This window comes from Anopheles merus, chromosome 3R (assembly GCF_017562075.2).
Source record: "Anopheles merus strain MAF chromosome 3R, AmerM5.1, whole genome shotgun sequence".
Lineage (NCBI taxonomy): Eukaryota > Metazoa > Arthropoda > Insecta > Diptera > Culicidae > Anopheles > Anopheles merus.
Genome location: NC_054084.1, coordinates 4,674,977 through 4,796,872, shown reverse-complemented (window position 1 = coordinate 4,796,872; position 121,896 = coordinate 4,674,977). Strand labels below are relative to the sequence as shown.

Below are 121,896 nucleotides of genomic sequence, written 5' to 3'. Positions count from 1 at the left end.
AAAAAAACATTGGTCACGAATAGACGAAACAAACCAAACAGAAAGGAAAGTAAAATAAACATTATCGAAATAAAATAAGGAACAAACAAATGATTTTAAAGTTTTTAAATATATTTTCCGCCGAAGAAAAAAAAACGATACCTTATCGAAGGAAAAAGTGTACAAAAAAACTTAAAAAAGAATGAACAAAGTTCAATAATAGCATAATAGTACTTAACCACTAATGAGACACAAAATGATAGAGGGAAAAGAGAGAGAGAGAGTGTTTCGTATTACTAATACCGGCATAATGTGATTCTCCTTTTTTCCTCTGCTTGTTTTGCATCTCCGCGGGTATCCTTTCTTACACAAGCATGTTGTTGTTTTGTATTTATATTAACTACTTTTGTTCTATTTGATGCTGTGTTTGTGTGTGTGTGTGTATCAAAAATCCATACTCCTCTTACAAGCAGCTGTAAGTTACGATCGTTTGTTATCGTTTGTTTGTTCAACCCGCCTGTATCAACACTATTCTAATGAGTAAATAGTATTGGGATCACCCCACAATTGGTTTTGTGAGTTAGTGTGTGTGTGTGTGTGTGAATGTAAAACAGCTTCATCAAACAGTTAACAACTTTCACGTTTTCCATCTAAGCAGATCTCTAAATTTCTACCTCTTCCATTGCCTAGCTTTGTTATCCATTTCATTAATAAGTTTGTAATGCTGCAAATAACCATCATTCCTTACATTCGCGATATATTAGTACTTCTTATACTTTTATTTTCGTCTAATAATATTTCATTATCTAGCAACACACACACACGCACCCTATTTAATGCTTGACTTTGTAGTTTGTTCTTAATCTTAACAAAAGGGTTTATAAATTTCTTCCTCTTTAATCATGCCCACTAGAAGCAACACCGATATAAATAACAAGATAGATGTAATTGGGGAAGAAATTTTTTGTAGGAAGCAAATTTTAGAACAGAAATAGAACTGCTTCAAAAATTAAAACCCTTTTTGTTATGATGCAAGACGTAACGTCGCACGAATTGTGTAATGCTATTACTCGCTTTAGCATTTAAGTACGTGACGTAAAACCGAAAATAAAGAATGCTAATAATAGTCGTAACTCGTAACGCATAGTTTTGCATATGTTCAAACCCTAAACAAAATTCATTGAATTTCCACATTTCCTATCGTACGTTTGCGTTTTTTACATCGCTATGGACGATTTGTTTGTTTTGTATGTTTGTTGCCAGCTCGGGCCAGCTCAACTAATATGTAATTTTGATTGTTTTAATACTCTGTTATCCCCGTCCCTTTGTGTGGGTGGGAGTACAAATAAATGAAAGCAAAAATCAATAAGGAAAACAACTTACAGGAAAAAAAAAAACAATTCCTACTGGACGATCAAAGGTTCGTCGCTTGTTGATGCTTTGACCGCTAACGGAATCTTTTTTAGTTTTGTGTGTTTGCCCGCCGTGCTATTCGTTATCACTCTTGTCTCCTTTTGTTTTTAAATCAGATTCAACGTTCGCAGTGGAGATTCAGTTGTTGGGCAACCCATTCCCATTGGGGCATTATGATTTCTTAATTTTATACTCAATTTTGCTGCTCTGCCACCCTCTCAATATTAATAATATTTACAGTCACGCATTGAGTGTGCTCATGCTGTCGGCTTTCATATGTTTAGCTTTATATTCGACTTCGAACGAATAAGTACGCGTCTACTAATCTGCCTTGTGCTATTTGTTTTCTGTACTGTCTACTTTCTTACTTTAGTACTTTTTGCTTTCACCATCATTTACTACCATTCAACCGTATATAGTATTTGTTACCATGTTCTAATGTTTTATATTACAAATTCTCTCCCTTTTTCCTTCTCTTACTTGCACTGTCTGCATCTACGTTGAGGTATTTTGCTTTGCGTTACCAGCCTGATAAAAAAGAACTGATGGCATGTTGCAAATGTTTCCTCTATGTGAGTGTTTCAATCGAACGTAAAACAAAACGGAAACACAATGGTAAAGAAAATATATATAAAAAAAAACTTAATAAGATCTGTCGAACCTTCATAACACCATCTGCTTAAACATTAGTCGTTTACCCGTTTTCTGTTGCACATCTGGTTTGTGTGTTGTATATGGTTGGTGTGGTAATGCTACAGTCAATAGTTAGCTATAGAGTGAGAGAACATAAAATAAAAGCAACAAAAAACTCCCTGAGAAATTAACATCCTGTCTATGGTTGGTTGGATGGTGTGCTCTTAAACTATTAAAGCGACTACTTTTGCTTCAGTTTTCAGTAATGCGCGCCACCCTGAGAGAGTATTCAAGCGCTGGCTGGCTGGCTTGCTCGTTTGCTTGGTATGGTATATGCATATATGTGTATGGTATATGTAGGTATAATGCTATTACTACACGCTTCGGTAGCAGACAGGAGGTTAGTGTGGCATCTCCATTTGTAGTAGCGATTCACTGATCATCTTACATGACTAATCCAACGACGGAACTCCGATCGATCACGCCCGTTGGTAAAACGGAGGTATTACTACTAGATAGTTAACGCTACGTTGATGAGGTAGTAAAAAGGTCGCCCTTTTTTGGGTCGGTATTTAGGGTATTTTACTGGGCTAAAGAGAGAAAGAGAGTGAGAACCTTCGAAAGCCCTCCTTTGAAGGAAGCAAAGGGAAACAAACAGGGGGGCTCAATTGTACTCTTGATTTGTTGGTGTGTTTGAATGTGGCTCCACCGGTTCATTCGTTTCTTCCCGCGTGCCAGTGTGGTAGACGCAACCGCGGTTTTACGGGTTAAAGTATACTTCAAGTGATATTGCAAAGTTTCCATGATAAATCGTAATGCTGGTACGTAATTCTGTACCATGCTTCTGTTCCATATTTCAGTATACAGCGAGTGTGTAAACGTATACGCGCGAAGTAGCAGGAGCTTTGGGCGCTCACCGCAACAACGCTTTCCTCTATCGATTATCGTATCCAGCTTTGTAGTGACTGTGTATGATCGTATAGCTTTTCTTGTTCGGGAGGGGGGAAAGTGGTTTGCCTCGTGGAAAACATTCGCCATCGCGCTAATGATATTTTGGGCGGCGCTGGCGTTGCTTTCCTGGCAATCATCCGTAGGATTAGGAAATCCTCTTCCCGTTTTGAAATCGTGCACTTTTAAGAAAAGGGGAAAGGTTTCGTATAACGTGTTTCGTATATATGATAATATCCACCCCCTCCAAGCCATGTGGAGGCAGGTGTTTATGACAATCAAACAATATTCGTATCGCACGGTGTATGTGTATGTGAAACACTACATAAAAACAAAACGAAAAACAAATAACAACCTCTCACCCAAAGCAGGAAGAAATGGACAACTATTCAACCTGTACTTGGGGGGAGAGGGAACAAGGTGTTTTAGGAAAGGGTGCGGTAATGGTGTCAATACAAAATAGTGACTCGTATCTCGATCCTGTCGTCCTTTCGGCCCGTTTCCTGCTCTTTACAGTAGGAAACGGTGTTTTAGTATACATTCGGTTGCTCGTGATATTTTCGTATTCCGGTATGTATGCTGGGTATGGCGTTTTCGATTGCTTTTTGTTTGCCGTTTGGCTTACAAAAATCGTATAGCATCGTACAGATAGTAATGGGTAGTGCGCACTACACTGTCCCGGACAGTGCTTCCTTCCACAGCTTTTGTGGTGAAACGTTGTACACGGAAGGGTATCTGTCAAGACGTATACAAGAGAGTGGTAGTGTCGTGGTAGAGGTAGTGATAGTAGTATACTTTAAGTTACAGGATGTTACACTTCCTACGTAGTTGTGCTTACGATGTAGTCGGCTTTGTCTACCGGTTTGTTCGTGTAGTTACTTTGTTCTCAGGTAAAGGTTAGGATCAGTAGTTAAAACTCGTATTCATATTACTTCACTAGCATTTCAGAGGTAAAACGGTTAAGTGTCTTGTGCGGGCCGTTGCCGCTTCTTTGAGGTAGACTGGGTACAACGGGAGGCCGTCCTCCACGCCGTCGAATTGCAATGCTGTATCTGCTTATTACACGTGTAAAAGAGCTGTGTGACTTTCGCTTAGTCTGAGGTATTTCGGTTGCTTTTTTTCTGTTCGCTTGTTGCAAGGGTTTCCTGCTACAGCCTTACGCACTAATTTGAACCCCGAGTAGTGTACGATCTGTTGCGATTTGTTTTACTACAAAACAAACTATAGTAGTAGAGACGGGGAACCAAGTCGAACCGACCGACCGAGTGTGGGAAACCGCGTTACGTCTGAGGGGAGCTTTGTTGGCTGCTTCGCTTCTTCACATCGATGTGGGGGGCGTGGGGCGTCCCAACAGCCCGATTATATTGCTGGAGATGCGTCCCGCCCCACTCAAGCTATCTTAACACGATGGCACAATGAATTTCTCGGACTTCGATGTGTTGCTTGCGTGGCAGAACAGATCGAACTCCGGGCTGCAGTATACACACGGGTGTGAGTTGTCCGCTTCGTTCTTCAAATCAACCAGCCGGAGAGGGGTGTGGCGCTGGTGTGGTAACAGTGTGGTAAAAATGCGTCCAACGAGGCCGATCCGGTGGTAAGTTGCTTTAAGTGGTATAGTAAATGGCATAAAGGAAATGGTACTTCCATGAGGTCGAGTGGACGGCAAACGGGGCTACCCCGTTTTAGTGTGTGGCGATGCTTTCGTCGTCGGAGTAGTTTCGCTCGTCGGCCGAACTGTTACCGTCGTCATCGTGCGCACCGGACCCGTCCAGCCCGAGATCCATCGGTTCGGAGGAGCTGCCGCGCCGGATCGCATCACTGTTCAGTATGCTGTTGTTGTTGTTCAGTCCATGGTTGCCACCGTTACCACCGGGACCGCCACCAGCACCGCTGGCGGCGAGTGCAAGAAGCTTCTGATGGTTGCTCGTTTGTAGTAGACGATCGGTTTCGTTGCTACGGTTCCCCGTGCCCGTCGGTTCGATCGTTACGTTCGGGGAGGACTGTAGCTTTGCCAGCGACGATAGGTCCGGGTTGTTCTGGTTGTTATTGCTCGTCAGCTTGGCCAGATCGAGCTGGGGAGGTAGGAATCCTGGCGGTAGCTGGTCGAGATTGTGACCGAGCGTCTTGAGGTGTGCAATTTTGGCTGCTTGCAGTGCTGCTGCCGCTGCCTGCTCCTGTGTCATGCCACTCATACCTGCAGGAATGATGAAAGATTCGTTAGAATAGGATTCGCACTGGATTTTACTGGCTTCCCACTTACCAAAAGCATTCTCGGTAATAAACTGCAAATAAGTGTCCAAGATGGCCGATCCGGTTGGGTTCGCTTGCATGTGATTCATCGGCCCACCCGGTCCACCACCACCACCGCCTCCATGACGATCCGCACCGCCCATTCCATTGCCTCCGTTTCCATTACCACCGGGACCTCCGTTGCCTTGTCCACCGTTACCATTGCCTCCGTCACGTCCCAGTCCATCCAGTCCCAGCTTGGGTGTTCCTTCGCCTGGTCGCACACGCGTGATGGTGGTCGAGTTGAGATGATTGAAGCCTGCAATTGTAGGGAGATTCCACCATCAGCCAGAACAAACAACGCGGCGGAGCGATTGCCCCACAACAGCCGTAAAACGTAAAAACCTCCCACTTACCCGTCGGTGACATTCCCATCATGCTTTCGTGGAAGCGCCGTTGCGTCTCGCTGTGACTGCTCTGCGACATGGTCAGATCTTCCGGATCGTCAAAGTCTTCACCACCCTCGCCGGACCGTAGCTCCAGCTTCATGCCATCGTTGCGTCGCGTGCCGGTCGGTGAGGCACGGGCGCGCAGCTCGGCCGGCGAAATCTTCACACCCGCCTTGGCCAGCAGGCGTGACGCGAGCTCCGGATCGAACGGGCTAGGCATCGGCAGTACCGGCAGATCCTTGGTCGAGATGCCGCGGTGCTGGCGGGACATGTGCGAATGGAGCGAGTTGCGCGACTTGGCGACCGTGCCGCACAGCACGCACCGATAGCCCGGGCAGACCGTGTGCTTGTCCTCCAGATGGGTGCGCAGCGTGTGTGCCGACCGGTAGATCTTGCCGCACTTCGGGCAGGGCCGTGGATCCGTTGCACGGACGCGCATTTCTAGAGAACGGCGAGAAACTGTAATTACAACCGTTAAGTGCCGTTTTTGGGGGGGAAAACGGGATGGCATGATGTGGAGAGAGAGAAAGAGAGAGAGAAGAGAGAAACGGGAAAAATAAAGTAAAATAAATCAAATCAAACACAAGCTTGCCTAACTATGCCGCGGGGTAAGTGTAAAAGGAAAACGGGGCAAAAAATAAGTAACGTTTCGCACTGTGCGGCAAACAGGAGTCAAGGAAGTTTAGTAGCAGCAAGTAGTACATTAACGCAGCACGATCATGTACGATCGCTTGTATTAGTACAATAAACTGGGGTAAGTGTGAGTGTTTTTGTTCTAAATAGTTAGGCTTTTGGGGAGTTAAAATAAAGCTAAGCTAAAGTTTTGAGGAGATAAACAATACACCTTAAACCGTTCTTAAATTGGGTAAGAAGAAGAGGTAGGGAATGGAAAACCATGAATAAGAAAGAAAACGACAGGGTTCGTGTCTTATTCATCTGTTCTTCTGGTTGCCATTTTTATTTTCTTATCATCATTCTCCCGCACGCTTACGTTAAGCTTCACACTTCCTTTCATACGAATGCAACGAGCTAGTGTTTGTTTTTACATTGTGTGTGTGTGTGTGTTGTGTTTATATTATACGTGTTTGTGTGGTGTATTTTTGTTTTATTTTTCTGTAAATCCCTTTCGAGATCGTTACCTGTCGATCGTTGATCTCACCTTTCCCCGTTTGTTTGCATTTAGTGTTTGCGTTTTGGCTGTGTAAGCTTTTAATGCTTTTATATCTTCCTTCTTATACAAAACTACCAACTTGTTTGTTTGTTTGTTTGTTTGTTCACTTATGTTTTACAGGTAACCAATGTGCTGCGTTTTTTGGGTTCATTTTACACACTTTATCTGTTGTTGTTTCATTCCTTTTGCTTTCTTGCGTTTCTTTCTGTTCACTTGTTTAGCATTTCTACTCGCTTAGTTGTAATATGGCGCTAAATATAGTTGTATACTTGTTAGATCTTTCTTTAGCATATGCATGTTTCCACTATGTTTCCACTTCTGCTTCGGCAATTTACTTTAAAGCGCGACTGGTTTTATATCGTTTTGTTTATCGGTGTGTGACTGTGTGTAGCAAGCCTGTCTGGTTTAATGTGTTCACAGGTATAGCTTGTAATAGTGCAACTATTGTAAAATTCTTTGCAAAATGGAAATCAAAACCACGGTTAAACTGTTAAAAAATCAATCAACCCTAAACCTAAGAACCGTTGGCTGTGTAGCATTGGAAATAGACTGCTTTTTCCCGCAGCAGGAGTGTTTGCAGTGCACTCAAAAGAACGTAGCGTCACACTTCTTACACTCTAAAATTATACTACATCAAATGGCAAAGTAGAGGAACGAAATGGTCAAACCCAAACGAGCGAGCGTTGTGTGTTTGTATTGGTTTCGGTGTTTAGCGTTTGCCTTAAATATTATCCGCTTGTTTGTTTCCATTTTTCCTTGGCTTATGCAGTTGGTTAAACGTTTTCGGAACGAATTTTTGCGAGGTGAGTCTGTCTGCCGTTTGCCTTAATTCCATTTTCCTAATTCGAGCGCGCCCATTCTAATCACTATAAGATAAACAACAAAATGCCCCGAAAAAGAAATGCGCTAAGCAGGAAAATAAAAACCGAAGCTCAATTTATGTCAAGCCGATAATTACCGATAGTGAGCAAGTAGTGAGTATGCGTATATGCGGCCCACGCGGGCTCGAGCTAGGGTGTGAAGGTCGTTTCGTAACGGTTCGTCCATTAATAGGACACACCACAAGCACGATCGCTGTAATTAGTTTAGCAGCTTTTTTCGTACGTTTGTTGGTGGTGGTGTGGTGAAGGTGTCTTTTCTTGAGTAACACAGCCTAATGCCCCATCCCGGCGCCCGGCGAGTGCGGAAGGAAGGAACGAGTCCTGGGACCGAAGTGGCGTTGATGATGATGATTACTGTTTGACTTTACTTTTCGACGGATGGGGCCGTCGGGCTGTTGGGTTTGGTGAAAAATTATTCTAGGTGTGGCATCACAACATCACCACCCCCATCCCCCCCTCACCCCCCCTTAAAGTACCCATCGATGGGGGGAAATAGCAGTTTTTGGGGCGAGGCAAAAACGATCGCCAAGAGCCCCGGCAACACCGCAATATTCTTGACGGACGGCGCACAAAGTAGCGCACCGAACTAGGGAGGGCAGACGGAGGCGGAGGCTCCAACTAATGGAACTATCAACCGTCGTGACTGGGCAGAAGTTGTACTGGTACGCTTAAGGTATGCCTGATACCACCAGCAACTACACGAGCTATTTGCAAACAAAACAAAATTATCTGCCGTGTAATTCTAATTCCCGCTGCCAATGTTCTCCTCCTTCCTTTGCTTTCTTCGCCGCGTCGCTTTTGGGGGGGGTTTAAAGTGTTTGCTCTAGTGATGCGGTATTGCCTACCAGTCGACCAGGGTGTATATTCCAATGCCTGGCGACAGAAACTCTATTGCAACAACTAACCTATAAGGCCGTTTTTTGTTTGTGTTTATTATTTCATACTTATGTTCTGCAACTGTTGGTTGGTTGGGGAATGTGTATTTACTTTACTTTTCACTAGCACAGTGAGCCTTAAACTGGTTAATTATCGGTTTGACATCTGGTACGTTTTGCGCACCTTCAAAGTGGGGGACTTTCTGCAGCCAATTTCGATGATGTACGGAACACGCGTTGCTGTTTGCTTTCGCCTTTTGTATTTATAAACTTTTAAATTTTATATCTTAGTAGGAACCTTTATCGTTTTATCTTTGCTCAGTTTTCGTTTTACTTGCGTTTTACTGGTTAATCAAACACTAGAAAGTATAAGGTACGGTTTCCCGATCACATCAGGAAACCGCTTTCCATTATGGCATTATCTGTCGGTATATATGTCTCTGTATGTAATGCTTTTACTTGCTTTCGGAATCAAAATACTTGAGTGAGATTTAAAGTAAAGCCCTGTGCCCTCCGCGCGATCCTGTTGCTAGTTTCACCAAAGCATTTACATTCAACGAACGCTAGTCTAGTGTTCTGTCTAGCCTCTCTTCTAGCCTGTTGCGTGAGGTGGAAATAAATAACAAATATTAATATTCGACAGGCAGCGGCGGCTGCTGATGCTGTGTCGTTTAAAGTGTTTCATTTCAATCCATTTTAGAAGCATCTCGCCTGGTATGTGGTGTAGTTGGTGTACAACTTTCTAATCCAATTCTAAACGACCCCCAACCTTTCCTTGCTACTAATACTGTTCTTATAAAGAAACGAGATGAGATATAGGGCAATTCGCCCTTAATGCAACACAATTTGTACCGAAGAACCGAAACAGAGGACTAGAGGAAAAGAAAGCGTTGCTTGTGTGTGTGTGTTGCTTAAACGGAACAGTTTGACTGTTTGTAAACATTTGTAGTGTTTTATCGTAAGCTAGTGTTGTTTTGTTTGTTTTTGAATAGTATGCGTATTTTCTGTGTTAGTTTGTGTTAGTTGTGGCTTACGCTGTTTCTCGTTCCTTTTTTTCGCTACCGTTTCCCCATAGCTTTTATCCTTAAACAATACTGAATGCATGGTTTTCTTGTGTTGCGAGAAAAATGTAACAACTGTTTTTCCTGATTCTTGTTTCCGATGTACACTACTCCATAGCCTTGTTTTAAACGTTTCAATCACGCCTCATTTGTGTGTCTCCGTGTTTGTTTGTTTGTTTGTTTTGGTTTTTGTGTTGTGTTGTTTACTTTAATTTCTTTAGGAACTTTAGTTAGTTTAGGACACTCACGCGTATCGCTAGCGAACCTTTTTCGTAATACCTAGTGATAATATGTATAGAAATCTTTCAATAATTAGGACCAGCGCCACTCAGCTGCAGCTGCACTATAATAGCTCAATAGTGGCCTGTTGTGGGCTACCACTTCGCAAAGGGAGCAAGAAAAAAAAAAACGCGAGTCTTTCAAATCACTTTACGTATGGTGAAATAATCAAACCTTGGAATGGAAAGAGTGTAAGGAGGGCAACGAACTCAGTACTGTGTCTTGCGTATCTTTATCCTCCCCGTTCAGGAATGTTTCCTTCCCCCAAGTCTCACGGTATGCCCGTAAAGGGACCGCCCGAGGATCGCATCGCCTTCATCTGGGCCCACTGGTTCGTGTGCTTCAGCCGCATATGGTTGCGCACCGAGTTGGGATGAGCGAAGCGGCGACCGCACTGAATCACCGGACAGACCGGACTGTCGCGCGGATAGTGCCGATCGAGATGCTGGCGGAAAACGCGCGGCTCCAGCGGTACCTCGCACAGTGGGCAGGGCAGCAGATAAACCTGCCCATTACCCGCGCTACCCGAGGCCACGTTGGAGGAGCTGCCACTGCCATTGCCGCCGCTATTGCCGCCTCCAGCATTGGACGCGTTGGCACTGTTGCTGTAGGCGGCTGCAAACAACCGATCAGCAGCGGCGGCTGCAGCGGCTACGGCAGCCGCCGAAGAGGCCGACGATGGTGAAGAGCTGCAGGCGGGCTGTTGCTTGCTGTTGGATGACTTGCCGCTCCCGGAATCGTTACCAGCGGCGACGGACGAACGCCCGCCAGCGGCTGCCGCCGGAGACGCTGATCCACCGCGCTGATGATCGGAGCCGCCGCCCGACTGGCCAAGATTGAGCACGTTCGTTGGTGTGAGGGTAGGTGTTGGCGGTGTGCTGGCCGTCGACAGCAAAAAGCCGGCCAGCTTCTGGTGGTGGTGCTGGTGCTGCTGCGCCTGCCGCTGCAGCAGCGCCTGCAGGCGAACCTTCTCGTTGAGGAAGTGTTGCTTGAGGGCGAGCTCGTGCGTGCCGGCCTTGTGATGGGCGGCAAAGAAATCGGCCGCCGCCTGCTCACTACCGGCATCACCCAGCGCACTGGCACTGGCAGCGGCGGCTGCCGCTAGCACCCCAGCGGCCGCCATCCGCTTGTGATACTCGCTGTCGAGCGTGGTGGCAATGGCGGACAGCCGTCCGTCCACCTTCAGATCGAGCTCGTTCTCTTCGCTTCCACCGTCGATGTCTTCCTCATCCTCCTCGTCCTCGTCGCGCAAGGGCGTCCGCAAGCCACCATTGTCGGGTGTGGCGTGGCTAGCCGCCGGCACGCGCCGCTCCCCATTGCCGTTGTTCACCTCGTCGTCGTCCTCCTCCTCCTCCTCCTCTCCGTCACTGTAGGTCGGCTTTTGCCGAGCTGGCACTTCGGTGTGGTTTGTCGCAGTGGACCGTCGCAGGGCGAGCGCCTCCCTGACGTCATCGAGCACGGACGGGCCGTTTATACCCGCACGCTGACCGCGGCCATCGTCCGGCTGCTCCTCGAACGTTTCGTCCGAGCGCATCGAGATCGACGGTGAGGCCACGGTGTGAGATCGCCGCTGCAGATTCTCGGCCACCTCCGGATGGTGACGTTTGAAGCGCTTCGCAAAGCGGCGGTGCTGTTGCTGCTGCTGCTGCTGGTGCTGCTGCTGCTGTTGCTGCTGCAGCTGGTGGCGGCTGCCGGAGGTGCAATCGAGCCCGTTCTGCTCGTGATCGCGCCCCCGTCTCCGGCTGCCCGCTGCCCGGTCGGGTTCGAGTATGCCGGCCCGATGATGCTGCGATGCGTCATTTCGCGGCGGCTCATCGATCTCCTCCTTTATCAACGCGTCGCAATGTTGCCGCGCATCTGCAATCGTGTTTGTATTAGCGTCATTGGTTTCAGGGTTGGATGCAGAGATGGCAAGAGAGAAGAGTTTGAAGGGTGGTAGGGAGGGTGAAATGTGTTTTGTATTCGTCATGTTTTATTTTATCTTTGATAGCGATACGATTTCGCCGCTCAGTACCACGCGCCCAACTCGGGTGCACAGTGTTTGAACAATGATGATTTCTGATCGCCCGAATATGTACGTATGGTTTTTTTTTGGGTTTTGATTTGTGCTGCCGTTGTCTGGCCGGATCGAATTGATCTGATGTTGTGTGATTAATTTTCGCTTTACGATCGTTTTGCCTGCCGCTTTTTGTTCGCATTCCCGTCCACACACAGGCTTGCTTTTTGGCAGACACCGTAGCTTTATGGCACATGCTTTTGGTTTTGTTTTGTTTTTTTAGAGGGGTTTCAGATTGTTGGCGAATTCCATCGCTCCCCGGCTGGCGGTCGGCGAATTGTTTGTCTGTGTGCCATTAAGTACGATTCGTATTTTCAGTGTGAGTGAATTTTGATGCCGATTTTGATTTGTTTATGCCAATCGAGTTAACCGTGTGGACGGGCAGGGTAGGGTAAAGAAATCATTACACAATCATCACAAGATCACGGCCATTCATGCGCAATACAGTGGAATGATACTTCTTTGTTGCGTTTTTTTTGTTGTTGCTGGTGTTGGTTGTATTTTGCAATACATCATCCTTGCCGTCTTCATTCCACGTAACATACGTTCATTATTAATATTTATCTATTTAAACGTTCCTTACTAGCTTACTAAACGATAAGGATGTACTATAAGGCGAAACAGAAAGCTTACACAACGAAACGAAATCATAAAACGGGAACGAAACAAGGACACATACGCACACTTATTAAAAACATAAAATATAACAAACACACACGCATGACCGAGATAACAGAAAACAATAAACGAACAGAACGAGATACATATGCAAAACGGGACAGTAAAAAAACAAAACAATTTGGAGGGGAAAATAATAGAACCTAATGCGAAATGAAACTTAGTTCAAACACGCTGGATGAGTGAGCGAAAGTAATACTATCGCTGCGCAAAACAAACACGAGAATAATGAAATGAATGTTTTTTTTTGTTTGCAAATGCTGTCCCTCTCGCTGATGATGCATGTTTTCTATATGCGTATCGAAAATTTTGGTGCTGTCTTTTGGTCTAATAGCAGCCGTAGTAGAGTTTTTCGATGTTTTGCTGTAGGACATAATTTGAATAAATTTTGTTCAATAATTATAGTTTTTTTGTTGCGTTTTTTTAATCCAATTGTAAATTTTGGAGTCCGATTTCTTGGGAAATAGGTTTGGTATATTGCGCCCTGTCCTGCACATTGTAGCCAATTGGTTGGTGGGAAACCCCGAACGCTGTGAATGCCAATGACGAACAGTTCTGCCGGGTTTGTTGGTGGTGCAAGAACGGTTGTATATTTTTGATTTGGATGCGTTCCTCCCTGTACGTTTGCTAGCAACGTACAGACGACCTAAAGGCACACATACCCTCCCACGCACACACACATACACACACGCATTAGAACACGGACACAGTAGCGAAGGAAGCGCATTGATTGGGGGGGAAATTCTGGGGCAAAACACAAAGGTGATAGGAAGAAACGAATATAAATTTTACTCTCAACAACAACAAAAAAAGAAAATACTTTTATAGGACGTATGCGAAAAAGGAAAAGAAATGAAACTGTAAAGAGCTCCGAATTAAGGGACAGGAAAACAATGCAAAACACATAAAAGACACGTATTCTGAGACACTGCTTTGCAAAACTGTCCTAATTATTTCCCTAATCGTTTTTGTTATTTTTAGAACAGCACTTTTTACTTGTTCCATTTTGTTTTGATTTTGGTTATATCCAATGTTTCTTCTTAATCTAAACTATTTTCAATGTGTTTTGAGTACAATTTTACTCTTTGATTGTGTGAAATTTTGATTGCTCGCTACTCATCGTTAGTAACTAAGTAACATTTTTCGTGTGTTGGTTTTTGCCTTTGTTTTTCAGTGTTTTATTAGTACAACGATCAATTTTGTATGCATTTTGCTTTCGTATGTGGGAAGCTTTGCCCTTGCTAACGTGCCGTTAGCTTCCTAATCACCGTAATGTAGTGAGTTTGGACCGGTCTGGCTGTGTGCGTGTGCATGTTTGTAGCTCGGTAAAATGTCGATCATTTGCTCGATCGCGTCAAGCGAGATCGCTCGTATGAAGGGAAGTTTAAAAAGAAAATTTTATTTTTGAAGATGAAACAAAAAGTACAGCCAGGCTTGGGAGGGCAAGACAGTGCTGTGCTGGTAAGGTATGGTGTATAAGTGTGCGGGACGCTAACTAGGCTTGGGTCGAGTGCTTGCGAGAGGTGAGTGAAATTTAGTATGCAGGTTAATAAATTTTGTGCAGGATGGCTTAGAGGGGGACTAAAACATTGCGAGACGACGGTAGTAGTGGGTGGAAAGAGTATGTGTGTGTGGGTGCATTGTGTTAATCTATATTCATTTGTTGCATATCTGTATGTGATAAACCAATTGAGACCAATCACAGGGAAGGATCGAAGTTATTGCGTATATTACAGAGAGAGAGGAGAGAACGAGGAAGTAAGATCTAAATAAATAAATAATACTGAAACAAACACACGCGTGAGGAGAAACAAAAAACATAAGCACACACTAAATAAGTGGAACAAAACAAAACAAATAAGAAAGCTTAATAGTCCAACGGGATAAAATGATGAAAATGAAAAATGAATGTCAGTAAAAGGAACAATGGGACCCATATATAACAAAAACAAAACCAAAGAAAGCAAAAGAAATATATAGTAAACTAACGATACATTTCAAAACCCAAAACTAAAGGAATGTTTAAGTTAAGTAAATATTAATAATTACGATGCTGAACAATCAGAAATCATTATTAAACACTGACGATCGGTATTAATCGGTACGTTTCGGTCGTTAACATCGCTAGTATGGTTACACCGGAGGCGCGAGAGTAGAAGCGAAGCGTATTCGTTTTATTGCTTCACTTGATAGCTAGATAGGTTGTTGGTATTGTGTGAGTATTTGAAAAAATAGGAAAAGTATTGAGAAAGATTTAGTTGCAAAAAAAACGAGTGTCTACTCTAAACACACGATACTGCGATTGAATTTCCATACAAATAAAAGAGATAAATGTATGGAGGCGGTTCTATATCAAAATCAATTATCTAAACAAACTAACCAGATGCAGAAATTGAAGTTGAAAGGTTGTACGAGAAAATGCTTTTTTGAGATATTAAGGCATGATCAATTGAGCTTGTAACTGTCGATTCTGCTTTTGTGACACTATAAATAGTTTTATTGCAACTGTAAAAAATGTCAACGATAATTTCTTTTTGGACATCTAGCATGCATGCATGTACAAAGAATTACATTTATTCACTTATATTTCCCCTGAAATGGAGGCGCACAGTACTTCACGCGCAAGGCCACGTGTGTCTCGTTCGAATCGTTCCATTTCTGCCAATAAAATGGAGCGATATGTTTTGTCTCTTTTTTCCTAAATGCAAAAAAAACTAATATCGGCAAATCAATGTGAATACCACAGCTCACCACTTTCTCCCCACAATAAACCGCCCGTTCGGTAGGTCTGGATGAGTGTAATTAAACAAGTTTTCCCGACTTGGATGAACATGGCCGTACACGGTTCGTCCGTTACATCGACAGCGAACAAAAAAAAAAACACCAGTCGATAAAAGCATAAAAATATGTTGCAAAACATCATAAATCTAGTTGCAAAGCAGTTCAATGTTCAATGCTGTCCAACGTCATCGGCAACCCGATAAGCTGCTTGGATAAGGCAAAGGGAGGCGGGAGGCGACGGGGTAAGTTCGGAATGGATTTATTCATTTGCAATCAGGCGTAGGCTTTGAGTCTAAACGGGAACATTTGGGGGAGGGGGAGAGAATGAAGCAAAGGGTTCAACCATACACGGCTGTTGTTTTAATTAGAAAATCGATTAAATTTTTCCCCACCGTTTGCCTACCTTTTTGGAAAAAAAAACAATACCCCCGCCCCGATTAGATGGCAGTGATGGTGGCTTTTCTATCGAAGCAGAAATGAGCACAAATTTAGTGGAACCTGGTACGATGATTATTACCCGATCGGTTATTGTAATTGTATTGGGCCCGGTGTGTTGCGTTGTTGTGCTGCTTCTCTGCCCAACAGAGCCGACCGATCCTGTCCGACCTGTCCCCATTTCGAGTTAAATAATGGAATGGTGGTTTGACTAAAATTTTATATCCAGCCAACCGAACAAACGGATCCCGGTACATGTGAGAGGGCTTGCAGCAGAGAGAGATAAAAAAAAGAATGGAATAAGTCCCACACCCACACCAACCATGGTGAAATTACACGCTTTATGAGCTTGCTGGGCGCTAAGGGGCGCACGCACGGAAGCAGGTGAGCGAATTGGCTTAATGAAAGCGATTGATTGAATTTTTAAAAGGACGGGTAAAATCGTTCCCCCACCGCTCTATCGATGGATTTAGAACGGTTTATGTCTTTCGATAATTATTCGAACGGAAAAGTTGCATCCTTTCGGCCTAGTCCTGGGATGGCAACAAAACTTCTTTTGCGCCCGGCTAATGCTCCCCTCGCCCTTGCGGACGCCGGAAGTGGAGCAAAACGATTTGATAATTTCGATTAGCCTAAAAAGAGTGCTCGAGAGCTGAGGAATGAATGTCACGAGCAGTTTTGGCGTCGCTTTTTAGATAAGATGGCTCCAATGCCGAGAGCCGGTGAACGTTTGCCAAAAAATCTGCGTTGCGGGTAGCGGGACTAGCGGAATAATAAAAAAGAATCAACCGGCATGTGGCGTAAGCGTAAGACTATCAAATCACCGGAAAAGTGGCTGAAACAAACAAAAACCCATTCATCCCGGTCGTACCACCGAAGCCCTGCCCCGCTCCCGTAGTTGGGAGCTCGTTTGCTAAATGATGCTTTGCCGTGCCACTGAGTTTCTAGCCTCCGAGTCTCTGGACGAACCTTCCGTTTTCGTGCACCGGTGGCCCATCGCCCCATTCTGAGGCGGGAAAACATTAACGTCAATGGTGTCACTGTCGCAAATAGTTTAGTGGAGCGCACCTAGACGCACTGCTCGGAGGCAGATAGAGAACCCCCACAAACGGTAATGGTACACAAGAGAGAGAGAGAGAGAGAGAAGGGGGGCATAAAAATGTTCCCCGCAATGGAGCACATGAGAGGAGGCCGCCGCAACCCTGATGGGGCAAAGGGTTTGCTGGCGGGATTTTATAATCACATTCAATGGATAATTATGCCTTAACTATCATTAAAATATTCCATTCTGAGGATTATAATTATCATCATTTCGACATTAAGAATTTTGCCCATTTCGGGCGCCGCAGAACGACGATGGAGACTGAGCTCCCTTGTCCCGGTGGCGTCGCAGTGGGTTTCTTTGGTAGCTCCGGGAGAGTAATGGGGCAAACATGGACGAATCAGGGGTGAGAGCATGTGTACGGGGATTGAGTTTGCATTAGAGTAGTTTTGCCTTGCGAAGGAAGGGTTTCAGGACAGTGGGTAGAGAATCTAAGCGAAGGTCCTCGGTAAAGTTGGCTTGTCTGTCATTCAGGAGTTTTTGGTAACATCGAGGTTTGTGATGGCTGTTTGGGATGCCAAAGCCTACACGCTTCACAATGTCAAAATTGCTTTCCATAGGTGAATTTGCCAGGCATTGTACTTTTTGCGGGTGTCTTTCTAAGTGTCTGTTGTTACCGGTTTATCAGTGTTTCGAAACAGTGAGCCGTTCAACAATGGTGTCAACTTTTTGGGTGTAGTAATAAATTTTAATTCCTTCAATGGTAAGGGTTTCAGATTCTGCACAGCAAGTGGAGTTTTTAGTCACGCTCAGAGGTAAAATGAGGATGAGTCTAATATACTGGGGTGCTGCGTGCTGTAAAGGGTCTAATGATAAATTTATGCACAAAACGGCTAAATGATCTTGTGAGTCGGTTTGACTGTAAAGCAAAACCTTACAATACGATCGAGAGGCTGTTGTTGGTGGCTTCATGAGCGGTCTTCTTTTTAAAAGCACTCCTTAAATAGGCACCCAAATAACCCCAGATTTTGGATGTATGTTCGTTGTCCTACAAACTATACGAGTAGGTTCCTTACTTTCTAACACGTTTGTTTATCTGAGAGACAATAAAAAAAGAAACTCCACCGTTCCAAAACCAAAACCGAGGGACGAAAAACTCTAAGCAGGGAGTTATAATTTTCGTAATTGAAAATGCTTGCTCTACCACATGTTTGGAGTGGTTTGCTTGTTTGTTTGTTTGTTTTTTGCTCTGTTTCGAAGACGTATTGCATGTTTGGTATCAGTTTGTGGCCACTACTACTGTTGTAGTTCGCCCTTGGTCCTTGGTGGTTCCCCGAAAATTCTAGCTTGACGGTTATATTCCTTGCCGATTCTCAAATCAAGCCCAGCAGAATAGCGGAAAGGGAAATGAATAAATGAAGAAACGTTCCGTTTCTCAATTGTACATGATCTGAGCAGACAAGCGCGCCGCTAGAGCTCACGTAGGGGAAGCAGCACGGCACACACACACACACACACACACACACAAAGGAGCAAAAACACTCTTTAAACGACTTCTCCGCCTGAAGTCATGTTGGCTTGTTTGTTGTATGTTAAAATTTGCCACCCCAAACAAAAACCAAAAAAGAAAACCTGTTGTCTAGAACGTTTCGCGCTGTTCCTCGCACCACCAGGAACCGTATGCAATCCGCAAAGGATGAAGGACAAGTGTTTGCTTTCTTTGCTCTCCACACCTTGAAGAGGGAAAGAGGACAACAATAAAAAAAAAAAACACAACCACTGGTGATTTTTTTTCTCAGTTATCAATTAGTCAGTCGGAATATGTTCCAACAACTGGTTATGGGCTGGTGATGTTCTGTATGCTTTTTTTGGTCTATGTGTGTGTGTGCTTCCACGTATCTAGTCCACCGAATCGAGTATCACACGATATCGTGATTTCTGTCAATTTCCACCGACATCCGAAATCGTACGCAATCCCTGTCAGCGTGGGTATTAGTTTTTCTCTCCCTTGGCTTGAGTCCTTTCCTTATGTTTTTTTTTCGAGTGTTGATTTTTTATTCACATTATTTCCTATCGTTAAGTGTCAGCTCCCCTCCCCCCGACTTACTAAAAAGAAAGTGTACATTTTGGAGTGTATCTTCGACGAGACTCGCGCACCACAGACTTGTAATGGTAGTTTCGAGGAAAAACTGCAAAAAAAGGGAACAGCGATGGGGAAAAAAACGGACGCTTCTAAACGAGCTACTGACACGAGCTTCTGTTGTAGCTGAAGAGCGCTATCGTGCACAGCTGTCATCATAATTATCAGCAGCAAAAGTATAGAAATTTGTCTAACAACATGCTTGTTGTTCGCCGGGTTTTCTTGGAACGCTCTGCTGACTCGATGCACTACTGTACGCATCATCGCGCACTCTACTAGCGGCGTATGCATTTTTAATACAGAACCGCCAAGAACAAGAAAGCCTTTTGCTACGGTGGTGGTGTTTTTTTTTTCCTTCCGCCCCGGAAAGAAGCATCATTCGTAAAAACCATTAATTAGGCATAAAATTGAATTTCCTTTTTCCGGCTCCGGTGTGTCATATTTCCCAGCACACCCGCGAAGGAAGCATCCGTGGAGCGATGGGTTAGAAAATTAATTTGTAAGATTTTTTTCCTTCCGCCGCTGCTGCTGCTGTTAACCAGTTTTGGTTACACTTTGCCGCTGCTGTTGCTGCTGCTGCTATCACTGGAAAGGATGCTGCTGTGTGTCGTGAGTTTGTCATTTGGACGGTCCAAAATAAAAGCATTTTGCTGCGCTTGTTTCGGGATGTTTCAGCGAGGACCGCTTCCTCCAGTGAAGGGCCGCGGCGCTCATAAAAAATTCCCTCCCCACTTCGAAGAAACCTCTTTTACGAAACAATTGATTCTCAATTCCTTTTTGTAAAAGCAAACCGTTTCGTTGCGATTGGTTCGCACAGCCGGGGCACACCCGTTGCTTTCTTTGTGTTTCCCTCCAATAAGACGAACTAGGTCGTCCGGGGAGGTTTTAATGAGGAAGTTTTCCTTTCCCTATTCGATAAGTGGACATAAACATGCCTTTGCCCCGTTTGCTGGCGGAGGTTACGGTGGGTCGGTGCGGTCGGCAGGCGGAAAAAAGGATACAACAATCAACGTCTAACCTCGTTTAATTATTCACCACCACATTTAGGAGGGAAAATGGAAAAAATTGTACGTCAAAAATGAAATAAGTAACGAGTAACGCGAGTAACGAGGTTGGAGGTAACTAACGATCGGGGAGCAAAATTAAAACCGTACCGAAAGGAAACCCGTTCCACCCGTTCTTGTAGGCTTCCTTCCCGTGGGGAAGCCGTAAGAAACAATGAAGAAATGTAAGTGTTTTTGTTCGTTTTTTTTTACTCCCCATTTGTTTCCGTTCCCATGAGGGATGTTCATTGCGGGAGCCCGAAGCTACTGGTCATCAAGCGGGAAACCTTTTACCACTAGCTAGTTCAAGTAAACTTTGGAATTATCTATTTTAAAATGATTTATTATAAATGTAGAAAAATGAAATCCTATCCTATGTTTTAATATTCTCAGTGCAGACATGCCCAAATTCGGCGGAAAATGAGAGCAGCAAAACACGGCATGCCCGCGTCCGTTAATTGAAAATGAATGTTTTCGTCGAAATTAGCAGACGTTCGATACCCTCGGCAGTAATCAAAATTGCATAGTCTAAATCCTTTGCTGTGTACAATTTCTATTTCGCGCACGGCAACCGAGCTTCATCAGTGTGCCCTGTGTGCTCGTGCAATGATAATAGCATTCTTGTGGGACTGGCATGCTGGTTGTACCAGATGCTGCTGCTGCTGCTGCTGCTGCTTTCAGGCAGCCCCACCACCACCAGGACCTTAACCAGGCCCGCGCTGGCGCTGGCGAATGGTGAAGAAAAGAAGCCATCGACGATGACGCGCGCATAAGCGGGAGGCGGTAGGCGAGTGAGGCCGACGGGTTTTCTCGTCGCGTTTGAATAGCGATGCTGATGATTTATGCTGCACCGATGCGCATCGTCGGCTAGTTTTCGGCACCTCCAGCCGGACCACCGGACCCAGGCGGGAAAATTAGGCAATGCAAGGGGGTAGGGTGGAGGAGAATGAGCTCGTTCGGTTAGTCCGGAAATTAACCACGCACTCTGCAATCAGCCAGCACGACACGATGACGACGTTGGTGACCACGACGACAACCACCATCAGGATCCGGGGATACCCGGGGATAATGTCGTTTGGTCTGTTTTCTGCCAGGCCTTCCACCACACCTGGCGTCCCAACAGTCTGGAAGGGTTGTTGCAGTTTGCCTACCCCCGCAAAAACTGAGCTCGCGAGCTCTACAAACACGCTGGCGCGGAGGACACGGCTCGGATCCAGCAGCCTGCACGGTGCAGCAGTGTGTATGATTCTGCATAAATTAATTAGAAAACTTCCCCATATTTTCCACCCATCCACCGGCCGGGCCGAAAATGGAGGGCGCGCGCACACACACACATGCTGAAAAGGGCTTCTCTGTTGAGTTTCATCGTTCGTTCCGTTGCGGAGAACCATCGCAAGACCGCTGCTCTACGCTGTAGACGCATCTCCGGGCGCTCCAGAGCTAACCGACGCGTTCATTTCCACCCGAAACACATGCTCCATCGTGCAGCGGGCGAAGCGGCCCATGGCGCGCGCAAACACATACAGAGCTTCTTCGGAGCCGGGCGCACGAAAAACAACGGTCAAATAGTTAGAGGTGCGTTTGAGTACGTACGAGCAGGAGCGGTTAGGATTAGGATGAATATGAATAAATTTCATCAGCATATGCCCGACCGCAAGTGCGCCGTGTCCTCCCACAGTCCACAGTCTCCCCCTCCGAGGGGAGGGTAATGCACTTTTCCGAAAATGATGCGCGACCGGTCCTCAGTTTTGCAACCGGCCGCAGGGCGTTATCGGACCGTCGCTATCTGTCTGGCTGGCAGGACGACAAACGACACCGACGACGACGAGCAATCAAGCCCGCCGTGTCGTACGTACGAGCGCGCTCTGGCAAAGCGTTCTGGGTATCTGCCAGCCCAGAATGCAATCATTAATGACTAACAAAACAACTCCAGTAATAACAATAATGGCGACAACAATAGCAAGCAATTAAAAAAACGCGTCGCCTTCTTGTGCCGCAGCAACGGACGCGGGCTTGAGTTGCGTTTAGCATACCGTGCAGGCGCATACCGAGCGCGTACGTGCTGCGCTTTGGGATGCGCTTCTTTTGCGCTGCAAAGGCCTTTGCAGTTGGGTGCATAGGTTGCAGTTGGTGCAACAACAACAAAAAAGGGGGGAAAGTGCATCACAACGCTCGCTCACTCGCAATGGAGCTGAGTGACAAGTGATGGATGAAAACGGAACCTCTCGATTTGGAACCTGGACCCGTACCGTAACCTGGACGTTGCTAGGGGATCATCAATCATCACCATCTCGTAGTGCACACAAGTGTGTGTGTGTGTGTGTATGTGAGGCAAGTGAGAGGGATGGGTGAGGGAAAAGCAAACGCAATGATATACAAGCCCCATCCAAGTCGGGGTCGGGCGGTGCTGGATGGAAAAAGGAAATGGAAAAGTACGGCCACGAATATAGTACCGATTTTCGGGGCGCTTTCTCACAAAGCGTAACTTACCCTGCCCCAAAAAAAAAAAAAAACCCACACTCCAATAGGCATTATGCGAAACAGTTACAGGATAGTTTGTACCATTTCGGGCGTAGAAGTGGGCGGTGGGCGGCACTGGAATGGGACTATAAATTCAATCGTGTGGTGTAGCGCCGTCAACAGCGAGGCATTCTGGTTCCGCTCCAACTCAACTCCATAAGCCGACGGCTAATGACGTTTTGCATTCGGTTGCGGTTTGCTGCACGTTCGCGGAACCGAAATCTTCCTCGCGGGGGCACGGAAAAATATAAATTTCAATCGTCAGCCCCGGCGACATCAGCTGCGTACGTTTGTTTGCATGCTAATGGAACATCTCCCGCGGCCCTGCAGGCTTCAGGCCACGGTACACAGCACAGCCGTCACTAGTTTCGCAATACGCTGCGCGGCTGTGTGGAGTTAATTTTGACATGTCCAGCATGTTGTCCCCGGTTGCTAAATCATTCCACTCGAAAAATTGTCACACGCACACGCATCGGACACATTTTACGCGCGACGCCTGATCGTCCGCCGTGGTTACAATGGTTCCGAATCGAACCGGAAGTGGTCCACCGCGCTGGTGTCCGCTCGCCCGCTGTCCGCTGGATGAATTGGACGTAATTTCTAATTTTAAATCTGTTTGCATGCCCAGTTTGCAGTTTTGCGTACGGATCGGGTGAAAGTCAAGTCAAGCCGAATGACATTATTCCGCGGTCGTGTGTCAGAGACCCGTCAGCGGCCGGTCAGCGCCGGCTGCTGAAAACTTCCCGCTTGCAACTGTTTGGCACTCCATTTGTTGTTCAATTAGCAATAATGACATTAATTTACCGGTGCACAGACGCTCACATGCGCTCATTAGAAGCTTTGGCGGAGGAACGGAAGGAAATGCGAACAGTGAGGCTCAGAGATAGTTGGCTTCAGCTTAGCCCACACCAAACCTCAGCGTTACTGAGCAGCTAATGAAGGATACGGCAAACTGTTTCGGGAAGCAGAAAATCAAATCGAAAATCACATACACACACACACAATACACCTGACTCCGCCGGCAGTGAGTGGTGGTGGTGGTGGTGGTGGTGGTGGTGGTGGTACCGCAATGTTGAGGATTACGTTTTCGTGCGAGTGCTGGCAGAGACCGAGTCGATGCGAAACTTTTCCAATTATCATTTGCAGGAAAAACACATCGCCAGGAAAGCGTATCGAATCGAACGGGGTGTAATGGGAAGAAATTCGTTGGAAAACAATTTCACTACCTTATTCCCGGCACCGTGTATCGATCGCTGTCGGGGTACCAGTTTGGGGCCCATAGTTCTTAAGGCAAGACATTCATCGCAGTTCATCACACCGTGATGGATGTGTCTTTCATTTGGCAAGACGGAAAGAACAAACCGCTAATTGACAGTCTGTTTTTCCCCCCTTTTGCACGATGATGATAGCATCTCATTTGCATGTATTCCGATAATGAGTAAAGGAAAATTTCAGCATTGATAGTGATTAGAGCACCACAGAAGGCTCACTTAACGGTGCGACATTGCGAGTTGTTTTGGGAAAAAGGAAAATTGACTCAACTCATCCTTAGGCTCTCATTAGACTCATCAAGAATAAAAGCAGGAGAGGGAAACAAAAATGGAAAAATAATAAATGTCATTTAAAAAACAAACCCCCCCGTCCAGCACACATCTCGTCGTTTGTGCTGCCACGTAATAGGAAAGCTGCGTGTAGAGGGCTCATTTTTACTTTCTAGAATTGTAACCGCACCACCCGAGCCCACTTTCTTTTTTGCCAAAACCACGACGTGAAACATTTTCCCGACCGGTAATGATGACTTTTTTCTAATTATTCAAACTACTCGCGGTGTGCGTCCTGGGCTGGGTGTGATGAGAGGTCCGAGGGCGGCAATGGAAGAAGAATAGTTTCCAGAACCGTAATGAAGCGTGAGGAGAAAAAGGAGTGGAAAAAGGGGAAGTAGCAATGGCGCATAAATTATCTGCTCCCCGCTGGAGTACAGAACGGAAAAACACTGTGCGGTCCCGGCGCGGGCCCGGCTTGTTGGGGCCGTCTTGATCTGTTTGGATAGCTCCCGCGTGGATATTGTTTGCCGTTCCGTACCACCATTCCGTGCCACCGTGTGCGCGCTTCGTTAATGCTTTTATTGTAACAATTTGGCTGCCATTCGGAATGCAAAGTAGTAGAATGCGCCCGACGCGAGAATCACAGCCGTGGAGTGGCGCAAAAAAAGAAAAAGGACCGACAACCGAAATACACCCAAACAGTTATTTCGGCTAATGGAATAAAACAATGTCGAACGGAAAAAATTATCCTCTCCCAACTGTTCCTCGTCTGTTCTCTTCCTTCCAAGCTAGCAAGTTCCTTCAACCTACACGAGGAGGGCAGAGTACGGGAGGTTTCTTTTCGTCATTAGTCAATTTCTTAAAAGCTCGTGTCAAATCAAGCGTTGTACCGCCGTTAGTTGGTGCGGCCCGTGGGCGAAAGGACAATTTCGCTCCTTGGGTGGCTTCGCTTATCGGCCAGAAATCACGGACGGCCATGGTTATATGTTTCGGGTGTGGCCGGTCCCTGTTACGCTACATTACGGCGCACCAGCCGGCGCATACGACCGGCCCACTCCCCGAGGGACCTCCGAAAACAGTGCAAGAAAGGGAAGCGCTAGTTCGCGCGCGAGGTCAAATACGGAGACGTGCACGTGAACACAATCAAGTAATTGATTTTCCAATCGCGATATATTCACGTTGGTAGCCCCCCCCCCCTCTCATTGCCGTCTGGATGGTTATGTTGGTTGCCTTATCTAACAGTAAGCTTTCTTTGTATCGAGCTTATTTCCGCTTTTCCGCGCAGGAACGAAGCTAATCGTAAAAGGGAAAGGCTTTGTAGATTGATTACTGTGCAATGGATTATCAACTAGAGCAAAGTAAGTAGTTCCATGTAAAAGGAAAATAAGGAAAACATGCTTGGACAGAATTGAGAATGAGAATTCGTTTGATAAAATTCTGCTGAATGAGGGCCGGCAAGCCTTCCAAGCATCTACATGGATATCCTTTTTATACGGAAAGGCAAAATAATTCCTCATTGCACAGCATTTTGCATGCCACTCCTAATCATAAAAGCTCGGTGCAAATCCTTATCCTATAATGCAAAACATAAGGACTTTCGGAAGGGCAGATTAAGCCTCTCTGAAGAGAGGACAACGTACCAAAAATTCGACTCGATTGGTCGCTTTCGTGGAGCTGAGGTTGAGGTCGGGCAGGGTACTAACCAGCGACAGAGGCGCTTGGGAAGTGAAAATTTAATAAAACTAAATCCATTCCTAACCATAGTCCATCTGTCTGTCTTCAAAATTGGCCCCACACAGGGGACGCAGTATCAGTGCTTACTTGATTATTCGCAGCAAAGTTTTAGCCTTCTTCTTGCGTTCGTGTGTGTGTCCTGTCTCACAGGAGATATTGTGCCCTGCTTCCCCTGCTTACGCTGCGGGATGCAAAATTAGACGCAAAACTAGTTCCGGACCAGTAGGACGAGAGAGCCAAGTAAAAGACTCCCACCGAATGGCCGAGGAAGCTACGGCGGGTGGTAGAAGAAATTTTTAATAAAATTAAAACTATTGCTTCTTCCGTATTAGCCGCTGTGTGTGTGCAATCGTTATCGCTGGGAGATGCTCGGCCGGCCGGAGACGACGCATGGTACGGCCGGATTGTTAAACTGCGGGCATTAGGAATTCATCCGTGCTCGGGCCCGAGAAGTAAAGGGACAGTTTGGTTTAGGTTTTTGCCGTATTAGAGCAATGGCATAATGAAAATTGAGATCATCTCGAGTCTGCCTGGGCCATTCTTCTGCCTCGTTCGAAGAATGAAACGACCACTCGCACTTTGGCCGAGAATCGGGAAAAAGGCTTCTCCAATGGTAGTTGGGCAGTAGTTTCCATTGCCCGTTGGTTGGAAGTCAGTCACAAGGAATGATCTTTATTCTAAGGATCCTATCTTTGCCGGTTGACTCGCACGCACGCACACATCGCCTCGTCAGTGTGTTTGTTGACCTCTTGTGGCCACTTTGCACCCAACGACGGGCAGGTTGTGTTTAATAAATCCTTACACTTGCTGTGTGTAATCGAGATGCACGATATGCACGATGATGTTGTTGTGCAATATGTGTTGTGCCTCAGTCATTACCGATATTAGTTTTGTGCACGGGAACTTCTTTCCACTGAAGTCTATCCTAACTCCGATCCAGGACCTTATTGCACGTTACAACGCACATATGCGATGGTAGAGAAAACGCAAATGAAGTCCATCCCCATCTCCCTGTCGCCGCGGTGCTTGAGCGCTGGCGACACATACACACGACGATCGAAGACGACGGCTTTCGATATCGAATAAGGATAGTTCAGCAGAAATACACAATATAGTAAAAGGGCCATGATTTGCAATAATACTTTGGATGCGTTAGCAGAGAGGATGGGAATGAGTTTAGGTTCAGCCACTCCTGGTATCCTTTTATCAGTATACAACCACACAAACAAACACACACACACACACTCTGGGCTAGTTTTATTAATATTGAAAAATATATTCAATTTTAAATATTGAATCGGCAAGTTATTTATATCCGTCTTCTGGTCTCGATTGAGGTTAGAACGGCCCTGTACGTACGTCTGTGTATCGGGTACTGTGTGTCTTGAGCCAAACCCATTTTGAAATGCTGTAACTCCTGCCATCCGAACGATAGGCCCCGAACGCTCGATGCTCATATGTGAGAGGTTAGTGAGGCCGCTTTCCCATTCTCAAGAAGGCGAACCTTTTTCCCTAGCAAACCCTGGCTCGTTCTTGGTTCCGTGCTATGCATGGAGTGATGTTTATTGAAGAGTGGAGCAGAGTCGTAAAGTGTGCGGGCGCTGCGCCGATGCTTTGAAACTGATTGAACTCGAATGAGGGGAACCGATGCGATGCCAGACGGAGCATAAAGTGAATATTAGCAGCGAGGAAAAAGGAAAAGTCGCTTCACGATAAAACTGCCTGCCCGGTTTTTGGGACAAAAATCGCTTCCCGGGGACAACGCAGTGCGCGGGAGCGAGGGTGTGGGCAAGGATAGCTTGTGCTCAATTTGAAAATTGATCCAAACTAGCAAACATGTCCTCGAGGATGCAGGATTTCTGTTAATGTTAAAAATAATAGAGAGACGCACCATGCCCTCCCATTCCCACCGAAAACCGACCGACCGGCTGTCTCGTTTTATTGCACACGAGCACGTTATGTGAGGAGGAAACCATTTGGAGACACTTAAAAGAACCTGCCCCCTTCCCCCACCTCGGGCTGCCAATGGATAAAATTCATCGGGTACGATATGATTTAATTATTTACATTTGAATTAAAATCCTATTGCGTCCTCGCATTCTCATCACTGCCGCCAGTTTCCATCGTCAATCGGGGGAGTGTTTCGGTATGTCGCACAAACTAAGGGTTGTGGTTAATACGTGTGCTTGTGGATGTGTGTATGTGTGTGTGTGTTTTGGTATGTGTTGCGGTGAAAGGTATTGTGCGTTGCTAAGCCGGCACGGAAACACGTAGGGGGAATGGGGACCGAAATTCGTCGGAAGTATATCGAAAGGAACGTTTGAAGTTTCGCTAAGTGAATCATAATTTGAATAAATTTCAAATAATCCCACTGCCGTTGTCGTCGTACCCCCGTCTCCCAATGCCGTTGTCATTGACATCCTCCAAAACGGCACTATTGGGCAACGATTAAAACTTTTCGTCCGTGCGGTTTCGGAGGAGCAAAAAGCGAGCGAGGAGTGAGTGGCATTCTCTTTCGTCTTCGATTGTCCCTGTCCCAGCAGCAGTAGCAGCAGCAGCCATGTGATTGAGCTTTACAGTACCCATGAAGTACGAAACGCAGGGCTCGATTTCAGCACAAACTCACAAACACGTTAGAGGCATTTTGTTTTCCCTGATTTAATTTTTTGCTGTGCGCTGGTGCTTTTCCCCTCCGCTAGGAATAGAAATGATCAACCAAGAGGGCTTGATGTGGCTCAAGTTCGCTTGTTCGCAGCGTGCGATCATCGTGGTGTTTTAATTTTCTCCCCTCTGTTTTGTTTGTCCTGGCTGACTGTTTGTACGCCCTGACGTTGGGCGCGAGGCTGTCGATTGGTGTTCAAGTCGCCCGTTGATCGTTGACGGAATGGCGAGAGCAGACCGAGAAGCAGATTAGCACGAGCGATACGAATGCAAATTTGTTTTGTGTGTGTTTGTGTGAGTGTTTTTGTGTCTTTGTTATTTGCGCTCCCGTCTGTCTGAGCTTTTCCACCGTTGAGTTTGGGGCTGTGAGTGTGTGTGTGTGTGTGTGTGTGTGTGTGTGTGTGTGTGTGTGTGTGTGTGTGTGTGTGTGTGTGTGTGTGTGTGTGTGTGTGTGTATATTTGCGTTGTTTATTTCTCGGCGGGTGGTTTTGGCTCATTTGTGGAAACAATGATGGGCAGAGTGAATAGAAAAATTAGTCAAATAGTAAACAAATGGCTGTAGTACATAGGCAGGGCAGGGCGCGTTCTCGAAACTATCAACTGACCCTTCATCTGTTGGGTGAAAAATAAAGACGACCAGTGAAGAACAAACAAACAAAACCCTCTCATGTTCTGTGATTAAGACAGTTTTCAACAGCAAGAGGATGAAAAAAACAAAAACAAAAACACTTTGTTCTACTCAAAGGTTTAGCTACCGAGCTCGGTACATGATGAGCGCTTTATTTCACCACCCCCAGAGGTGATGGGAAAAAATATACATAATTTACTCTGATTAAAATTTTTCGACCGCTCAAAATTGCGTTTGCCTTTTAGCGTAATTTACAGTCGACAGCGCCTTCGTGTTTGCCCTTTCGTCTTAAAGAAAGCAAAGCAAAGACGGGACGGACCACCGAGCGGAAAGTGTTGCACTGGGTGGATGGGTGGGTGGTGTTGCTCTCTCAAACACACTCTCTTTTGCTTGCCGTGCTTGCTGCTTCGCTACAATTAAATTAATTTAGGTGAATTTATATACACAAACAACTAACGTTACAAAACGCCCGCCTTCTTCCCTTCACTCTACCGCGTGCGCCAGCCCTTTCGGTATTCCATTATCATGCCGCGAAATAGCGGAAATAGATGGCGCACCCATGGTTCGCATTGCTCCGACGCCTCGGCCGGTGTCGGGCAGCCAGCGTGAAGGAACGGCCTGACGAACGGAAAAATATGTCCGTCGTTCAGCGGGAGGGGAAACGGCCTAGCGACGGGGGAAAGTGCCGGTCAGGATAAATGAAGAAAGTGTTTTTTGTTTGATTCGTTGGAATATAGGAGTCGAGGAAGCAGAGAAAGGGGTGCAATAATGGCTACAAAAAAGTAGCGTGAACCTGTCGTTTTGTGATATTTTTTGGGTGTGTTGTTGTTATTTGCTTGGCTACGGAGTGTATTTTTTCCATTTTCTGTTTCTTACCCTATCGGATCTTTCTAAGAAAAGGATTTCCATGAGTATGTGCTTCGAAATGAGTAAGAAATGGAGCAACACTGTATCAGAAGTATTGCGGCAAGGTGATGTGTGTCGTAATTCAATTTCGAACCATTCCATAAACTATTTATCCACGTCAATAGGTATGGCCTTTCATACGTTTCCCCAGCTCATGCCTCGTGCCAATAAATAATGGTCTTAATAACTCCAAAGCATCTCCACTCAACACATTCACACATTATCGCAAGGAGGGCGATAAATTTTCGGCCGACAATCGCAAACCACGCGCACCACGCGCTACCAGCGGCACCCGGGGAAAGTTCAAATATTGTGACAAGCGAAGATTAGTGACGGGCTTTTTCGGTTAATTCAAGGGCTCAAATGTATCCGAAATCAGCGCACTGAGCGGGGGAAGGAGTTATGAGCCAATGGTGGGGGGTGGTGGGTGAAAATTTACTCACTCACTGCTCGAAAAAACCGGCTGCTGAGAGAAACCATTGCGAGTGAGAGCGATCGAGTGAACGTGGGACGGGCAACCGAACGTAACTGAAGTAGAACTTATGGTAATGGCGTGATTTAGGCATGAAGGAGTGAATTTATGGAACAGTCCGGCGTCGTCGTCGTCATCGTCGTGTTCGAATGGCTCTTACAGCAGGAGGCAGGGAAAACAATCGAACCAAAGACCGGGCCAAGCTTTTCATCACATAATTGACGGCAAATATTTCATTTGCTTTTGGGTTCGATCGCACACCAGTGTAAGTGTATGGCTGTGTGTATTTGTTTGTGATGAAGGTGGTGATGTCTCAAAAGCGTTGCCGATTAACGCCCAGTTCAATTCGGGCCCAGCTCAAGTGCCGGAGAGTAACGAAGAGAGAACGGAGGGAGGGATTAACATAATTCCGATATCTACATACATAAATAATAAATTAAACAAACAGGCGCTCGAAACCGGTCAGCTGGAAGTGGGAATATCTCAGGGAAGCCCCGGGAAAGCCAATTGTTTGACTAATGCCTACACCGAAGGACCTTTGGAAAAAAGCCTGCTAAGGAATACGATCACAAGATCACTGTCACTCGCAGGAAAACTTTGCGCCCCTCGTTCGCTTTTGCCGGTCAATTTTCCTTATCGAAGTAGAATGTTCAATGATTTACAATGCACGACGACCGTGTGGTGTGTGCATTAGCCCCCGGGGATGGCAGAGGTAAGTGACCCGGAAGGATGGCGATGTTGGTGAAAGGGAATGATTTATTTTTGCAAATGAGCAAAGGCGAGTAGCTCGCACTCTCGGTGCACAGTTCAGTTCATTTTGTGCTAAGCACTGCGATTACTATGCGCCGCAAGTGAGAGAAAATAATTCCAATGTTAATTTATGGTTTGCTTGTTAGTTGAGTGACCTTTCTGCCTGTTCTCCCTTTACTTCCTGCCGAACAAAAAGAAAACACAACCCCCCCGGAGGAACAATCGTATCCCCCGTTTTTGGGGTAGTTAATTTGGTTAAAGTCAATGCAATTACCTCAAAAGCCGCTTTTTTCGGCTTTCTTCCCTTGGGGGGAGGGGCGAGTGATGTGAACACAGCCGGGTCCAAAAATAACGAGACCAAATAATCAGAATAATGGGTACGGAACACATACAGCCGGCACTGGGCCGCCCCCACCCCTTAGTTTGTCGTAGTTACCACGGCACGCTAAGTTTAGCTAGGTACACACTCACACACAAAAGAAATCAACCTTTCGTGATTAGTTTCATCAAGAAAGCAGCGACGACCGCGAACGAAACGCAAATGCGTGTTGCGCTCCCTTGCGATCGGGTTTTTTTTTTTTTGGAGGAGCAGTAAGGGAGTAGCAGTGGGTCGTGGAACGAAGGCCACCGCCAGTACGCTTCTCCCGCGGCACAAGAAAAATGTGTATGTGTCCTGATGGAAAAGAAAAGGTGTTTGTCACAAACCAGCGCCGAGACGGTCCCGCACGAAGGAAGTTTTAGACGGCGTACATTAATGTCCTTCCCCGAAAACAGCCCAGCAGGATCCTTCCGCAAGAAGGTGCGGCTGAGAGGGAGCGAGTGCAGAAGGAAACGCTCATTGTGCCCCCTACCCCCCCGGGAGCTAGTTCCGCTGAGGGTTGGGGGTAAGTGAAACGCCATTTTCATTTATTTTATTAACCCCGCCACGCCGGAAACTTCCACCCTAGCGCATGCCTTGGCCGACCAAATCACGGCGCGCCAAAAATCTCTGTCTCGAATCAATGGCTCCGAAAGGCGACCGGTCCCGAAAGCTCCGTACAAGCTCGTGTGTTTGTAATGGCTGGTGAGGAAGAGGAGAGGAAAACTTACGCCACCGTTAGTTGGGCTGGAAGGCGTAATAATAAAAATAATTAACCAAACTAAACCCTTTCCACCGGGGTCTGGTCTGGGCCGTTGTTGGCCGTTTTTGCCGGTGCGGGGGAGCCTTACTCGATTATTAGGCGAGTCGGTTCCGCTTGCTAGTAAAAGTGTGCAGGTGTGTGTGTGGGCGGTATCAAGAAGGGGTGGTTTCCGTTCGTTTAAAACATTTGCCCTCACGCACAAAGCACACACACACACAGCAGAGGCACAAACACAGGGAAAGTGAAGGTGTACAGCAGCGTAAAGGACACACGCCGTCAAAGTTGAAATTGATTTCGGTAAACGCATTTGGCCTAGCCCCGGCAGTAGTTGCTGGTAACTGTTTTATGGTGGCATAAGAGACGGGTTTTTTGTGTGTGTTACAGTTGCCATTTAGCCGAGGCCTTGGCTGGTCGACTGTATGCCAGGTAAATGATTTCTTCCTCCCCCGGTGTCCCCCGTGTTTTGCGAATTAAAGCGACCATAGCGTGCTGGTCGGTTTTCGTTTGCGCTTCCACTGGTGGATCTGTTCGATTTTATTATTATTTCTTAGGGCGCTACAGTGCGGCTAAAAGGTACGGCGTTCAAGCCCAAGCCCAAGTAACACAACTACCAGCTCCACCCTTAATGAGTGTGTTTGATTGTTTTTCCCCATTACTGTTCTGTCAAGCAGGTTTTGGTTGAGGAAAGAAGCAAATTGCACGCGCGGTGTCGTGATTAACATTTTCAATCATTTGCATGCCAGCAGTTTGTTTACTTTGGATTGATTGTTGCTGTTAGTGTTTTTGTTTTGTTTGTTTGTTTTGTTTGGCTTTGTACCCAAGGACTAATGGCTGTGTATTGCTTTTTTGATTCTTTTTTGTTGCGAGTTAAACTGTTATTTCAATAGGTACAGTTGGATGCGTTTATTTTGTGTGTGCTCAAACTCTGCTATCCTTTTAATGCTTAAGAAATAGATAGATGTGACTTTCTTTCTTTTTGTTTTGCCAAAAAACCGAGCTTGCTCTTTCCTTTCCGCTTTACCCACTTGACCTTTCGATGCGCTCTCCCGCCTTACTTTACACTCCGCCCAAAAGTCCTAATGGCGACCACCATTAAAACGGAAGCGCGCCGACGCTTACCGGGCGTGATAAGGATCGTAGCGACAGGCGAAGCCTTCAGCACAATCGTTTCTGATTTATTGAGTTAGAAATTAAAAGGAATTTCCTCGGCAATTGATTTAAGTTCTCGCTGGCTTACAGTAAAGCCAGCGCAGGGGGACGGCGCAGGACCGTGTAGTAGTGATGCACTAGTAAAATAGAAACAACCCTGCCCGCAAAAGTGTGCTTCGATTGAGTGTGTGTGTGTGTGTGGCCACTTTGCACACTATTTTCAGCTCATGGCTTCCCCTGTAGAGGCTGGGACGGATGTTTAAGTAGAAATGAAACAGCCATTCCACCCCACTGGTTTGTGCAACTTAAAAATGTCTTAAAATTCGACCGGTCAAGCAATCGGATGGAACCGATTCAAGAAGTAGCAGGAAAGAGCTGAAAGAGTGGAGGAAATTGTTCCTGCTAAGTGTGTCTATTTTGTGCACAACAGAGGAAGCAACAGAAGCGGGGTATGTTTCGCGCCGTCCATGTCCACCAGACCAGCATCCGTGCGGAGGTTAGAGAAATTGGATGACTTATCGGAGCAGCTAGAAGTGTGGCGAAAGGCTGGACGGCAGGGAGGTTTTGGGGCGGTAAATTTAATTCTAAAATTGGAAGGTTTTTTGGCAAAATGGAACTTTTACCATTAATTTTCGTACCGGTGGTCCCGGCACATCCGCCCATCCGATGTCAACGCTTGGGCCTGTGTGTTTTTCAGTGTGCCTGTGCCTCTCTCTCTTTCTCTGGTTGCGAAGTAGTCCACGGGCGTTCGATCACCGGGCTCGGTACCCCGTGAGCGTGTACTTGAAGGACGAACATTAATGCCACGATTCTCCACCACCAACACCACCACCAACACCAGCACCAGAGTGATTCAGTGTGTCTTTTCCGAACGCCGAGAACAAGCGCACCAGACGGCAGAGTAATTACCGGCATGAAATAATATCGTCTTATTTCCCCGGGTTTCGCTCCTTTCTTCCTCGAGCTGCGACCAGGAAGGGAGTGGAGAAAATTGTGTAAAACGCGAACCATAGGCCAAGCCATTTAGTGGAAACGCACACACCAACACACACACCCAGATAAGCAGTGGGAGGGAGGGCAAAATTGTTGGAAAAGCGCGTGTTCCGCGAGTGCTCACTGTTCGAAGCGTAATATTTCCAACTCACTGAAGCAAGCCGAAGCTAAGTGAGGTGTGGTGGAGATGTACCATGGTGAGGCAGGCGCTGTGTCCTCGGTGGCGGTGAGTGCGGGTAACGAGGCACAAGATAACGGATTGGCTAAGTAGCAATAGCGCGGCTTTTGCCATTTTTTGCCAGGGCAGAGCAAGAAACAAATGGGTTAATGGCGTTTGTTTTTGGCTCGCTGGTGCTGCTTGGGGGGGGGGGGGGGGCAGGCAAGAGGAATGGCACACCCCGGCCTACTCTCGTTAATAACAACAGTGGCATTACGAGGGGCCCATTCTTTACACCAATCCTTCCGTATCCTTTTACCTTTAGCGCCGTTTGGCGAAGCCTTTGATCGCCTTTATGTTTTGGGCGACCTGGGCGGTGGGGTGCTGGTTACGCCAACCCACCGATTCAATCGCGTTCCAATACATAATCGTCGATTTTTGAAACCCCTTCTCCCCGGGCCTGTACTGTCCTGTGGCTGGGCGGGTAATAACGGCACTCGGCAATGGGCTTTTGCGTGCAATAAATCATGAAATTCAAAATAATATCTTCCCAAAATGGTTTGCCCTTTACTGTGTTGGGAGGTTTCGTTTCTTTTTTGCTTTTGTTGCGCTATGCTTCCAGTGCTCATCGAGCGTGGAAAGTGTGTTGTGTTTGTGTACGGCAAGTATATGGAGCCGTGTGGAGCAAGTGAGCGAGAAATTAATCAACCAAACGAGTGTAACAAATGAGCGGAGGCATTGTTGGGTGTACAGGTTTTTGAAGGACACTGAATCGGTAGAATAATATTCAACCAAATAAAGCATGTTCGATTCGAGCCACCCAAAAAAACCGCCCCCGAGGCGACACGAGGTAATGCGACACGCGGCCCGGAAACGGAACGGTTTTCCACCAGCCACCCTCCCCGCAGCAAAACGTTCGTCAATATTTGCGCTGTCGATTTACGCTCTTACCAACTGTCGCGTAGCGTTTAGTTTATTTCCGGTTTGTGCCCGGGAGTTTTACTCCCCCACTTCTTTCCCTCCCCTATCTCAACTAGTTTTATGTAAATCCTTCGTTTGTGGAAAAGCGGACAGGAGACAGAGAGATGGGGAAAGTAAAAAAACACACAGAGAACCCGCCTTTTCCTTTCGAATTTGAGTTATTGCGCTTCCGGTGCTTCGGGTTTGCAATGACTTCCAGCGAAACACACAGAACGGACGACACCACACCCTGTGGGCCGCGAACGGGGTAATAAAACAATGCCCGCGTGGAGTCTGCTCTTCCCCTTTCCTCCCCCATCCACCCCCTCTTCATTTAGTACACAAAAAACAGGGCACAACGGCAAACCAAGAGGTTAAGTTTTAATGTGCGTAACAAAGCGGCACATTGGGTTAATGGTTGGGATAAACCACCCCGCCGTTTGTTGCTGTTTCCCCGGACTCTCTCCGCTTCATACAGTACCTGAGGGACGGGACGGGCCGTCGGTCCGTGTGTCCCGCTTTTTCCTGTGGCAGTTTTAATGGCAGTTAATGGAAGCATTTCATTAATTAGAAAGGAATCCGTCGTGGTGGTCCGGGGCGCCCGGCTGCGGTGGAGCAGCCTGGTGTCTTGCGTGTGCACGGCGCGCGAGAAGCGTGCCGGTAATGGGCTCGGGCACAGGAAGTTGTGCTGCCTTGGCGTAAGAAAAGTGTAAGAAACGTTGTTTAAGTTTAATTCTTCAATTACAACGTGCAAACAACGCGCTCGGAGACAGGAAAAGCAAATGCTTTATGTAACGGCTCCTGCTACCCTGCGATTAACTGCACACTTGGGGAGGGAAAAATCGATACAAAACAGATTCTTGCAGTTTGCAGCCGAGTGCGCAGCCCTGGGTTTTCAAAACACTTCCCCAAAGGCAGAGCCTTGACCACGGGGACGACCCAAAACCACGGGAAGGTCGTTCAATATTGTCGACTGATTTATGAACACCAACACCGCTACATGGTCGGGTGGTATGACCGGTATGACGTCCGAAAATTTCGTCTGCGCCCCCCCGGAAATGATGTATGGATGTAGCGATGCGGCCCGGAGTACCTCATCTCATCTGACCGGTCCAAAGCCAAGAGCTGGAGCAAAAGAGGATTTATAATGCCCTTCTCCAAGTCAAGAGATGCGCCGGGGCCGATATGCCACCGCATCGCGAAAGTGGTCCCGCGCTTTATTAGCCCATGCGAATCAGCCCTGGCCGGTCGCAAATCAGCGGCAGCGTGTGGCCGAAGTCAGTAAACCATCGCGGCAGACGTGTTCGCGTTAGGGCGAACGCATCCATCGGGTCGGGCCCGTACACAACATTACCCAATCATCTGCAATGCACCCGTTTTGCCGGTCGAACCCGGCGTCCCCGGCGATGCAAAATCACGGTTGCAGTGTGCAATTTTGAAGCGATTAGATTCACCGCCAGTTGCACCCCGTCAGTCCGTCCGTGTCCGTCTCCCAGCACTGCGTCTGCGTTGCCGAGAGTGCACCAAGTTGATCGTTAATGCTTCTGACCTTCACGGCGGTTGGCAGCGGGCTGAGTTTAGATTCTGCAATTGCACAACGAGGCGTTCTCAAACGGGGGAAAGGAGCGTTGGTAAAAGATAACTGCCAGCGCCATAGTGGACTTGTAGGCATCACCTTTCCACGCTGTGTGTGTGTGCTCTCGCTATTATTAGCTTCGCAAACATATTATTCACCATTAAATGGAGCGACTGGAAAACGGGTCCAGGTGGTGGTGGTGGTGGTGGCTGGCAGGCCATAGCCAGTGAAATTGGCCACATGCAGCAGTGTTAAGTTTTCCTCCAGCCGGTTTCCCTCGTAGAGATTGGTGCATACGTTCGTTTGAGTGAGTTACGAGGGTTTCTGCTAAAAGAACGGCGCACACGAAAGGAATTGCATAATGGTGCACTCGTCCGCGTTCTCCTGCCGAGCGTCGAGCGTGTAGCTTTCGCCGAATGATTGCAAAACCGGGCGTCTGCCACCATTTGCACCACCTTCTTTGGCCGATCGATCGGTGGCGGGTTTTGATACAAACTGAACATCGCACAATCTATTCTTTCTGTAGCAACCTATCGGCGCTGAGGCGGGAGCGCAGCAGGGTGTCCATTGGAGAGGTTTAGAATTCTTAGAAATCGCTTAAAATGGTTCGAAAATTGAAAGTCGAAAAGACAGTGACGCCAACCAATGGCAGCAATAATGCCACGGACAACCGGAATGGATGATAAAGCCCTACAGCGGGGAGGGGTTTCTGGAGGGGAGGACGGGCGCTGAGGTGGAGTGTTGTGTTTCATAACTCATGATGGCTCGTTTGGCCGCTCGTTTTGTCGCACGTGGAACGTGTTGGTACGAGTGAGAATGCGCCCATTTCGTTCTACCATTGCCATGCCACCACCCTTCAGACTCCCCCCTATTTTTAGCAAAATGGGCAACGACTCAGACTTTTGCTCATTATTGGGCGTAATAAAACATTTAAACCGGATTTTAATGTCTTCCAACTTCAGGCTTTCCCCTGAGCGGTTGGTCGCTTTAGGATTTTCCCTGTTCCACATGGACGCTCTCTCTCTCCCTCTTGCTGCTGCTGCGGTGTTAAAAAGAGTGGAGGAAGAGGGACGAGCGGTTTCTATTTTTCCACCTTTTCTCACACTAACCGGGCGCTTTGTGGGCCCACTGCGGTACTGTGTGTGAGTGTGTGTTTAACTGTGTCCTTTCTATCTTCCCTTTTCCAACGACTGACGATTCTCCTGGCCAGTTGTGACATTCTCGGAGGACACTCGCAGTATTCCTTCCCACTTCCACTGCCATATTCCCTTCCGTCCCGTTTTGTGTGTTGGAAAACTTTTCTCCCCACACCATCCCACCGCTCTCCAACTGTTGACTTTTGGCTGCCCAACCAGGTCGGTCGCCCGCCGCTCGCTTTGGGGATTGCTTTTTAATGCGAATAAAAACAAAAGAGGCAACAGTAACAGCAACCGATGCGAATTAGAGCCTGATAATGGTTCTGGTGGAATGAGACGACGAGGTAGAGGAGCGGGTGAGGGGGAAGGCATTAGGAAATGGAGGACGGAAGGAGGCACAAAGCCCACACCGCTCCACCGGCTCGAAAGTATTTGCGCATTTGTGAGCTAAATGTCGTAACAATCGTCGGTACTGTGTCGTTCTGGCGGTGGGAATTGGTGTGTGCGTGCGCTTTTTTTTTTTGGTCGGGAAAGGGGAAGAAGACGTGCTTAGAGGGGGGGACTGGTGCTTAATGGGACGACGAGCTTAGAAAAGGTAGGGAGGTAGGGAAGGTGCAGTGCAGGAGGTACATAGTTTTATTCTAATTTTAACCTTCAAAGCAGTAACTGCCGGCCACGTCCAGGGAAGCAGTGGAGCCGAGGAGCAGGTGTGGGGACGTGTTTTTTGCCACCTGGTGCCAACCTTCGCCTGGTGGTGGCCGTACCGTGACTTTGCATGCCGCCCCGAGTTCCGAGAAGGACACTCTAGCCCCGAGAAGCCCCGTGGCCAATGTCAGTCTCAGTGTGAAAATATCAAGCTGGGCTGGGTGGGTGTACTGGAAATAAATTACATCGGCACGAGTCACATGCTGCGGCCCGACGGCCGACGGCGTGGGATTACAGGACGGGGAAGGCGCAGGGGCGGCAGAGCAGCGACAAAAAAACCTCCACTAAACCAGGACCATTGTAATGGCACTTTGTACGATTGTTATGTTGCTTGAATGTGAGTGTCCTGCTAAACCCAAAACCATGGCACAAGCACGGTGACAAGCACACAACACACTCCTCGTGCAACATACATTTTCAATTGCTCCCACCACCCCCCCGGGGCGGTGCTGTGGGATTGGCAGTAGGTGACGCTGTACGCTCACTTCCGGCAGCATTACCGGCGGTGGTTGGTGGTTAGTGGGAGGGAAAATTCGGAGAAATTTTTCCGGCACGAAACCACTGTCAGCCCAGCCAGCGGACACGGCGAGCGTGCAAGCGAGCCGAGCCGAGACGAGCGAAGGAAAAGTTTCGCAATAAATAAAATAATAAAAATTTGTAATAATTTTCCTCCGCACTCTGCCGCGCACTATCGCGGGCCAACGCAAGAACCGGAGCTGGAGAGTGGTTGCTTTTTGATGACTTTGGCGAGACTGGCGTGGCGTTGGATTGCACCACGGAGCGGGGAGGAGGGCAAGTGGGTCAGTTAAAAGTGAGCTGCAAAACCTCCGCTGGTTCAAGTGCTATTACGAAGCCTTCCAGTGTGGCTTCGCTGGTCGTTGCCGCCCGACGACCGTCCGCCCCCTGTCTCTCGCCCATTAATATCTTCCAGTTGAATTGAGAAACGAATTTATATAAAACCGCTTTCCGAAACCAGCAATGAAGGAGCAATTTGTTTCGCATAATGTGAAAAGTCGCATGCCTGTCTCTGGATGGTGGTGCTGGTCGTGGTGCTGGTCGTGGTGCCGGTGGAGCCTGTTACGACGAGCGACAATGTTGTTGAACGGGAGAAAGAGAACAGAGATAAAGTTTTTTTTTTGTGTTTAACTCCGTCGACAAGTGTTTGTTGGAGTATCCTTTCCGTTTTCGGTTACATGTGCCGCAGTGTGGAGAGCAAGGAGCAGTTTGATGTATTGTGGGAATTGTTTTAGAAACTGTACAGTTGAATTCTTTCCACAATTGTCCTGAGACTTGAAGTGCATTTGGATGTGGTTCATCGCTTGAACAGAAATGTGTTTCACTCTGTGTCATTAAATTTGCATATGTACAATGCAACAAATGAATTTACATGACCATTTTACCAGAACCGAGCAGAAGCTCTCTGAAGTAACGTCTGAAGTAAGTAAAATTCTCATCCCTCCCTTGGGTGGTCCACAGCAAGGCGACACTCGCAGCGTGTAGCCGGCGTATCAATATCAAAAAGATGTCCATATTTCATGCATTATATTTCCCACTTCTGGCTGTCGGGCTGCTGTTCTCCATCCTTTTGGTATTTTTCTAGGCTCCTAGGGCATGGGGAACGCTTTTCGACATGAGTTCCAGCTCCCCGTACCCTGCGGCACATCGAGCAAATGTATGCACGAAAGCGGGGCAACAAAAAAACATCGTCCCAAGTGACCGATAGGTCCTTCTGCACAACACCAACCATTCACTTATCGTTCACAGCCCGGGACACGAAGCGGGTCTTTTTTTCTCGCTCTATTTCAAGCATTGTGTGTCGGTTGTCGTCTATAGTTTTTTTTTATGATACTGTTGTGTACAATTGATGTACAACACGGAGAGCTGGAAAGAGTACTGGAAAATGGTACTTTTTCGTACGGTCATCTTTGCTGCTGGATGACAACTAGCAAAAGGGAGAATAAGGATTTCCTTAGCAAACTTCACCAAACGCCCCCCCACAGACCACTCTTTCCCTCCTGTTTGTAGTTTCGTTTTAGTCTTCAAAAGGCATGTAAGATCTTTTTTATATATACTTGCGAGATAAAATTCGTTTCACTTTCCGGAAGGCAAAGGGAAGCCTTCTTTCTTCGGGAAATCTTTCATGGTAATCTCTGTGCCGGCCAGTCTTGTTGATAGAGGACCTTTGGGGAAGGAGAGCACTGTCTCGCTGCATACATATTCATGTTTTGAGCTGCAAAGAGACATCTTATATATCTGTTGCGAGCACATAACACTCATTCGAGAGTAATAAAATATGTGAAACGATGTGCTAGGAAGTGCTCCATTTATTACCCTTATGGACAATGCATCTCATTTAAGGATTTTAAATGTAGACTATCCAACTGAACGGTGAAAAGAAGCGTTCTTATTTATCGTTTCTAAGAACCAATATCCACACACACACACACACACACACACACATGTCCATTTTCCCCAAGGGGGAAAGAGCAATTGAGCATGATTGAACGAAAAATCCATCTTTTTACGAGTGTCCAATATTTTTTAATTCAAGTCCGGTAATCGATTCCAACCCTAAGCACGAATGACCAGCAGCTGGAGTCTTCATGGCAATAAAATGCGTGTCTTGCTTGTCTGCGGTGGCAAGAAGGGCAAAAAAGAACCCGGGGGCAGGAGTTTTATACATTCTGTTCCGATGGTGAATGCCGAATTTTGCTTAAACCCAAATGCCCTTCCACTACGCCGTCGCCGGACGTTACCATTTTGCCATTGTTGTAAAACCGATGATTGATGGGTAGTTCATTTTGCACACTGCAGCAACCGAATGACCGATGCTATTTTGTTGGAAATTTGGAGAACCGAAAGCACACGTTCACATCCGGGAAGATGGGGGGAGGGATAGGTTGGTCGATTTTTCAGCGGCTTTTTCAATGGCGTAACGTTAGTTGTCCATTTTTTTCCAGCGCGCAAGTAAGCGCGCGTCTCTGGCAGGACCCATTGAAGTAGTTTTTGGGGGATTCGAGTGACCCATTTTGCTCGAGTTTCCGCAGCTTGTCCGCATGACTCATGGCTCATTACAGTGGACGAGTCTTTTTAAATGTAAATAGGCTTGCTAGAACGTTGGCTGATACTTTGGCCGACGTCTAACGTCGAAATATTCCGAAAGAATAGTGGAAAGCAAATCCATCCCGGCCAGGCATGACGAGCAGGCGTCTCGTTGCGAACGGACGGGGTTCCCTTTCAGCAAGATAATTAAATTTTATTAGCTATCCGCTCCAACTACAAACAGTCACTTAGCAAACAGATCGTTTCGCGTAATTCCCAACCGCGCCGAGCCCCGAAAATCTCAGCCACACCATTATTATTATCGAGGTGTGTGTGTGTGCGGATCGAACATTGGCGCAAACGGGGCAATCGGAAAGAGGCAGTTGGCGTGCGGGCGGGAGAGATTGGATGCGTTAAATTATCCGCCCAGGATGGGTACGGACAAGGACGATACACATACGGCACTGTGAGTGTGTGCGTGTGTTTGTGCGCGTGCTGCAAACGAGGGCCGACTGTTTACACAGGCATGAATAACTCATCCGCGGCCTCATCGCCGACACCGACACCGACAATATTTTGGCCCGATAAAGTTTCATTACGAGGCCACACAGTGTGGTGTGCGGTACTACCACGTCCATGCTCGGCAGGGAAAAGGGGCAACACGTTCGAAAAGCGATAGTGAAACCTTTCCGATCAAATATCGCCCCTTTTCTGGCGGGGGAGGAGTGTCTCGGGAGCCCGTAAGGACATAAAGCGAGAAGCTGCTAAAAAGACGTTACTTGTCGTGTTAAACCGAATCTTGGGAGTTTGGTAAACTGGCGATGTAATGTGTCCCAACAAACTCTGCACTTTGTCCGCTTTTACTGCGAGATTCCCCCCCTAGAGCTCCCTTGAACGACGTGTGATAAATGTCTTCGGTGACGCCGTTCGCTCCCAGGGCTTGTTAACCAGCGTCATCACCTTTTGCGTTGTGTAATTTCCCTCCCGCACACACAAACCCGCCCGCTTGTGCCGAGGGTTTGCTTTCGTACGAGATAAGAAACGGTACTTTGACCCGCAAACATGGGGGCCCGTAGTGAAGTCATCGGCTTTTAATAATGAAAATATCAATCGAAGTTTACAATCTGTTGTACCACAACAGCTCGCTGGTAGTTGGGCATCTCACGGGAGAATAATTGGCGCTCGCCAGCAACTCCCGTGGTCCCACAGTGATCTAAAGCAGAAATGGACGATTGCTTTGGGAGTCCTACCTGAGTGTGGGACAGAAGATTGCAATTAAAAAGTGGAAAACTCATCTCAAACATATTGAACAACAACCAAAGAGGGTGTGTGTGTGTGTATTACGTTTGCCATAAGTCAAAAATCTGACACCAGGGAATACATCGTACCAAAATGACTCAATCGATCGACCAACAAGGTGACAGTCTTGTTGACCTACTAGCTCATACTAGTTGTGTGTACCACAGAGAAAGGGAGAGAGAGGGGAGGAGTGACAGTGGCACACTTCCCGCTCCGAGCACTTTCATTCCAGTTTGAGTACAATAACGATGTTTCCAACGGGGTGGGAGACAAAAACTAATAAAGAAAAATCAAATAACAAACCGATCAAATGAATAGGAAAATCTTGCCAAATAAAAAAGGAATTCTTTCCCGCGCCACAGCTGATGTTTACCGCACTATTGAAGTGGATATAAGCGCCATGAAAAAACCGCCAAGAAACCATGGACAACAGTGCACCATAAGGAGAGAAAAGACTATCCATAAATCGTAATATCGGTTTGGTCAGTTAGAGCCCATCGGATGACGCTCGGGATGCTTGCTGTTTCCAGATTTTATTTTTTCTTCTTATTCACAAACCGATCGGAACAATTGACGGGAAGAACTACCCCGTCATTGGTATGCGTGTGTGTGTGTGCAACTGTGTTGTGTAAAATGGGTTCCCTCTTCCAGGAGGTTTTCTTTTCTGTTCGGTTGGTCGCAATGGCCATTCCATAATTTCCGGTTGCAGGCGGGTTTCCTCCACCGTGATATCATGATCAATTTTAAGTTTGCTCTCCCTCCGCATCGGGGCAAGGAAGTGAGGGAGCGGTTTCTTGTAAAACTCTCACCACTCTTTCTCACTCAGTAGCTCCATTTCTTTCTCGCTCTCTCTCTCTCTCTAAGGTTGAGGCAAAAGTGAAAGAAAAAAAGGGGAGCATCCGCAGAAGATGAGGGGAGCCAGATTTTGCAGTATCGAACTTGCCCCATATACATACATACGCCAATATATATACTATCTAGCCATATCTATCCATCTATTCGCATGTAAGTCCTTTCTTTTGCCCATTGCGTAATATCCTTTTTTTCGGGTGAAGCGGCGAGAGGGTCAGAGGCAGAGCGTAATCCTTCGGACCGGACAGTCGACAGGCGCTTGCACCACATGCTGCCACCCTGGAATAAGCGCAGGCGGGGAAGGGTCACAGCTGGCGTGTGCTCCGGAGGAGGTGATGGTGGTGGTAGCGAGGGAAGAAAGCAAGTGAAAAATCGAAATTACACCCACTCCCCTCCACGCTGGACAACTCTGCTGCTCTATCTCTCACTCGTATGGCCGTTGTCTCCCTCCCACCCGACACCTTAAGACGTGCCCGGTCCAATCCAATCAACCCGAGGATACGTTCGTCTTAACACCCCTAACAAACATCGCCCGGGCCGAAACCCACCCACCCAAAGGACCGATGGAAAACACATCGACACACAGACACGAAACTGGCCATCTATCTCCGTCTCAGCTGTGAGAAAGATGTTGCCACAGCACATCCCTTCTTCCCTTCCTGCAGGCGTACAGTGCGGGCGGACACGTATGTGCGAGTGTGTGTGCATGCCGATGACGAAGGACCGAAGACAGGAAGGCTGGGCGAAGACAACCAAGGGCGCAGAGTGGGTGCAGCAGGTTCGGTGCCACACGTAGCGAAAAAGGGATCGAAAGTTTAAGGATAATGGCAAGAAACGACTGAAAGTAATTGTGCTCATGTCCGATGATAAGAAGAAGGATGATATAAAGGTCCACTCTCCGCGTCCGCAGCAACTGCCACCCTCCGTCTCCCCAGGACACACGCGCGTGTGTGTGTGAGTGTGTATGAGAGAGTGTGGGGGTAGTTGTGCCGAAAGGAGAGCTTCCCCATGCCCGCCACCCCATCCCGTGGTTTTGGGGCGGCATCATGTGTGCCACATGTGGAATCGGACGAAACGGATGGATGGTTTAGATGGACTATTCGCATATACGCAGTTTACCCGATTTACTTTCGCAACACAGCCCGCTCGCTGCCTCCGCTGGCCTCTAGGAAAATAAGCGGGCCGTGATGCGGGCAGGCGGGCGAGAGAGAGAGAGAGAGAGAGTACGTACATACATGGTTGTACACTTTCTTTTACTTTCCTTGTGTTTTCCCTCCCTCCCTGCGAAAGGATGGGATGGCCGCATGATGGCAGGAAAGACAATGCGAACGGCAGCGTAATGCTTAACGAAGCGAAGAGTTGCAGGAGAGCGTGTGGTAGCAGTTGGCGAAGACAGCAGGCAACAAGGGGGAGAAGAGGGGGGAGGAGGAAGAAACAAACAAAAAAAAATACAAGAAAGACAATAAAGCTCACACAAAAAAGGACCCCCAAATGGACGAAGGTCCGATTCCGGCGTTTGAGAGTGAAACGGTGGACATTGGGGAGCGGGAAGTTTACATTATCCATCTTGCCAGCGTGGCCACAGTGCCGTATAAGCCACTGCGCTGTACCGAGCCATTTCGGAAGCATTGCAAACGACCTTCAATGGTTTGCGTCTTGGCGTGTGTTCTCCCTCCGCATTCTCCGTGTTTCCCCCGACCTCCTCCAATTGTCTTTTCGGGAGGGGGGTTTTCTTTTGCTTCCTCTCCCAACCTTCCCAAGCACCGTCAACCACTGACGTCCGGCAAGGTGGCAAAAGAGTTCCTGTGTCCGAGGAGTTTGGGGCGAGTTTAGGTACACACGTACCGTTGCGCGTACATTGGTTTTGTTGTGTGATTTGTGTTGGCGGAATCGGGCGGATGGGGGGAGAGTGTTGTCCGTCCCCCACTGACCGGTTGACCGGATGGGAGCGCTCGGCAGGGTTGGCAGGGGTGCGTTCTTCCCATTCCCGGCCAGTGTCCGTGTTCCATTGGGACAGCAAAAGCTCCGGCGTAGGTGGTGACTTTCGAGCGCAGGTTACACAGGCCCACGGGAGCCGGCGCGCATACGCAAAGGCGGAATGTGTATCATCCTTCCAAACTAAGAGTAGCACAAAATCCGGAGCAAAGACGAAGGCGACGACATCAATCGTCATTGCGTCCGATTTTTCCGCAATCGCTTCTTTTTGGGCCTGGTGCCAACGGATTGGAGGAGGAAAAAACCCCCAGCGCCTGCCATCCCCAAAGGATTCGGACAGACGCAGACATTGGTACGGGGCTGCCAATATGTGTCGGCTGGACTTTCGGTACGGAACATACATTATTATTATTCCGTGTGAATGCCACGTGCTCCCAGTTTATTGATGGACGCCATTGTTGAAGTTTGGATTGTTTCTGTGATTGTGTAAGATTTGGACTTTAACGGCATCTTTTTGTAGTTAAATCATTTTAAGCAAATAATTTGAATTTGAATGGGTAAAACGGATCCAACAAAAAGGAAATATCCGCTTCAGATGGTACTTTTCGATCCACCCCGAAGCGTTCACGGGTATCCGACAGCTGCAACGAATCCCTTTTCCCTTCATGCATCACGCACGAAAGCAAAATTACACGCGTGTGCTGGACGTGCGTTCCGTTCAGTTTGCTTTATCACTTTCACCCGACCCGGGGAGTGGGTCAGAGAGACAAAGAGGGAAAAGGGGATGGGGATAGCGGCATCAGCAATTGCTGATGGTCAAATCAACCATCCATCCATGGTCGCTTTATGTACGGAAAATCGGACCGAGGCTTTCACTTGTCAGTCCGGGCAAGCAAGTCCGCATGTTTTTTGGAAGAACACTTTCTTGCAGCACGGGAGCGTCCCTCGTGGGATCGAACCGTACTTTATGTGCTATCACTACCCTCTCCTCTACCACGTATGTACTGAAGACGTAGGTGAACATCTCAAGCTGCTTACTTTGACACGGAAGGAGGCACATTTTATCGTTTCGGTCGGACAGGTTGAATGTTTGTTAAAAATCGACCGAAGGAAAAAAAGGGAAATCGTTATTAAAAACACTCACTTTACTCGTCCAGGGAGGGATGGACAGTGGGAGTTTGTTTTCGACAAGTAAAGCATTTCTTGTCCATGTTCGACACAGACACACACGAACGCTCTTTCTTGTACTAGTATGTAACATACACAAAAAATGGCTTCAACTATAATGGTACAAGAAGTGTCGGGAAAAGGAAAAACGACACACAAAGAAAAAGATGTAGCTGGAAAACTGAACCTGAAGAAGACATATCCCAAACAACCGAAGGAAGGATGAGCGGTCATACTGATGATGGCGAGAAAACAATGCGCCTAACAATGGACGGGCCGGACCGAAAACGAGCTGTCAGTACCGTTTGGATGGGTGGTGTTTCATACATTCATGCGTCCTTTCTTGCTGGCGCGCTGTGGGAGGGTGGGTGGGCGGCACGGGCCGCCGTCCGTCCAGCTCCTTGTTATTTCACCAGACAGTCGGACGAGCCTGGTTTAACCATCGGAACGTACGCCCGCTGCTGCTCACTTGCGATAAGTGTCGAGTGTTACGAGGTGTGCGTATACATATGCTCACTAAACATAGTGAGGGCTGTGGGCTTCGGAGCAATTGCTGTGCTGTTGATCGGTGTGAAAGGAAGCACACAAATGAACACACACACCCACACGTAGCGGGAAAAAAGGAAAACATGGGAGGCCGCGTGATGTTGGGGCAGCACTCCGAAAACAAAGTACGAACACACGAGAGATAAACAATGTACTCGTGTGCGCGCACACACACATATTTGGCATCGGGGGACCTTGCTACCCCGTTTTTGCGGGCCAAAATGGTGGAAAGGCCGACACACCAGGATCGATGCGATCGAAAGGATTCATTTTCCCAGTGCGCATTCAATTGTGCCGACATTATGCAGCTCGTTAGGCAATGGATAAGGTCGACCAAGACGGCAACCTGACAGCAACGGTTGAAGGAGAAGAAGGAGAAGTCGGAGTCGGTAAATGCTTACGAATAATAAGCACATAACCGTCCGCGTACTACCACCACAGGCGGCAGAGGAGGGCGCGATGGAGAAAGGTGAAATAAGAAACAGCTCTTCCCCTGGCTGCCCGTTGCCCAACATCATCATTCTTTTCCTTACCAAGCAAACCCCTTTTTACGAATGAAGCGCGCCTTGCCGTGTCCAGCCGTGTTGCCAACAGTTTTCCGTTCAAGGATGTGTGTTTTTTTCCGGATAGTTTGCGCTGTATTGTGAGCGTCGTTTTCCATCCTTTTCGCTATCGGGTTCATCTTCCCTGGTTTGGACCACCCAAACCGAGGGTGTACGAGGGGGAAGGAGCGGTTTGATCGGAACGTGTGCATGTGTTGGTGAGAAAGAGGTTTTTTTTTTCGGGGTGTTGTTATTTTGTGTATTGCTTCTATTTTTCCGGAGAGGGGGAAGAGTGCAAGCCGCTCGGGTGTGTCCCGTCAGTGCGAGCACGTTTCTACTCCTTCTTTGCGATACTTTTTCCCGAAGTGGACAACACAAGGGGGAGGGTGTGGTGCCGGTTGGGGTTATGTCCGCATATTGATTTATTGCTTTCTTTTTTTCGGACGGGAGGCAGCCGCATCCGTATCATCCTGCTGATGGGTGACCAGCCTTGTTGTGCTCGGTGTGTGTATGAAGGTGCTGGACGGTTTTTTTTCGGAGACGGGGTGTTGTTATTCGCAACCCGTTTTGCACTTTCTGCGCTGTATCCGATTGGTATTGCGCCACGGTGGCTCGGGTGCGCGGTCCACTGCCAGCAAGGCGACTGATCATCATAATCCATCCCAAGTGTCCGTTTTGGAACGTGAGTGAGTGTGTTCATCCGGTACGGTATGGGTGGGAGACAAAAAAAGAGGAAGGAAAACAACATTCACCCTCCTGTGAGGGATGATGTGTGTTGGTCTAAAATTTATTCGATTTTCTTCGGCTGCCGTAAGTCACCCGGGCAACGTCGTTTTGGGTGCGCTTTTCGGTACATAAATTTTTCAACCCCAAAACGATGCGGGGATACAGACATCACATTTGAAATGTAACGCACTGACGCTGTTAAATTTATACAATTATGCTTCGAAATTTAATGCACGTATAATCTGCAACCAGCACAATTCGGTTCTGTATGTTCTGTGGCAGTCTGGGCAGCAAAGAAAAAACCAAGCCAAAACACAACACTCAGCGCACTCGGCGGCGTCTTGGCAAAAGTATTGCAACACTGTTAAACAACACCACGCGGCAGGATAACGCCTGCCAGTTACGGGGACGGCTTGCGATTGGAAAGTGTACACCATCTATCCAATGCTGCATGTTTCTTTTGCAGGCAGGGAAAAAGATTTCGATCATAAACTAACCCATCGGCAGCGTCTTGCCGTGGGACTGTGGGGCGTTGCCGGGCTCTTCCAATAATAGGGGTGAATACATCAAATATTCAAAACAGAAATTTTGGCCCGCACTATCGAACGTAAAGTTGGAAATTATTTACCCTCCCGACCGATTGCAGGCCACTGCTTGGCTCGTTTCTTTTAACCCGCAACGCGCAACCGGGAAAAGCGACCGGCGGTTTGGTCAATAAACAAAGCGAACCCCTAGTTAAACACGCCGAAGATTGGGCCGATGGAGCGCGCCTCAGCCTTTCGATGCTTGGTGCATGGTGATGGTGCAATGGAAGTGTTGGTCAAGAGTTGGTCAAGTGTGTCGGGGCCAGCAGTGGCGGGCGACTTTCTTGCGACCGGAGTTCGTTAGCTTTGTGGGTGCAAAAGTGTTCGGGTGGGCCGGTTTCTTATCACAAATGGGTGCGTTTCCGGACAATTTCGCCCGCTCCATGTCCCGTAGCATCGGGGGGTTTTGGGATCTTTTTCCTGCTGTCAAGCAAGCATGAAAAGGGAGGGAAAGTGTGTACGAGGGCTTTGTTTCAAGTTTGTTGAGAAATTTTTAGTTATAGTTTTGTGCGGGCAAAACTTCCAATCTTCACGCCGGGAGAGTGTTTTGGGGCATGTTGGACCTTTCCTGTCGTAAACCTGGCCCGACAAGATGCCTCCTTCCTCCCGGCAGGTTTTCTAGCAAAGTTTCCAGCAAGTAGTAAAATGTACCCACCGGAATCCAGAGGATCTCTCCCTGGGGGAGGGAAGGGTGAAGTGATCCACCCACCTGCAGGAGAAATTTGACATTTGCAAAAAGGGAAAGCCATGAGTTGCTCCCAACGCTTAATGAAGAACAAGACACCGGGACGCCGGGGCGGAACGGTCCCAAGAGGCACGAATGTTTGAAGATTAAATGAAAGATGGTGCCCGGTCCCGGATGACCGGTGGATGTCCGGCATTGGTCAGAGATATTGTTCTGCAGGGTGGCCTGGAAAAAAGGGGTTGAGGAAGTTCCAGTTGCGGAACTTCCGATTTTGAGGTTTCTGTTCCCGAAGGCCCCGAAGACGAGGACCGCCCCGTTGTTCTGTTGGACAAGTGAACCCGTTGTAAGTTTATCATATTTCTTACACAAATCTGACCATTTCTCAGTGACCCGCACCCGATGGGAGGAGGGTTTTAGGTTTTGCCCAGTTTTTGGGTGAATAATTAATTAGAAGAAAATTGTCTCGAGCTCATCGGTTTGGAAAGATTCGGGACGGTGGTAAGTGGCCGTGGCTGTGATTTGCTTTTTCACAAAACAACGGAGCCAAACGAAAACCCCCCATTCGTCCATCATCATGCTGGACATCGGTCCGGTCAGTGTTGGTGATGGAACCGTTGTGCCGGTGTTGCTCCCTCTGCCTTTTTTCCCGCCTGATCCTACTGGCAGGTAGTACTGATAAATCGTCTTAGATTGAGCGAACTTCCAACTATAAAACTCCCCCTGGAACACCAATAACCCATTCCAAAAGTAGCTCGTTTGAAGACCGGAGTAGTTGTTTAAGACCGGGCAGCACGGATGTTAAGATACGCCCGGGCAAGGTGGATAGGGGGGAAAGTTGAAGTTTGAATTATAAATTACTAATTTGAGCAGCAAGATAAAGAAACCGGATTTTGTATGCGCAAACACCCGCTCTAGTTGGTCGTTGGCCAAAGCGAGGGATAGTTTGTCCGTTGTCCGATGTCTCGAGGCATCTTGATAGATTGTTGAGGAAAAGACAAGAATAAGTAGATGGCCCGGGGGTAGTTTGGGCACATGCCGGACACTAAACACACACATACACACACGTACAGAGCCCGTTTAACCGATGGTTCATAATTAAAGAGATTTCCCTTCCACCTCTCGCTGGTAGTTCTTGGGGCTGGGGAGTTTTTCTTAAGATGCTGCCCGTGAGCTAGGTTACGCCTCAGGCACATGTGGCGATATAACCGCAGCATGGGGTTTGGGAAAGAAAACCCCCCCGAGGGGTTTGGACGGGGAAAGCGGTAGCGGCACTGGTCAGTTGGTCGACCCTAAACCCTGAAAACCCTTACCCCTTTTATCGAACCGCACTGGTCCACACCGAGGGAGTGGACGGAATTTCGTCAGGGAAAACTTTGAAATATTTACGAGTTCACATGCTTCAAGAACCTCCTTTCTGTGTGTCTGACTCCTTTCTTCGATGGCCAGTAGATCGTTGGGCTGGGCGGGTTGTTGGTTTTGAGGAGTGGTGAGAGTGCAAAAAACCGCCCTTTACTCCACCCTTTCCCCTTGTCATCTCATGCCATTTTCCCGGCGTCCGTTTGAAGATAGCATCGCTCATCAAAGTCTCGGGACGTGGCGAAGGATTTTCCTTGCGAGTTTCGCTCTCGGTGAAAGTAAGTGAAAGCAAATAGAGTCGCATAAATACATACAAACAGGCACACACACACACACATACGTGCAAACTGAAACTGACCACAACCCCTCCGGAGAGCAATCGTAACCGCTTTCGAGAATCCTTTCACCATTCAATCATCCCTTACAGCACCATCCCTCAACCGCACCTCCCTCTCCGCATCCCGTGCCGCACATAAATTGCGGAGAAAAGCGGGAAAACCGGATCAGTTAAATTTTCGGAAAAACCCTTATTTATTTTTATTTGCCCGTTTGCGTCTGTGTACCGCTTGCGGTGGTTGCCCACCGGGTGTACCGGGATGCGTACGTTATTGGGTATGAGTGAATGGTCATTCGCTTCTTTGGGGCAGCGAATCCTCTCTCCCGCTCGCTGTTTCATCCGCCGCAATCGTCCGTGTCATCCGTTCTTTAAACTTTACCCTCCTCGAAAAAACCCGGCACCATTGATCTTTCTTATGAGCGGTGCCGCTTGCATGTTCGTGCGTCCTTCCCGCTCTTGTTTTGATCCTCAGTTACGGGGATCTTGCGGGAGCTTCTAAATCCATCCACCATTTGAAGGCATTGGGGGGGGGGGGGAGGCACAAGTGGTACGGTCAAACGAGAGAGAGAGAGAAAAAAAACAACACTCTTGCAAATATCCTTTTCTTGTGTGCTGCTCAGCAAAACGCAAACCATCCATCCCCGGCAAAGCGCTTGGGTTTGTTGATTCTGCATATTGGGCTGCGGTTGGACCGGGGCAATCGTTTGACCAAATATCGGAAGAAGCTTCCCCGTATCCCCGTTGGAGGAAGTGCAAGAAAATGAGAATGTCCGAATCATTACAAGAGGCCCGCTTTGGGGGGGTTGCAGCACTGGTTGAGCCCTTTTTGGGCTTCGATATATCTTCATTTAATAAAATATGTGCCTTTGATGGCAGCGGCCCGTTTTGGGAAGCAGTTTCGGTACTCACTTTCCTTAATCCGATCGTTTACTGTAGCGTGAATGTGTGTCTCGCATCGTAAAAACGAAAATTCTTTGGATAATAACGAGAGGGAAATAATGTATACTGCAAGAATGGTGTGTAATATCTTCCGACTGTTTAAATTTAAACTTCCCTTCCGTTTGTTTTTGAAGCAGAGCTAACAGGCAGCAGGATATAATATTGATTGAATTAATTAATCTTCAGAAGGGGTAAAATGAAGCGTGCCTTACTGCTTTTATAATTACAGTTGCCCTTTAGCAAAGAAGCAAAGAAAGGGTAGCATACGGCTCGGTCACTGGTAAACTATCTCTAGTTATCATGCCAAGGAGCTTGTTTGAGACGGTTCAGTTGAGAAGCTTCACCTAGGGGAATCATCCCATGCCACAATCTTGCCCAACTTCGGGTAAGTCATCATGTAGGTAATATTGGTTTAGTCAAATTGCCTACCCTTCGACCAATGGTCAATCCCTCCTGGCAACTTAGACAAGGGGCAAGACAGAGAGAGAGAGCGATAAGAAAGACTCAATCCACCGCATCGCATCCCCACCCAGAATCCATTGGACCGTACTGGGACAGTTCAAAGAAAAATATGTGCACCGGTCAAGATAGAGCATAGATTAATGTATATTAAATTTACAAAGAATACAGCAAGCCCCCCCCCCCCATTTCTCGAAAAACCACTCCTATTTCTCACCCAAGTTCTCTACCCACTTCCCTTCACGTTTCATCTGCATCATATTTGCGCACAACTAGCGTTCGGTTAGTACACAAATCTCGCCCAATAACCCGGCGGCAAACGAATCGAAAGGGATCGATCAGAAGCCATCTTCTGGGTAGTTTTGAGGTCAGTACCGGGCCCCGTGCTTAGTTGATGACTGACTGATCTCAAGGGTCTTGTTTGCATACGGTCCAATGCTGGCCCCAGAAGGATGAGATGTTGCCGCGGGAGGGAGGGAGGGTGGACTGCAGGAGGAAAACTGGAAAGTTTTACATTCTTCGCAGCTAAACACCCGAACCTTCTCGGTTTTAGTTTTCCATTTCAAGTGAACCCTTTTTCTAATAGGTGGCCACTGACGGTTGGGCATCTTGGACGTCTATTCGTCTTTAGAATGGAGGGAGGGAGGGGGTGAAGACTCGAACTCGGACGCCGAATCAAAAGTGGAGGAAACGGACGGAATAGTACGGGGTAGAGCAAAAAGGTTAGAGCCGAAAGTAAAAAGGAAAATTAATCCTTTTTCCTCACAATCTAATAATAATGTAAGCCATATTTTCTTCCCTTTTTCGCTTGTAGTAACACACACACTCACAGGGCCGGGGTAGTGCGGACAGATGGAGATGTGGCTTCTTAAAAATGGGTAGCTACTTCTCTGGGGAGCTATGCGGGATTGGTGGTGGCACGATGGAAGTACCACAAAACGCACACGTTTTCGTAAAATGGAAACATATTTCTCATACTTTATCTTGGAGAGGGATGGCGCGGGATCTTGGTCCGGCTCCTTAACCCCCGTGCACACTGAAGACTTCTTTAGGCAGGGCCATCTTCGGGGGTGATAGTAAGCGGTTGGGGCATTCCCTTTAGAACGGAGTGCTGATGTGGTCCACTCCATGGATCCGGTAATGTAAGCAACTCATAAATAAAACCCAACCTGATGTGCTCCGGCACTAAATGGTGCGAGTGGTGGCGGTGGTTTCGGGAACCGTTGGGCTACAGATACACACACACACACACTCGCTCGGGAGCACTTTGGAGTGGTCTGATGGACCCTGGGTGCGCTTTTAAACTAACACATCCCACATCGGATCGTCTTGTTGGCGCTGTTTATCAGAGATTTGCCGGCCCGCATTCTGGAAAGAAGCTGATGAGCCACTGAAACACTCCCCCCCTTCATGGAAGGAAAGGGAGATGTCTGAGTGACGCCCTCGGACGAATCTGACCCCCAGCGTTGATGAAGATGGAAGGAAGCTATTGCAATGGTGGTAGTAGAAAAATAACCTTATCTAAACAAAACCATATACTTGGCAAGTGCCGGGTACGCCCCAGGAACGTGATCGTTTGCTGAGTGAAGGGTAGTCCTTTAATGAAAAGTCACCCTGCCCCTCGCAGGGAAGGAACACAGGACTCGTCGAGCTTGTCCGAAAATATAATTATAATGTAAGAAGAAATGTGTATGCAAATAGGTGATACTATACATCCTACTGAGGATTGTTTAATTTGGTCTCGAGAGGATGAGGTTGGTGGTTGTATGCTAGTGGGTGTGGAGGAAGTAAAAAGAGTTGTAGAAGCAAGATTGTGGGCACTTTGGAGTGGCTGTTGCGACCGTGCATTGCTGCTACACGTTGTTCTGAAGCGAGCGCTCAGTTTTGCTCGTGCTGGTCAGATGTTCAACCAGCAAGACATTCTTAAATTACATCGCCGCTCGTTAGGACGTTTTAAAATGACTCCACGAAGCTAAACTAAGCGAGAAAGAGAGAGAGAGACCAAGGTTATGGAATGAAATGCTGATAATTTCATTCAGCAAAATGTATCTTCATAGTACTTCTACACATTTAAAGAGGTGAAATGAATATGGTACATGGAATTTCATATCGAAAACCCCATTTTTTATGGCATTCAATACAACTGTAGTGACAAAACAACATAGACGGGACAGTTGTTTAACTAAATGTTTCATCAAAAATGGTTACACACGCTACCACAAAACAGTGGCGAATTGCTCATCATTATCACCTAAACAACGACCAATCGGGCTATTTTTCCATCCCACGAAGGGTGCACCTAATGCTCATTAGCCAACCGCACAAACACATACACCTCCACACAGACTGGAGCAATGAAAAAGTGCGTGTTTTTCTTTTCCCTTTCTCTTCCCTCTCGCTTTTTCTCTCTTTATCTCTCTCCCTCGCGCAGGACATGGGGAAATTTTATGGTTCACAAAATTAGCACACAGGGCAGTAAAAAATACTGTCAGCCACCATTACACCATATCAAATATCATTAAATGGAAAATTAATACAAATGAAGTACCGCCACTACCACCACCACCACCACCACCACCGCCATGCACGGTTGTGCTCCACAGTGTCCCCCATTAGTGTCACCATGGCCTGGCTGTGAATTTGATGGGAGGGAAATATGGGGATGGGCTTTCCCGTCCTTTCCCACCTTCCCCCCTCCCATCGGTAGCGCTCCATCCTAGAGGCGTTTGGTTGTTTGCTACCGACTGCGTGAAGGATGACGATCCATCGGTCCCGATTCCCGTTAGGGGGTAGTTTTATGTTTCCGGTATCCTCGTTCACTCTCTCGCCTCGTTTTCCTGGGAATGAGCGCATCCAGGCAGAAACTGTCACCCGCCTGTATGGTGTGGTTCGGAGATGCAAAAACCGAAGCGTAATAAACATCTCATATGGCCACAGTTGTCCAGCGGGTGAAGCGAACGAGAAAAGGAGGCAAAAGAGAGGCATGCAGTCATGCGTCGAGGGCAGCACAAATCATGGCGCAACATAATTGCCCAACTGCTCAAATGTTTCACTGAAAAGTGAATGGCGAGAGACTCGGCGTGTGTGTGTGTGGGGGGGGGGGACGAGCAGGGCATTCATTACACAAAAACCTAACCTCAAAGTACCGCAAGGGCGTCAAAAGGACGCTGACGGGTGGCTGGCGCTGCTGCTGTAGCGTCCTGTCAAACGGAAAGGATTGACTTTCGATCTATGTGTGCCACAGATGTTGCGACCATCATCATCATCATCATCGTCATCACCGTCGTCATCGACAGGGTGGCTGGCTGGGTGTGTGGTGCTTTGCGGGGAGAAGGTTTGCAATTAAATAGAAAACGATATTAAAATACCACCACCTCTCCCTTTGTGCTCTCCTTTGCCCACGGTCTCTTTATTAAAATGGGTGTGAGTGTACCTTTTAATAATATTAATATCGATGTACACTCTTCGTGTGCTTGTGTGTGAGCGAGTGTTTGTTAGGCAGGGTGTGCTGCTATCAGTAATGATAATATTAACAGTACTAATAGTAATGCTAATGGCATTCCTGCTCATAATGGTAAAGAGCAGCTCACCGGGCTTAGTATACACCGGAGCACACATACACATTGGCACAGACACACAGCTTCGCGTACACGGACACAGGGTGGCAAAGGAGCTAATCATGTTGCCATTTGCTGCCACCATGTTATCATGCTTTCACTCATTAGCCTCGCAAACGTACTTCGCAGCCAGTGCCGTGTGCAGCGTGTGTTGTTTTACGGAAAAGATCAATAATAACAAACCAATCTACTGCTGCCGTGGGGTGGTTCCATAGCAGGAAGGGGTATGGAGGAGCATTGAATCATTACAGGCACAACACATTTTGCTAAACAAGTCCTGCCCCACGCGCCAAAGCCTTTTGCCAATTTCATGAAAATGAAGCGATTTGCTCACACAAAAGCATTAGTGGATAATTAAAATTATTATTTCTCGATACTCGGCCGAGTGTTGAAATTGTACCCCAATTTTCCCATCTTTCCGTGGGAGGGAAGAAGAGGTACTGAAGGGGGTTGCGGCAATGTATTGACTGGGCACTAGGGAAACGTGTTGATCGGACCAAATGCACCAAAAATGACAAGGTTCGTGTGCCAGTCAAGCGGCGATAAGCCGTGTCGCATTTACATCGCCCAACATGGGTGTCAACTGGTGGGAGGTGGGAGGTGAAAATGTCCCCCCCCCCCTTTTTCTGACCGTTCCAGTATCCTTGGTGGTGGGTTTCGAGCGGGGTCGAGAGGGACGCGGCAATGTCATGCCCCCGCACTGTGTTGTGTGTTTTGTTGCGTTTTGTTTGATGTCCGATGGCGGAACGCTGCCAGGTTTGCAGGTGTTGATGGGTGCAGTTCCACATTTCGAATGCACTTTTCAGGGTTATTTTAGATGGGAGCATTTTTTGCTGGCGGTTCGGCTCAATATTGACAGTGGGACACAGGCACACAAATATACATTTAGCCGACTGTATACAGAGTGGTGGTTGGATTTTCCAACCTGTTTAGTTTGGTGGCGGTAAAGTGCGACGCAACAAAGCGTCGGTCGGTTGGAAAATGGTGCGAAAATATAGCACCTAACCTAAGAGGGGCACATGCTGTAACATTATGCGTATTGTGTTTAGGGTGGCAGGACGACACCAGTCGGCAGCAGCAACCAGTCGGCAGCAGCAGTGCAAATAATAATTGACACTAATGGAAAACGGGTCCGATTTCAAATTATTCTACACTAATTTCATTGCACGGCAGGGCAGGCCGAGGGTGCGTATCTGTGCTGGGAGCAGCTGTGCAGAAACGGGTTGCCCCTGGGTGAGGTACCATTGTTATCGGCGCCTACATTTAATCGGGTATTTACATACAATTCCATTCCATTCGCCGTTCCGTTGGTAGTGTCATTGAAGTTTTGTTTTTGTAAAAATGTCTATAATTAGCTTTGAAGAGGATAGAAGCTAGAAAATCCCGTGGCGTTCTAGCACAAGTTCAGCAACAAAGCTGTAGTCGTAGTAGTGCATTATGCGATATAAAACTTCGCAATTACACTTTACGCAATGGAGCTCACGAACATGCAGTAACCATGTCGCCGGTGAGCACGAATTACCGGCGCACAACAAATTGTAAGGATTCTTGGCAAACATTCAACGGCCACCCTCACCCCCCGAGGTCAGTTGAGCAAGATTTAAAAATACCTTTCACTGGTTTGCATCAATTTGCAGGCAACATTGCAAAGTTGTGCAATGTTGCTGCTACTGTTTCTGCTGTTTATCCTACACCCAAGGTTATTCGTCCATGCACCACGATAAACCGGGGCATGGCGGCAATAGGCGAGGGCATCATTCTAATCGCATAACGTCCCGAAAAGGGGGGTGGGGGAAGAAAACGAAAAGGGCCTGCCGGTTCGCACTCCTTCATATACCCCCTTCTTGTTACGTGTAGCTTTTCCGTTCCATTTTGAAGGTTACGAAAGCCAAATAGGATGCACCCGTTGTGGCGCAGCGCATTTTGTGTTGCACTTTTGCACGATTGCTGAGAGCAACGATAAGACCTTAACCTTAACATTTTCCTCGCGCGTAGTTGGATGGAAGTTGTGCCTTTCTTTACGTGTGTAGGATTTTCGGGCGTATTGTGCTTGTTTTTGGGCCCGAGACATGCCGTTAAAAGCGATGGCGCCTTAAAGTATGCATTATTGAATAAAATTTGAGGTGGAGTGCTCCGTCGGTTGCGTAATGACCATCACCACTTCCCTGCTTTAGAAACTTCGGCTACAGTTTCGTTGTCCATTTGGCTGTATCAAAAACAACTCATATACACACACATGTACACACTGCTAACGCATACGGGAGAAAAGCGGAGCAAACATAACAAACAAAAGCAGCGGGGCTAGAGCAGTAGGAGTGGGTTGAAGATTGAAAAATCGTTTGCATAATCCACCCCACCATCTTCACAGGGGTCAGCCTCCGCAACCGAACACACACACACACATATGCAGTGCGACACAAAAGCACCCGTCGCTCTTGCACGGTCATCCCCGAGGTAAGAAGATGGCCGGTGGGGGACCCCCAGAAAGGAGAAAAATAAGGACATCCGCTTTTTATTGCGCTTCGCAAACTGTCCATTACCAACACAAACAAATCAGCAATGCTGGGTGGGGCAGGGGTGAAGGAAATTCAACTACACCTTCCTCCTTTTTGATGCTGGGTCCGCTCGGTGAAAGGTTTGCTGCTGCTGCCTCTGCTGCCGGGCCAATAAGACCGTCGGACAATACGTGTGAAGAAGAATGGGGGGAGGCAAGGGTGCTCTGATATGTGATATTCAATTCCTGACACCCTTCCAGAGCTGCCACTTTCTTCCCGTGTCTATTGAATGGTGTTCTGCGTTCCATTCTCTCATGCCGTGCACCGTAATGGCTCATATTCAGCAAAACGGCGCCGGCCGGGTGGAAGGGGCAGGACACTTGGGACGGGCAGGGAAGGAATTCGTCCTTCTTTCTTGCCTTTTAAAATGACCATCTCTAGGAGTGGTTTCTTGCGAACGAACTTGGGATGGAGGTGTACCGGTATCGGAATATCAACGAGCCAAGCAAAGAGGAACCGGACATAACGCCCTTCCTCCCTTCGCTGCTCCTTCCAGCACCTTCTTCCATTTGATTTGAATGTTGTTTTTTGTTGTTTGTGTGTCTGTAGGTGTGTGTGTGTGCTGGGAGAAAAATCTATTCATACACAAATAGACATTTGAAACGAGTTCTATAGGAACTGGGGGAGTGGGCTAGCAACTCCTTCGGCCAGAGCAAAAGACAGGCGAACAACGAAAGCAAACGATATAAAAACACCCATTCTTGCGCAAAAATATATAACAAAAAACTTGAGAAGGCAGAAGAGCCCCGCTTCCACCCGTCCTCTCCGACAAATGGACAAATAAATCGGACTCTCATATATTCTTCCGGCTTTCCAGTTTTTTTTTCTTCCTTTTTGCGTCTCAAAGCAAAGCGAGAGGAAAAATCAAAGAGGATCCCTTTTTTTGGGAAGGCAGGCGACATCTCCTCCCATCCCATATCGAACCTTGAGCCAGTCTGGTTGTTGGTTGGAGGCCTTGGGGCAGCCGGTTCCGGCGAGTTCCCAGCACGTGGTCAGACGCTCGGCAGCCTACGCATGAGCGGGCAGCACACACGATCGTACGGTTGTGTAGGTACAGCAGATCGATAAGTGGAAATGATGGCCCTGCATGCTTAGCAGAAGGGGGATGGTGGCAAGACACAACCACACGAATAGACACCGAACGAATTTATGGCCGCCGGTGAGCTCCGGGAGTCGAAGAATGAAAAACTGCCCATTATAACCGATGGAGACCCTCTTTTTTCCTTACACTCGCTCTGTCTCTCTCTCTTTTTCATCCCAGCTGGGGGTGGAGATGGAGGCAAGCGGGGGCACTTTCTCTGACCGTACCAAGTCCTCACACTTTTCTTACCCTGCACCGCTTTCTTATCCTATCCACAACAAAAGGTCCTGCGCACTTTCTTATAGTAACACCACACACACACACATAGACTACTGTGCGTCCTCCTCTCGTTATCTCCTTTGCCCTCAGCCGGCAAAGGAAATAAAATCATTCCAATCGGTTCAAGGAGAACCCTTCACACACGTTGGCAGGCACACACTCCAAAAAGAAGGGAGATGCTTGTGTGTATGTATGTGTGCTTGCCGATGTAGTGTCCGGCGCGCGTCTGGCATAAAGGTACATATGGGCGCAATTGTACGGACAAAGGGCAGGCAGATAACCGCCGGCCCACCTCCATCGGCAATCGGTCTCACTGTGCAAGAAAAGAAAGCAGTACCGAAGGAAACGAACGGAAAGTACGGCTAGTAAGATCAACATCCTTCATCCTCTCTCTGGTTTTGTCCTCGTCCCTTTCTTTTCCTTCCCTCCCTGGTTTTTCTTTTTGATAGGTAAGGATTTTCCGGGATTGTCCGAAATGGGAAGGTGAAGCATCCTTGCTCTTTGCCCTAAAGGTAAGATATTTGCAACGACACTAACAAGCGTGAGAGAGAAAGAGCGATAAAAACGGGCAAAGTAAAGAGAAGGCAAGTGATTCTAACGGGAATATTTGGTGCTTGGGGCAAGGACGAATGAGGTGTCACAGTGAAGCAGAGCGGGACATTGAGAAGGGAGTGAGCGGTGCGGATAACTCTGCCAGAGGGATAACAAGGAATCACCACCAGCATTGCCGATGATGAAAGAGCATTCTTCGGTTACAGTATGGACTGGAGGGGTGTGGGTTGCATTTATAAATGTGTGAGTTTCCGTTTCATTTTACCTCACTGTTGTGGTTGAAATTGGTTTTAAACATTAAAAAAGCCGTTTGGAATTGTTTTATGCAAAATTCCATGAAGCCAGTTTCAGTACGTCTCCCTTTCCTTTGCAGATGGATTACGTGTCCGATTGTTACAAGCTCACGGCGCCTTCCTTTTCTGTATAAAAGTGACCAAAAGAAAAGAAAAACCTTGGCCGCTTGTTTTCGTATCCCTTGTTCGCATTCGCACAAAAAGAAAATTCAACCACCACCCTCTGCCAAACCACCACCCGGGAGCGGAAATCAAACGGGGATGAAAAATTCAAAACTGTACCGTGTTTGTCCGTTCGGGTTTAGTTTGTCCTTCCTTCCTCTCCTTGTCTTTGTATTGCTCTCCTGAGTTTGTTTGTCTGTTTATTTGTTTAGCACGTATGTGTGTGTGTGTGTGTGGGTGGGTGGTGAAGGATGAAGGACGAGCGGACCCATCGAATAGCCGAATGCGGCTACTCGAATGTCCGAAAGCAGGGAGGGTGGGGTCCGGTTTTTCCTCCCTAGAGCATTCTGAATGTCTCTCTCTCGCTCGGTGCTTTTCCTTCATTTTTTTGTTGTTTGAGTTGCCAGAATATTTGTTGGCTTCATTTAAGGCCGGTTCGTTTGCAGGAAGCATTTTTGTCTGCCTCCCGTTGACGGCGGAACGCAAACGCGGGAAAGGGAACGAACGAAGACGATCCTGATAAAATGGATATTGAATTGCGTGTTTGTGGATACATAAATATATTTTCATTTTGATGCAGCACCAACAAAAAAAGAGGCGCTTTTCGACCTCCTTGTGCCACCGCAGGGTTTGTTGTCGGTGTGGTTTCTTGTTTCGGGGCGCTCTTTCTGCAAAACACGTTTCAAACGCGATGCGTACAAAAGCGCATTTTAACGTCAGATTGAGTTGTATTTGAATTTAAAATGTACCCCCCTTTTTAATGCAACGGTGTAGAAGAATGAAAAACATTCTTTCGATGCAATACAATATTCGAATTGAAACAAATGCAATTTGTACACCGCGTACACACGCAAACACTGTCCGCAGCCTACCGAAGCCTATCACGCCGAACGAAAGGATATTAATGGCTCGCTGAAAGACGCGGCAAATCTTATCAACTGAGTGGTTTATCTCTTTACCCCAGCCGTACCTCCGTGCTCGGTTGTTTCATTTTCATCTCTCTATCAATCTTTCTCGGCTCATCGCTGGCACGATCGCTATTTTCCCCCTGCCAGTGCCGCTATCTCCCACCGGAGAATGAACGTTAGGTTCACGCCAGGATAACCGACATTTATCAAATTTGGTTAATCTACCTATCAAGAAGGTCCTTTTCCCTTGCCCGAGCCGCTCCCGAGAGCCTTCCGTCCGCTCCGTCGGTATGAAAAATAAAAAGGGGGAAAAAGTATAAGTGCCCGCGCCGTCCCTCCGGAAACTGTGTTTTGGCAGCGAGTGCGGACTACCGCAAAATGCCGCATATAATCCCCTCATTAGGCGCCGAACTTAATTTGCGACCGACGCCGGGGTGGATTTTTTGTTGTTGCTGCTGCTTTCTTGCTACCCTCATTTCCCTGCCTTTATGTTTTTCTTTTACTCGGTAGCTTTAGCCGCACTGGTTGTGTTTTAAAAAAAACTGTGAAGTGAAAAACTGACCGTAAAGCACGGAGAAGGTGATTTGGTTCTCTCTACTCTCCTTTTTCCTGCCTTTGCAGTGGCAGATGACTTCAAGTTGCTGCCGGTGACGGGGTGTTTTGTTTTTTTTTTACTCTCATGACGGATCGGGAAGCAAATAGCAGGGATATTAAGGGAGGAAGTTTTTGATTGTTCGTCCTCTTCTTTAACCTCTGCAGTAGAAACTGGTAGGATAATGTTAAAATTGCTGTGCTGCAGTTTGTTTTTAAACTATGAAAAGCATCTATTATTACCGATGTAATGGTATCATAATTGAATGGATTCCAACAGCACATTCCGGGCACAGAGCTATGACTGCAAGTAGAATGACTAAAAATGGCAGACTTTTGCTTTTTAGCAATGTTTTCCTCCCTTCTTTCAATCGTATATTAATACAATCCCAACTGGATCTCATTACGCCGGGTTTGTTTAAAAAAGGATATCTTGTCACCGACACATTCGAAGATTATTTGAAACGGTTTTTTTGTGGTACATGCCTTAAACTTTGCTTTTTTGTGTCGTGTTGAAAATTTTCCGGTCAGTCGGTCCGGAAACGAGCCACCGTCGTCACTGTCTTCAATACCCGGATGCCAACCTTCCTCCTCATCTTATTTTCCAGAAAAATTGATGCCTGCGTTGATCTTTCTAGGCGTGGAGAAGGGGCAAGTTCGGAGTCGGATTGTCGGGACACGGGAAAGATGAAGATCATGATAACGGTGATGCCGGACGTTACCGCTTTCTATCGTACCATTTTCCCAATGAGTAAAAATAAAATGAAGCAGCAAATGTGTACAAACTTAAAAAAAGGGCCACCGCAGTGTGTATGTGTGTGCTTGTTGTGGTCCCGCGTCTTGGGCGTGAATAGTAAATCTGAATGAATTTCGTATTATCCGCCTTGCGTTCCTTCCCAGTTTGCACAACAGAAAGAGAAGATACACACACTCTCTGTCTGTCTCTTCGTTTCTACAAAAGCTTTCCCAAACTCCATACTCTGTTCCGTTTTCCTTGCCCCGCCAAAGGAGCAGGAAAATCCGGTGGGCGAAAATGTGAAAAGAATAACCCTCTCTAGCTGGACGCCGGTGGTTGGCGTTACATAAACAACATACATTTAATTTTATGTGAAGATTTTTCCTCCCCATAACCGGACGACAGCTGGTGTCCGCAGGAGGACGTCCGAGCAAACGTCTTTCATCGGCCATCGGGTTCACACACACACACAAAAAAGGGTTTTGATTTCTTCTTCCCGGCATGCGGCGCGCGGGGACAAGGCGCAATGCGTAAAGGCAGGAAAAACGAAACAACCACATTAACATCAGTACCAACAATGGATTGCAAGACCCTTTCGGTTTTGCTTTCATGGGTTTTTGTATGTGTGTGTAAGTTGTTCGTGCATTTCTTCTGAAAGATTTTCCACATTATTCGAACGGTCCGGTTGCCTTGACCACGACGGAGAGGGGACACAGGGGGTAGGCTATCGCTAACCCCTCAATACCAGGCGAGAGAACTGGAGCAATGAGCTGAATGAAAGGGAAAAAGATTTTTCACTTGATTTTTGTATCCCGCCCGCTTCCCATTGCATCTCCCTCCCATCGTAAGGAAAACACACCCCGGAAAGGATTGTCGATACTGGGGTGTATCCTTTGGCCCTACCCAACCCACTCGTGTGGTGTCTTTTTTGTTCCTTCCCAAGGAGCATTTTCGATTGAATGTTTTTCTTATCTCCTGTTCTTTAGAATTTCTTATGAACTTTGCACCCCGAAACATACCACCCCGTGAAAAAAAGGGGCTCGGGTCCATCATTCCACCCGGACGGCAGCTGTCCTCGGGTCTCGGAGGTCTTTTTGGAGGACGTTCAAAACATTAAACGAGCAAAATTCCGTGCTAAACCATCGGTGGGGCTGAATTTGAGATGCGTGTATTTGTTTGTTTGTTTGCTTTGTGCACTCTCTGGCGCCTCCGTGCTGCAAAAAGGTACAAACACACACTCACACTGTTGCCCACAACAATTCGGACACAAACAACAACAACAACGACACGTGAGAAAGCCCACATACATTCACACGCACGTTGCGATGGGGGTCGCATCTGGGCGGGTGATGATTTTTATGCTTTGGTGTGTGTGTCCCTCTGGTTTTTGCGGTACTTCCGGTTAGCGCTATCTCGCATCCTGGGTAAGCGACGGGAAGCTCATTGTCCATTCTGGCATTACAAGAATGGCACCAATGGTGACGGCTTACAATAACTTTCTCGTAGTTATTAAACTTTTGGGTCTTTTGAAAATGTTCGCTATTTGTCTGCAAACGATCGGCTCAACAGCCCATGAAAACAGGTGAAAGACGAAGAATAAAGGAGACAGGCTGTAGTGACAGCTTGAGTGTTGCGATAAAGGAGATGACAAAGCAGTCTTAGGGGTACTTTTGACCGTTTAAGATAATTTGTGTACACTTGAAAGCAGAATATAGTTACAAGCTCTTTGTGATCATTCAATTTATGCTCTTTTGTTTCATCATTCTTAATCTAAAAATAGTTTACTTTTGCTGCAAAACTAAAAAAACAGTATGGCAATCAATCAATTTGAAAGCTACATTACAAAACTGTCACTATTAGTACAATTTCTTAAAGTGTTAATATATTCAAACAATTTTGACAAGTTAAAAGATGTTAATGAAACCATAAAATAATATCAGGAACAATAAAACACACGCACACATAAACACATGTGATAAAAGAAAAAAACAAACTTCAAATCAATCTCGTAAAAAACTAAACAATCACTACCAAATACCAATTGTGATAAATAAAACGGTAACACGGCTCGACATTCTAATCGCGTTTCTCGTGTAAAACAAAATTAGTAACCGAACATGTCTTGCGGGCGTCCTGAGACTTTCCACGAGTAAGGGTGGGGTAAATAACAGTAAAGAGGTAGTTGATCGATTGTGGTAGTAGTATTAATAGAATTACGGAGAAAACGACTATAAGTACTGGGGCGCAAGGGGGAACTCTCTCGAACTCGATGGAAAGCAAACGTATTACAAACAGTCGAGTACGAGGGTGATAGAGTGAGATAAATATATAGAGAGAGAGACAGGAAGAGATAGGTGTGTGTAACGCGTAAAGACAAGGGACGAGGTACTCACCGAAGTTGTCACCATGCATGCCGGACGGGCCCGGTATTAGCCCGGGAATGCCTTGCAGACCGAGAAACGGGAACGATGGCCGGGTGTGTTCGATGTTACCATTGAGACCCTCGATGTCGTCACCGTGGTCCGAGGCTGCCGTGTCACTGCTGTTCGAATCTTCACCACTGGCCGCGGCCTGGAGCGAGAGCAGATCGGGATGTTTCTGGATGGAGTAGAGAGGTTCGAACTGGAGTTGTGACATATGGGAAGGATGCTCCCCGGCACGCTCGAGGCATCCACAGCAGACGGGACTGAGTGATGGGCGAAATGGTGCGGGATGATGATCACTTACCGAAGGTACAGTTAGCGTGGGTCCACCCTCAAGCGCTTGTCCGAGTAGCGATTCGCGCAACTCCAAACTTCGGTCCCGCTCGCGATGATGATGGTGATGGTGCAGGTCATGCTCGGACGTTCCGCGATGGTGGTGGTCCTTGCTCTTGTCCTTGGAGCGATCGCGCTCGCGCGTTAGCGGATGCTGCCCGATCGGTAGCAGATCGAGCGGAATAGGATCGTCGGGACTGAGACCGTGCTGCTTGCGGTACAGCTCCGAGCTCTTGGTACGCTTCTGTGGCGGCGGTGCTGGATTATTATCATCCGGCAGCTCCCATGGTAACGAGGTGGAGGTCTACACAGCGGGCGGAAGAAGAAAGGGACAAGAGATTAGTCAGTAACGCTCTCCAGCGTGGCGTGCGGAATGTATTACGGGTGATGCCTTCAGTTCCTGGACAGCAGGTGTCGATAATGATGAGTTCAGCATGGACGAGTTGGCGGACGTTCGGCCGCCGGTGGGGTTGCCGGTCGTAACATCTGCCAGTCCGCGCACTTGCAGCAACTGGGCCGTTTTGAGGAAATCGCTTAATTGATCCTGGCCGATGTGTACCTCACCGTTGTACATAAATCTGGGGACGGGACAGAACGAGCACAAGGATGAGGATTAATTAGCAGCGTAGTTGTGTTGTCATCACCCTTCGGGTTGGACGAGGCGGCCGTAAACCATCCACCCCTCTTCCCACGCTCCTATTCTGTAAACACACGGTAAATCTCTCCCGCACATTGGGTGTAGATATCACGGGCGTGAATGTTGGAGAAGGGGTGGTAATTTTTGTTTTTGGGTTCTCGGCATAGCCGGGCTGGAGCTAGTTTTTGCACTTACCGCAGCAAATTTTCGATATCCTCCGAGCGTACGTCACGCAGGATGACAATCGGGTGCTCGCAGGGATTCGCTTTCAGCAGCTTGCGAAAGTAGGGACTACACGCGCTCAGCACAACCTGGAGAGATTGGGAGAGAGGAAAGCGAGCAAGAGATTAATGGGATTTGTCTTTCCACATTGGAGCGCACGGCGCATGGAGGAGACACAGCAGCGAAAGGGAAAATTGGACCCGGGTGTTTGAGTTTCCACGGGGTAAGTAGTTCGAACTGGCTAGTTAATGCTGTCGGCTACCTCTTTTCACTACCGTGGTGCCGATACATCCGCTCGACAGAGTTTTATGCTAATTTCGTTTTAATTCGTCCAACATCACATCGGACGCACTGCCGGGCGCTGCTGTCCGGTAGAGGATTTACCTAATGTAGGGGAGCGTCGGTGTTGAGGTTTAATTACAAAAGGATGGAGGAAGAAGAGCCGCTTCGGCAGCGCAAATGTAATGAAGATGTAAAGTTTGGAATGGATTTTGGAAATTCGGAGGAATGATTGATGTCGGTTTGTTTTTCGGTACTCGGCAGCGAATTTGTGTGAAGTGCAAACCCCCACAAGTTGAATCTACCTACCTTGTGTGCGGTGAAAGATCGCGAATCGCAGGCAATGGTCACGTCGACAAAGTCCTCCTCGTCGCGCAGATGCCGGAACGAGGACAGGATCGACGACTGGAAGTCGTTCCACTTGAGGGCGTACTGCTGCTCCGAGGGCGTCGGTGACACACCGCGCAGCCGGTTCTGTAGTGGATGCGGGTGGTGCTGCTGCTGCTGGTGGTGCTGTTGATGCTGATGCTGCTGATGCTGATGCTGCTGTGAGGATTGCTGATGGTGTGACGACTGATGTTGCTCCCGCTGCTGCTCGCGCTGCTGATCCCGCAGCAGGTGATCGATTTTGCCGTCGCTCAGCGACATGGTGCGGCTTTTGCCGTTGTTGTTGTTGTTCGCGCCGGATCCGTTGCTGGCGGTGCTGCCGTTCGAGTTGGCGCTGAGGGCACCCGAGGCGCCACTGTGGAGCGCGAGGTTGGCCACGGCCAGTCCGCCGCCCGTGCTGGTACCGTTGGTGCTCTGGTCGCGGGGGCTAGTGTCGCTCGTGTGCAACGGTTGGTGCGTGTCGTTCATCCTGAGCTGCGTCCCGGGTGCTGCGACGGTCGAGGCCGTGGTGTTAACGCTGCTGCTGCTGCCGCTGCTAGTGCTGCAGCCTGCCGCAGGGAACCGTCCAAAGTGCTCACTCTGCTGGGCTGCGACGGTTGCTGTCGTCATTCAATACATCGATCGGGGCTTTGTTTTTGTCTGTGTGGTACGCGTTGTTGTGGTTTTCCCTCCCGTTTTAATCGCAGCTATGTAACAGCTCTGGTTTTTTTTTCTCTCCAAAGGATGAACGAAAAAACGGAAATAAAAAGAGAAAACAAAACCACCGCGCCTCGTTTGCTCCGTTGAAAATCACTCGTATGTGAAGTTATGTACTTCAGTAGGAATCGTCTGGACGAATAGTATACGCTGTGTTTTGCCGCATCATCTGATGCAATAGTTTACTTAGGGTAATGAAATCATGCAAGCCATCAGTACCATCATCCCGGTTCGGAAGGCTCAAAAGAGACCTTTCAGCGCTTTGCTATTTGCACTCGGTAGTGTAGGGACGGAATCTGTAAGGAAGAGAAAGATAGAAACAGAATTGTTAGCATCAGAGCGAGAAGTTTGCAACATATAGAACCAATTAGAAAATTAAAATAGTTCCATGCTCTAAAAGTATCTTTTTTTCTCAAAACATCCTCCATTCGTCGACCACAGGGAAAACAACGCACGCGCTAGTTTGCCGGGTTTGCTCAGCGTTCTCACTTCCATTAGCGCACACCGGTACCAACATCGGCCAGCGCCAGACGATGGTAACTCACAACATGGCCCAAGATTTTTCCCCTTTTTGGGGCATTGAATGTCTTAGTTTCGGAAGTGGTGTTGGTGGTAGTGATGGGTGGGTGGATCGAAAATGAGGTAACACGAGTTTGTCGTTCGTTTGCCAAAAAGGAGGATCACCTCGACCTGGCTGGACAGTTTGATGGTTAATGGCTTTGTCGTTGCCAGCTTTGTCCGGTGTCGTTTGCAATTTTGGGACAGCGAGAAAAAAAGGTCAAACGGTTGTGTCATCTGCTGGAATGTGCACCGAATCGGGAAAAGCAAGCACCCTCAAACTCCTTTGCTCCAAAGTCGCCAGCAACGACGCCACAGTGAGAAATTGAGTAAGGGAAAAGGGTTCGTTTTCGCTCTCAGATTCCTGAATCGCCTGTCGCCTGTGTGTGCGTGTGAACGCGCATGCAACGTTGGTGCAATTTTCAGTCGCCTTTTTATGCGCTTTCGTCCTCTGTATGCTCTCAGCATGCTCGGTGGTAGAATGTTTAACTTCAAAACAAAAACAATGCTCACAAATCTAGACACACATACAGTCGAGAATGGTTGTTTTTTGGAATGGTGGAACACACGAAATTAATCGAGCTAGCTCTCTTTCGATGGAGGAGTGTTGGTGCATTTTCGCGTGAATTCTCCTCGGCGGAGAAGAGATCGAAAAACGGAACGGTTCTCTTAAATCAAAACAAGGTGCCATTAATTTATATTTTGGTGCGCTTGCTCTCACCATTACCAGTACAGAAAAGGTGAATGTTGTTGGTTTTGCTGCTGATTAAGAATGCAGACGAATAAAAACGTATTTATTTCAATGTAAAATTTTTAACTCAAAGTTTCATTCTTATACCGTAGTTTTGTTGTAATAAAACACAACTCTACATCTAACCAGCGGTCATGACAAAGATGTAACTGCCCTTGCAGTAGCCTCGTCTCAATGGAAATATTTATGAGACAGACATTTGTTCAATTGCAAAACGGCATCTTATCACAGCAATACCGGGGCAGATAATCATGCCACACGACATGACCCACATCATCGACATTAACTCGCGCAGCCCGTGATGCGATGAAGAACGTTCCCGATCACGGGACAGGGGGAGGAAGCACATCGTGGCACGATGCGCTACAATTTGCATGCCGTACTCATAAATAAACAACGTGGAAGGGCAAACCGATTCGCGAAAACACAGCCCTGTTGACCTCCGGGCCCTGGCAAAGGGTGGGAAAGGGGAAGGTGCAGGGGTCGCTGAGGTTGCACGAGTGACAAAACGCCCGGGCCGGACGGTCGGGCGGATGACGGTGATCGCTAAATTGCAGTTAATCATTTCAAATAGCTTCAAATGCTGCTGCCCGCTGGTTTTCGGTCTCGTTAGCCTCTCGATTTGTCTCTTCTTGCCTTTGTCTTGTGTGTGTGTGTGGCTTTATTTATGTTGTGACTGGCCCCGAAAGACCTCCGAAAGCATTTCTCTACTGGTGGGAGGGAGAGAGAGGGAGAGAGAGAGAGAGCTAGCGAGAGTTTGCAATTTCTAATCCGCGCAAAGATGGTTATCATGTGTGTGTTTGTATCCGCCGCCGCTCGCGTCTTCCCGATGATGAACGACTTCTCGAACTGGTAAACGGAACAAAATAATAGAACGTACTTGATGCTCGTGATCGTTGTAGTTAAGGTTGTCATTTTTTTCCCTTCCTTTAGCCTGCAGCTAAACCGGCCAGCTTCACCGAAGAAACGGCAATACAAGTGGACAGACAAACCTTGGGCTGGGATTAGTTTAACAAGCCCAGCCCATTGCACGGCTGCAATCATAAATTCATGCCCTTTTCGTCCGGCTGCCCACCTTCCACCGGCGGCAAGGGCATCCGAAACCCAGGCGAACATCACATCACCTGCCTCACTACCGGGGCTTTACGCTCAAAACTTTGCCGCACGAAACATTATTAGACCACTTTCCTCGCTCCCTCCCCCCGCAAGTACCACGATGCATCGCTTCCAACCAATGAATAGTCATGATAATGGCAATTAAGATTAAATATTTAAATGATTCATAGGGGCCGTTTGCGCTGTTAGAGAAAATAACGCTTAATCGCTGCATATTACCAGTAATAACGGTGGCTTAGTGGCATGGAGGGCGTTTTTTTGTCGTTGTTGTTGTTGTTTGGTCGCTGCGGAGGCCATGCAAGTGCAAGTGAACGAGCGCACGTGACGTAACTGATGAGGAGAGAATGTGGAGCGTGAGCATGGGGCGGAGTGGGTGGAAAATGCAATTACGAATTTCATCGCCAATTCTTTATCGCTATGCATCGACCAGAAAGGAGTGGTAAAGATCAGTGGAAACACATCAGAAAGGGAGGAAATGGTGTCTTATTAGGCTAATAATTGGTTCTGGAAAAATGGGTTTCCAACTAGTGTTTGCGCATTGCATTGGATTGCTAATATTAATTTTTCCTTAAGTAAACATAATCGAAGCAGAATGTTCGCGACACGCTGTTCACAGCTGTTTTCCATCTTGAGTAAAATTGCTTCGTCGTTGTTTACTCTTCTATCTCCTCGTGGTGCAAGTCACTTTTCCCATAATGGCTCGATCGCAACAAGCAAAAAAAAAATGAGATGAATTTTAATTTAACCACGTTCGTTTTGGTCCATCCCAAACACTTTCGGGGCTTAATGGAAACCATCCGCATGGCGACACTTGCACGCAAACCCTACGCGAAACCGGCGCCGGAGCTACTTGCGCACATATGCATGGCAACGCCGACGCGCGCGCACAACATGTCTCAAGCTTGGCGTTGCGCGTTTTCCTTCCACTGGTGCGCACAATCCGCGCGCACTTGCTCTCTTTCCAGACCCTCCTCCAGCGCTTGGAGTGCGGAGAATTATTCAATTCGCGTTAAATTCTCCCGTCCGCCGATTGAGCCGATTGAGTAGCCCCCGCATGGCGACTTCTTCTGCCCGGGCAAGAGGACACGGTCCCCGGCTTCCGGACGTGCGCTTTTTTTTGAGCCCGTACACTTGTATTGCCGAAAACATTCTCACCATCACGGCTCGGGGCACGATTTTGACGCGTTAATCGGATAAAATATATGTATGTGCTTAAAAATAAAACTAAGCATGGATAGGATGATGGTTTGGACGGTCTCGATGGAATGCTGGTTCCATCACGTGGTCCGATTTTCGATCCGTCCGATGGGAAAGCGTTGCGGAGTGTTGAAAATAATCAGAAAAAAAGAACAAGTGGAGATTTCGCTTTCAGAAACATGAGTTGATGTGTTGTTTGGATTAGAAAAAATGGAATTTCTATCACCGTGAGTAGTGGTTGGTGCGCATTACGACTAAATTTAGTTGCGCCTCGTTTGATGACAATTTTAAGACGAGCGCAAGATTTATTGGCCCGCACAGAAAACCCCACCCATATTGGAAACGCAATCCAAAATAGCTTTTTCGCCGTGGCACCAAGGTAGCACGATTCAATAAATCAAGCAATTTCGCCTAAACAAACACAAACGATTGAAAAAGGAAATGAATAGTGCATGAAATGAGCTCTCGTCCCAGCGCACGAAGCCGCAGCCGAATTTTGGAAAGGAAATGGAAGCCGATTTTCTAAAGCAAGTAATTAAATTCATCCTCCAAGCAAAGGCGAGCGGCTGCGTAAGCTACTTTACCCGATCCCGAATGCCGTATGCAATCGCAATCGCAGCGTGAAGTGTCGGCGCTGAGGTGGAAGCAAAAACGTGGCCGCGTCGTGAAAGTTCCCCCCCCCCTCACAAAAGCACGGTCAGCGAAACAGGGGAAGTTTCGAAAAGGGGGAGAGATTACCTATTAAATCTCACACATTTCTTGGCCGTTCGTTTCGATGCTTTTCGTCATCTCATGTCACACATTGTGAGTATGTGTGTGTGAGTATGTGTGTGTGAGTATGTGTGTGTGTGTGTGTTAACTAAAATTAATCGAACCAGCAAGACGCGCGGACAGTGCATCTAAGCAAAACGGCACTGGCGATGGAGTCATGCCGACTTCCACGGATAATGGAACCGTGGATAACGAGCATGAAGTAGCTAAACTTGCAATAAAATAAACTGTTTGCAAATGTCTTACGTGATGGTTGATTTTGAAAAAACTGAAAAGTAACAGAGTGACTACATCCATCACCGGTAATCAGCATGGAGAAGGGCCCCGCAGAAGCTGCCATTTTGAACGTAATCAGCGTAAGGTAGCGTGTGTTTTGTGTGGTTACCTTCACCGTTTCCTGAGCGACAGGTGTCAGGACTGGAGAGAAGAAGCGAGTGAGCTTAGATTGTATCATTGAACCTTGCGCACTGCAGGGGAGCACCTGAATTTCCGAACGGCTTTGATTGCGACAGACCGAAAAGTCAGCAGCTCGCATCTTTGCATCGTTTATCACTTGCCGGTGTGTGTGTGTGCGTGTGCAATGGTATGTATGGGGAAAAGATTCATTCAGTTGAGAAGGGGGTATAGAGGGGAAGAAATCGTCACCATTGTGGATAGTTAGCTAACACGAGCCCCTGTGGCTGAATATGGATGTGAGTGTCCAAAAACAATCAGCAAATCACTTTCACATCTAATGCCCGCTTGAACCGAAGCAAACGCACACACACACACATACTTGATCAAATAATGAGGCTGAGTGCTGCTTGGAAGAGCAGCAGATCAGTGTTTTTGGTACACGGGGGAAAGAGCCCATTCATAGCAGATTCGAGGAAAGTCTTTACGTTGTAACGATAAGAAAAGGCACTTTTTGAGGAAAGTGTTATTTTTTAATTATTTTTGTGTGTGCCTATTCGTATCAAGTACAGTAGAAAGATGTAATGTGTAGCAAGCATAAAACATAGGCAAGAGCGCGCAACCGGGTGATGATAACGTTCATATCGTTCACACTTTCCCCTTTTGAGGAATGTGATGGAACTGTTGGAGCTTTTGAAAGTGAACCTCTACAGTAAAAACATGTTTTTTAACATGCTTTTGCAATTAACGCATTACGATTAAAGCCTTCATTGTCTTTAAATTCATATCGTGTGCGTGTGTGTGTAAGCACGATCACCTGTTGCAACAGTGTACAAATCTTTTAAATCATGTTCGTTACTCCTTTCCATCCCCCCCTCCCCTCACTTAATTCGTCATCCGCTTTAATCCCGATGTCGCAGTGTGAAAAGGCATCTGAAACGCTTGACCTCAACATGTGGCCAGCTGAGCCACAAAAGCCAAACGACCGCACTGGGGGTGGCATGTGTGTGTGTGCGCGCGCGCGATGAAAATGGTAAATCATCTCTCACCAGGAGGAATGACAAAAAAGGAAAAAGAAGAAGAAAAAAAACCCGATCCAAAGATCCTCATGCCCACTGGGCAGCTATTTTACACTCCCGCCAACCGCCACCGCCACTCATCAATATCACACCGCAGGATTCCATTATTCGATTCAATAAACCATACAATCGTTTCAATATTGAAATTAATTTTCAACCCCTTTCCTACCCTTGCTGTCCTCATTTCAGGGCGTTTGTTTTTGGTTGGTTCGCTTGAGTAGTTGCAGATTTTTTTCCTTTCCAATTTATTTGCCTTCATGACGTGGTCGGTGTGTGGTGGCGTATTTCTCATGGTTAGCGAGCATATGCGATTATCACTTCATCGAAGGTGGAGTGGAACAGGGTTAATGGGGGGCAAATTATGTGTGGAAAGCGAGCGGGAGGATGTACTAGCAGTTGTTATTATTGTTTCGCGCTACACTCACGTTGTTGTAATCATGGTAAGGCAACAGTACTAAAAAAAGAGCTATTTGTTTTCCACTCATTACAGGACACAGGAAAATCGATCCCGTGAGTGGTGAAGTGTGCGCAACATAAAAAAAAAACACATCCACCTAGAACGAATGGAACAAGCGAGGCGGAGAAACGTTTTTGTTAGCGGTATGAAAAATGGAGCGAGCGAAAAAAAAAGCTGGAAACAATTGCATTTAATGTGGTTATTTATTAAATTCCCTTTTTTTGTTGTTCAATTCCATTCTCACACACAAACGCACGCACGCGTGCATGAAAAAAAGCGACTGGGAATGGGTGGGGACTTATTCTGATCCATTTAAATTTTCCATTTTGATCAATAGGTTTTAAACGATTGTTCGTTCGTGTGGCTTTCGCACCGATCATTAAGCCCGTATTGGTGCGCTGCTATTGGCATGGATAATAATTACAAGACCCAATCGATATTACAACCATTTATCAAATTTATTTTTCATTCCAGCAATCATCGTGCCTTGGTGAGGGAAGGAGCAGAAAAATTGAATATAACACCAACATTACAACAATTGAAAAAGTGGAGCCGATTGGTAGGAGCCCTGCTCGGCCTTTTCCCTCGGGGAAGGGTTGGGAATAATAAATAAAATGATCGTTTTAATTAAATGTCGGTTGTTAATGTTCGAGTGTGTCGTGCCAAGTGGAAAGTTGACAAAACAAAGATGAAGAGCAGGAAAAAATATGTTTGATTGCACTGTCAGCTCACACCATATGATTGCAGTTTGGTCAACGAGCAATTTTTGATTTTTTAGCTTTCGGTTTGGCTTTTTTACGCGGCTTCAAAAAGTGATGAAAATGAGCGCCTTTGTGTTGTTATCTTCGCTCGGTGTAACCTATAACATTTACCAAAACTGTCTCGATGTTGTAAGACGCTAGATGCTCATTTTCACAGGTCGCTCATTATAATGGTAAAATAATTTATCGCACAAAAAAATCTACAAACTATCATCGTTCGTTCTCCTTGGGTGCGTTTTAAGGCGATCTTGTTCGCTGGTTCGCTGTGTTGCGCCGTCACTGTCATTGAGGCTTCTATTAGCTTTATTTCCTCCAATTGTTTTACGATGGCGGTGTTCGAACAAGACAACACACACACACACACACGCACGCAGGAAAAAGTATCCCGTGTGCACGAATTTGATTCGCGCTGTAAAAGTTTGTGAGCATGAAATCGGTTTTACGACCCACCAAGCGGTCAACCGATTGCAGCTGCCCCACACAGCTTGACCGTGCAGAATTATCTAATACTGCGATGGGACGAAGGATGAGAAGGGGAGGGGGGAGTGATGAAATGGGATGCAATAGCGCGGTGCAGCCGGGTGAACATGAAGTGCAATAAAATACAATTTCAAGGATGGTTATCCGATGATCGTATTTTGGTTCAAAGCGAACAGCAAACCAACAAAAATGACAAGTGGTCAAAAAGGCAAAAGGCATCGATAGGAAAGAAAGGCCACCATCACCACCATGGAGCGTGCAATAAACAAGATCACATGCATAACATGCACAGACACACACACACACACAGAGGATGTTGTGAAATGAATATCTTGTATAAGGAGGGGAGGGTGGCCTTAGTAGTTTACTTCCCTTCCTCAAGTGTGAAGCTAAACATAACCTGCTGCTGGCAGGCGCAATGGCGATCGAGGTCGATCAAAATGTTGTACTTGTTTTGATTAATCGTCGATCGAATTGAGGTTTGTTTACATTTTGGGGAGAGAGAGAAAGCCCCACAGCAGCAAAAAAAAAAAAAATGGGCGATGAAGCAGAAATGTGGTAAAAAAAAGATGATTTATTTGGATCATAACAGTAAGAGCAAATAGCTTTACTCATTGCTACTGATTGCTCCGATAAGCTGTAGCAACCCTCTCGAAAGAGCCCGCGCCTTCAGTGGCAAATTGATTGACGAATAAAACAGATTAAGAAAAGCATAACAAGAGGAACTGATGCCAAGCCCAGCGGCTGAGTACCAGCCTAATAAAATCTCAGTACCGTGAGATAAACCAACCCGCCAAGAGAGGGCAACAGACGAAGCAACAACGAAATGTGTTTCGATTACGCTGCACTATTATTGAAATGTATTTAAATACAAAGCAAAACCACGCATTAGCTCCCGCCGCTCGGATCTTTGTGTCCATCCTCTCCCTCATGTGTGACCTCAGCGTTTCCACTGCGCTCGATCGCTCCCTCTTATCCAGCTAAATTAAAACCCCTCAGAATTCATCGAGCACACATGTGCGGGAGAGCGCACCCGCACGTAACCGAAGAAAAAAGAAGCACTCGATTAAGCGCGTAAATGTACTTCAAACGGTTGCGCGTCGCTCTATGACGGTAGGAATTAATAATAGAATCTTGAGCCACCACCACTCCTTGCTCACCATCACTCCATCGCATCTTGCCATCACCATCACGCCACCAGAATTCGGGTGAGGCAGACATGTTGTAGCAGCCGCGGCTAAGCACTCAGCGATGATTTAAGATTATTGTTATTATTGGCTCCTGCCGGTAAGCGAATCATCCCCCTCCCAATGGCAGGAGCAAAACGGGAAAGCGAAACCCCAATGCGATGCTGAGGAGTAAGCGAGAGGCGGTCTCCATTCCATTTCATTGTCTTTTCCCATTGCTGCCGGTGCGGGATTAGATGAAACCGAAACGGAAAGGGGTCGGTACCGAACATTTTTAAAACAATATTCCGGAGCAAATCCCAAAACCGCGCGGGCGAAGATGAAGTGTAATACCTCATGTGCAATCATGTGCACTATAAAAACACTTGAGAAAAAATGTGGCGTGCAGATGTGTGGCGTTTCGTCCACCGTCCCACGATCACGAACACGACGCAGTGGCTGCCTGTGATGGGAATTATTCAATTAAACCTCATGTGACATGGGGCCGTTCGCAGTGTGTTACTTTGTCGGGTAGCATAGCACGATGGCCGCTCAAAGTGACACATCTTTTGGGCGGTGGGGAGAAGGACACATAATTGGGAACTTCTTGTTGTGTGACCTTGAGGGCAGTGTCAGGGTGGGGTGACGCATTATTCGATGCGGATGGTAGATAGAAGTGCGTTGTGCAAGCTCATTGAGCACTGGGTAAATATTTGATTATTTATAATGATCTGCCTTTTTCCGTGGAATAAACAATTCGATTCATTTTTTTTTGGAAAACGAGGTCGAACCTAGAATGCAAACAAACAAGCGGAGAACCTTTTCTTCTCACCTTCTTTTTTTTGTCTCCAGCTCATTATGCTCGACAGGTTTTAAGAAATCCCCGAGCGGCACAAAAGTGTATAATTTAAGTAGTTGCCTTTTTATTTTTGCCCTCCCCACCTTCCCGCTCCAAACTCCTCCCTGTTTCGCCTCAGGACACTTTGGAGGATCTTTAAACGACACAAAACGACTTCGCGCAGTTGTTTCGCTCGGGCCATGATTGTTAGTACGTACTTCAACACATTACGTTTTATTTTATTTCGCGTTTTATTACACCGACACTGCCCGGAGGGACGGACACCCTCCCACGGTCACCATCGCTCCTTAGCGGAGCCGTTTATGCGGCAGCAGAATGTTACACACCGGAAGGGCACGGGGACATTTCACTGTCATACCACCGGGGACCGTCGTCTGCAGCGACACGGCGGTACGGCGGCACATTGTCAAGTACTTACTTTGGCCCCGCCTGCAGGAACCAACACGCTGCCGATCATCCGGTCCAGGCCACTTGGTAGCCGGCTTGAAGTTACATTCTGCCTCAAAGCAAGACAACGGACAAGCGGGAAACAAAAATCCAGAAAAAGGGTACAGAATAATAAACTCACTGCTCGGGCCGTACTACTAAAACGGAGCAGTGGGGGGAAGGAATAAAGTTTTGGGTGATATTTTCCTCCCACCGAGCGGTACCACAAAAAAGTGGGTTGCCATTGGGGTTGAAGCTTGTTGCCCGGTGGCACCCGGATGACAGTGCGCTGCTCTCGATGCTGACGAGCGCTTGGTACGCGCGCGCGTGTAATAAAATCGAAATAAATGATACAACCGATTATATTTTGTGGGAGGAACAAACGGCAGGCACGCAGGGCGGACATTATTGCAATGAGGAAAAAATGAAGTTGTGTAGCCCGACCGCGCACCCGGTAGGTATGACTTTATTTGCCGTCGCGTGTAAATGTAAGCAGAGTTCGGGCATGATCGGAGGTGGCTTGATTTGACAATAAAATTACCGCACGCGCAACAATCAGTTCGTAAAAAAGAATCATTTAGCCAATATTGGGTTGGTGATTGTTTTTGGATTGATTTTATTTACGGAAGCGATTGTTTGTATCATGACACAGTTTGAGAAGTATCTTATAACTTTTCTGAACACAAAAACTAACATCAACTAAAACTAAAACTATCAAATATTTAACATACAAAACTCCCTCAGCATCTGCCAAAGATCAAACGGAATTCGGAAGGATAATGAGCCCTCCCGAAGCAAATCGAAATTCCGGCCATGCCGGCCTGGTTTTGGACGGAATGGCTAATAAAAAGAAATGCGTACACAGCCACCACTAGCAGTGTATAGACGACACTAAAGAATTTAGTGCAAAATCTCTATCGAAAGCACAATCCAGCCCACCAGTCGAGACGAGTTGGTTGAAATCGAAATCCTCCCAAAACACGTCCTACCTTCTGCTGCTGCTACTGCTGCTTTCTATTCCGGACGTATGGCACTCGATTATGTTCCGTTTGCGTACCTTGTTCGGCCAGGATCAAGCACAGCAGTAACGACGGCGGCCAGGATCGGGCTTGAGTGGTTCATTTCGTCATAAACAAGCATAAATAACCACATCGCGTTCGCACCGTAAAATCCCTGTACCGCCTGCCCTACGCTAAGCTAATAAGGTGCCGTCCCTGCGCTCAAGTGCGTGAGAATCCTCCAGCAGTTCCTGCTTCTCACCTCACTGCTGCTGGATCACAGGGCTGGTCTTGCTCTTTTTATTAGCTTATTTTTATTCCGCTTTCACTCAAGCCGAACTCAAGTTCAAGCAGGGGGAAGGCTTTGATGCGTTTTTTTTTCGTGCCGTTCGTGGTGCTTATTTCTTGCTGTTGCTTCCGGCTGCTGGGGAAGCCGGTTTAGCTATGAGGAGATGAGGAAGGGGAAAAATGTTTTCCCCAGGACAAACCAGCCGCCGAGATATTTTCGCCCATCATTTTATCTCATCACCCATCATTCCCTCCCACGAGTATCAGCATCATCATCATCATCAGCATCATCGACCGTCGACGACATCGTGTCTGTCGTCATCGTATTCGCCATCATCGGGACAGACCGCATGAATCGGAATTCCCTTCGGTGCGGGGGTGTGCGCGTCAAATTGCGTGGTGAATCAGCCTTCACCGTTCGTTTTTTTTCTGTGTGCTCTTGTTACGGCTGCGTTTTTCATGCGCTACCCAGAAGCCCAGACTCGCTCCTACCTTTGAAGCAGCGAGCTTCCAAGAACGGGGGTGCTCCATTTGCTTGAAGGTGTGTAATCTGGTCAAAAGGTGACGGTAACGATGCCGCGTTTAAGCGATACCGAGAGTTTTTCCCGCCCTTGCGGCTCAATTCTTCCACCGCGGAAAAGGTAGACGGCCAAGGGGACACACAACACATCCTTACTACGCTTTTACTACGCCCCACGTTCGTACGAGATGAGCATCGCTCGTTCGTTCGTTCATTCGTTCTGTTTTGTTTTCTTCCACCGGCCGTTTTCATCTCAGTTTTTCCCATCTCCTTCTTGTTTGTGGGGACTTTTTGTGGAGTGGAGAGTGAGGGTTGTGTTTTGGATTTTCTTTTTCATCGACGGGGGTGTGTGTGAATGTTTTTTTTTGTGCGTGTGTTCGCCGAACCGCAAAACCGCCCAACCAACCGCCGTAACGAGACGACCTCGGGCTGGCTTTTTTCTGGCGGTTATTTTGGCGGTTTCTGCGTTTGTAGCCGAGCTTGTACTTGTGTTTATCTGTCTACTGCCTGCACCATCCAGGTGAGGTAGGTGAGAGGATCAAGTTAACAAACTGAACAGGGCCGTTGCAATCAAAAAGTGTTGCTCATTTGTGTAGCGACTGTTTAGTAGCTGTTTAGGGACTGTTTGAGGCGTCCTAATAAAAGTAGGGCTTTGTGCTGGAAATGGTGACTATTTGCTAAATTCTTTGTTCGAAATGTTTTCCCTACCACGTCTTGCAGTCACGACACATTGTCGCATGAGTCTAGCATGAGTAAAATCGAGCGAAAAAACGTAGCAATTGCTAACAAACTTTGCTGTCCATGTATGCAGCGAGCGTATCAAGCTCCCCGGCTCGTGCCCGCGTTCACATTCACGAGCTGTAATAAATCACGACGCCAGCGATGCTGTAAAAGTGGACTTTTCGCCGCTCCGTGGGACCTATGGCCGCACACATCCACTGCGCTCCCATCTAAAAGCTGACGAAAGCTGGGAGGTCAAAGGCGACAGCACCAAAATACGGATCTGGCCGTATGTAAACTTTTGCCTTGGGAGGAGCAAAAAATGAACCGTGAGGAAAGTATTTGGGGAAAGCGGATGGTAGCGACAAACACACACACTCATACACACAGACAGCTCACCAAAACGCTTACCCTCTCCGATGGTGTTAGCTGGTGAAAAAGTATTAAAAAGTTTTAAATCAATATTTTCCCACCGACCACGGGCCGTCGCGTCGACGTTCCTTTGCTCCAACGTCCGCGTTTGCCATCCCGTCCCTTCTGGATCTGCACGAGCGGAGTTCACTCACACACACACACAAACAATTTTTCTCCCACTTTGTCTCCCATCCTTATCAACGCTGGTGCCATTTTTTGCGCCATAAAGCAAAACCACGCTACACAGACGCAGAGGAGACAATTTGTCTGGGACAGCGGAATTTTATGTCAGTCAGTCACCATCAGCCATCAGAGCGTGGTGAGCCAGCGTGTCCACCGTCCCTTAGGCGCACACCCTGTGCGAGAAATCCCCATCTTCCCCCTCCTCCTCTACGCCACTACCCCCTTCTTTTTATCGGGAAAAAGGGAAAGATAATTTTATTACGGTCCAAGCGAGTGCCGGAGGAAAGGCCTGCTTTTCACGAGATGCTGCTGCTGCTGCTGCTGCTGCTGCTGCTGCTGCTGCTGCTGGCCCCGTTTTATGCTGCACACTCGTTTTCATGCTGGATTCGGACAGAACGCAAAAATATCCTAGCCGGTCGGGTTCATTCGAACATGTTACCCTCCTTACACACACACAAACACCCTCCTTTCCTCGCTGCGATGGTTTGGTGACTTCCTTTTGGCCACCGAAAAGCACTGAGTGGTTTATGGCCGAAAAGTAATAATTTTTATGAGCCATTTCTCGGTCGCTTTCCACCTCGTACCCGTTTTGCTGCTCGGTATGACTCGGGCGGACTCGAGACTCGGTGTAGAAGATTTTTGCCGGATCCATGTTTTTTTGCCGGCCCACTCGCTCTCTACACGGCGACAGACTGCTGCCCCCTATTGTCCACCGAGACCTAAAAGGGAGCATGAGTTTCCTTCGGCGGGTCGTCTGCAGTGGCGCGCATAGCCAGTGATAAAGGAAGATGGATAGGGAAACAATCGCATGGAGAAATAAAACGCGGAGTGTGGAGTGGAAAATAAATTTTTACTCTAACTCGAAGAGGAAGAGTTGTGCGCAAATGCATTGTCGTCTAGTTGGGTGTTTTGTTACTTTGATCGGATGAATATGTTATCACGTGATTAGAATTACTTTGATTGCAAGACAGGTTTGTATATAACGTAACATTGACCATTAATGCTCTTAATGTCCTTATTGCTGTGATAGGTCCTAAGCCTAGAAATTGAAAGATCAAAAGTAAGAAGTCAAACTCTTCAGCTATCTAGAACTTCATTTAGTGTGAGAAGATTTTAGAAAGATCTTTCTATTGCACAGCAACAAAAAGAGGAAAAATAAATATCCAACTGTACTGATAAGTGTAGTAAGACGCATTCCCGGCGGCCGTTCAGCCGTAGTTGTCCTTTTTATGGCTTTGTCGTCCAGATCTGGAATCCTTTTGGAAGGATCCTTTTCATTCCTACAACCAAACTCACCGGACACTGCTACCAGAGATGGACAAGAACCCGAGAATCGACATCGAGGGGAAAGCTGGGAACCCGTTCAAAGGGATGAAGATGTTTTTCGTGGACGTGGTCTTGTGGACTCCGGGACGCTGATAAACAGGGACCGATGGGTAATAAAACCAAAGCCCAGCCGGTCGAAAAGAAATTGGGTGAAAGGAATGGAATTGAAGAAAGGAGAAACGGTCGTAAAAAAAAAGAAAACCCAAAAGTCGTAGCTCTTGGCAGGCCATAAGACGGACGGTATGCCGTATCCTGACAATGTACGATCACTTGCGACGTCAATGCGTCATACACCGAAGGCGGGGAAAGAGAAATGCGTGGGAAGGTTGAGAAATCTTGGCTTGTAATGGTTAATGTTAGGTGAGAATGTGTTGCCTGCCACTTTTGCTAGCTAGGCACACTGTTTTGATGGACATTTCCCTTATCAGCTGATGCCGTTCTCTTGGCTTTTTCGTTGTACATTGTAAAGGCCTTTGTAAAGAAGGGGCTTGCTTATTGCTTCTCTCATTCTCTCTCTCGCAGTTGTTGTCTTCCCTTAAAGAGTAAAAAAGGAAGAAAGGCATTTCTTTCCCGTGCCACATCACTGATCCTTGGGTCCAGTTTTATGGGTTACCATGGTTGCCTGCCCGTTGCCGGTTAGTTGATCCCGCAGCCACAGCAAACGCGACGATGTACGGAGAAAAACACATTAAATGAAGATTTCGGCGTTTGATTGTAATAATAACATTCGAGAGTCAGGATCAGCTTGGGGTTTTTAATGGAAAATGTATCAACCACTGCACCACACAGCGTTTTGCTTTCTCCCCCGAGCACGGCATAAGGAAAGGAAGAATAAAAAGGCCCAAGGATGAAACAACAGCAGGATGAAACACATTTAGACGAAAGACGCATTCGCTGCTCGCCATAAAAAGGGGAATGGTTCAAATTGAGGTTAAAAGGCACGCTGCTGGCCAGTAATGAGTTGTGGAGTGTCTTTTTGGTTCTTTTAAACCAAAAAAGAAGTGTAGAAGTGGTGTAGAAATTGACCCCCTAGATGGATGGATGCTGCGGTGTAGTTATTTTTACACAAAATCAAATTTCAAAAAACCACTTATCGGTCGATCTTGGATGGTTGGTGGATGTCCTTTCTGGCGGTGGCGGTTGACTGATGCGGTATGAATTGAATTTAGACTCCATTTTGTAAGGAGTCGTTCCTAGCGGACGACGATGTAATGGACTTAATTTTGGTTGCAAGGAATGAGCATTTGTAACTTAATTTTAATTTAAGAGCACAAGAAAGGTTTGTGTTCTGTTAATGGATCAAAGTGGTCAGATTTTAAAAAAGTGAATTGAATTTGTCAGGTCAGACGCAATGGCAAAGCAATGGTCAAGTACAAGTCAGCGAACTAAGGACCAAATGGCATCGTATGAATGGCAGCATTACACCATGGATGTGTGACAATATGCTAGGTGTTACTTAATGGCCAATTTATTCCATAAAACCGCTGTCCAATGTCTCAAGGTCAAGCGCAGCCGAATAAAAATGTGAATAATAATAATATCTTTGTCAGTTCCGCGTTCGTAAGCTAGCAACAAGGTTTGGTATGCAAGTTCGGTTCACTTCTAGTTGCCAAAATGCTTGGAACGAATTTGGAATTAAATAAACACGTCCATACCGTACTGCGTACTTACAATGCGTCGTTTCGGCACAAAACTTCATCCGCGGACGTCGTACGAATAGGGAATTTAAGGCCCCAAAGGCGAAGAAGAAGAGGAAAGTACACACACACACACCTGGAAAGGAGAATAAAGTGGAAGAAGAGGGAAACATTATTAGCACGGTTTGCCTGGGTCGGACGGATCGGAAACGTGACGCGGGAACCATATTTACTTGCGCAACTAGCACCCGGTGAGCGCGAAAAAAAAGTGAAGAAACAGTCAACTCGCTTCAAAAAATTAAAGAAAACTAAACGATCAATGTGCGACATGTGCCCCCGGCGTAAGCCGCCTGTGCCCGTGTGTATGGATCGTGATTAATTGATTAATACCTTAGCCGGGCCCGGGCAAAATGGCCAAGGTTTTCGCAACTTTTTGCTTGATGGTCGCGAGTGCGACGTGTATGCGCGAAAAAACACGTTGTTATTGATACGGCAAAGTGCGGCCAGAATGGCTTACCTAGAGCGCTCATTGGCGCTAACGGGTAGACGGTAATGGAAACAGTGGCTGAGGTTGTGTTAGGCTATGAATGGTCCTCCTCCCTCCCAGCCCCTTGGGATTCGTGGGACAAGATCCAAAACGGAACACAAGAGGAGGAAGACACACCGAGCCCGAGCCCGCCCGTCTTGAGCTCGTCCGTGAGCAAACAGGAGGTAATTGTAGTTTGAATACTAATTAAATCTAACAAAAGCTGCATTGTGTGTGAGCGAGCGAGTGGAACCCACCGGTCGCTATGCGCACCATTGGAGGGAAGTAGGTACAGCACAAATAAAAGCATCAACAGCCACGGACAGTGGTGGAGCCGCACCGGGTCTCGCACTATGTGGTCATCAAATCATGCTAATAGTGTTTTATTAAAAAGTCATAAAACTAAGCCGCGCGTTGCCAAGCTCCATGTTTGCTGGGTGCTAAAGGCACTCCCGGCTAGAAGAATGCTAGGCCGGCAAGGCCTCGGCGTGATGTAGATGATGTACCAGCGCTCATAAAAAGGGTGGTGGTGAGGTTCGTTATTTTTCTCGAGTGTCGACAACAATTGTGGTGCATTGTTCTGGTATTTGGATTAGGGCTTGCACAAAGAAGTCATGATGGATGATAAGATTACTTAATTGAAGGGATTTATACAAATTGAGATGTTTCAAGCCCCATTCAAATGATTTTTATTTGAAATATTGCTATAAAATGGTTTAAAATCTAACAAAAATGATATTGAAAATTAAGAACAATTAGCTTCACTTATTAGCTTAAATCGATTGTAACTCAACCCTGCTTGCATAAAGGTCGCTCCGGAACGAATCATCATCACACCGGTTGGGTGGCGAGTGCATTTGTTTCACCCTCTTCCTCCCCGTTCCCACCCCATCGCAAGTGTGCAGGTGCATAAATGAGATTTCACTCAAGTACGACATTTAGCGTATCGGCAAATTGACACATTGCGACTCGCTTCGATGAGCTCGGTTTGACCCTTCCCCGTCCTTTAGCTCCTTTCCGCGGAGCGGCATGCGGGCGCGGTTGACCATCCGCAAGCCGTAACATGTTAATCAACCCGATGCGAGTCTCGACTAATTAGCGACCATTGCACAACGTCAACAACGGGTTGACAGACATCAACAACAGCAGCAGCAGCAGCAACGGAATTGTAAGTAAAAACAGTTACTGTACCAACGACAGAGAGCGAGAGAGGGAGATTATGAAGAGGGAAGGGTGGATTTGTTTCACCATTAGAGAGAAAGAGATGCAGTGTGAGGTGGTAAAAAGAAGAATACCTAATCAAAATGAAAATGCCGTTGTACAGTGTGTCGTTAACCACGCGGGCATGAGTGTGGAAATTCGTACCGCGCGCATTCCAACAGATGACACTGAGTGGAGTTTTTCGATGGTCCGATGCATCGGTACGGTTGCCGAAGGCATAGATTACAAATCTCTAAACCGATTGTGGTCACAGATTGATTAGGAGCGGAGATGAAACAATAAAACGGAGCATTTTTGATTCGATTACACCTTTTTCACAATCTATTTCCGGCCTTCCGCATCCGCGTTTTGGTGGTGGTAGTGGTTGGTTTATAATTATCTGTAACCTTCAAATATAGCACAGACACACACACAAAAAACAAACCTCCCTACCCATCACGCTCGGGCGAATAAAACACATCAGCAGAGCCTGCCTGCCTGACTGGTTAAATTAGATCTAAGAGCAAATCAAACGCGATGGCGATATGATTGACAGGCGAAATCGAGCGACCATATTAAGGTCTGCGCAAGGCAAGGCAAACGACACACCGACTGGTTGTGTGTGTTCAATTTTCGGCTAGGTAAAGGCTCGCCAGCGTCGGTGCTACGTGTTACTTGTTTTCTAATTACTATTCCATTACCACTATCATCCATTGCTCGGGTGGCAGTCCTTCATGCAGACACGCACCCGCGAACACCGAAAAATAAAAAGAAACCGCTTGTGGTCCAAAAAAAAACCCCCTCCGAACAAATCCTACATGAGGTTGTTTCCTTTCGTTGCACGATCGCGAGTGCAGAAGATGAAAATAAATAAGTGTAACACATGCCGAGGGGATGGAAACGAGCGCACGGTACGAAAGGGCAATGGTAGTTTGCTGCCATTGAAGTGACTCCGGCCAGAAGGTGCCGCCAGAACCTCAATACCAAAAAAGCCACCGGACCGTCACGATCACTCGGACCAGATAAGCTGGGGAAGGCACACAAGCTGGCCGCTGTGTGGTGGAGCGGTTTGTGTGTTTGTATTAATAGTTTCTAATCCGCGGACGAAACAAAAGTGCGCAGGGCTGAGCGGGCAAAATTATGTGGTCGGTCAATTTTGAATTCCTCCCTCCCGTCCATTACTGGGTGGAATATCTTACTTACTACGACGCAAGAGTTGCAGTAGCTGTCTTCGGCTGTCTTCAGCAGTCGGAAGGTCTTTTGCGTTGCTTTTTCAATGGTTGCCTCTATGCTGCTTCGTATGTTGCACCCATGCTTCGGGCCGGTTTTGTCGAAAGGATCGAGGTTCGATCGAGTGTGCGCGTGGGCTTTTACACGTTTCGTTTTCGGTAGGAGTTACTAGCCGGAAAGTAATGGACGCGCTGATGGTAATTATTTATTAGTTTAATTATTCCATTGCCGTTTCTTATTTGCTTCCCTTCCGCAGCTTAGCGCTTTCAATGAGGGCTTGATTAAAATCTTTTCACATTTCACAGTGCTCGGGCGTCCCAACATCGTTGAGTTTTTGGGAGGTTTATTTTCTTATCTTGAAAATTACCCCCAGCAAATGGGCCGAGGGTGCATCTAGTTTATTGCGCACTTTGACTAATTTAAGGCGCACCTGAACGCTTCATAATGCAGAGGGCGAATCTCTTTGTTTGGTGAAGATTCGACTTGATTGTTGTATATTTCAGCAACCAGTAAAAGCGAAGTGCGTTTGCCTTATTTTTCTAGTGTTTTGAACTAGAAGAGGTTTACAAATAATAGATAGAAGTGAAATAATACCACAATTCCACAGACATAAAAGCCGTCTTGGTGTGGATCATTTTGTTGAATTAAAAATCGCGAAAGTATCATAAAAGATTTGAATCAAACACGCCCTAAAAATGTGCAATAATTATTGTGTGTGCGTGTGTGTGTGTTTTTAATTTATGTTCACATTTACCTCAGATCGGAGGGAAGCATTCTTCGCGTAAAGGTATTTTAATAGTTTAGATAAGACGTGCCCAACTAAAGCTAAAGCGAGACAAAGCAATAACCACTTTAGTGCTTTTGTGGAATAGTTTTGTCTGCAACCGTGCGGAAGTAACTAGCTGCGATGGGCTCGAACCTAGTCTTGGTTGCTTGGTTTTAATTGAAAGTTCTGACCCTGGCACCTGCCTCATGCTACGTTCCACCTCCGCTCTTCCCTTCCTCCTGCTGCAAGCGCATCATCCGATGAACTCACTTGCGCACACAAAAATACACACACAGACAGGCAGACAGAGAGAGAGCGAGAGAGAGACAAAACGCGAGGTGAAGAACTAATTGAACATTAGTATGCTAATTATTTAAGTTTTTATTTGATATTCATTTCGTCTACGCAGGAAGGGGGGGAGGGTTGGCCGTTTGTTGGGTTGCAATAAATTTAGCGTTTGATGGAACATTTGGAAACAAGCCTATGGTGGGGAATGGGACACGGCCGGGGACGGGATCATGTGCTCCAAACAACAATGGACACATTCGCATAACCCGCCACCAGCACTCGCCGTGTGTGCCGGAACCTCTCGACCCGGGGTGCAAGCGAGGAATGAAAAATGAGCCCATCCTCACCCACGGCCAGCTCTGACCTTGAATTGTTCGGTGTACAAAGCGAACCCCCTCCGAAAGCGCCCGAAACACCTTCCAGTTGGTCAGTATCAAGTGCGAGCAGTGGGTCTGTTAATTGGTTGTGAATTTTTCGGACATTCTATGAAACTCTTAGACAATCAAAAGCAGCGGACAGAGGCTGAGGAACAGGTAACAATGGGTTAGAAAAGTAAAACCGGACTGCTCTTCCTCTGATTGTTAGAGATATGGTTTGGATTGGGCCTTTCTTGTACTGTTGCTCGGCTGCAAGATAGCAACAGTACTTAGCGCAGTTAATTGGACTTTGTTTGGATGACATGGTCCAACCGCCCCAAGGTCTGGTTGCGGATGTACTAAAAGCGTTCTTGGTGAAACGCAAAAACAGGGACAAGAGCAGATTATTGCTTCATCTTAAATTTTTACTCTTCTTCGCAAATTACCCTCACCCCGTTCGAGCCTTTGTGGGCATATAGCTCCCAGTGCGCTATTAAAAGCCCCTCCGAGCGACAAATGATCACGCCTTTACACCTTTGCCCTCTCGCTTTTCCGCTCTGTCACGGTAAAAAAACGTCACGGTTAAGTGTCACACGGTTATGGGTCACGGGAGCAAGCAAACGGGCAACCGGGTGGAAGGATAATGATGGACTATCCCTTCCCTTTGGGAGGCTCCTCCTGCGTCATAACGCATAATTTATCCGATTAGAGCCATTACCCAGGAAGGGATGGGAATGGCAATGGTTGGTGGATGATTTTTTTTGGCTGTCACATTTTTTTATGCGCCCATTGTCTTTTAGTGGCTGGCACACTCTAGACGCGTAGATATGCAAAACTGCAACCGATTTTAACAATGTAAAGGCCAGGCTACATTGATCGTACTCGCAAGTGTAATTTCGATTTTCACTAGCGCATCAGGCGGCGGCTGACCGAAGCATTTTGCCAAACAATTTGGAGCAGCTCCAGAAAATATATTATTTTTCCATGTTTTTTACTTTAATTGGACTGGAAAATGTTTGTAATTGATAGATAAACATATTGTGCAAGTATTTCAGCCATTTTCGCATCAAACAACGATGACAAAACTACTTAATTTTGAGATCCGGCACGACCATTCTCTCCAGGACCAAAAAAAGCTTCCACCAGCCGCCGCCAGATGCGCTAGTGAAAATCAAAATTACACTACGGAGTACGATCAATGTAGCCCGGCCTTAAGGATCTCGGTACGACAACCCACGGCCCACTTCCAATGAGTGGGAAAAGGTTTTGGTCGAGGGCAATGATCCTTACAGTGGCGTATCCTTCGCTACTTCTGCTGTGATTTAACAACCAAACCAAGGCAAACGCAGGAGAGCAAAGAAGCGGACAATTTATTCCAAACAAAACAACGGTTGGCACCGTAATGGTTGGCGTCAGAAGTCAAAAAATCACCGGAGAGCAGCAAAGCTGAAACAAAGCGAAGCTAAGAATGGCAACAATGTTGCCACTCGGGATGGTGGAGCAGCGGTGGCAATAAAAAATAATAAAACACCAATGCTGTCCAATTTCCGACATGCTGTCGGGGTTGTGTGTGTGTGCGCGAACCATACCACCCCTTTCTTAAAAGATACCTTTGGAAAAAAGGAACTTGCAAGAGTGTATAAAACAGCATAGAATGTCGGAAGTAAATCTCTTTCTCGTATCCTCGTTTAACCCGTTTTACGTACAGCAACGCGGAACAACATAATACTTCTCGCAATCAGTAGAAGCTGTTTCAACCATGCGTCGCACGTTGATGAGCAACAGCAGCAGTGTGAGGGGAGGTGCAGCCGACCCACGAGCATCCTTCGAGACGGTGCAGCAATCCTTTTTCCCAACTTCCTTCGATGTACCTCTTTCCAGACCATCAACAGCAGCATCAGCAGCGTGTTGGTGTCGTGTGAATTAGAGAAACTTCATGGAATCTCGGTACAAATTATGTCCCGCCTGGCAGTCCCTGCCATCGCCGCGTCCGGTTCATTTAAGCGGAGAGAAAATAAATAATGAGGACAATAAAAAAATATTGCACACCCGTAAAAAAACGGCCCGGAGCGCGTCCGTGTTTTTTTGTTGTTGTTGCTGTGTGTCTCTAACTTTTGGGAACATTTCGTGCACCTCGTGGAAGGATACATTATATTTCGGTTTACGATCCATGAGTTATTTTGCGCGGCCTGCCCCAATGGCGGCATCGTAAAGGATTTAGTGAGGGTTTTTTGTGTGTGTGTGTTACCAACCCCTTGCCTCGGGTCGATGCCGAAAGGTTAGGTTTAGGTAGACAGTTTCACATTGACTAATTTGAAACTATTAGAAGAAACTTTAAAGATGGAAGGAGACGTGAAAAACACGCCGAAAGGATTCACCATACCTTTATGGCTAGCCAGCGCAATAAAATGCGATCGAGTTGGTCGATCGTTCGGGCGAAATACTTTGTAGCGTTTATTGATGGAAGGCACCCGGCCAAAAAGTTGAAGCAATTAGTTTGCTATTACAATTTAGATATCAATGCGTGTACCGATGCTCAACTGAAGGAAACACTCATTGCTCATTGCATAAAACAATTTCATCAACATAATTATTCTACAGAGCGGTCCACATTAGTCACGAGACGGGTATTTATGTTTCCACTTCACCCAAGCAACTCGTGTTGGTAGTTCCCAAATTTAATTTTTTTTGCTCCCTCAGAGTGCAACAGAAGTCACCCACTGGCTGTCAGTTGCTTGTTGAACTCTTATATTTCATTCTCGACCATTGGGGGCTCTCTCCTTCGGGTGATGATTCTTGCCCATTATAACTCCCGCATGCTCAAGTTTGTACTTTTCTTCGCTTCGCTCAGCTTGGTCTAGCCATTCTTTGGGCAGCCATTCTTACCCCCGAAAAGGAAAAAAAATCCTTTTCGTATGGACAACAGCGGGGGAAAAGAACGAAAACAGCCCTCCGCCGCAAAGTAGATGCACTGCTCGCGGAATAGAGCAACTTCGGCGCCCGCAATAAATAATAATTATTTCGGCGTCTATTTGCCATTGTTCTGCTTATGTCATGGTTATGCTGCCGTCAAAAAGTTACGACCGTCCGGCGGACACAGCCCGCGCCCGGGCACACACAGAAACATCAGTGGCTGGGGCAGTCCACGTCTTTGGTTGGACGAAGTAGACAAGCAGCAGTAGCAGTAGTGGCAGGTTGAACTTGTGCCGGTGATGAATAAAGACCGTAGACAGTGTTTTTCGGTACCGACAAACAAACACGACAATGTTTCTGTCCTTCATCATCGGTGAAGGATTCGAGAAAAGTTGTCGGTCGATATTTTTGGAGCTTTTGGCGTATCTTCTTCGGGGGTCGTAAAAGGAGAGAACTTTAAAACAGTTGCCAAGGACACAAACACACACACACACAGACGGTGGGAAGTTAAAGTAGTTGGGCAAGATTTGAGTTTCCAATATTTTTATGGCTTTTTTTGCTTTTGAGATTATGATTCTAAGAAATATTTAGTGCTAATTCTTGGACAGCATCCCAAAGAAATTCACCCCAAAAAAAACACTAAAAACGCTTGTTTTAACTACCTGCATCGGAGACGTCATTCGTTTAGCCGCTTTGAAACCGCTTAAGCATCGATTCCAAATGACCATTCTCTCACAGACACTCACACACATCCACAAAACAGAACATAAAACTCTCATGCTTCTAGCGCCAATGATGCTCCAAATGATACTTCCACGCCAAGGCTTCCCCAGCGCCAGCATGAAATGGATAGCTGAAACGAAGCCGACTGGAAAATGAGTGACGGGAGGTCCGCAATAATAAGGCTATAAAACCATAGCCTCCCAAGAGTTCCGTGCCGTTCCCCTTTCTGTGCGGTCCTGTGCAGTCACACAAACACAACAGAGGGATGCGACCCTCGGAATGGTGGGGTGGAGAATATTTAGTGCAAAGAATAATGAAGCGCTAGAATCGCTTACGGCCACAGCCGGCACTGGAAGACATGGGTGCATGAAACAAAAGGCACCAACGAACGAGGCAAAATGCTCTATCGACAACATGTTGATGCTATGGTGCTGGGTGGCCGCACGGCACGAAACACTCGGCGTTGGGCCAGAGCATCATTTTCTGGGGTGTGTTTTTTTGGTTGGTATTAAATATTGCACAATCTCCAAGAAAATGGCAGCCGGAGTTCGCATTCTTATCTTTATCTGTGTCTGAGTGGAAAATAAAGAGTTGTGCAAACTGGCGAAACAGTCACCTCGGCAGCAATGACTCTCAACCCCTTCCAAAAAAGGAGCTGTTTCCGGTGGCAAAGAATTTGGTGCAATTGTTAAGCCTACCTTTCAGGCGCATGGCTTTTTAGGCCGCCATAGCAACCCTATTCTGCCCCCCCAGGTCGCCTCCAGCAGTGTCGGCTAGACCTCCTGGGGGGAGTTATCACGATGCCAAGAGCCAAGCCAGCAGTAGCAGATAGCTGCCCGCGGCACTGCAACGTCATTAATTGCATTGCAATTTGTGAGCACTTCCGCTCCGCCATCATCATCATTCATGCTGTCTCGCATTCTCGCCGCACGGGCACGCCTTTACGCCCGGATCCCGGTGGTTCGGCCCCGTCCGGCCAGTCGTTTTTCGGCCCATTCGAATGGCAGTTAAGGAGAAGAAGACGTATGTGCGCGACAACTGAACGCAGGCACTGTGCCTGCGTCTCGGCCTCGACCCGCGGATCGTTGTCATGGTCGCGCTTCCATCAAACGGCCCCGGTTCCTGCCCTGCTTCTGCCAATGTTGCCGATGTTGCGGCTGTACAAATGACAACTACCACACTACCACAGAGGCCCAAGCGACGACAATCGCAATTGACAATCGTCGTTGTCGTCGTTGTCGTGGTGGTAGTGATGGTGGTGGTGGTTATAGCCGTCTCGTCGAAAAGCACGGAACGGTGCCGTTCCGCTGATAAAAAGGAAGTAATAAAACTTTATTAATTACATTTTACGACATATTAATTATTTTCCATACCGACACCGACTGTGCGGCCCCTCCCCCGACGGTGCTCTCCGTCCCGCAGTAAAGCCCCCGGCGGTTCCTTCCTGTCCGTTCACACATATTTGGCACAGGGAACACCCCCCCAGGCACCCCACGACTTGTACGCGTCAGAAGTCGATTAGACAGACACACCAGTGCGGCGGCGTCCCCTAGACACGGGGGACAGCACACACAATCAGCGTTCGCGGATCTCCTCGCCCCGATAGATAGCGAGCGAGCGCGCGGCCGGGTCGCCACAGAACACGGGCAGAGGGAACTGGCCGAGAGGGTGTGATTTGGGGGTCACCGAAAAAGGGGTGGTGGCAAATTTCTATTTCGTTTGCGCAGTAACGATGGGCCAGTACGCGCATGGAGACAGAGAGTCATGCAGCGATGGTGGCGACGGTGGGGCGAATATTGACGCAATTCATCAAAGACACTCTCCGGGGCACTTCGGGGAGGTTTTGGGCGGTCGTTGATTTGATTCTCTGTGCTAGGCGGTAGCGGTGTGAGAAGGGCAATGTGCGACAGGGGACGGTTTAATGCTCAAATGAACGCAATTTTCGGACCGAAATCCATCGCCCAGTGCCCGCACCCAATTGCGCTCAATTGTGATAATGTAAGTTTAAGTTAATTACACCAGCTCGGTTGGAAGATACTGGAGCCCGGCTGGAGGTGCAGGAGATCGAATAAATTCCGCCAGACTGACACGTGCAGTGCTGGGCGGCTGTCACAAAAAGTCGTCAGACAGACTTTCAGTGCTCCGTGCGCTCGCCCAAGCAGCTGCAAAAGTTTGCTCGCCCAAGGATGTCGCGCGCGCGTTGCCGCGATCCTTTTCCATTGCTGCTCCATTTGCACCCAAGGCTTGACAAATTGAATGTCCATTCTATCAAGTCCCCAGTTCCCCAGGAGCGCACGATAAAATTGAACTCACGCCTTAGCACGGCGACGACCACGACGACGAAGCTGCTGCCGGTTTTGAGGCACGAGCAGAGTACGAAAATCAATAACTCCCCAGCAACCCGGTCGGAGGGTATGGTGACATTCGTTCTGTGTGCTTCTTGCAGACGGCGTTCCTGGAAGGGACCGCCACCATCTCGAGGTTGGTCCAAAAATCGTTTGACTAATCGCTACACCACGGGCAATTCTCGCACCGTAGCGGCGTCGTAGTAGTAGTAGTAGGCAGCAGATAGTTGTCCTAACTTTTGACCCGATGCTGTCCCGTCCATCTGACACCCATCGGGTTGCACCTGGGCGCCGTAGGGTCGGCACTCTGAACGGTACTTGAATTTTTGGCGGCCGTTCCTCCACCGATCGACCAACTTTCTGCATCGATGCGTCCTGCTCATTGAGGCCGACCAGGCTCAACAGGGACACACGAAATTCATTAGAGCTAGTCGATGGTGTCGTTCGCCTGGGGACCACACACACACAAGCGCACCACGACTCGTCCATGGAAAGTATCCCGGAGTTATGCGTGTACTTAAGATTAATTGAAATTGTTTCTGGCTGCGGTGATTCGGCTTGTGGAAGTGTGCCTCTTACCGAGCGCACCGGCAGTATTGGCTGCGTACCGGCGAAACCGTCCGACACAACCCCGACGCGCAGAAGGCGTGCAGAAGCACTTTTTCCCGGAATTGTTCCGGGAGGGTGCCGTCTACAAGGACACCTTCGGTGCGCCAGAAAAGAATGGCCGATCGGTTATGGTTTCTATCGATTATTATTACATAATCGTGCGCCTAATAACCGTCACGGAAAATGACGAAATATCTGCAGGAAGGCAGAAGGCGAAGGACATCACATGTTGCGGGAGGCGGGCTGGTCGCGATGGTGTGGGATGCGAAAACTTTGGACACTTTCGTCGTAATCGTGTGCGCAATGGGCCCTCGACCGTATTGCCCAGCACAGGTCAGCAGTTTGAAGCAGTTTGGTTTCTCTTTGATTAATAACGCTTTCAATCACGCTCCGATACGGGGACAGGGACCACGGGGAACGATGGTCAGCGGATGATGTGTGCTTCGTTATGATTTCTTATCGGGGACAACTGCTGGGACAATCAATGAAACGAGCCCGGGTAGAGGGAGAGTGATCTTCTTCCACCACCGTACCCGCACACCGTGGTGTCTTTTTTTATCTTTTAGCACCAAAGCGTGGGCCTCCCAAACCAATGCGAAGGCAAAGTGTCATCCACGCAAGACACCACATACACGGGCACGGGAAGTAGCGAAGCGAATGAATCAAATTTCGCATCGGACGCAAAGAACTGCTCCGTTCATTCAGCGGGTTTCCTTCTCGCTTTGCTTTTATCAATTCACGGTTGCGATAAGAGATACTTTTTCGGGGCGAGCATTGGGTATCATCAGGGTGTGTGAGATGACGATTGTGTGTACGGGAACACACGATCTGTGTTGCTTCATTCTTCCGATTCGTGTGTTTATCTTGGTGCTGGTGCTTTTAAAACTTTGCGGGCCTCTTTGCGGATGCAGAATTTTACGTGCCAGCAAAATGCCGGTCAATGAACATGTTTGGAGGATGATGCGAAAAAAGAGACCACAAAGAACCAACATACACGAAATCTGAGCAGAGCCAACTCAGAAGAAGAAGTGCTGAGAAATCACAAAAGCGCAGACACGTGTGTCTGTGTAACCGTTTACGGATAAGCAATTTAAAGAAGTTGTTTCACAACTTACTTCGATTATATCATAGGTGTAAAGACGATGTGAAAAGGGATTGGATTCAAAGACTCAATATTCAATAATCTTTCTGAACGAGTCTCAAACGCTCGGTACATTGTGTATACGTCCTAGAGCTTTGCCATTGCTCTATAGAAGCACCTCACTAAGCTAGCATTAACAAGCAATATAAAATCAATTTGCAGATGAAAAATTGATACATTAAAGTAGGCCTAATTTTCCGATCGCGTTCCGGACATGCCCACAGACACTCACCAGCTTTAACTAGCATGTAACAATCAACGGATGGAAACTTTTTTTTTGTTGGTTTTTTGTTATTCCACCACCTTTTTCCTGCACCTACACGAACGGCGGCAGCCATATGCACGCCCGTTTCCAGCAGCTCGGCTAAATCGGATTTCCACGAAAATTCCCCCACTCGGCAGCGCCTAACCGCACTTTACGTACCATGGCCGTAGCCGCATGCCCCCCTCACACAGCCAGACATTCCGATTCCCTTAGCATTCTTTTCTTCACCTTTTTCATTCACTTCCCTCTTTTTTGGTTTGTCGCACGCCATCAAGTGAAGCGTTACCGTCTAGCAAGGTTCCCGCCGACGACCACGACGACGACGGCAATGATGATGATGATGTTGATGATGATGATGTCGATGACGGCATCCCCCGAAGAGGATGGATGCAAAACGGGAAATTCCTTGTGGGTGGCAAAACCGTTCCACCAGAACACGCCGGCACGCGCGTATCCTTCCTGTGCCTTTTTTTTCGCCCCTGTCGCTTGACTGCGGCTGTGTTTGGATGTACGGTTTTGTTGTTTGATTTCCTCTCGAACCGTTTTCTCGCCTCTGCGGGTCGGGTCATGGCAGCGCGGTGGTGGTGGCAGTTAAAAGTGTGAGTAAATTGTTTTCCGTTCTTTTTTCCCCACATACACCACGCTGTTTTCAGTTTAAATTAACAGCATCAAGCTCCCGCGTGCCTCCGCTCCCGTTTATCGTGTTTGGTGGGAATGTGTATGTGTGTGTGTGTGTTTTTGAAAGAATGAAGGACGATGACGTATCCTTGCCCCTGTTGGAACGGGGGGAGCTCGGCTGAAACGCGTGGTGACTTATTGACAAAGGCGCACGGGGCGTTTTGCGCCCGTATACCGCTTAAACACACGCGGTCATGACTTTTTCCGCTTGTTGTCCGTGGAAAAGAAGACACAGTTTTGCTTCCAAGCATAGCATCGAGGTAGGAAAAGGAAAAAAGAGACATTTCGTCTGCGTCGTCTGTGCCAACAGCGCGGTGTGACCTTCCCGAACCAAAGCGTCAACTGCAAGCGCTTTCCCCCAGAAGTGATCCCGATGTCGCGCCATCCGTCCTCGCGCCCCCACAACCTCCAACCGCTAGTAAAAACATATTATTTTATTTAATATTTATTTCCTCCCGCTTTTCGGCTGCCCGAAAGCGAGGCCGACCGTGGTGCGTGAATCGAGTTTTCCCACTTTACGCGAACCACGCGCTTATTGCGCTTCTCGCTCTCGTTCATGCGTTCTTTCTTGCTCTTGGACGCTTTAAAGGATGCTTTTCGCCGGCAGCATCCACCCTGCCGGCGAACGAGCCAAACGCGCGGTGCGGGATGTGTGTGTGTGTGTGTCGCGGGGAGGTTTGTTTTTGTTCCTCATACGCCTTTCCACCTTTACGCAAATAATACGTGCGTATGCGTTGCCGTCACGCGTGCGACCGGGAGCATTTATATTCATGAATGTGAGCATTCTCTGCCGCGTGTATATGTGTGTGTGTGTGCGTGAGGCAAGAGACGAGAAATATTGTATGAATGAATTATGCTTCGTCGTCAAACGCGTTGAAGTCGAACTGTTCACAGTTTGCGCCACTGCTCGAAACTCGCTGCTCGCGCCCCTCAAATTGAATCCTTTGCAGTGAGCGCTCGCTCCATTGCTTTATTGAACAATCAATTAAAGTGTATTACTCACCTTATGATACTGCAGCAGATGGGCAGAGAAGATGGGGGATGCGCTTCGGCCGTGAAATTTGCTTTCCGCAACGTCTAAAACTGCTTGCACGAACACGAGGAACGAGGGTTCACTTTTTTTGCATAGAATGCTTCACTTTCTATTACAAACGTACGTTTTTTTTGTGGTTTATATGATTCATATAGAGCGAGCTATAAAAATAAACGGCAAAATTTGGCTATCAAACTACAACACTTTCACTGTCACGACACCTTCGTTCGTTCACTTTGTCGCTGCTTCCGATAAAACACACGCTTAGTATACGAGAGTGAGGATTTAGTATACACTTGTCTTGTACAACACACACTAGCACTGGCTTGTACGACTTCTTCGGTTGGCTAATTTTGTTGAATTGCACAGTGTTTGCTGTTTGATTGCATTAATCTAAATAAAATAGAAATACAAAAACATTTATAATAGCGTATTTTAAGCAAGCAAAGTTTGTGTGTCTCGGTGCTGTTATGGTAAATTGTTTCTGTTTTCATTATCGATTAGTCATCCTTTCATTGGAACCATCCATCGTCACTAATTGTGCATGGAGTACCGAGCTTTGTGAACAATGATTAAAATGGGGCGTAAATGAGCGCTCCAAAACTATCACCATCGCGTTATTGTGCTCTGTATTGATTTTTCCAGCCCGAGACTCAGTTTGTGCCAGCATTAACTTTTCCCTTCCGATCCATCATGCCCCAAAGCCATCCATCTATCTTCGCTACTTGGGGCTGGGTGTAACGAGAGCAGCACAGCAACGCGAGAAAGCGAGAGCGTGAGATAGAGAGAGAGAGAGACACAGAAAAAGACAAAGAGATAGAGACAGAGAGAGAGACAGAGAGGGATAGTACCTACAAGAAGGTAACGAACTGCCGTTTTTGCAACTACTACACTACTACCCCTTTTACCATTTCTTCATCTTCAATCCTAATGTCAGCACCGTTTCAGTGTTTTCAAGTGTCCATTTTTCCCAACACTCATCTTCTAATCGTCACCACAGCAGCAGCGGCAGCAGAGATTTTCCTCGCGGCAGTCTCTAAGGCATGGTAGAAAAACTCCAAACCCCGCTATTCGCTATTCGTATCTACCGTCGGGAGGAGATTGTGTTGCTTTTCTTTCTTGGCATGCCGAGCGCGATCGCTTTGTTTCTTGTTTTGCAGTCCGGTTTGTACCCGTCTCTCCGGTGGCCTGTACCGAGGTAATGCTCTCGGGGATTCGGGTGGAACAATTACTCACCGGTCGTTCATCAGCGAGCGAAAGGATATTTTCCACCGTGTAGGAATTAAAAGGGCCCAGCAAACTCGGTGGGAGAAGCGGGGAGGGTATGGTGCGCCCGGAGGGCCATTACAAGTACTTGAACTCTCACTTTGCGCACTCGCACGTTTGCACTCTCGATTTTGCTCTCCCTAAATTGTGCTCCCACCGTCGTCGTCGTCGTCGTCACCATCGTCACTCGTGGCAACGGGAAAAACGACAAAGGGGTTGACGGGAGTGGGGCAGGGCTGGGGGTGATGGTTCCACCTCATCAGCAAGCACCCCTAATCAGCAAACAGATTCCGCTAGTGCGCGATTTTACCTCTGCATACCCCTTTCCCCTCCCCGTCATGGGCCGTCACGGAATACCCGGCTAATGCCGCGACAGCGAGACTGTGTGTGTGAATTAATGTGGTCCTCAGGCGCATCAGGGGGAGAATGCGTGGTAGCAGCATGCGGGCAATGTAACGATTAATCAGAGAACACAGCAGCACTCTTTCATACCCGCGCGCACCATCGGGCGGGATAATTTTCCTCCAACTATTACTAATACTACTCGGCCTGGTTGCTACCAACACTAGACCGTGAGTTCGCGATCTCGCTTCAACCCGCCACGTGAAACTACACACTCGTGAGTCGGTGTACGTGTCCCCGTGTACATGGCGCACACATACGCACCGGAGGAGACTGTGACTGTGTGTCTAAGGCTAACCGTTTATTTATGCTCCGTGCGCGCCATGGGTGGTTCGCGAAAAACGGGCACAATTTCCTCTGGCAGTAGTTTTCGCCCCCTGAACGGCGCGGAACTGGCGGCGGAAAACTAATCCTTTTTCCCCGTTTTGTTTTGTTCGGTCCCTCCCTCCGCACACTGTCTCGCGTGTGTGCGAATGTCCAGTCTCGTACCCTCCCCCATCCCATCTGCAACCAATTTCGCATCGTTCATCACCTCTCGCAGACCGGGATGGCACCAGGATAAATGAGTGTCGCCGTGCTCGGGCGCCCGCCGCCGCTGTATTTGTGTTGCATACCTTGCAGGGGAAGTTTCGGAAAGATCCTTTTTCGTGCAATTTTTCCGTCTTTCTTACTTGCGTTTGCAACGCTCTCTGTCACTCTCACACAAACACACACATACAAACACACACCGACTAGTCCCGATTGTGTTTTCCCTCTCACCGTTCGGGTGTACACAATGCAACGATGCCGACCGAAACGGTTTTTGCACTACTTTTGCTTTAGCCACACACCAGCTCAGGATGGATGGACTTTTCCGGGTGTGTACACCGGGCACACTCACAGCACAGGCACGGCCATTTTTCGGCAGGCGTTCGGGGGGCGGGAGGATTCTAATTACCAGCACCAATACATAGGCGCACGCAAGTACGCCCGGCTCGGTGCACGTACACTGACGCCGAATTTTGCTTGCTTGTGTAGGAGTAAGCCATTATTATTCCGGAACGGGAGGGAGCTGCGGGGTTTTCTGTGTGTCTCCAAAAACCCCGTTCATAACTTTTCCGGCCTGCCCTCCCTTTGAGCGCTTCTGAGACTCGTCATAATTTAACGGCTGTTGTGTATTAGAAACGAATCCGTCAACCCTTCTTGGCGTTATCCTGCTCCGTTGTTTCTTTCCCGTTTTCGGGATGAGTGCCAATTGTTAGGTCTCTTTCTACCTTCTGTCACCGCAAGCAAGCAGCCGCGCACACACACACACACAAACAAACTACCCCTTGAATAGCAATTGCCCCCGCGGCATCCACCTCCGCTTCTCCTACGCCAAAAGGGCGAAGACCGATGGCACCATGCTGACGATTAAAAATCCTTGAATTAATTACTCGCAGTCTCCCAGTCTACGCCAACCGTCGTTCCTGGTTTCGCCAAACGATCATCGGCAGGACGTAGCTGTGTGCGAGTTCTTGGCAAGCTCTCTCGTCCTTTTGGAGTGTCTGTACTGGGAGCATTTGCGACTACAAACTCATCCACCGCGAAACGCTTTAACGTGAGAACGATGTCTTCGCCGGGACGTTTTCGCCATCGTCGTCTTCGTCGTCGTCGTCGTCAATCGATGGATTCGGCGAATGAAAAGATGGTTTAGTAACACTTCACTTCACACACCGTTTGGAGCATTGAGCATGTCGGTGCGGGCACAGCGGTTCAGCGGTGAGGAGCATGCCAAACCTGATAGGGCCAACCAGTGTGCTGCCTAGACGCCAAGAGAGCATAAATCATTCGTTGGCTTCAATTTTCGCTAATCAAATTAAGTTTTAAGCAAAACCCGTTACCCCACCTAGCACTCCCGGTTGAAGGAGATGTAGTAGGAGAAGGATGAGTTGAAAAAAAAATACCTCATCTGTGATTTAAACTACGGTAGAGATGGCTCACTACTTCCACTTCACTATCACATGTAAGCGGTGGGAAGGAAGTATAGCAACTTCCAGAGTGCCACTGGGTTTGGCGTTAGCACGAAGCGAATTGCCTAACTCCAAACATCGGGAACGCGAAGGCAAACAACCAAGTGACAAGTGGCTGGTTAGCGGAAACCCCTTCCGCACAGGTACACTGTGCTCCGTGTCGAAGGGAGTCTCTCGGGATTGCCTTGGGCGTAGGGCAAAAGGTAGTAAAATCGGTAGAACGTTTTGTGCGATTTCCCTTCTTCCGCACGCCTACACACACACACACCAAGTTCGTTCTTCCCTTGGTTACATAATTGTCAATTAGATTAAACCCTAGCCACCTTCCCCGGGGTGACTCATACCTTCGGGGCCAGCAACTTAAGCCACCGTTAAGAGGGAGGGGACAAGTTCTTTCCAATATCCATTGGCAGGGGGCGTTTGGAGTGGTCGCGATTTTGTTTTTGCTTTTGTTTCGCCTTTACCATTTTGTGTCGTTTTATTAGCTTCTATTTACTTGCTTAAGGAATTTACTTTCATCGGTAGCGTCGGTAGTGTGTGTCAGCGAAATGGGGGGAAGGGGGGGGATCTTTACTAAGTACCATTTCACCACCCCATCATCTTCTCTCCAACCCCGACCGATCACGGAGAACTTTAGGTGCATTAGCGACCTTCTCTCCACGGCAGCGTGCACGGTACGTTCGTTCGTCGGTTCGTTCGATTAATTCAATTAAAGTCAATTACTCAGTTCCACCCTCGGGGGAGCAGCAGACACCTAGCGCGGGTGTGGTTGCGGCGGAAAAGGGGTTACGATGCAGCAGTGACAGCAACACACAATCACAATCGCTTACCTCAAGGCACAGCCGCAACTATGTAGTTTGGTTCGCGAATTTCTACCACCATACACATGCAGGGAGACAACTGTTCACCAAGAGAAAGATGAAGCGTGCTCACCGTTTTTGCCACACTAGTTACTGTACACTGGAAAGGTACGTCGTTATTGCTTTACTGTTGTGGTTGCATCACAATCACCTACGTGTATGGGCATGGAGAGAGAGCGAGACAAAGAGAGAGAGAGAATGGGAACTAATAGCAACGGTGCACGGTTGAAATATGATCTAACTAGAAGCAAACTTTCACGATGGTAATTTCCTTCCGATTCATCATCAAGCCCCTGTAAGGTAGGCTACCCGTCTGACAGCGGCGAGATAGCATCACCAAGCGTCAGACGCTGATGATGGAAACGCATATCCTTTACGCCTTCCAGCAGTACCCACACCGATCGATAGTAATCGATTGTGACGCTCTGTTATGCAGTTTTGTCTTCTTTCTTTGCACTAAGGAAAAACCCCCCCTCAAAGTAGGTTATCAGTAGGTTATGCGCCTGCAAAAATAATGCGCACAAAACCTTTCTCCCTACGAAAGAGGTAGATAAATTATTGTTTTCGCTTTGGTTTCGCGGTAAGAAAGGCATGCGCTTGAAGCACGTGGCCGGTGGTCTCACGGGAAAATTAGCAACTGAAGACGGTTCTCGTCCCTGCGTTCGTCACCGGCCCTGGGGCCCGGTTTTCGCATACCGCTAATTATTGGACCGTAGGGGCCATGTCATTGGCTCATCATCGTCGCCATCATTGGGCCGGGAATCGATTGGGGGAGAGAGATTTAACAACGTGTCATTACGTATCTTGTCCCGCCAGCGGTGGGACCGGTTGCGGTTTTCTGTGACACTGATAGACACTTGCAAGTGGCAGCACAGCGTGTGTGTGTGTGTCATAAGAGTTTATGCATGTTTCATTGAATTGGGCCGAGTAAGGAACGAGTAAGGCAGTCATTAGAGTGTGGTTAAAATAAAAGGAAAATATTACAATGTGCTGTATGAGCCCCTAACACTGCGAATTGTTAGGTGTAATAGAACGTACTATTGAGTGTATAATTTGTGGTAAAAAAAGATGCTTTGTTTTAAGTTCTATCAGAGAGGTGCTCACTTAGAACATTGCTAGCAAACTCCTATTTCTTCATCCGATACGTTCACAGAAGCATAGAGTGCCTCGAAACCGGAGGTCAACTTCCGTCGGTGAAGCAAACTTCGCGCGTAACAATGTGCGTAACTAGAGATTCCACGGAAAGATGACACATCATTGCCTCACTGTTTGCTATTTCCAGCATTGCTGGTACTGTAAAATCAAGGGGCTACATCCGTAACCGTGCCCTTCATTTCCTTCCAGCATGGCACAGTTCTCTTCCCAATGGGAATTAAAATCACAAATCTGGTAGTTTGCGTTTTGCATGGCTCGCAAACAACGCAAAGAATGCTATTTCCTGCTCGTTCTGTTCTGGCCGTTGCGCGCAAAACGAAGGGTTGCTTTTTAATCCTCCCGAAGCAATACACCAACGCTAATGGCCAATCTCGACATCGATACTTGTGCCAAACAGGAAAGAAGATACGCAACGCAGCAGCAGCAGCATCATCGGCGACCCTATTAAAAAGTGGGCGAAAAGTAGAACATTTGGAACAATTGCAAGAATCCCATTTAACCCAGGCAGGGCAAAAATTACCCATCCTCCGGAGATCCTAATCGAAGAGGGAAGCGTGGAGAAGCGCAGAACAACTGCCCCGCTGTTGCGAAATCGTTGCACAATGGCCAAAACGTCACACGCGACCAAAACGAGTGCAATTGAAGGGCGTATCGACGGGATAGGCACAAACGAGGAAAAAAAACTCGGGAAGCGTTCTCCCACCGCTGTGTCATAAACACAGAGACAAATACAATGAAGAATTCTCGGGGAATTGAAATCAAATCTGAAGAAAAACTGGGGTAGAAAAGTGGGTACTTTTTTTTTTGGTCCATGCTTTACCACTGCTCGATCGTTGGGCGTTTCAAGGGTCAGAGCAAGGGGTGGTGGGTTGTCGCTGCTGTCGCTTTCCCAAAAGCAAATCACACCAGACCATCTTAACCTGGGCAGTATGTGTGTGTGGACACGATGAGAGGAATGGTGCTGCGGACCCGGAAATCGATCGCATCGTTTGCCATTGTTGTCCTTCGATTTCTCGTGGGTTGGCCCGTGGCCATTTGGTACGGGTCGAACGCAAAAAGGGGTGAAATATTTGGCAATGGTATGTTGTATTGATTTTCGTTTGCAACGAATAGAAATTATTATTTTACGAAAAAAAATAACTCGTAGGAAAAACGAGCATAATGAGAAGCGCAGAAAAACTTCAAATCTTGCATTGTTTTTTTCTGTTTTCCATCTTACGAAAAGTTGAAGAAGAGTTGGTTCGCTTTCCAGTTTCAGCGCTTTCGCGCGCACTCTCTCAGCCGAGTTTATCGGCTTTCCAGCTGAAAGCCACCCACGGCGGCATCGACCGGCGAAAGGAGATTTATGACATCAACCAGGACACACAGCTCCACAACAGCTGACTGACGAGCGAGCGCACGAGAGAGAGAGAGAGAGAGACAATGAGAGAGAAAACATTCCTTTTTCGCGCCAGCAGCCAGAGCAGTTGCGAGAGCAGGGAAAACGCCAGCATCACGCGGAAAACGGACGAACGAGATTGAGCGTAATAAAAATAACAGCCTTCAAGGCGAGGATGCAAGTGGCAAAAATCGCAAAAGCGGAAAACCGAACTTTTCCCCCGAGCCCGGCAGGGTTAGGAATTGGGGGAATGAAAAAAGAACCTAAAAAATACACACACACACATACGCAGGGAAACCCGGCTTCGGATATACCCTTTTTTTAACGCTTTTCATCATTGGACATTGGCGACGGTGTACGCGGGGACTGTGGGGTCGTTAGCGCGTCCTTTAAAGCGCTGCAGGCCATCGGTACATCGGAGTTATTGATTAATCCGATTCCGAGGGTGTTTTCCGATCGATAGGATGGATCGAAGGGAGTGTTTGATAGTTTTGTGCAAAGGGGTGTGCGGTGTGCGTGTTTGAGGACACAATGCACTGTTCTAAATATTCTCCTTCACCATGGCAACGGATGGCCAGATGCGGTGGATGTAATGTGAGAAGTCGAACGAAACACACTGGCTGCTGGACGAGATTTGTGGTCGATGGGAGGGAAAAAGAATGGATGTGAAGAAAAAAGTGATACCTCGGGACGGTTCTGCTGCGACTTTGATGCACCGAAGGGTGTGCATTAGGCAATACGAGAACACTTGCATGCACAGAACAATGGCTGTCCCAGTACGCTCACTTGGACCGTTCACTTTGGCAGGCGTTGTGATTATGGTTCGTTGTTTTTAACGCACCCTCGCGGGGCCTGCACAACGCAATTAACACATTTTGCTTTCAACACACACTGAAAAATTGAAATTGTTTGAACGTTTTAAATTGATGCAAAAATGGAATTAAACAAAAAAAAACACACACACACAAACAGGAAAGCCGTTTCCCTTCCCTGTGCACACTGTGTCTTTTTCCGCCACGTTCTCACTTGATCTCGCAAACGTTGATGAAGGCCGTTTTTTTAGGGTACCGTTTTCTGTACATGCAAACTCTCTGCTCTGTTCCGGCACTAACCATTCACGGCAACGAAATTGGATCACATACACAAGACAAATAAAACAGTAAAAGCACCACAAAATAATAAACGCCTTGTTCCTTTTTCCACTGCTCCCTATCGCTAGCCGCTAGCTGATATGCACAATTTTTCACCCCCCGCGAAACTACACAATCAAACACACATACACACACAAATACAAGTATACGGACACAAGCACACACACACACACACACCCGCCCAGATCCCCCGCCCGAGGAGAGGAAGCAAAAACGCACTACGCTACGCAAAAGGTCCATCCATACACACACACACACACACACACACACACACACACACACACCAAAATTAGGGAATGTGTGTTGTGCATTGCACACTTTGATCACTCTTGGTTCAAATTTTTCATAATCAAAATCAATCAACTTTGTTGCAGACGGGGTTGTTGCGTCGGCAGGGGAGTTGTGGAGTATTTGTTGGTGGTAGCCCGAAAGGGGAGTGTACGCGATGTACATAAAGTGTGAGTTGAGGAAAAAAAATTGATTAACTACCCTTGTTTCTTTTGTTTGCTCCGTTTTCTGATACTATCAAGGTGCAGCATAGGCATTGTACGTGCGCCCAACCCGGGCTACTATGATTTGTTCGATAGTTATCGGGGGTTAAAATAGGTACCGGGCTTGGTTGCTTGTTTCAAATTGGCTGTTTGCCTTTCGGCAGCGTAAAATTAATTAATAAACAAAAGCCAAGAAAAAAAACCAACTTTCCTATCGCTGCGATAGTGATGCAAATGTGTGCCCAACAGTGATGCAATTAAACCGATATTGGAAGCATTCGATATAATCGCTTGAAATTTTACAGTTTGTTCACGATCAACAAAGTTTAGGTGTTGCTTTGCAAGATGCGCCGAGTGATCTAGCGATGGCGAGATTGCGTACGAGGCACAAAACGGCCTCGGAGAAGCCGAGGGCCGGTTGTTGAAGATAAGCGAATTTTGGAACTGTCCCTTATCGTAGCCGCGGTGGGCCTAGGGGATAGGTATATGCATACACACCGACAATCACACAACCACACAAAACATGCACAGGTAATCAGGCAGCAGTGACAACGGTGACGAAGGCACAAAATAATAATTAATTTGATTAAACGCACAGAGAAGGGATTCAGCTGGATAACGTGGCGATTCGGTTATTGATAACTTCCAAGCTGCATCGGCATTAGGCGCTTATAAGCTCTGTACGTGAATGGGGCGTGAGGTTTTAAGCCGGGACATTAATGATGCACCATTTTTCCTGTGTGTGTCTGCCTTCACTGCAGGGGGCAATGACGCGTTGCATCGTATTACCCAAAATACCAAAGCACCGATGCACAAACACTGAGAAATGATTAGAATACGGTCATTGCAAGAACTATTCACTCTTTTAAGTAATCAGTTTAAAAAAAAACATCATTGTATGCAGTGTTTTATGTAAGTTTTATAAAGCATTGAATTTTTCACTTTAGCGCTGCACTACTACATAGTTTAGAGGAATTGCACCATGAGGATCACTTGAGTGTGCAATTGCACAATTATTCGTTTTGAAGTCACACACTTGTCACAAAAACATCAGCTTCTTCTAGCACCGTTTTGAACCGTTTTTTCCACTAATTTTTAATCTCTTCCCAAAAAACAAACGATCAAAACGGAAAAACTCACAACAATTACAACGAACACTTGTCACACTTACACATTTGCTGCTTGCTCTCAAACGCCCACCACTGCCGGCTGAATTTCGGACACGTACGCAACGTGTGGCTGTGTGTTTGCGCAAAACGCTAGATTCGCAAAACTAGATCAATTGGCCAAACTGGACAATACGAACTCCAAAACCGTGCACTGACACGAAACCCGCGCGCGCCTTTGCGCAAAAATTGCACCGGACGTGCGGTTTGTGTGTGCGGGTCTCCGGTTTTTCGCAGAAGCTGCCCGTGGGCTGTTGTTTTCTTTCCTCCGGCGAGCTTTCGAGATTTGTGGTTGACGAGACGCGCTGCCTGGTGGGCACACCGGAACGCACGCGTGTGTGTCCGCACGGCAAGAGCAGTTGCTACAAACAAAATTTGCTGCCCGAAGTTGGCTGCGTACAGAGGCCGCATACACTGAGTCCGGTGTGTACACCCCGTGCTGGTGCCGAAGACTGCCGGAGCATAATGTTTTTTGTTGTTGCTTCCCTGCTGCTGCTGCTGCTGCCGCTGCGGGGTTTGGTTGTGTGCGGCTGTACGGTTGTGAGTAGGCTGTGGAAGCGAGAGATTGCGGCTGTTCTTTCTCTCTCTCTCGTTCGGGCTCCGCGCACGAACGGCACGAACTGCCGCGTGTTTTTAACGCACACCAATGTATGCTTAGATTAGACATCCCTAGCCGTACGGGAATAGGCTATAGCGATTGTTTTTATGAAGTTAGCTGAGGCTTAGCATAACAATTTGTACCACTTTATTTATAAACTAATTTTTGGTAAATATTTTAGCATTGTTCATAGCAAAACTGTCTTTAAATCTAATATTTTTGTAATAATTTTATGTTTTACCATTCAAATATCCTCTTCCATTACGATACTTTTCTGCGTCGGCAGCAGCAAACAGTAAGCTCAAATAATGTGCCGGAGGAGAAGTGTTTTACCATTAGAAACTGACAGCATCATACCGAGCATAGCCGTACTAACACAGCGCGTAAAAGCGGGACAAACAGTGTAACACGCCAGCGAAGGTTTTTGGCATTTAGTTTGTTGGTGTGATGCTGCTGCTGCTGCTACAATTACTAAAACAATTGAACATGCAAAACAATGCCCACCGAGAAAGCCTTATTGGCCTTGTTTTTAGCCGTTGAATTTCGCAACCGAATGTCACACAAGCGGCGGCGTTAAATAATTGTGGAAAATGGTTTATATCGGAATCTTTTCACAACAAACAAGCGTGTGGAGATAGAAATGCATCCCGAATTGATTGATCAAGTGGTACGCATTAGCGCTGCTTGGTTGCGCTTGTCGTTTATGTTGCGAAGCGCTCACAGGAGACAGGCACAGCATCCGCCAACCACGTTTGAGTGGCGCGTTACTGCCTCCTTCTGCTGCTGCTGCTGCGACTGTGAGTGAGTGATTTAATGTGTGCGTTTAGCAGCTTTTCGGAGCTTGGACAAAACAACCGAACCCGGAACAATATCCCACACTCATCGAAACGCACACTATACTAGCTAGAAATAAATATTAGTGCCGCCACACAAATTCAGCGTGTTGCACACGCCGCGAGTGACACAATATTGCTCCCTTCTCCGTTTAATAGACTGCACACCGATGCACTTTAGTGACGGAAGCGCAGAAGAAATGCGTTGCAATCTGGACAACGATTTGGAACTGGTTTATCTTTCCATCGAAATGGACTCCAACTTCATCGACCGAGGCCGTTATTATTATCATCCATCGGTTCAGCTTAGCGATACGGTTTCATCTTGTGTATAGTTTCCTCCCCCCCCCCCCCCCCCCCCCCCCCGAAAAAAAGCCCTACCCCTTGTTAGGTTGCATAACGAGATGCATTCAACTGGGTGTTGTTTGGCGCTTTTTCGTTAGTTCAACGTCAAATGCGTGCGTGCAACATAAAGATAGCCACTGCCCCCATACGAGATGTAACACGTAAAATCCACTTTCTCTTCGGCTAGACGGCTATCTTTGAATGAAAAGCAAGAAAGCAAGTTGGTGGAAAAAGAAGAAGAAGAAGAAGAAGAAGCAGAGTTCGAATAAAACCGAACGCTTTCAAAATCGGCACACAGTTGAGTAATGAAGTAGGAAGTTAATTAAAAGTGTGTGGTTTTGAACTTATTTGAAAAGCCTGCAGTGGTGGTAGTTGATGTGGGTTTTGCGTTTAATCAAAAGTCGCATGCTTTAGGTGGGGTGGTTTGCGTAAGCTATGCGTTTCTTTTGATTGGACGTTATTAAATGAAAATCCTAATCAACAGGCAGCCGCAATTTCTTTTGGGCAAAATACATTTTTGTATTGTAGCCAAAGAAAGGCACAACTGATGGTTTTTGTTTTCGAAAACGAAATGCTTCCCTTACAATGCTTGCATGCAGTTGGTAAGTTTCTGTAAGCGAAAAGAAACAAGTCATCTAGCATAAAACAAGAAAATATACCTGGCGTCATTCTTATCCGTTTTCTTGGTGCAGCGTAACAATTCGTTCTGCAGCATTCTTCAGGCACCACTTGCGCAGCAACAGCGCACGATCCGATACGATCGTTATTAGTCTCAAATATCACCCCGATGCCCGAAAGTTGCTCTCTCGCTCTCTCTCGCTCTCTCTCTCTGTATGTCAGCCTGCAGAATGTACAATTCATTTGTCAATGCTTGAGAAGGGATCGAAGAAAGGCCCTGTGTCAACCATAGAAGCATAGAACGGTTTTCTGCTGTTCTTCCCTCTCTCTGGTAGACCTGTACCCTGGCTGATAGCTGGTGATGAAGTACAGCCGAGTAAAGTAAGAGCAACCGATCCTTAACTTCAAACACTTTCACCTGCAACTGGCAACGGGCTGGTGCGGACGGTGTAGGTGGATTCGGACAGAAATGCGTAAGAAATGCAGCGGAACCGAATTAACGACCGAATTGAACCCATAAATCAGACGTGAGGAATGGAAGGTAAAAGCTGGATTGTGCAAAGAATGGAACAAAAAGGGAGCGATGGTTTGGAGGGACAGACAGAAAAAGGACATGCTGCAATGAGAATGCGTATGAAGGGCTCTGTGCTCCGTGTTTGGGCTTTTGATGCCGTGAGATTGAGAACGATCCTGTGGAGTTTCTATTCTGTTCTGAGTGGCTTCTGTTTGCGACTGTGACAATTACTGTTTGGTGGCTCTTTTAGTTCTATTAATACAAATTGTAAGACTGTATTATAAGAACATTTCTAACGGTTTCAAAATTCCCAATCATTCCAGCTGAATGTGAGTGCGGTTAGGTGCAACTCACTGCTACCCTTCGCGATGAGTTGCTGCAGCTCGTGTCACTCACGAAGCAAAAAGGGGAGCAATATCTCACGCGCGTACACACAGCATCGTATGCATCCAAGTCGCTCCATGAAGCCCTCCCTTCTAATGCTCGCACACAGACACAGATAAAGCAAACAAATAGACAGCATTAGAAACGGAACGTGCGCATGTGTGTGCGAAATGGTGAGAGTGTTGCGTTTTGGAGCCACAGCCGTCAATCGAAAAGGGGGGAGAGAGAGAGAGAGAGAGAGTACGTGAATTTGAAATTACCATCTTTTATTAGTTTTTCCCCTTTTTGGTACGTGCGTGGTACGTCTTCGGCGTATCGTGCTCGCTCTCTGCCTCTCGTTCTCTCATGCACATACACATACACGGGTGTAATACATTTCTAACGCTTCCTTGTCGAGCTACCATAATCGGCGGGGGGTTTGGAGAAGCTGCTCCATCGTATCAAACCCCCCCCAAAGCACTCGCATCGCATCGCCTGCTGTGACGTAAGCTCTCATCTTCACCGCTTCCAACCCCTCTGCTACATACACTCACACACACACTCGCATACACTCTGCAACAATTGAAGCAGGTGCAGCACCAAATACACAGGTGTGAGCGAGGTGAAGCGAGCTGCGTTAGTGCACACACACACACACGCACACACACTCTTGCTCACTCTGCATAGTACATTGGGTGGGGAAAAACGGGCAACGCGCAAGTACGCGTCTCGCTCTTGCACTGAGCCGAAAATTAATGCGTACCCGCCGGGGCCGCCCGGTACGAAGCGCAATGGATCGCGCGCGCGGTGATGATCGCGCTTTGTTCGGCCCGGGGGGGTCGCATCTTCGCTGCCCCTAAAGTGCCTTGTGTGCGGGACCGTCCACCAATCAGACGCCGACGGTTAATTTTGTTTTCCTTTCCTAAGCACAACGCAATTACGTTTTGCCCTCCCACCCCAGTGATTCGCGTGTGTGTGCGCTGGTTGTGTATGCGGCCACCCCGCTCGCTTGCCCTCACTCGCCCCGTGTACATTACCCCTGCTGCCTAGCAGTTTAGATGGCGCCCCGGTTCGTGTTTTGTGGGGAGGAAGGTTAAACGCATCCAAGCGATTCGTTTACGGTTTTTGGTGGCATTTGTTTTGGGGGTTTTTAGGAAATTTTGGAAGCTGAAAGATTTGGTGTTGGTTTCAATTATTGAATTGCATTGCAAATGTCTACTCTACTCGTCAGGCGATGAATAAACAAAGCAATGTATTACGAAAATTATTGGGAATTGAGTCTAAATTTTAATTTAATTCCAAACTAACCTTTCTAGATGAATCTCTCGTGCGCTTATAAGCTTCTGCTTCGCGAAATCACCAGCAAAGGCACAAAATAAAACGCAGGAATGGAAGAAAATAGAAAACATTTAACGATCGTGCGGGATGCTGGGCGACGATCGAGACCTTCTGCTGCGTCCGCACAGTCGTACAAGCGTACACGCTGGTTAAGTCAACCAGAGCAAGCAAGACAGCGCTTAGACGTTAGAAAGAAGAGCCAACAGGAAGAGAGTAATGTCCATGCGGACGGAAATGTGGGTCTGTAGCGTTGTCGCGTTGTTTGGTTTATTTCGATCATGGAGAAATTTTTATTTTTATCTCAAACAACTCGGCCTCTCGGGTGGCAGTTTGAGAGGGCAGTGGCGTACAAAGTGTAAAGAGCTGAGATAAGACGATCGGTTGAAACGATGAAATGGCGATGAAATCTTTGGTGTGGTAATTAAAGTTAGGAATAGGCAGCAATACTGTTAAGATTCATCAATTTTTCGATAGTTTACAATACAAACTAAGCGAAATGAATATCAATTGTGCATTTTTCTTATGAAATTGCTCTTTCTCTCCCTGTCCATTTCCTGCTGGTGTAACTAATTATTTACTACTATGTATGTCGGTTTGTTGGTCAGCAGGAACTTCAAAGCTTTCCCCCTTTCGCAAAAGCCTCCCTGTGACCGTGACCATGATTGGATTAACTTTGGGCTTGCAAAACGGCATTACAACTTGTACGAGATCGCGCACGCCACCCTGCCGTACGTACTTGCTGCTGCCCGTGTTGCTGTTGCTGCAAGGTTTCTGGCACAATTTGTTGCCAAACAGAAGAGCCGCACACACGATGTGGCCACCGTTGTCCTTCGGGGAACCCATCAATTCGGCGTCCCGCTGCCCGCATGGCCGACAGGGATGCCGTGACCAAAGCAAAAGAACAATGCATCGGTCAGCGCCGGACCCTGGTGCGGAGGTGCAGCACACCGTGACGAGCTTTCCGTCGAGGTATTATGCGTTGTAATGCCCCGGCTAATCCTGTTATGTTATTGCAAAAGCCTGCGAAGCGGAGGAAAGGGTTACTTTAGGGGCTTTTTTTGCGATTTTTCTTTTGTTTTTCGAACCCACCCCAGGAGTGGAAGGCAAGCGGCAGACACAAACGTAATACTGCACCGCACACACATGTGTGTGTGTGTGTGTGTTTGGGTGCTTTATTTTGCTGTGTCGCTGTGTGTCTCTGACGCTGATCGGTGTGCCGCTTTTTAAAGGATCGTAAAGTTGAACCAACCATCCAAGAGAGCTGCCGGGGCAAAAAGGATGGTCATACAAATCGATCGAGTCTCTCTCTCTCTCTCGCTTGAAGATCTTCTGGCCGTTTTGACCGACCGTTGCAAACTGTTTACGGCCATAAACGCAAACACACCCGGATGATGAGGTCCGTAAGCAGATCGCTAAAAATGGCCATAAAGTGCCGTTTTCCAACCTCCACCCAAAAAAAAGGGTTTTGCTGTACGATCTTTGGCTAAGGATAAGAAGCGCTTCGACCCGATCCACTTGAACGCTCGTGCTCGAATGGTTGTGTTTGTGCACTTTGTTGTTTGTTGTGGACAGGGTTCGTATTAGAACGGGGCTGCACACAGCAATCGAGAGGTACTTTCAAACAGTTCTAGGAATGCAAAAGGAACGAAAGTGGGCTTGAGATCAGGGGAAAAAAAGGGATCGTAAAAAGGGCCGTGCAGTGCAGGTACCGAGAATCTGGATCTCTGGTGGCGGCTGGTAAAAGAGATTGTTTTAGGAAATAAAGTGAACCAAGCCACGGGCTTCGGACTTCGGTAATCGTGGAATAATGGGCTGAGAGAGGCTGTGTTTGGAAATCAGATATGATTATAACACTCATCTTTTGTGGAAGTGTTTTAAAGGGAGGATTGCAATAGGTAAGTGTTGAAAGAAAAGGAAATTGAAGGAAGAAATGCATATTGAAGTCACTGTCACTGATTGAAAGTTTAGATACTGTCAATAATTTTGAAGAAATGGGTTTTATGCCTTTTTATTGGAGAATAGTTGTGATACGATAAAGATAGAAGGAAGGAATGTAAAGAATGATTTGAGTCTGAAGGAAAGCCTCATTGGAAACTTAAAAACTCGGAACTAGTCACAATTAAACAAGAAAAAATGTGTGTTTCGTTTAAATGACATTTAATTTTAAATGATATTTTTATCATTAAAAGGATGGTTGAAAAAGTAGATTTTTACGTGTCATTTACCATTCTACCTCCAACTGAGATGATGCCGAAGAATGCTAAAAAAACCTCTTGCAAGTACGTGATAGGACAATAAAAAGTACATTTGCTCAAAAATACCCGACAAACAAGATAGTCAATCACACCTGAGCTGCTTAAAAAATGTTCCTATAAATGACTTTTAGACTTGCACAAAAACCCCGAAAGAGAGGCCTCCATACCAACAATGGGTAAGTAAATCTACCCGGTCGTCATTTGCACGGGTCAAGCAAAGCAAAAAAAAGAAAAGGTCGATAATCATTAGATGCGAATCGAGGCACGTAGCGGACAATTGTGGTAGGACAAATGGATGGAAAGGACAATCCGTCGCCTTTTTTTCTACTTGTTCTACGTTACGTGCAACCTCACTGCACCCTAGTGTGTGTGTGTGCATGTACGTGTGCATTTGAGCGCACTTGAAGCGCATTGCAATGGAATTTAGCAAACACAGCTAAGAGGGAGGACAAAAAAAGGTAGAAATAACGGGCCGCAAAAGGTAATCCTTAGCGTAAGAGTGTTTGGGCGCAAAGGCGCAACGGGCCCAACGGAGCCGGGGGAAGAATAGAAAGAAAAATCAGTTGGCGACGGACACAAACACGTTCCCCCTCCTGGGAGGGGTGGTGGCGGTGCAGGAGGATTACATGACGCACAGTGTTGGCAAGCGGATTGTCCGTTTTGCACGTTTTAGAGGGGCATGGTGCAAAATGCACTCTTTTTTAAAGGAACAAACCGAACAGACGGTCAGGTAAAAAGTGTTGAAAATTGTTATGAAAAATTCCGGCTCTTTGCCTGAATTTGCTCTAAATTTACGTAGTCTGATGTCGTGATTTTCACATTGTTTTTTATCCACCACGCAACATACTGGCGGGATCAATTCTATTAGCGAACGCATTACGCTTGGCAAACTGGGCGAGCTTGTGGTTTCGTAATTTATAACATTTTATGTGAAAACTCTTTACCAAAGAGCGCCAGTCCTCTTTGGGGGGGGGGGGGGAGGGGGGGGAGGGGAGGGCTTTCCCTAGCCACAACGGAGTGAAAACCACTGAGTGGAATTTTACGACTGTTTACGAAAAGCGATGTTCGTGTGTGTGTTTTTTTGCCCAGGGAAAATCGGCCATCATCAGTGTGGCATTTTGAACGGTGTTCCATGCTGGTACGGTAAAAGTCCAGATATCTGTGTGTGTGTGTACTCTTTCTTGTTGATTCAATGAAGGATAAATTGTTCCGTGCGATTGAATTACAAACTGCTTTTCTTCGTCATCACCGCATGCAAGTGAAGCTTGGAACACATGGAAAGAAGATGTTCCGCGTATGGAATTCCCATTACCGGGCGGGGCGAGTTCGAGCTGTTCTAATGTACGTCTCCGCACCATTGCTTTGGACCACTGACAAAACGGTGGCTGGTGGTGCGCTTTGATTCGATTCTGTTGGCAATTGATGGTCGTTAAGCGACATTATAATGATGCATGTCTGTTTACGTACGTACGCTTCCTTTTTTGAGTGCGATGTAATGCTGGCTGCATGCGTTATCAATGAAGCGATCACGATGATGAAATGCCGGCTCTTTCCGGAATATGGAAATTTGGTAGGACATTTCATGGCGGGGGTCTTATGCATTTAGAGCAAGATTTTTATGCAATATTGTGAAAGATTGGTGGATTTTTTTCTTATTGAGGCTCTTCCATTGGACGTATTTTTGTCGTATTTTGAATGCCTTATGCTCATTTTTTTATCCCATCCCAGCACAACCAGAAAAACGCGATCAGTAAAACGCGGCAATTATTCTTTCCTTCCTCGAATTAGCAATTGCTTAATTACGGTCAATTGAATCGAGTCGCCAAGGTCTATTAATTGCCCAGAACCATCATCCAAAATGTACAGACAAGAAATAACACCAAAACGCGCGTACCAACACCCGCACCCGCATGTTTGAGATCTACTGTGTGAGATCTACTAGCCATCCCGGGGATCTAGAGTGTCGCGTGTTCAGCATAAAACAGTTCAGTTCAGTTTCGGAGCTGCGTCTCCCACAATTTGCGTCTTCCAATGCTGCACCGCCATTGGAGTGTGATAAATCTAGTGAAAGAATACAAGCAAAACCCGTTCCATTATGATGCTTGCTTGTCTTTTTGGCAACAAACACTAGCTTTTTGCCTGCAACTTGTCATTCACACCCGAAAGTCAGACTTTGCAGAGAGAGAGAGACGCTTGTCGCGACAGTTTTGCAATCAGCAAAGTCACCGAAATCCCTCGCAGCTCTCCAACCGAAAACTATCCACACAAGAACGGGGGAGAGAGAGAGGGAGAGCGATCTATCTGCGTGCGCGTGTGTTATTATGATTAAATAGGTTTGTATTATTTGTGTATGTTTGGTTAATAAATTAAATTGCTTTTTATTTCATCCCTTGTGGGATCGGTGGGTCGTTGGAGAAGGAGAGGGTCGAAAGAATTACGCCATGCTGCTCATGAATACTGCTGCGGTGCTGACGGGCACAGTGCTACGCTCTGTCCCCGACTGTGGCGTCCGTCGACAAACAGTTTTCCCTAGCATCGTCTATCGTCCCCCAACACCCCGCTCGAAAGGATGGGTGAAAGGATGATGGATCAGCGGAGGCATTTTGGGGCAATGGACAGTGGGATCGCTTTGCCTCCCCTCACCCCGGGACGCTTACAATGTTTGCCCGTGGCACATAAACTTTCGGCCTGTGGGGTTTGTCTATTAAACAGTCTTATATCGTCTTTCGTTCACTTCTTTTCATTGCATTTTATCAGACAAATCCTCGCTGTCTCTCATTGCCTTTCCACCATTGCATGACCACCACCAGCACCACGCGTGCCGGCCGGGATTCTCATTGTACGCGCTGTGACCAACGCCGGGGAAGGCGCGTGTGTGGCGTGGTAAAGAATCCAGTTTTATGATCTCATTAAATTTGTTTTTATTTACGTTCATTTGTGTTCACGTTTTGGATTCCGCTGACTTGTAGGAGGGAGCGCGGAGAGTGCGCGTGAATTCCGCCAAAAAGGGCCTCGGCAATGGCCGGGTGTTCCGGCAGGAGCTCGGTGATTCGTTTTTTTTTTCGTTCTCTTCCGCCATCAGTTTGCTATCAGTTTTGCTCAACTTTGCGATCCCCCTTTTACCCGTGGCCTCGGTACACCGGACTCATATTGACGAGTTTCCGTTCGATCCGTTGACTGATGTGCAGGAGGCAAGCGAGGATAAGATGATGTAAAAGAAAATTAGCTAAGATACTAGATACAAGCCAGCCAGCCAGCCAGAGGCGGTGTGTACTGCGAGGAACGATACATTAGGGCCAACAACAGCAAAGGGCAAACGATTTGTGCGCCAGTTGTCGTCGAGTTGTTGTCCAGATAGTTTTTGCGCCTTGGAGTGGGATGAGGTGGCACTGACTGGCTGACTGACTGACTGGCTGTGTGTGTGGCTAAAATATGTGGGAAGCTTTGGCGGGAAGACTGCGACACGCCGTCCGTTGGCGTAGAACACATAATATGTCGCTTCACTCGCTTCCAATAGATCTTTATTTGCGGGTGCGGGAAGCCCGACAATGTATGCTTCCATTCCATCCGTCCGCTACGGAGGAGCCAAACGGAGCTACGGAAAGTAATGAAACGGGTAATAAAATAAATGGCAAATATACATAAATATACATATATATTGAAGCATTAAAACTATCGTTGTTTCCTGAGGAAGGTTAGAAATCATGCTGTGCGGAGGGAGGAAGGATGGTTAATGCTGGCCTGGAGAACTGGACGCAACTGGACCATGAAAACGATTACGGAGGGGAGAAAAATGCTTGATGGGGTCGTATCAGAGACATCACCGTCGATTTGAGGGTTAGACGCTAGAGTACACGCGGTTACACGAGGCTCAATGAGTAATTCGTCAATCAATCTGCTGCCTTGTTTGTAACGATGCGGCTCGTTAATTAAAATGATAAGTAAGCATTTCCCTTTCCAATTCCTAATCGAACGGCTACACAATTAAACTTATCTAAGCAATAAGACGCGCTCAATTCGAGCTACTTTACGAAGTAATTCTAATGTCATTTATGCTGCCATTTTATCGCAGTTCAAAGGCATCTCGTAGCATCACAGCCAAGGCACTGCTGCTGTGGAAGGGTTGACCACCACCAGCTCCTGGGCGACTTCTGTGATGGGGAATATAATTTATGGCACGCACCACGCGTCAGCCGAAAACGCTGCAAAGTCGTCTTATAAATCTTTCTCCCTCCATGGCGAGGACCGGCCGTATGCGACAGTGGATGCTAACGAGATGCTTCTGGTCTGTCTTCGGAGTTCAAGACAAAAGCAGCCCTCTCTCTCCGTGTCCCTTCAAACCCATAAACCGGACAGTCGGATAAGCCATCTTTTTAATAGCACAAAGCACAAAAGTTTCGTCTCTTTGCTCCGTCTTCGGGCGGAACAATCCGGAAAAGTGCTGTGTTTTTATTATCTCTCGCATTTTTTTGGGCGAATTATACTGCACCAAAACAGTTGGATAGTGCGCGTGTAGTAGCGCCTTTATTTGACCTTTGAGCGTTACGGTTCAGATGTCTCTAATCCTTGTAAATGTGCCTGTTCGTGTGTGTGTGTGTGTGTGAGTGCGCGTTTGTGGCATGTGTCATTAACGATCGGAGGTTCGATCTTTTCCTGCTTCTTTTCGTGGATGTCGAATCACCCCTCCAGATAAAAACAAAAAGATAGATATGAAGCATTATGACATGTGGATTCGGTCAGCAACCTTGCTTCTGGCCACTGTCCATTAAGATACAATTGGCACGCACATTATGGGTTGTGGGGTTGGAAATTGATAAAAAAAATCACTGTTCAATACACAATTGGGCTTCACAATTGCATTTCTTCCAGCAAGCCTTATGTCACCCTTAAATCCCTGCGTTTGGGGGATGTGGTGACAAAAGCGGGCGAAATATGAAACCCAATGCACCACCAAATTCCCCCGAGGGTAAGGAACAATGAGCAAGAGATAATTATCCTACCGACACACACAATGTGAGCCATCGGTTGATGTTGATAATAATGTGAAAGGATACGCAGCTTCGAAGGGGAAAGCATTTCTTCCGAAACAATGCTGCCAGTTGGGTCGGTCCGTTCTGCAATACAGTAACGTTCGATTGGCCTTATAACGCAGCAGTGTTAATGTTAATGCCAAATTCTTTCTGCATAGAATAGAGAAAAAAACAGGATAAAATTCGCCACTCTATCGCCACTGTCTCGTGTCTCCTCACCCTGTCGCCATGGTCATTGTAGGGAGTGTGCCATTAGACGGGCGCGCTTTTCATCCTCTCCGTCTTTGGTTGCATTCGTTCTAGGAAAGGGAATGCAAAAAATTGGGATTTATTTTAGCAAATGCAACGCAACCGGCTTTTTTACACTGTTGTTATTGTTGTTTGGTAGGGTGGGTTTGCAAAACAAAAGGGGGAAGAGGAAAAACTACACTGCTAGGGTGCACTGGGTGAAAGCATAAAGCTATAATATTACCGCTTTGACTGTTGTGCGCAGAGGGACACAGGCTAATCATTATCAAGCGTGTCGTAAGGATAAAAAAGGACTCGGAGAAGGGAAATTAAAAAAAAATAGCACAGGGGGAACTATACGCCTAGATAGCTTGCCATTTGACCTACCCAGCGATTCGACCCACTGCCACCAACTG

The 121,896-nt window shown here is 47.3% G+C and overlaps 1 protein-coding gene across 8 annotated transcripts; it reads right to left on the bottom strand.

The window, feature by feature from the left end:
• Positions 1–486: 486 nt before the first annotated feature.
• Positions 487–109,896, bottom strand: LOC121597320 (protein abrupt). Of its 8 annotated transcripts, none has more exons than XM_041922992.1 (10): positions 109,364–109,837; positions 99,469–99,891; positions 68,552–69,621; positions 67,937–68,052; positions 67,487–67,682; positions 67,076–67,408; positions 66,742–66,946; positions 5,619–6,110; positions 5,234–5,521; positions 487–5,167 (listed from the first exon to the last, which is right to left on the bottom strand). In XM_041922992.1, the coding sequence occupies exons 3-10, from the start codon at positions 69,236–69,238 to the stop codon at positions 4,656–4,658; spliced, it is 2,829 nt and encodes a 942-aa protein (XP_041778926.1). In that variant the 5' UTR covers positions 69,239–69,621; positions 99,469–99,891; positions 109,364–109,837; the 3' UTR covers positions 487–4,655. The 8 variants fall into 8 exon arrangements, with proteins under 8 accessions (XP_041778926.1, XP_041778928.1, XP_041778927.1 ...); XM_041922994.1 differs by having other exon boundaries at positions 5,234–5,476; XM_041922993.1 differs by having other exon boundaries at positions 5,619–6,092.
• Positions 109,897–121,896: the final 12,000 nt, after the last annotated feature.

Coding starts and splice junctions, on each gene's coding strand:
- LOC121597320 (XM_041922988.1), bottom strand. CDS start 69,238: ATGACGACAGCAACCGTCGCAGCCCAGCAGAGTGAGCACTTTGGACGG. Junction 68,053..68,551: donor GATCTTTCACCGCACACAAG/GTAGGTAGATTC, acceptor CAATCTCTCCAG/GTTGTGCTGAGCGCGTGTAG. Junction 11,776..66,741: donor CATGCATGGTGACAACTTCG/GTGAGTACCTCG, acceptor ACACGATTGCAG/ATGCGCGGCAACATTGCGAC.